This window comes from Oncorhynchus mykiss, chromosome 4 (genome assembly GCF_057628025.1).
Source record: "Oncorhynchus mykiss isolate SJ-2025 chromosome 4, ASM5762802v1, whole genome shotgun sequence".
In the NCBI taxonomy this organism is placed as follows: Eukaryota; Metazoa; Chordata; class Actinopteri; order Salmoniformes; family Salmonidae; genus Oncorhynchus; species Oncorhynchus mykiss.
In genome coordinates this window covers 9,314,745-9,458,923 of record NC_143025.1, presented here as the reverse complement: position 1 = coordinate 9,458,923, position 144,179 = coordinate 9,314,745, and the positions used below count along the sequence as shown (strand labels likewise).

The window sequence follows — 144,179 nt, the reverse complement described above, 5'->3', positions numbered from 1 at the left end:
CTGTTCACCGGACGTGCTACCTGTCCCAGACCTGCTGCTTTCAACTCTCTAGAGAGAGAGATACTCTCAATGATCGGCTATGAAAAGCCAACTGACATTTACTCCTGAGGTGCTGACCTGTTGCACCCTCTACAACCACTATGATTATTATTATCTGACCCTGCTGGTCATCTATGAACGTTTGAACATCTTGGCCATGTTCTGTTATAATCTCCACCCGGCACAGCCAGAAGAGGACTGGCCACCCCTCAGAGCCTGGTTCCTCTCTATGTTTCTTCCTAGGTTTTGGCTTTTCTAGAGAGTTTTTCCTAGCCACTGTGCTTCTACACCTGCATTGCTTGCTGTTTAGGGTTTTAGGCTGGGTTTCTGTACAGCACTTTGTGACATCAGCTGATGTAAGAAGGGCTTTATAAATACATTTGATAGATTGTATGACAGGGAGGAGGTGAGGGCACTCGGAGTAGTCCACCAGTCATCCTTTAGTCTGGCAGTCCTTTACACCAGTCATCCTTTAGTTCACCAGTCATCCTTTAGTTCACCAGTCATCCTTTAGTTCACCAGTCATTTACACCAGTCATCCTTTAGTTCACCAGTCATTTACACCAGTCATCCTTTAGTTCACCAGCCATCCTTTAGTTCACCAGTCATCCTTTAGTTCACCAGTCATCCTTTAATTCACCAGTCATCCTTTAGTTCACCAGTCATCCTTTAGTTCACCAGTCATCCTTTAGTTCACCAGTCATCCTTTAGTTCACCAGTCATCCTTTAGTTCACCAGTCATCCTTTAGTTCACCAGTCATCCTTTAGTTCACCAGTCATCCTTTAGTTTTGCTGTAGACTTGACATGAGGTTTAAAGCCACTGAGGTGAGAGAAAAGAAGGGATGAGTTAGTGTGTGTGTGTGCGTGTGCTTATGCGTGCGTCCGGAGCTGGGGTCAAGGTGATAACAAGTGAACAAGTATACTAGGATTTTATTTAGCCAGAGCAGGGTGCTAGGGACAAGAACATGGGTGTGATTGTGGGTTGTGTCTGCAGGGGAGGATTGAATCGCAGACACATACTAGAATGTGTGTACAAAGACACACACACACTTCTCACCCTCTAACGGCCAACCTCATTCCTGTTAACACTCTCCCTCGGTGAGCCGATTCAGAGCAGCGCCACATCGACCAGTCACATTGCAGCTCCACGAGCCAATCACCTTCGCCGCCATTGTGCCCACCGGCCAATAAGACTGCTCCGATTGTAGCTGGCGTTAGACAATGCCACTTTCATCAACTCTATAGATTACATTCCCTTACGGCAATATCTCCCTTCATTATTCAACAGAGACACTGAAACACCCTTTCAGTTGAGAGATAGCGGTATTCATTCACTGTAAGCAGTCATCCAGGTCTTGTGCCCATTTCATGACAGTCTTTGTGAAAAGAAGAACGTATCGGCTGAGTGTAGGAACCTATTATACCCCTCTACTTATTCCTACATAATACTCCTCTACTTACTCATCTCTCTGTCTCTGTCTGTTTCTCTCTCACACACATCTTGTACAGCTAATCTTGTGGGGGGGACACAATTCAGTCCCATTCAAAATCCTACTTTCCCTAACCTTAACCCTAACACTAATTCTAGCTCCTAACCCTAAAACTAACCCTGGCTCCTGGGGCGGCAGGTGGCCTAGTGTTTAGAGCGTTGGGCCAGTAACCGAAAAGTTGCTGAATCGAATCCCCGAGCTGATAAGGTAAAAATCTGTCATTCTGCCCCTGAACAAGGCAGTTAACCACATGTTCCCCTGAACAAGGCAGTTAACCCACTGTTCCCCTGAACAAGGCAGTTAACCCACTGTTCCCCTGAACAAGGCAGTTAACCCACTGTTCCCCTGAACAAGGCAGTTAACCCACTGTTCCCCTGAACAAGGCAGTTAACCCACTGTTCCCCTGAACAAGGCAGTTAACCCACTGTTACCCGGAGTAGAGCAGTTAACCCACTGTTCCCTTGAACAAGGCAGTTAACCCACTGTTCCCCTGAACAAGGCAGTTAACCCACTGTTCCCCTGAACAAGGCAGTTAACCCACTGTTACCCGGAGTAGAGCAGTTAACCCACTGTTCCCTTGAACAAGGCAGTTAACCCACTGTTCCCCGGAGTAAAGCAGTTAACCCACTGTTCCCCTGAACAAATCAGTTAACCCACCGTTCCCCTGAACAAATCAGTTAACCCACCGTTCCCCTGAACAAATCAGTTAACCCACCGTTCCCCTGAACAAATCAGTTAACCCACCGTTCCCCTGAACAAATCAGTTAACCCACCGTTCCCCTGAACAAATCAGTTAACCCACCGTTCCCCTGAACAAATCAGTTAACCCACCGTTCCCCTGAACAAATCAGTTAACCCACTGTTCCCCTGAACAAATCAGTTAACCCACTGTTCCCCTGAACAAATCAGTTAACCCACCGTTCCCCTGAACAAATCAGTTAACCCACTGTTCCCCTGAACAAATCAGTTAACCCACTGTTCCCCTGAACAAATCAGTTAACCCACTGTTCCCCTGAACAAATCAGTTAACCCACTGTTACCCGGAGTAGAGCAGTTAACCCACTGTTCCCCTGAACAAATCAGTTAACCCACTGTTCCCCTGAACAAATCAGTTAACCCACCCTCTGTCACTCTCTGGCGCCGTAAGACGTGGATATCAATTAAGGCAGCCCCCCCCCCCCCCCCCCCCACCCCGATTCAGAAGGGTTGAGTTAAATGCAGAAGACACATTTCAGTTGAAAGGCCATATCTGTTGTGCAACTGACCCTTAAGGTAATTTTAACATTAAACCCCCTAGAAATAGCATTTGACCTTGTGGGGACTAACAACATTTCCCCAGTGGGTCAAATTTTGGTTTGTTTATTATTATTGTGGGGTCTTAAACACGTTCACACACACACCCAGATGATGTGACCTCTGAAAGCTTAGTCATTGTCTGAAGATTCTGTAAAAGTTGTTTTGCCGGGAGAAAAGAATCACTCCTCCTCACACAATACCTGAGAGAGGACATCATGTGCATGTGCAGAGACAGAGAGATAGAGCGAGAGAGCGATAGAGAGAGAGAGAGAGAGACAGCGAGAGAGAGAGAGAGAGACAGAGCGAGAGAGAGCGAGAGAGACAGAGAGACAGAGAGCGAGAGACAGAGACAGCGCGAGAGAGAGCAAGAGAGAAAGAGCGAGCGAGAGAGAGCGAGAGTGTGACAGAGATAGAGATAGAGAGCGCGAGAGAAAGCGAGAGAGTGAGAGAGAGTAAGAGAGACAGACAGAGACAGACAGAAAGAGAGACACAGAGAACAGAGAGAGACAGAGAGAGAAAGAGAGAGACAGAGAGAGACACACAGAGAGGGAGAGACAAAGAAGGAGAGACACAGAGAAGGAGAGACACTGAGAGGGAGAGACACAGAGAGGGAGAGGGAGAGAGAGAGAGAGAGAGAGTGTCCAGTCCTTGTGCGTTAGGTTAGCTGTGCCACACCCAGCCACTGGTCTGCATTGCTCCAGCACAGTGACGCAAGCCTGTGGACTGACGGCCACCACCCTCCCAATGTCTGTCACACTATCCCTCCACTACACTGTCTGCAACACAGCCACAACCCTTCTCTCATTTGTCATTGAGCTATAGGAACAAACTTGCACCCCTTATGACTGTACTGTACCAGACTACCCACACTAACTAACTGTCTGAATGCAACACAGACTGACCAGCACTGTCCAGACCAGCACTGGAGACTGACCAGCACTGGAGACTGACCAGCACTGCAGACTGACCAGCACTGCAGACTGACCAGCACTGGAGAAATATGACCAGCACTGCAGACTGACCAGCACTGCAGACTGACCAGCACTGTCCAGACCAGCACTGGAGACTGACCAGCACTATCCAGACCAGCACTGGAGACTGACCAGTAATGTCCAGACCAGCACTGCAGACTGACCAGCAATGTCCAGACCAGCACTGGAGACTGACCAGCACTGGAGACTGACCAGCACTGCATATTCATATTCTGTCATATTTCTCCAGTACTGGTCAGTCTGCAGTGCTGGTCTGGACAGTACTGGTCAGTCTGCAGTACTGGTCTGGACAGTGCTGGTCAGTCTGCAGTACTGGTCTGGACAGTGCTGGTCAGTCTCCAGTACTGGTCTGGACAGTGCTGGTCAGTCTGCAGTGCTGGTCTGGACAGTGCTGGTCAGTCTGCAGTACTGGTCAGTCTGCAGTACTTGTCATATTTCTCCAGTGCCGGTCAGTCTCCAGTGCTGGTCAGTCTCCAGTGCTGGTCAGTCTCCAGTGCTGGTCTGGACAGTGCTGGTCTGGACCAGACTGACCAGCACTGGAGACTGACCAGCACTGGAGACTGACCGGCACTGGAGACTGACCGGCACTGGAGAAATATGACAAGTACTGCAGACTGACCAGTACTGCAGACTGACCAGTCTAATGGAAATTACACAAGGACTAAATAATGTTGCAGCCCTGTCAGTATGTAAACAGTCTTCACCACAAAACACAGAGAAATGTGAAATTATCGGTTGCCTTCAAAACCCATATGACATGGTGCTAATTGTAAAGGGGGAGGATTTCACTTCTGATTGCCCACAAAGCTTTTTGTGAAGAGTGTGTGTGTGTGTGTGTGTGTGTGTGTGTGTGTGTGTGTGTGTGTGTGTGTGTGTGTTTGTGTGTGTGTGTGTGTGTGTGTGTGTGTTTGCCTTACAGAAGTGCTGCGCTGGACTAGAACTGTCAATCCCACCAACAACTCCATCCATCAGCTAGCTACGGAGTGGGAGCAACAATGCAAACATCAGCATTAGCCGCTAAACTGACTGACTAAAGACCGAATGGACCACCTACAATCAACTCCTCAGTGAATAAGCTGATGCTAAGAGACGCTCAATGAAAAAAGGAAGCTATGCTAGTTTACCATTAAAAAAAGGAAGCTAATTGACCATTAAAAAGGAAGCTAATTGACCATTAGAAAAGGAAGCTATGCTAGTTTACCATTAGAAAAGGAAACGGCTAGTTTACAATTAGAAAAGGAAGCTATGCTAGTTTACAATTAGAAAAGGAAGCTATGCTAGTTTACCGTTAAAAAGGAAGCTATGCTAGTTTACCATTAAAAAGGAAGCTATGCTAGTTTACCATTAAAAAGGAAGCTATGCTAGTTTACCATTAAAAAAGGAAGCTATGCTAGTTTACCATTAAAAAAGGAAGCTATGCTAGTTTACCATTAAATAGGAAGCTATGCTAGTTTACAATTAGAAAAGGAAGCTATGCTAGTTTACAATTAGAAAAGGAAACTGCTAGTTTACCATTAAAAAGGAAACTATGCTAGTTTACAATTAGAAAAGGAAGCTATGCTAGTTTACCATTAAAAAGGAAGCTATGCTAGTTTACCATTAAAAAGGAAGCTATGCTAGTTTACCATTAAAAAGGAAGCTATGCTAGTTTACCATTAAAAAGGAAGCTATGCTAGTTTACCATTAAAAAGGAAGCTATGCTAGTTTACCATTAAAAAAGGAAACTGCTAGTTTACCATTATCATATATTCAGCGGTCTTTTCATTCTTCCTTTTACATTGAATGGCTAGGCTAACGTCTTGCTGTTAGCACTACTTTAGCTCCCATTGCAGTCAACGGCAGACTCGGGATTCAGGACTGTTATTGTGTGTCACAATGGCCATTAAGCCCTATTGACTTTCGCCACATCCTCTGAGTCTCCTCCTGCCATTGTCCCTGCGTGTTTCAGCTGCCGTTCAACCAAGCAAGCTGGGATTTGGCTTCTAGCTACGCTAAGCCGCCGACTTACAGCCCAAACAGAATCAAAGTGATCTTCCTGAGTGGGTAAATATCAACAACAGGAGTTTATGTGGCTGGATACAGAAGGCTGTTTCTATAGACCTCCACGCCAGAGCTAGCTTTAGGGGTATGCTTTGTATTGGGGCGGCAGGTAGCCTCGTGGTTAGAGCGTTGGGCCTGTAACCAAAAGGTTGCTAGATCGAATCCCCGAGCTGACAAGATAAAAAAAATAGTCGTTCTGAACAAGGCAGTTAACCCACTGTTCCCTGGTAGGCCGTCATTGTAAATAAGAATGTGTTCTTAACTGACTTGCCTAGTTAAATAAATGTTACATATAAAAATGTATGCCCCCAAGCCATAGTGTTATGTACCCCAGGTATTAACTGTACTGCCTGTCAGTGTTATCTATACTATGTTCCCGTGGGTATGTCTGTACTATGTTCCCGTGGGTATGTCTATACTATGTTCCCGTGGGTATGTCTGTACTATGTTCCCGTGGGTATGTCTATACTATGTTCCCGTGGGTATGTCTATACTATGTTCCCGTGGGTATGTCTATACTATGTTCCCGTGGGTATGTCTGTACTATGTTCCCGTGGGTATGTCTATGTTCCCGTGGGTATGTCTATACTATGTTCCCGTGGGTATGTCTATACTATGTTCCCGTGGGTATGTCTATACTATGTTCCCGTGGGTATGTCTGTACTATGTACCCGTGGGTATGTCTGTGTTTCTGATCATGGACTGGCTCCTAAAGGAGAGTCTACTGACATGGTTCTTTATATATGTTGTTCTCTCTAGGTGTCTGCCTGTCCACATCTCTTTGTTCTCTCTAGGTGTCTGTCTGTCCACATCTCTTTGTTCTCTCTAGGTGTCTGTCTGTCCACATCTCTTTGTTCTCTCTAGGTGTCTGCCTGTCCACATCTCTTTGTTCTCTCTAGGTGTCTGTCTGTCCACATCTCTTTGTTCTCTCTAGGTGTCTGTCCACATCTCTTTGTTCTCTCTAGGTGTCTGCCTGTCCACATCTCTTTGTTCTCTCTAGGTGTCTGCCTGTCCACATCTCTTTGTTCTCTCTCTCTCGTTCCATCTATAGGCAGGAGATAGAGAGCAGCCAGTGGGCATTGCCATGTTCTAACACAGCTGCGCCAGGGGGAGTGCCCACTGCCCTCTTCCCCCTTCGCCAGCTGCTGGCTAATGCCACAGAGAGGAGAACACGTAGCAAGACAGACACATGTTAGCATTGGCTCTCAATCTCTGTGACAACATGGTTCTATCCCCACAGAGATGGAGACTGTTGAACAACATCACAGAGGGGGGACATTGTTGCTTAACAATGCCTACCTACTGTAAAGGAAGAATTGGTTGATCTTCTTGCAACCATAATACTTAGGTTAAAGTAGATAAATGGATACATAAATAGTATGACATAATACATAAAGAGACTCACTTGCTTTGAGCTTTGAGCAGCAGACAGATAAGAAACGAACGCCCCAATAAGAATCAGGCCATGTTGGAATCAAACAAAATGCTGATATCACACTAACAATCTGTGCCAGTGACACAATGTCCTTTGAAGAGCGCTCACGGAACGGGGAGATGAATTTAATATCTTTGGACAGATACGGTGGGAAACAGTCAGATGTGTTTATTTTTCTTTAGACATTCCTTTAATTCCTCTTTGACTGTTAAATGCACCACGGGCTATTACAGCAAAAATAAACAAGGTTTTTCATACATTCAATAAATAGCTTAGACGGATGCAGGCTTAATCTAATTCCTTTTCCCATATGTTTTCTAACCATATTAAGCTAAAATGTCATACAGTGCTTGGACCAAATGTTGGGCCAATTTGGAAAAAAGGCCTCTTTGAAAATACTTACATGGCATGGGCAGTTTGGCACATCACGATGTGACAAATCTCCTAGACCGTTGTGACTTATCACATGAGTAAGTGTTTAGTAGAGCGCACACAAAGGCCAGTAGGTTACTAGAAGAGAACGGACACCACCTCCACTGGGTTATCGCTGGAACAGAACGGACACCACCTCCACTGGGTTATCGCTAGAACAGAACGGACACCACCTCCACTGGGTTATCGCTAGAACAGAACGGACACCACCTCCACTGGGTTATCACTAGAACAGAACGGACACCACCTCCACTGGGTTATCGCTGGAACAGAACGGACACCACCTCCACTGGGTTATCGCTAGAACAGAACGGACACCACCTCCACTGGGTTATCACTAGAACAGAACGGACACCACCTCCACTGGGTTATCGCTAGAACAGAACGGACACCACCTCCACTGGGTTATCGCTAGAACAGAACGGACACCACCTCCACTGGGTTATCGCTGGAACAGAACGGACACCACCTCCACTGGGTTATCGCTAGAACAGAACGGACACCACCTCCACTGGGTTATCGCTAGAACAGAACGGACACCACCTCCACTGGGTTATCGCTAGAACAGAACGGACACCACCTCCACTGGGTTATCGCTAGAACAGAACGGACACCACCTCCACTGGGTTAAAAGGGTCTTTACATTTGATTTCAATCACTTTTTGACATATAATGCAAAACGTGTCATACTGGCTGTATTTCTGCCTGTTTGAACGACAAAATAGCTCAGATTCACATGAAAACATGAAATGACGTCGGGAATCGATAGATCATCACTCGTGAACTGAACTCTTGCCATAAACGCCTAGCTGTAAATGGATACCGTTGGATGTAAACTTTATACTGAGGAGATATCGCCTCACTGCGCCATAATGGCTTTAGCCCATCTGCCCTGCTGAGAAGAATGACATCACTGTGGTATTTCAAGAGGAATGCCCAAGGCCCATAGCGACTGTTGCTCAATGTCTGCAGTTAATAGTTGGAGGGGTGGTTGGGTCTCTATGCCTATGGCTTCTCCCACTATGGGACATTGAGTGGACTATGAGCTAGGGGTGAGGTACCATGTTCCATGTTGAAAGGTAAGCCAAGTTTGGAGCTCTCATCTTCTGCAGTGCTTAAGACATGGGTTGGGGGGTTCAGTTCAATTCAGGTTTGTGTCAAAAGATGTTCAACTGCCCCGTGTGCTTTCTAGAGTACATGAACATGTAAAAGAAAATCTTAAAAGAAAATGGCATGATGCTAAAATAAATATATATTATACCGTTAACGTAGATAAATAATGAATATATTGTTGCTCTGACGCAACAGCAACGAAACGTCACTGAATAAGCCCCGTTGACCAGCGGCAAATAACGCAGGGGCTCTAGGTGTACAACAACGCCTGTCAAAGTGTCATTACTTTTCATTGAGTGCTCCACCCCCCCTGCGACATGGAATAGTACTAGTCTGCATACAAAGTAACTAAACCAAATGTGTCACGTTGTGATAAACTGTAGGCTCCTTACTGTATTGGTAGCCTATGTTTGATAGGTTGGGGGGTCAACAATACTACCCAGCAGTTCGGGAAATATATGTTGAATTTGCACTGTGTTTGAGAAAACAACATCATTTACATTATCAAATGCAACGGGGTGAGAATGATGCTTCTTCAAGCCTTTTAGGGTGACTGAGCTTGTGGTTCTCGACCGCGTAACCAAACGTAAAGAAAGCCTGAATGTTGTCGTCTACTCGAGGCTATATGTGTCACATGTTATTTCCGACATAACAGCCCAACAAACGTCTCTGTGCTGCAACTGAATGGACACGATAGTTGTGCCATTCAACGTACGCTATGCAGCAGCTCGCATTAGACTTGATGACAATATACAGTGGCTTTGCACCATGGGGCAGTTGGGTAGATGTGATGTTTGTGTCGTGAACAAAAGCTCCCGCCCTCGTCATAAGACTGTATAAAATATGTCCTTGTGTGTAAGTGTGAGGGACGTTATGGCTTACCTCTACTGTTGCTTGAATTCACTCTTCTCTGCACTCCGTCTGCTTACAAATACTGCACTCAAAAACTCATACCAATTCCATTTCCACGAATGAAAATATCACTGTCTTCAAAACGGCAACCCTTGGTTAGCTTCTTCAATGGAAATCTTATTCACTCCAGGTTTTATCTACAGTGGCTCAAGATAATCACCATTTCTTTCAGATTTTTTTTGTCACAATATTGCATATGGAGCTCCGTGTCACGTCGCTCGCTGATGCTTGGATTTGTCTTCTGTCAATCGGTGTAAACTGCTGAGCAGGCGCATTACGCTCTCTAGTTAGGAGGGTAGCCTACACTTCGGTGAGAGAGAGAGTTGTGATGGCAATGGGCGGCAACGAGGGAGGGATCTCCATAAAAATATAACCTGGGTACTACTCTACTGCAGGTCTACCTGGAAATGATCAGAAACGAAGAACATTAAGAGCAGGCTTTCTGCGTTGTCTGTAGTCTATAGTATCCCAGGCATGAGATATGCTAGAGATATATGATCCAGATCACGATCCAGAGATAAATTGTCCTGTTTTATCCTGGTTTTGTTCATCCAAACACAACTAGTCGCTAATGTTCCCCATTCAAAAAACAGGCTATGCAAATCTACCTATGAACACATAGGGTCGTTTTCATCAGGACACAGTGTAGCAAAACGTTTTGCAGTAGAAAATAAAAACGAGCATTTGTTATTGGACAAGTTCAGGTAGTTCCTCCCTGTTTCAAGCCATTTTCTTCCGTTTGGTGTAATGAAGACGACCCATGCCATATCTGCGCTCAGGGTGATAAGTGTTTCTAACGTGAGGCACATCCACTAATTACAGCTGCTCTCTCTGGCTCGCTTTAGCTCCAGGCTCATCCTGGTTCACCGTGTCTTATAAATCAAGACATAAGCTATATATCTAATGGTCAGCACCATCTCAACGTGCAGCCACACTACTACAGTACGTTTCAATTAACTAGCTAACTGACAATACGATGGAGCAAAAATCTATTATTAACACTGGTTTGGTGTGGAATCTATTCTCAGTTCCTGAGGGGAAGGCTTCGTTGTGATAGTGCTATTCAGAGAAAATTCGGGAAATTATGTTGACAGTACTATAGTGTTATTTTAAGGATTGTGATGATGGATATGACTTTGGTTATTTGTGGTGGACAATAACGAGGTGTAGTGGTAGCAGTAGTTGTAGTTATAATAATGGCAGTAGTAGTAGCAGTAGTTGTAGTAGTTATAATAATAGTAGCAGTAGTTATAGTAGTTGTTGTAGTAGTTATAATAGTAGTAGTAGTAGTTATAGTAGTAGTTGTAGTAGTTATAATAATAGTAGTAGTTATAATATTAGTAGTAGTAGTAGTTATAGTAATAGTAGAAGTAGTTATAGCAATAGTAGTAGTAGTAGTAGTTATAATATTAGTAGTAGTAGTAGTTATAGTAATAGTAGTAGTAGTAGTAGTAGTTATAATATTAGTAGTAGTAGTAGTTATAGTAATAGTAGTAGTAGTAGTAGTAGTTATAATATTAGTAGTAGTAGTAGTTATATCATCAAATCAAATCAAATGTATTTATATAGCCCTTCGTACATCAGCTGATATCTCAAAGTGCTGTACAGAAACCCAGCCTAAAACCCCAAACAGCAAGCAATGCAGGTGTAGAAGCACGGTGGCTAGGAAAAACTCCCTAGAAAGGCCAAAACCTAGGAAGAAACCTAGAGAGGAACCAGGCTATGTGGGGTGGCCAGTCCTCTTCTGGCTGTGCCGGGTGGAGATTATAACAAAACATGGTCAAGATGTTCAAATGTTCAAAAATGACCAGCATGGTCGAATAATAATAAGGCAGAACAGTTGAAACTGGAGCAGCAGCACAGTCAGGTGGACTGGGGACAGCAAGGAGTCATCATGTCAGGTATTCCTGGGGCATGGTCCTAGGGCTCAGGTCCTCCGAGAGAGAGAAAGAAAGAGAGAATTAGAGAGAGCATATGTGGGATGGCCAGTTCTCTTCTGGCTGTGCCGGGTGGAGATTATAACAGAACATGGCCAAGATGTTCAAATGTTCATAAATGACCAGCATGGTCGAATAATATTAAGGCAGAACAGTTGAAACTGGAGCAGCAGCACAGCCAGGTGGACTGGGGACAGCAAGGAGTCATCATGTCAGGTAGTCCTCCGAGAGAGAGAAAGAGAGAAGGAGAGAATTAGAGAACGCACACCTAGATTCACACAGGACACCGAATAGGACAGGAGAAGTACTCCAGATATAACAAACTGACCCTAGCCCCCCGACACATAAACTACTACTGCAGCATAAATACTGGAGGCTGAGACAGGAGGGGTCAGGAGACATAGTAATAGTAGTAGTAGTTAAAGCAATAGTAGTAGTAGTAGTAGTTATAGTAGTAGTAGTTATAATATTAGTAGTAGTAGTTATAGTAATAGTAGTAGTAGTAGTTATAGTAATAGTAGTAGTAGTAGTTATAATATTAGTAGTAGTAGTTATAGTAATATTAGTAGTCATAATATTAGTAGTAGTAGTTGTAGTAATAGTAGTAGTAGTAGTAGTTATAATATTAGTAGTAGTAGTTATAGTAATATTAGTAGTTATAATATTATTAGTAGTAGTAGTTATAGTAATAGTAGTTATAATATTAGTAGTAGGTATAGTAATAGTAGTAGTAGTAGTTATAATACTAGTAGTAGGTATAGTAATAGTGGTAGTAGTAGTAGTAGTTATAGTAGTAGTAGTAGTAGTAGTTATAATACTAGTAGTAGGTATAGAAATAGTGGTAATAGTAGTAGTAGGTATAGTAATAGTAGTAGTAGTAGTTATAATACTAGTAGTAGTTATAGTAATAGTAGTTATAATATTAGTAGTAGGTATAGTAATAGTGGTAGTAGTGGTTATAATAGTAGTAGTAGTAGTTATAGTAATAGCAGTTATAATAATAGTGGTAGTAGTAGTTATAGTAATAGTAGTTATAATAATAGTAGTAGTAGTAGGTATAGTAATAGTAGTAATAGTAGTTATAATACGAGTAGTAGGTCTAGTAATAGTAGTAGTAGGTATAGTAATAGTAGTAGTAGTAAGTATAGTAATAGTAGTAGTAGGTATAGTAATAGTAGTAGTAGGTATAGTAATAGTAGTAATAGTAGTTATAATACGAGTAGTAGGTATAGTAATAGTAGTTATAATATTAGTAGTAGGTATAGTAATAGTGGTAGTAGCTATAATAGTAGTAGTAGTAGTTATAATATTAGTAGTAGTAGTAGTTATAATACTAGTAGTATGTATAGTAATAGTGGTAATAGTAGTAGTAGTTATAGTAATAGTAGTAGTATCTATAATTGTAGTAGTAGTAGTTATAATATTAGTAGTAGTAGCTATACTATTAGTAGTAGTAGTAGTAGTAGTAGTAGTAGTAGTAATAGTAGTAGTAGGTATAGTAATAGTAGTATGTATAGTAATAGTAGTAGTAGGTATAATAGTAGTAGTAATAGTAGTAGTAGGTATAGTAATAGTAGTAGTAATAGTAGTAGTAGTAGTTATAATACTAGTAGTATGTATAGTAATAGTGGTAATAGTAGTAGTAGTTATAATATTAGTAGTAGTAGTTATAGTAGTATGCATAGTAATAGTAGTAGTAGTAGTAGTAGTAGTTATAGTAATAGTAGTAGTTATAATAATAGTAGTAGTAGTAGTTATAATATTAGTAGTAGTAGTAGTTATAGTAATAGTAGTAGTAGTAGTAGTAGTATGTATAGTAATAGTAGTAGTAGTAGTTATAATACTAGTAGTATGTATAGTAATAGTGGTAATAGTAGTAGTAGTTATAGTAATAGTAGTAGTAGTAGTAGTAGTATGTATAGTAATAGTAGTAGTAGTAGTTATAATACTAGTAGTATGTATAGTAATAGTGGTAATAGTAGTAGTAGTTATAGTAATAGTAGTAGTTATAATAATAGTAGTCGTAGTAGTTATAATATTAGTAGTAGTAGTAGTTATAGTAATAGTAGTAGTTATAGTAATAGTAGTAGTAGTTATAATATTAGTAGAAGTTATAGTAATAGTAGTAGTAGTAGTAGTAGTAGTAGTAGTTATAATACTAGTAGTATGTATAGTAATAGTGGTAATAGTAGTAGTAGTTATAGTAATAGTAGTAGTTATAATAATAGTAGTAGTAGTAGTTATAATATTAGTAGTAGTAGTAGTTATAGTAATAGTAGTAGTAGTTATAGTAATAGTAGTAGTTATAGTAATAGTAGTAGTTATAATAATAGTAGTAGTAGTAGTTATAATATTAGTAGTAGTAGTAGTTATAGTAATAGTAGTAGTAGTAGTTATAGTAATAGTAGTAGTAGTAGTTATAGTAATAGTAGTAGTAGTTACAATATTAGTTGTAATAGTAGTTTAATTATCATGGATTATTATTATTGGCAATCAAAACAAACTCAGCCAGAGTCTCAGCCAGAGAAAGATGCAAATAGTCATCGGCAGCAACCCAGTATGCAAAATGATGTTGAAAAGACGTCTAAAATACACATTTTCCAGGCGTTGAAGTTAGGTTCTTTTTTGGTTCTGAACTACACATTTCCCAGACGTTGCAAAGAAGTATTTTCCCAGATGTTGGAATCAGGTTCATTTTCGGGTTCTGAATGAAAATACATAATTTACAGATGTTGAAAAAGTACATTTTCTTTGGTCATTGATTCTATGGCCAATTTTCAACTGCACATACATTCTCAATGATGGAAGCATTATTTCACAATAATTACTTTCAGCTAAATCAAATCAAAAGTATTTATATAGCCCTTCGTACATCAGCTGATCTCTCAAAATGCTGTACAGAAACCCAGCCTAAAACCCCAAACAGCAATGCAGGTGTAGAAGCACGTAGAAGCACTACTACTATATCCATTTAATGAAAGGAAAGAGGAGCCAATTGAAGATGACAACAGAATATGTAGTGTTGCTCCCATCTGTCACATGCACTTTTTTTATTTTCATTCTTTTGGAATAAATGTTTTAAAAAGTATTTTCCTTAAAAAAAACGTATCATATTTCTTTTACATCATTTGTACATATAAAAACAGTATAAGACCCATTAACACCAGTATTCAATATTACACTTCCATTTGTTTCAAGTTGTACAACTTAATTAATGCTTTTTTAATGAAGTTCAAAGTAAGTATATCTACATATTTTCACCAACAGACCACTTCTTCAACTACAAAAACATTTTCAGTAATGGTTACAGAAATAGTTTGTTCTTGCTATGAATGTGATATGTTATTGTTTATCTATCTTAGTTGAATGCACTGACTGTAAGTCACTCTGAATAAGAGCATCTGCTGAATGACCAAAATGTAAATGTAAAACAAACACTTGCAAAGCATGCTGGGTATGATTCTAATGAACCCCGTCACCAAACAAGTACATATTTGGCTGTTTCGGACCAGACCAAATCTGAACAAATCATAGACTTCTAGGCAAAATTTCACAAGTTTGAACATCATAGTACAATACAGCACAGTTCAGTACATTAGAGCGCAGTATACCACAGTAGAGTACAGTACGGTACAGGACAGTAGAGTTTTATTCAGTAAAGTACAGCACGGTACAGTAGAGCTCAATTCAGTAGAGTATAAAACAGTAGAGTGCAGTACAGTAGAGTACAGTTCAGTAGAGTTTAATTCAGTACAGTAGGGTAGAGTACAGTAGAGTTTAATTCAGTAGAGTGGAGTACAGAGTGCAGTGCAGTAGAGTACAGTACAGAGCAGTACAGTACAGTACAGTAGAGTTTAATTCAGTAGAGTGGAGTACAGTACAGTACAGTAGAGTACAGTAGAGTAGAGTTTAATTCAGTAGAGTACAGTAGAGTACAGTACAGTAGAGTTTAATTCAGTAGAGTAGAGTACAGTAGAGTACAGTACAGTTTAATTGAGCAGAGTACTTTAGAGTAAAGTAGAGTACAATACAGTACATTATACTGTAACATACTATACTTTATTTTTCTTTACTGTGCTGTATCTACTGTGCTCTACTGTAATGTATGTTGACGTACTGTGCTGTCCAAACTTGCGAAATATAGACGTCTATGATTGGTTCAGATTTGGTCCGTACTGGACCAAAAATCAACGTCAGTGGACGTTGAAAATCGAGGCCTGTCCAAACCGCACCAAAAAAGACATCCGAAAAAAAGAGTCTGCATCAGTCTTAAGCGGGGGACTCAAAATCTGGTTTTACCCTTTGGACGTGTGTTGACAGGTAGTTGTTGTGCAAAATATGTTGATGAATGTTCCCAGACAGGTATTTTATTTCTTACTTCCCACTTACTTTCCAATGAGCTTAAACATTTAAATCAACAATGTATTTTATAAGCTTGATGATTTCAGTGTTAAAGATGAGTTCAGTGTTAAAGATGATTTCAGTGTAAAATATGATTTACACATAAAGTGCACATACAGTACAGTATACATACCACCACACATACAGTACTGTGTACATACCTCCACACATACAGTACTGTATACATACCACCACACATACAGTACAGTACTGTATACATACCACCACACATACAGTACAGTACTGTATATACATACCACCACACATACAGTACTGTATACATACCACCACACATACAGTACTGTATACATACCACCACACATACAGTACTGTATACATACCACCACACATACAGTACTGTATACATACCACCACACATACAGTACTGTATACATACCACCACACATACAGTACTGTATACATACCACCACACATACAGTACAGTACTGTATACATACCACCACACATACAGTACTGTATACATACCACCACATATACAGTACTGTATACATACCACCACACATACAGTACTGTATACATACCACCACACATACAGTACAGTATACATACCACCACACATACAGTACTGTATACATACCACCACACATACAGTACTGTATACATACCACCACACATACAGTACTGTATACATACCACCACACATACAGTACAGTATACATACCTCCACACATACACACAGAGGAACTGCTCCAGGGCCTCTCACGGCTTTATGACGTTGACTATCCTATTTGATATGTGACAGAAAAAGTTCACATCCGTGTTCATCATTTGTATACAGTACTGTGGAATGTATGGGTAAATTAACTCCTCTTTGGGTTTTCGAAATGAAAACATCCCACCTGTTTTTCAGGGGATTGATTTCCAAGCCCTGTGACTTATTTTCCAGGGCTGACATTTTGAAAAGGAAATGTTCCCTTTGGCTCTGTAAATTGGAATTACAACTCCCTTGCACAGAGGGGACCCATTCTACACATTCAAGGCAGACTAGCATCACTGTCCAAATTGACAGGTGCTTTACATGAAAAGGCCACATCAACTCAGAGCAGTTTGTGGAGCCCGGGAGGGACAATAGGCACAGAGGTTCATACCAAAGACCTTTCACATCACAGAGAAACCTAAATCGGATCAAAACAACCTTTGTTAGGGATGGACCTGAAAATAACTGTCACAGTAGCATATTGTGTGTGTGTGTGTGTGTGTGTGTGTGTGTGTGTGTGTGTGTGTGTGTGTGTGTGTGTGTGTGTGTGTGTGTGTGTGTGTGTGTGTGTGTGTGTGTGTGTCTAAATTAATTAGACTACCGGGATGTAATTCCATGGGACTATCCTCACTTCTCAAATTACTTTTAAAGCCACACTCTGTAAAATGAAAGCTGGGCTGCCAATCAAAAAAAAACATCAACAAACAATGGAGCAAATGCATTCCGGCCCAAACGAACGTAATCATTCAATTCTTCCTCCAAAAACTAACAAATAAAAAATAAAAACAGATAACATAACATCAATACGTTCGCTTCCCAACCCGCCTGTGTAACGCTATGTACAACAGCACTGTTGGATAGTCAAATTTCTAATGCAGAATTCATTCAAAGATATCAAATATCTACCACAAGCCTCTGTTAGGGAGTGGAAGGACGGCAGAGTAGAGCAGTGACAGGGGCTGGGGACGCTGGTCCATCTTCAGGCCTAGTGCTTCTCAGATGTACTGTCTCTGGAGACAGTTCACCCTCTGATTTGTCATTGGATAACTTTATTCTGTGGACGGGAAGGGAGTCAGGGAAGGATGAGTTCCCCACCGTCCATATTGTTAAAAATGAAACTATGAGTGATTGCTACCCGACACTCATATCCATTGTTAGATGTCTGTATATTTGTGTCATGAAACTATTGGGAAACTGATGTGTCATGAAACTATTGGGAAAATGATGTGTCATGAAACTATTGGGAAACTGATGTGTCATGAAACTATTGGGAAAATGATGTGTCATGAAACTGTTGACAAACTGATGTGTCATGAAACTGTTTTTATGACTACAGTTTCATAACACAAACATACACCTGCTAAAAATGACCATGAACAGCCTGACTGATGGCAGTCATCAAATCAAATTACATTTTATTGTTGACAAACACACGGTTAGCAGACATTACTGTGAGTGTAGCAAAATGCCTGTGCTTCTAGTTCTGACAGTGCAGTAATATCTAACAAGTAATCTAACAATTCCCCGACAACTACCTAATACACACAAATCTAAAGGGGTGAATTAGAATATGTACATACAGTGCCTTGCGAAAGTATTCGGCCCCCTTGAACTTTGCGACCTTTTGCCACATTTCAGGCTTCAAACATAAAGATATAAAACTGTATTTTTTTGTGAAGAATCAACAACAAGTGGGACACAATCATGAAGTGGAACGACATTTATTGGATATTTCAAACTTTTTTAACAAATCAAAAACTGAAAAATTGGGCGTGCAAAATTATTCAGCCCCCTTAAGTTAATACTTTGTAGCGCCACCTTTTGCTGCGATTACAGCTGTAAGTCGCTTGGGGTATGTCTCTATCAGTTTTGCACATCGAGAGACTGAAATTTTTTCCCATTCCTCCTTGCAAAACAGCTTGAGCTCAGTGAGGTTGGATGGAGAGCATTTGTGAACAGCAGTTTTCAGTTCTTTCCACAGATTCTCGATTGGATTCAGGTCTGGACTTTGACTTGGCCATTCTAACACCTGGATATGTTTATTTTTGAACCATTCCATTGTAGATTTTGCTTTATGTTTTGGATCATTGTCTTGTTGGAAGACAAATCTCCGTCCCAGTCTCAGGTCTTTTGCAGACTCCATCAGGTTTTCTTCCAGAATGGTCCTGTATTTGGCTCCATCCATCTTCCCATCAATTTTAACCATCTTCCCTGTACCTGCTGAAGAAAAGCAGGCCCAAACCATGATGCTGCCACCACCATGTTTGACAGTGGGGATGGTGTGTTCAGGGTGATGAGCTGTGTTGCTTTTACGCCAAACATAACGTTTTGCATTGTTGCCAAAAAGTTCAATTTTGGTTTCATCTGACCAGAGCACCTTCTTCCACATGTGTGGTGTGTCTCCCAGGTGGCTTGTGGCAAACTTTAAACGACACTTTTTATGGATATCTTTAAGAAATGGCTTTCTTCTTGCCACTCTTCCATAAAGGCCAGATTTGTGCAATATACGACTGATTGTTGTCCTATGGACAGAGTCTCCCACCTCAGCTGTAGATCTCTGCAGTTCATCCAGAGTGATCATGGGCCTCTTGGCTGCATCTCTGATCAGTCTTCTCCTTGTATGAGCTGAAAGTTTAGAGGGACGGCCAGGTCTTGGTAGATTTGCAGTGGTCTGATACTCCTTCCATTTCAATATTATCGCTTGCACAGTGCTCCTTGGGATGTTTAAAGCTTGGGATTTTTTTTTGTATCCAAATCCGGCTTTAAACTTCTTCACAACAGTATCTCGGACCTGCCTGGTGTGTTCCTTGTTCTTCATGATGCTCTCTGCGCTTTTAACGGACCTCTGAGACTATCACAGTGCAGGTGCATTTATACGGAGACTTGATTACACACAGGTGGATTGTATTTATCATCATTAGTCATTTAGGTCAACATTGGATCATTCAGAGATCCTCACTGAACTTCTGGAGAGAGTTTGCTGCACTGAAAGTAAAGGGGCTGAATAATTTTGCACGCCCAATTTTTTTGTTTTTGATTTGTTAAAAAAGTTTGAAATATCCAATAAATGTCGTTCCACTTCATGATTGTGTCCCACTTGTTGTTGATTCTTCACAAAACAAATACAGTTTTATATCTTTATGTTTGAAGCCTGAAATGTGGCAAAAGGTCGCAAAGTTCAAGGGGGCCGAATACTTTCGCAAGGCACTGTATGTACATATTCTAATTCACCCCTTTAGATTTGTGTGTATTAGGTAGTTGTCGGGGAATTGTTAGATTACTTGTTAGATATTACTGCACTGTCAGAACTAGAAGCACAGGCATTTTGCTACACTCACAGTAACGTCTGCTAACCGTGTGTTTGTCAACAATAAAATGTAATTTGATTTGATGACTGCCATCAGTCAGGCTGTTCATGGTCATTTTTAGCAGGTGTATGTTTGTGTTATGAAACTGTAGTCAGTAGGCAGTGTGCAGTGTGATGGCAATTGCATCGTCTGTGGACCTATTGGGGCAGTAAGAAAACTGAAGTGGATCTAGGGTGTCAGGTAGGGTGGAGGTGATATGGTCCTTGACTAGTCTCTCAAAGCACTTCATGATGACAGAAGTGAGTGCTATAGGGAGATAGTCATTTAGTTTAGTTAGATTTTTCTTCTTGGGCACAGGAACAATGGTGGCCATCTTGAAGCATGTAGGTCCAGCAGACTGGGATAGGGAGTGATTGAATATGTTCGTAAACACACCAGCCAGCTGGTCTGCGCATGCTCTGAGGATATGGCTAGGGATGCCGTCTGAGCCAGCAGCTTTGCGAGGGTTAACACGTTTAAATGTTTTACTCACGACGGCCACAAAGAAGGGGGGGGGGCGCAGATCTTGTTAGCGGGCTGCGACGGTGGCACTGTATTATCCTCAAAGTGGGCAAAGAAGGTGTTTTGTTTGTCTGGAAGCGTGACGTCGGTGTCCATGACGTTAATGGTTTTCTTTTTGTAGTCCGTGATTTCCTGTAAACACTGCCACATACGAGACGTGTCTGAGCCATTGAATTGCAACTCCACTTTGTCCTTGTACTGACATTTCGCTTGTTTGATTGTCTTGCGGAGGGTATAACTACACTGTTTATATTCAGCCAAATTCCCAGACCTCTTTCCATGGTTAAATGCGGTGGTTCGCGCTTTCAGTTTTGCATGAATGCTGCCATCCATCCACGGTTTCTGGTTAGGGTAGGTTTTAATAGTCACGGTGGGTACAACATCTCCAATGCAGTTCCTTTTGAACTCACTCACAGAGTCAGCATATAGATCGATGTTGTTCTCTGAGGCTGACCGGAACATACATCCCAGTCCGCATGATCAAAACAATGTTGAAGTGTAGATTCCAATTGGTCAAACCAGCGTTGAATGGTTCTAGTCACTGGTACACCCTGTTTGAGTTTCTGCCTATAAGACGGTAGGAGCAAGATGGCGTCGTGGTCGGATTTACCGAAGGGAGGGCAGGGGAGGGCTTTGTATGCATCGCAAAAGTTAGAGTAGCAGTGATCGAGTGTATTACCGCCGCGTGTACTACAATCAATATGCTGTTAGAATTTAGGTAGCCTTGTACTCAATCTTGCTTTGTTAAAATCCCCAGCTACAATAAATGCTGCCTCAGTATATATGGTTTCCAGTTTACATCCAGTGAAGTTCCTTGAGGGCCGTGGTGGTGTCTGCTTGACGGGGAATGTACACAGCTGTGACGATAACTAACAATATTTCTCTTGGGAGATAATATGGCCGGCATTTGATTGTAAGGAATTCTAGGTCGGGTGAGCAGACGGACTTGAGTTCCTGTATGTTGTTATGATTAAACCATGAGTCGTTAATCATGAAGCATACACCCCCGCCCTTCCTCTTCCCAGAGAGGTGTTTATCTCTGTCGGCGTGATGCATGGAGAAGCCCGGTGGCTGAACCGATTCCGACAACATACCCCGAGAAGAGCCATGTTTCCATGAAGCAGAGGATGTCTCTCTGTAATGCAACCCTTGCGCCGAATTTCATCTACCTTGTTGTTAAGAGACTGGGCATTCGTCTGCCCCTTCTGCGGCGTCTTTGTTTTGGGTTGACTACTGGGATTAAATCCATTGCCCTGGGTGGTGGTCCAAACAGAGGATCTGATCCATTGTCCGGGGTGGTGGTCCAAACAGAGGATCTGATCCATTGTCCTGGGTGGTGGTCCAAACAGAGGATCTGATCCATTGTCCTGGGTGGTGGTCCAAACAGAGGATCCGCTTTGGGAAAGCTTCCTGGTCATAATGTTGGTAAGTTGATGTTGCTCTATATATCCAATAGTTCCTCCCGGCTGTATGTAATAAGACTTAAGGTTTCCTGGGGTAACAGTGTAAGAAATAATACATTAAAAAACAAAATACTGCCTAGTTTCCTAAGAACTCGAAGCGAGGTGACCATCTCTGTCGGCGCCATCTTGCTACTCATCAGAGTGGACCAACATTAAAACTGAGGAAGATCACAACACATTCCCCGTGTGCTCCCTGTGTGCTCCTTGTGTGCTCCCCGTGTGCTCCCCGTGTGCTCCCTGTGTGCTCCCTGTATGCTCCCCGTGTGCTCCCTGTGTGCTCCCTATGTGCTCCTTGTGTGCTCCCTGTGTGCTCCCTGTATGCTGTCACTTCATACAGTTCAGTAAATAAACAATAGCAGTGTCTTTGTTAGGGAGTGGAACCACACAAAGGGGAGTGAACGCAGGGCAGAGTAGTGAGAGGGTCTGGGGATGACAGTCTGTCATCAGGCCTGGTGCTTCTCAGATTGACTGTCTCTGGAGCCATGCCACCCTCTGGGTGATGTGTTGCCTTCCCTGTCGGCTCCGATATTTCACCAGGAACACACAGCTCATACTGCCACCACATTAAGGTTAACGGGCCCAATAAAAGCCTTCAGAGCAGGCCTGAGTGGGCCACCGCACTGGCAGCCAACCAACTGTACCATCATAGTCCTCCTTTTTACAGATGCCAAACAATTACGAGTCCTAAGGAAGAATATTGAACATCTAACATTAGTCAGTCATTTGCACAGAGTAGTTCACAACAATATGGCTTATTTGTTGACGGAGAAAGACTTAAAGCAACAGAACGGGGTAGTATCAGCTTTAATATTGTAGCTAGATTGTTGATTCCATGAATGTAATTGTATGCATCATTTCCAATCTGTTCTCTTGTTAATTATATGAGCAACAATGGTCAATTAGTAACATTGTCCTAGTTCCTTTAATCAAATGAACTCTGACGATCTAATGTTTCACATTGCATGAGGCTCAGCCTTCTTTAAACGTTGATATTAATATCTCCAACATGAATAGCATTTACAATACATCAGAGAATGTTAGTCACGTGACATTATACATTCTAATCAAATAGTCATCTATTATTCAAGCAGTTAAATGTCATTAATCAGGCCACAGCAATGGATCTGGCCCTCCCCTTCTTGGCTCCCAGCCAATCCCAGCCCAGTCAACCTACCAAGCATTCCAACTGTAGTTGACATTGTAATAATAACAGGGGGTTATTGTGTGGCTATAGCGCAAGAGCCCAAATACGGTTAAGTATGAGGTCATGAATAGACTAGGGATTTATGTCAAAAAATGGGTCTGGGTCACAACATGGTTGACCCTACACAACCCTGGTTATGAGAACATGAAGCTATTGTGACATCACAATAGTGCTGGATTATAGAGTAAACATAGCCTCTTCTCTGCCACGTTCTGTGGTCTTCTCAATGTGCAGTGGTTTTGTTACATAACAAACGTGATGCCTCTCTAGTGACTATGAGCATCAACAAGCTGTCACAGTGACTGCCTCCTCATGTCTGTTTCCTACAAGACGAGGTGTGAGCAATGGGACCAAACCACTTTGGGGGGGGGGGGGGGGGGGGGGGAATCCCCCATAGGCCCAGAGTGGCATGTTCCTCAACTGGTTTCAGACCCAACACTCAATATTACAACAGACATATTTTCATCTCAACCCTGTTGTGTCTCCAGTTCCTGCTCCTTATCAACAATAGCCTTCCCCAACCAAACTGCCACAGCAAGGGCTTTGCTGCTTCACAGTTGTGCATGTACTCTCCAGGCTAGGGAGGTAGTTGATGTGACTAAGTATCATAGCTGAGCATTTAAAACCATCTGAACTGGTGGTCTTAGGTGACTTTGTCATTGTTCCAGGTGAATGGAATAAAGCGGAGTCAGGCGCAGGACACAGGTATGAGTAAAGCCACGATATTTACTCAATATCAACAATAATCCAACAAGGATAAACATGAACAATCCAGAACACGGAACACGGAACACCTTGACAAAAACAATCACGCACAAACCAAAAGGGGAAGCCAGAGGGTTAAATAAGGAACATGATTATGGAATGGAAACCATTCCATACAATGAAGACAATACAAAACGAAAATGAAACATGGATCGGTGGTGACTAGAAAGCCGGTGACGTCGACCCCCGAACGCCGCCCGAACAAGGAGAAGGATCAACTTTGGCAGAAGTCGTGACAGACTTCAACCTGGACTGGCTGACACCCATCTCTGATAACTTCAAGAACATTTGTTTTGATCTGAATCTAACCCAGCTAATCACAAAACCTACTCGGTTAAATGGGAAAAATCTTGATAGATCCTCATTATTAGATTTAATTCTCACAAATAACCCCCATATAAGTTATCAGTTATGAAGGTAAGACCAAGATGCAGACAACGTCGAATTAACAATGGTTTAATAATCCAACAGGGGCAGGCAATAGACAGGTCAAGGCAGGCAGGGGTCAGTAAACCAGAGGGGCAACGGTACTGGACGGCTGGCAGGCTCAGGGGCAGGCAGAGTGGTCAGGCAGGCAGGCTCAGGGGCAGGCAGAGTGGTCAGGGAGAAGGGCTCAGAGTTAGGACAGGCAAGGATCAAACCCAGGAGGGTGAGAAAAAGCGAGACTGTGGAAAAGCAGGGGCTGAGACACAAAAACGCTGGTTGACTTGACAAACAAGACGAACTGGCAACAGACAAACAGTGAGCACTGGTATAAATACACAGGGGATAATGGGGAAGATGGGCGACACCTGGAGGGGGGTGGAGACAATCACAAAGACAGGTGAAAAAGATCAGGGTGTGACATAACTACATGTCTTTTGGTGTGTTTGCAAGTGACCTTAGTGATCACTGTCCTATAGCCTGTATTATAGATACTAGACAGCATAAGATACATTTTTTTATATTTTCTCCTCAAGCATTTATGCTAGAACACACCTGTACTCTCCAGGTTAGAACACACCTGTACTCTCCAGGCTAGAACACACCTGTACTCTCCAGACTAGAACACACCTGTACTCTCCAGGCTAGAATACACCTGTATTCTCCAGGCTAGAACACACCTGTACTCTCCAGGCTAGAACACACCTGTACTCTCCAGGCTAGAACACACCTGTATTTTCCAGGCTAGAACACACCTGTACTCTTCAGGCTAGAACACACCTGTATTTTCCAGGCTAGAACACACCTGTACTCTTCAGGCTAGAACACACCTGTATTTTCCAGGCTAGAACACACCTGTACTCTCCAGGCTAGAACACACCTGTATTCTCCAGGCTAGAACACACCTGTACTCTTCAGGCTAGAACACACCTGTACTCTCCAGGTTAGAACACACCTGTACTCTCCAGGCTAGAATACACCTGTATTCTCCAGGCTAGAACACACCTGTACTCTCCAGGCTAGAACACACCTGTACTCTCCAGGCTAGAACACACCTGTACTCTCCAGGCTAGAACACACCTGTATTTTCCAGGCTAGAACACACCTGTACTCTCCAGGCTAGAACACACCTGTACTCTCCAGGTTAGAACACACCTGTACTCTCCAGGCTAGAACACACCTGTATTCTCCAGGCTAGAACACACCTGTACTCTCCAGGTTAGAACACACCTGTACTCTCCAGGCTAGAATACACCTGTATTCTCCAGGCTAGAACACACCTGTACTCTCCAGGCTAGAACACACCTGTACTCTCCAGGCTAGAACACACCTGTACTCTCCAGGCTAGAACACACCTGTACTCTTCAGGCTAGAACACACCTGTATTCTCCAGGCTAGAACACACCTGTACTCTCCAGGCTAGAACACACCTGTACTCTCCAGGCTAGAACACACCTGTACTCTCCAGGTTAGAACACACCTGTACTCTCCAGGCTAGAACACACCTGTACTCTCCAGGTTAGAACACACCTGTACTCTCCAGGCTAGAATACACCTGTACTCTCCAGGCTAGAACACACTTGTATTCTCCAGGCTAGAATACACCTGTACTCTCCAGGCTAGAACACACCAGTACTGCCCAGGTTAGGGAGATAGATCACACAGTTCAGTATGAAGGAGACTGTCAGTAGCTCTCTCCAAGCGCTCTGGGAAACTGGGAACGGGTATTAAGTCCTGTACAGGAGTTAAGTTAGTGACGTTTAACACGTAAGTGAAGATTGAAACACCAGACAAGCTCAATCAAGCACTGGGAAACTAGTCTTCACACTTTAGTCTCAAATGCAGGCTCATATCAAAATCATAAGCGTCTTTCCATTTAAGGTAAAGATATTCTGACATCCTAAACGTGATTTACTTTTCAACTAAGCCCTCCTTCCTTTGAGGAGCTCTGTAGTCCAGAAAACACACAGCCGGCTTCAAACGACGCTCTGTGTAAATCATTGGCACATTCCAAGAGATAAGAAACGTTACAATAAACGTGTCATGTGTCACGGCCAACTTCTGAGCATGGTGGGACGCTGTGAAAAGTGGACGAGACGACATACCTTTCTCCTCGCCAGACCTGGGTTCAAATGTTATTTGAAATCGTTCAAATACTTGTAGCATTTGATTTTGCCTGCGTGATGGGACAAAAGGGCAGAGTTGCACTTTTTCTACAATTCTAGGTTCCATTGCACCAGGCAAGCTCAGTGAAGCACAGCTAATGTATGTCAAATGATGTCAAATAGTATTTGATCCCAGGTCTGCTCTGCTACACTCTGGCCTCCACTAACAACTCGCCTCTGTCAAACACACTCACCGAGGGGGGTATAGACAACACGGGATCCCTCGAGTCCCTCGCATCAGGACGATGGGACTAATATTTGCCCCCCCTGTGAAAAAACAACAACATTGCCTCTCAAATCAACCAACTAATAAAATAACCCCGTCTGTCAACCCCGTCTGTCAACCCTGTCTGTCAACCCCGTCTGTCAACCCCGTCTGTCAACCCTGTCTGTCAACCCCGTCTGTCAACCCCGTCTGTCAACCCCGTCTGTCAACCCTGTCTGTCAACCCCGTCGATAAATTCACAGCCCGTTTATTTTTCTAGACAAAACATGGCAGACGTTCCCCGAAGTATTTGTGGTGTGAACATACTGTATAAGCCTCATTTTTCCGCTCATTAAATTGCTTGAATACAGGAAATGGCCCCGATTAGAGCTATACTATATTTCCTATTTTATTATGTTCAGTGCCTGGTTTCATCTGGAGGCTGTAGGCTACTCTGCTATTGTTGCAAAAGTTTTATCTTATTGATAAAAGGGCAGAAACGCAAATCATGAATCATGGCTTGAACACTGGCTTAGCCTCGGCTGAAACGTTCAGTGGGAGTCTATACTGTGTTCACTTCACTACAAGATGGGTGGAAAGAATTTAATACATTCAGATGCCTTGAGCATATCGCATTTGCATTTGCTCGTTTGAAAACAAAATCAATAATATAGCACAGTAGGCTTAGGTCAAAAAGCAAATAAAGTTCAGAACTGCTTTGCAACTAGTGTCTTCAGAGCGTCTTCAGAGTGTCTTCAGTGTCTTCAGAGTGTCTTCAGAGTGTCTTCAGACCCTTTGACTTATTCAACATTTTGTTGTGTTACAAAATGGATTCAATATTTTTTTCTCACCCATCTACACACAAAACCGCATAATGACAAAGGGAAAACATATTTTTAGAAATATTTGCACATTTATTGGAGTATTCACGATGTCTCTCGTCATGATGTGCTTTGTTTCCATGGCAATGTCTCTCTTGTCGTGATGTGATTTGTTTACACGGCGATGCCTCCCTTATTGTGATGTGCTTTGTTTCCATGGCAATGTCTCCCTTGTTGTGAAGTGTTTTGTTTCCATGGCGATGTCTCCATTGTTGTGATGTGCTTTGTTTCCATGGCAATGTCTCCCTTATTGTGATGTGCTTTGTTTGCCCCACAGAATCTTCAACCCCTGGCCCACAGAATCCTCAACCCCTGACCCACAGGATCCTCAACCCCTGCCCCACTGAATCCTCAATCCCTCCCCCACAGGATCCTCAACCCCAGCCTCACAGAATCCTCAACCCCTGCCCCACAGGATCCTCAACCCCTGCCCCACAGAATCCGCAACCCCTCCCCCACAGAATCCTCAACCCCTGCCCCACAGGATCCTCAACCCCTCCCCCACAGAATCCTCAACCCCTCCCCCACAGAATCCTAAACCCCCTCCCCCACAGAATCCTAAACCCCTGTCCCACAGAATCCTCAACCCCTGTCCCACAGAATCCTCAACCCCTGTCCCACAGAATCCTCAACCCCTGCCCCACAGGAGGCCTTTTGCCTCTTGCTAGGCCGTCATTGTAAATAAGAATTTGTTCTTAATTGACCTGCCTGATGAAATAAAGATAAAATAAATAAATAACACACATAGGCATTCGCCAAATCTATGCCTCGCTGTTCAGCTTCAGTCAAGACATTGAGCTGTCACTAGTCATAACGCACTAAGCTGTCACTAGTCATAACGCACTGAGCTGTCACTGGTTATAACGCACTGAGCTGTCACTAGTCATAACGCACTGAGCTGTCACTAGTCATAAGGCACTGAGCTGTCACTAGTCATAACACACTGAGCTGTCACTAGTCATAACGCACTGAGCTGTCACTGGTTATAACGCACTGAGCTGTCACTGGTTATAACGCACTGAGCTGTCACTGGTTATAACGCACTGAGCTGTCACTGGTTATAACGCACTGAGCTGTCACTGGTTATAACGCACTGAGCTGTCACTAGTCATAACGCACTGAGCTGTCACTAGTCATAACGCACTGAGCTGTCACTAGTCATAACGCACTGAGCTGTCACTAGTCATAACGCACTGAGCTGTCACTAGTCATAACGCACTGAGCTGTCACTAGTCATAACGCACTGAGCTGTCACTAGTCATAACACACTGAGCTGTCACTAGTCATAACGCACTGTGCTGTCACTGGTCATAACGCACTGAGCTGTCACTAGTCATAAGGCACTGAGCTGTCACTAGTCATAACGCACTGAGCTGTCACTAGTCATAACGCACTGAGCTGTCACTAGTCATAAGGAACTGAGCTGTCACTAGTCATAACGCACTGAGCTGTCACTAGTCATAACGCACTGAGCTGTCACTAGTCATAACGCACTGAGCTGTCACTGGTTATAAGGAACTAATCTGTCACTGGTCATAAGGAACTGAGCTGTCACTAGTTATATGTAGTAACTGTATCACTAGCGTGATACAACATACCTGGGTCAAACGTTTCGGGTAGCCTTCCGCAAGCTTCCCACAATAAGTTGGTTGAATTTTGGCCCATTCCTCCTGACAGCTGGTATAACTGAATCAGGTTTGTAGGCCTCCTTGCTCGCACATGCTTTTTCAGTTCTGACCACAAATGTTCTATAGGATTGAGGTCAGGGCTTTGTGATGGTCACTCCAATACCTTGACTTTGTTATCCTTAAGCCATTTTGCCACAACTTTGGAAGTATGCTCGGGGTCATTGTCCATTTGGAAGACCCATTTGCGACCTAGCTTTAACTGATGTCTTGAAATTTTGCTTCAATATATCCACATAATTTTCCATCCTCATGAAGCCATCTATTTTGTGAAGTGCACCAGTCCCTCCTGCAGCAAATCACCCCCAAAACATGATGCTGCCACCCTGTGCTTCACGGTTGGGATGGTGTTCTTTGGCTTGCAAGCCTCCCCCTTTTTCCTCCAAACATAACGATGGTCATTATGGCCAAACAGTGTTGTTGTTCCCTCTTCACGACTGTCTTGGTGTGTTTGGACCATGAAAGATCCTTAGTGATGTGGATAATGAGGAACTTGAAACTCTCGACCCGCTCCATTACAGCTTCATTGATGTGAGTGGGGGCGCGCTCTGCCCTCCTTTTCCTGTAGTCAATGATCAGCTAATTTGTTTTGATCACGTTGAGGAAAAGGTTATTGTCCTGGCAGTCTCTGACCTCCTCCCTACAGGCTGTCTCATTGTTGTTGGTGATCAGGCCTACCACAGTCGTGTCATCAGCAAACTTAGTGATGATGTTGTAGTCATGCACGGCCACGCAGTCATGGGTGAACAGGGAGTACAGGAGGGGACTAAGCATGCACCCCTGAGGGGCCCCCGTATTTCATGGTCAGCGTGGTGGATGTGTTGTTTCCTACCTTCACCACCTGGAGGGCGGCCCGTCAGGAAGTCCAGGATCCAGTTGCAGAGGGAGGTGTTTAGTCCCAGGGTCCTTAGCTTAGTGATGAGCTTGGAGAACACTATGGTGTTGAACGCTAGGTGTTCCTTTTGTCCAGGTGGGAGAGGGCAGTGTGGAGTGCAATAGAGATTGCGTCATCTGTGGATCTGTTGGGTGGTATGCAAATTGGAGTGGGTTCAAGGTGTTTGGGATTGTAGTGTTGATGTGAGCCATGACCAGCTTTTCAAAGTATTTCATGGCTACAGATGTCAGTGCTACGGGGTGATAGTAATTTAGACATTCTTGGGCACAGAGTGTCATGCCCTGACCTTAGAGATCCTTATTATTCTCTATGTTTGGTCAGGTCAGGGTGTGACTGGGGTGGGAAATTTATTTGTTTTTGGCCGAGTGTGGTTCCCAATCAGAGGCAGCGTGTCTATCGTTGTCTCTGATTGGGAATCATACTTAGGCAGCCAGTTTTTCACCTGAGTTTGTGGGATCTTGTTTTCTGTTTAGTGTTTCAGCCTGACAGAACTGTGCGCTTTCGTTTTCGCCTTTTGTCATTTTGTTTGAGTGTTTTTTGAAGATTAAAATCATGAACACTTTTCACGCTGCGCCTTGTGGTCTACTCATTCTACAAACGAGAGCCGTTACACAGAGACTATGGTGTTCTTGGGCACAGGGACTATAGTGGTCTGCTTGAAACATGTAGCACCAATGAGTCACTGACTGAGGTAGTGTGTTTAGGACATGGACACCTACAACATCTTTGTGTGTGTGTGTGTGTGTGTGTATCTTTGAGTGTGCTGAGGGGACAGGAGGCCAGGCATGTCCTCTCCTAATGAATCCTTAGCTCCCGAGTGGCGCAGTGGTCTAAGGCACTGCATCTCAGTGCTAGAGGCGTCACTACAGACCCTGGTTCGATCACAGGCTGTATCACAACCGGCCGTGATCGGGAGTCTCATAGGTGACTTGCCAAGTTATATAAAAGTTAAATGAAAAATGTACGCTCAACTTCTCGACAACCCCAACGCCTCGATCACACTCACAGCATCATTGCGTTTTCATACAGCAGAAGCACATTCATTTCCAGTTGAACACTGGGTTTGCCTTGCAGAGGCAGTTGCAGTGCGTTCTGTGTGGTGCGTATGTTGGATTTATCGAACGTATCAAATTTTATGCGTAGACGGCTTGACAGAGATGGTAACAGATGGTGCATGTTGAACTGTTGTTGCACACACATCCAGATGATGCCGCTGTAGGTGTGAATGAGGAGTCAACCATCTCAACAACCCTCATGCCTGCCCCTCTGGTTGCCCTACGGCCTCAACCGGGTTTAGAGGTTTCAGAAGACCTTGAGGAGTCCCACATTCAGCCACTTATCTAATGGAGAAAAAAACAACATTTGCTGCAGCTACAGTTAACGGCCAAACGCATGTACTCATGTGTTACACATAACATCCACACATCAGAGGAATTCCTTACTGCCAGTGTCTTTGCAGTATTCTTATGTGCCAGTGTCTTTGCAGTATTCCTTAGTGCCAGTGTGTTTGCAGTATTCCTTAGTGCCAGTGTGCCAGTGTATTTTCAGTATTCCGTAGAGCCAGTGTATTTGCAGTATTCCGTAGAGCCAGTGTATTTGCAGTATTCCTTAGAGCCAGTGTCTTTGCAGTATTCCTTAGTGCCAGTGTCTTTGCAGTATTCCTTAGTGCCAGTGTCTTTGCAGTATTCCTATGTGCCAGTGTTTGCAGTTTTCATATGTGCCAGTGTGCCAGTGTATATGCAGTATTCCTTAGAGCCAGTGTATTTGCAGTATTCCTTAGAGCCAGTGTATTTGCAGTATGCATTAGAGCCAGTGTATTTGCAGTATTCATTAGTGCCAGTGTGTTTGCAGTATTCATTAGTGCCAGGATTGTATTGCATTTGATATGTTTAGTAAAGAACCATGACATTGTACAGTAAGGAAATACTAGGCTGTGTGTGTCCATTGCACTTGTGCCAATCGACTCAATAACTTTATCATTGTGGTATATATTTCATGGAGCCCCCCCTGCTGGCCTCGTGGTCTTTACACTGATGGTGGACTGGCTTATCTGGGAATAGTTTACCAGCAGGCTACTTTTAAGTAGAAAATCCTCCATTATACAACCATTCACTCTAAATTAGTTCAAGTGCCCCTATGATACTGATCCTAGACCAGATTTACTTTGAGGCCAGCTTACAGGGGGATAAGGAAATGTGGAACTCATGCTGCGTTCTGAACTGATGCTGATACTGAGGAAAAGTAAGGAGGCTGTAAACCAACAATAAAACTGAACCTGCCAATCGCCCACGATTTGGGTTACTTCTTTAGTTCACAGGTAGATATTTGTTTTTCTTTCAGAAATGAATCTTAACTCGAGATACTGATGTGTGGGCCTACCTGTCAGACATTCATAGAAATTGTTCCTAGATGTCAAACAATTCAAGCTATTTGAATCATTCTGGTGTAGTGTTTCTGCACTGCTTGTTGTAACAGGAAGAAAAGACAGAGACAAAGTCATTTCATTTGTCATACGCTGTCTCGCTCACCGCTGCCTCATCTCTTACAGACAGACTGAGCCGAGCAAAGGTCCCTGGAAGAATATTCCAGAGACTGACGGGGACGTTTTAGAGACTGACAGGACTCCAGCAAGTGCTAGAGACTGATGGGATTCCAGGGAGTGTTAGAGACTGACGGGATTCCAGGGAGTGTTAGAGACTGACGGGATTCCGGGGGAGTGCTAGAGACTGACGGGATTCCCGGGGAGTGTTAGAGACTGACGGGACTCCAGGGAGTGTTAGAGACTGACGGGATTCCAGGGAGTGTTAGAGACTGACGGGATTCCAGGGAGTGTTAGAGACTGACGGGATTCCAGGGAGTGTTAGAGACTGACGGGACTCCAGGGAGTGTTAGAGACTGACGGGATTCCAGGGAGTGTTAGAGACTGACGGGATTCCAGGGAGTGTTAGAGACTGACGGGATTCCAGGGAGTGTTAGAGACTGACGGGATTCCAGGGAGTGCTAGAGACTGACGGGATTCCAGGGAGTGTTAGAGACTGACGGGATTCCAGGGAGTGTTAGAGACTGACGGGATTCCAGGGAGTGCTAGAGACTAACAGGACTCCAGGGAAAGTTAGAGACTGACAGGACTCCAGGGAAAGTTAGAGACTGACGGGACTCCAGGGAGTGCTAGAGACTGACAGGACTCCGGCAGGTGTAGAGACTGACAGGACTCCAGGGAAGTGTTAGAAGCGGATTCGAGACTTCCATCTGCTCAGCCAGCAGATTTGCCATCTCCGAGCCTCTCACTGCCTCTATCCATTGGCCCTGGCTACAGCCAGATACCACTATATTGGTCAACACAAACACAAACCCGGATCTCAGTTCAGTTATTGTCTCAATAGATACAGTTAACACACAGACAAGGTTGTACTTCCATATGTGGACCCTGGCTCTACAGCACATTACACCCAAGGGCCACATTGGCTGCAGCACACATTGTATTTTCCTACGCTTCACTGTTTGCTTGGGCAGCGGTTTCGGAGCATATTTGGCCCCAATGGTATTCAGCCCTGGGTCTGGACTGTGAATAGTGGTCAGTGTCTAGTATTTTGGTCAAGTCTTATATAGAGTGGAAAAAGTAGGTTGAACACAAACAGATCCATCCAGGCATCTATCCTCCACCCGTGGATGGGTAGATGCCCTCCGCTTGCTCTGCTCTCCCCCGAACGCTCTCCCTGGGGAGAAGTTCATAACGACTGTCCACTGAGCCCCAGCAGCCATCAGACAGGAATGTCCCAGTCAGACTCCCTCCCAGTGCACAACAACTGGAGAGGAGGGAGGGAGGGGTGCGGAACCCTACCCTGTCCCCATCACCGCTCACACACAGCCCCAGCCTCTTACACTTTGTCATACACACATATTCTCACGCAAGCATGCATGTATACACACACACCTTAACAGTCAGTTGAATCCAGATGGGGAATAGCATGTTGATCATTAGACTAGCTACCCTCTGGGACTGCTCTTAGGCCTACCAGGGGTTCCTACCAGGGGTTCCTCTGGGACTGATCTTAGGCTTACCAGGGGTTCCTACCAGGGGTTCCTACCAGGGGTTCCTCTGGGACTGCTCTTAGGCCTACCAGGGATTCCTACCAGGGGTTCCTCTGGGACTGATCTAAGGCCTACCAGGGGTTCATATCAGGGGTTCCTACCAGGGGTTCCTCTGGGACTGATCTAAGGCCTACCAGGGGTTCATATCAGGGGTTCCTACCAGGGGTTCCTCTGGGACTGATCTAAGGCCTACCAGGGATTTCTACCAGAGGTTCCTGCCAGGGGTTCCTACAAGGGGTTCCTACCAGGAGTTCCCACCAGGAGTTCCTACCAGGGGTTCCTACCAGGAGTTCCTAGCAGGAGTTCCTACAGAAAAGCCAAGGTGGATCCAAGTACCAAATCACACACAACCTTCCAGGTCCTTCATAGTCGCCTCAACACACCAGCTAGTTGCCCAATCCAAAATCGACCCCGGTTTACACAGTTGCCTAATCCCAAATCGACCCCTAGATTTAACTGAGGATTTACCTCCCGACGAGCAGATATACAGTGCATTCAGAAAGTACAGAAAGTTCAGACCACTTGACTTTTTCCACATTTTGTTACGTTACAGCCTTATGTTAAAATGAATTTAAAAAAAAATTCTCATCAATCTACACACAATATCCAATAATGACAAAGCAAAAACAGGTTCTTGGAAATTTTTGCAAATGTATTCAAAGTAAAAATCTGAAATTCCTTATATACATGCACTTGAAATTGAGCTCAGGGGCATCCTGTTTCCATTGATCATCCTTGAGATTCTACAAGTTGATTGGAGTCCACCTGTGGTAAATTCAATTGATTGGACATGATTTGGAAAGGCGCACACCTGTCTATATAAGGTCCCACAGTTGACAGTGCATGTCAGAGCAAAAACCAAGCCATGAGGTCAAAGGAAATGTCTGTAGAGCTACGAGACAGGATTGTGTCGAGGCACAGATCTGGGGAAGGGTACCAAAAAATGCCTGCAGCATTGAAGGTCCCCAAGAACACAGTGGCCTCCATCATTCTCAAATGGAAGAAGTTTGGAACCACCAAGACTCTTCCTAGAGCTGGCCTACCGTCCAAACTGAGCAATCGGGGAGAAGGGCCTTGGTCAGGGAGGTGACCAAGAACCCGATGGTCACTCTGACAGAGCTCCAGAGTTCCTGTGTGGAGATGGGAGAACCTTTCAGAAGGACAACCATCTCTGCAGCACTCCACCAATCAGGCTTTATGGTAGAGTGGCCAGATGGAAGCCACTCCTCAGTAAAAGGCACATGCCAGCCCGCTTGGAGTTTGTCAAAAGGCACTAAAGACTCTCAGACCACGAGAAACAAGATTCTCTGGTCTGATGAAACCAATATGTAACTCTTTGGCCTGAAGGCCAAGAGTCACGTCTGGAGGAAACCTGGTACCATCCCTACGGTGAAGCATGGCGGTGGCAGCATCATGCTGTGGGGATGTCTTTCAGCGGGAGACTAGTCAGAATTAAGGGAAAGATGAACGGAGCAAAGTACAGAGATCCTTGAGGAAAACTTGCTCCAGAGTGCTCAGGACCTCAGACTGGGGTGAAGGTTCACCTTCCAACAGGACACAGCACACAGCCAAGACAACACAGGAGTGGCTTTGGGATGTCAGGAATGAGGGAAAGCCAGAGCCAGGACTTGAACCCGATTGAACCTCTCTGGAGAGACCTGAAAATAGCTGTGCAGAGACCCTCACCACCCAACCTGACAGAGCTTGACAGGATCTGCAGAGAAAAATGGGAGAAACTCCCCAAATACAGGTGTGCCAAGCTTGTAGTGTCATACCCAAGAAGACTCAAGGCTGCAATCGCAGCCAAAGGTGCTTCAACAAAGTACTGAGTAAAGGGTCTGAATACTTATGTAAATGTGATATTTAAATATAGTATTTTGTATAAATTGTCATTATGAGGTATCGTGTGTAGATTTATGAGTTCCTCGGCGTACACATCACAGACAAACTGAATTGGTCCACCCACACAGACAGCATCGTGAAGAAGGCGCAGCAGCGCCTCTTCAACCTCAGGAGGCTGAAGAAATTCGGCTTGTCACCAAAAGCACTCACAAACTTCTACAGATGCATAATCGAGAGCATCCTGGCGAGCTGTATCACCGCCTGGTACGGCAACTGCTCTGCCCACAACCGTAAGGCTCTCCAGAGGGTAGTGAGGTCTGCACAACGCATCACCGGGGGCAAACTACCTGCCCTACAGGACACCTACACCACCCGATGTCACAGGAAGGCCATAAAGATCATCAAGGACAACAACCACCCGAGCCACTGTCTGTTCATCCCGCTATCATCCAGAAGGCGAGGTCAGTACAGGTGCATCAAAGCTGGGACCGAGAGACTGAAAAACAGCTTCTATCTCAAGGCCATCAGACTGTTAAACAGCCACCACTAACATTGAGTGGCTGCTGCCAACACACTGACTCAACTCCAGCCACTTTAATAATGGGAATTGATGGGAAATGCTGTAAAATATATCACTAGCCACCTTAAACAATGCTACCTTATATAATGTTACTTACCCTACATTATTCATCTCATATGTATATGTATATACTGTACTCTATATAATCTACTGCATCTTTATGTAATACATGTATCACTAGCCACTTGAACTATGCCACTTTGTTTACATACTCATCTCATATGTATATACTGCACTCAATACCATCTACTGTATCTTGCCTATGCCGCTCTGTACCATCACTCATTCATATATCTTTATGTACATATTCTTTATCCCTTTACACTTGTGTCTATAAGGTAGTAGTTTTGGAATTGTTAGCTAGATTACTTGTTGGTTATTAATGCATTGTCGGAACTAGAAGCACAAGCATTTCGCTACACTCGCATTAACATCTGCTAACCATGTGTATGGGACAAATAAAATTTGATTTGATTTGATTTTGAGGGGGAAAAAAAACGATTTAATCAATTTTAGAATAAGGTTGTAACGTAACAACATTTGAAAAAAGTCAAGGGGTCTGAATACTTTCCAAATGTATTGTACGTTCATAGAAGCATCTCCAGTTTGTCTCTCCAGCGAGCTGTGTAGCTGTGGACATGACGAGAACCCCGAGTCTGGGAGAAGGGAAACATTATCGTCCGTTATAATCTACCCATAGCCCTCAGCTTCACGTATGCAGATCTGAAAACTTTTCTCACTGCAAGTGGGAGAGAATGCCGTCAGACCTCTGTGTGTGTGTGTGTGTGTGTGTGTGTGTGTGTGTGTGTGTGTGTGTATAAACGCACATCCAGTAATCCCAGGTATTTGACATTAAACAACAGAATTTATCAGCGTCGACAGCAACAGAGCACCCTGGTCTTTCCCCGATGTTCTGTCAGCGACTCACCATGCTCAATAATCACTCTTTATACGAAATGTATCAGGTTAACGGGCTGTGCAATCAGAGGTATCCTCTCTCTCACCAAGGAGAAAAATGATCTGTTGAATAGTTGTGTGTCCTGCAGATAAATGGTAGGGAGTGTTCTTTTGAAATATCATGAGATCTGAGAAAGGACAGAGAACATAACAAAACATTTTTGTCAAATGGAAAGATAAATAGTATTTCCAATGTGTTCTGAAAGTAAGATACTGTGCCTTCAGAAAGAATTCACACACCTTGACTTTTTCTAAGTGTTTGTTGTGTTTGTTGTGAGTCCATGCAACTGTTTATGAGACTTGTTAAGCACATTTTTACTCCTGAATTTATTTAGACTTGTCATAACAACATCGTTGAATACCTATTGACTCAAGACATTTCAGCTTTTCATTTTGTAATAATTTGGAAAAACATAATTCCACTTTGACATTATGGGTTATTGTATGTTGGCTAGTGACAAAACAAAACACACCCTCAATTTAATCCATTTTAAATTCAGGCTGTAACACGACAAAATGTTGAAAAAGTCCAGGGTTGTGAATACTTAAGTACAGTGCCTTGCGAAAGTATTCGGCCCCCTTGAACTTTGCGACCTTTTGCCACATTTCAGGCTTCAAACATAAAGATATAAAACTGTATTTTTTTTGTGAAGAATCAACAACAAGTGGGACACAATCATGAAGTGAAACGACATTTATTGGATATTTCAAACTTTTTTAACAAATCAAAAACTGAAAAATTGGGCGTGATAAACAGAGTCCAGTCTCTGTCAGACAGAGGAGGCTGCATGATAAACAGAGTCCAGTCTCTGTAAGACAGAGGAGGCTGCATGATAAACAGAGTCCAGTCTCTGTAAGACAGAGGAGGCTGCATGATAAACAGAGTCCAGTCTCTGTCAGACAGAGGAGGCTGCATGATAAACAGAGTCCAGTCTCTGTCAGACAGAGGAGGCTGCATGATAAACAGAGTCCAGTCTCTGTAAGACAGAGGAGGCTGCATGATAAACAGAGTCCAGTCTCTGTCAGACAGAGGAGGCTGCATGATAAACAGAGTCCAGTCTCTGTCAGACAGAGGAGGCTGCATGATAAACAGAGTCCAGTCTCTGTAAAACAGAGTCACTGTAATCAATGACAGAGAGAAAAGTGGCCTGAACAAGCTTCTTTCTAGCCATCAGCGGTAAGCAAGCCTTATAACGAAAATAAAACCCCGTTTAAATGTAAGCTTCCCTCACAAGATTATCCATATGAACTTTGAAGGACAACTTGTCATCCGACCATATACCTGCTGTAAGTAGGATGACACTTTTTCAACGGATAAGCCACCAGATGTGACAATGCTAACCTTCTCTGGCTGAGTGTGAGCTCTGGTAAAGGTCATAACCTATTCCATTCTACAGGTTAATTCTCGGGGCTCCAGTCTCGACCTATCAGGGATCCTCTACTAGATTCAGCCATGGGATGATTTTATTCCTTGGTCAGGAGCCGGAACATAATCACAAATCATTTGTAGACTGCAAATCGACCGTAAGAAGCCCAAACATATATAATATTTGACTAAAACATCATAATTTCAAACCTTACTTACTATTATTGTATACGATCACGTGTCTCTCTATTATACGTGGGAATACTTGGGAACAGATTAAAGTAAAATCACTTGGAGCTGATTTCTTGGTGTTTTTGAAAGTCTATATTATGTCCAACAATGAAAATTCTCCAAAATCCTACTTTTTTTTGCACAGAAAACTTGCGGGGCCATATAAAACCATCCACTGGCCGCCAGTTGGGGAATCCTGGCCTAGGCCCTAGGGGCTATGTAGCTTCTTATCTGTCATGTTTGGAGTTGTGTTACGCTGTTATGTTGTCACGTCCTGACCATAGAAAGCCTGTATTTTCTATGGTAGAGTAGGTCAGGGCGTGACTAGGGGTTTTAGTCTAGTTTATTATTTCTATGTGGGGTTCTAGGTTTATTTTTCTATATTGGTGTTTGTGTATGATTCCCAATTAGAGGCAGCTGGTAATCGTTGTCTCTAATTGGGGATCATACTTAAGTTGCATTTTTCCACCTGAGGATTATGGGATATTGTTTGAATGTATGTGTTTTGGGTTTGTGCACATAACATCTCTGTAGTCACGGTTCGTTGTTAGTTTATTTGTTTTTGTCATTGCTAAGTTTCACTTTATTCCTTAAAATGATGTGGAACTCAACATACGCTGTGCCTTGGTCCGACCATCATTATTACGAACCACGTGACACATTTGGATACTTGTTTCTTTCCAGTTGAGTTGCCATGGTCGCGTCAGTACACAGAATCTTTAAAGAGCAACTGTTCCTTAAAAACATATTGTTTAGAAAACAGCATATGTGGCATTGATATGAGTCCAAAATATTTATTCTACTGTCAAAATTGACTACAAAGTGTAAATAGGATAATTTTGGTCATAAAGTCAGTCTCGTCCAAAACAGAGTTTTGTGACTTGTGGTTGTGACTGTATCACAATGTAAATGAATGTTGGGTTTGTTTCAACCCTGCCCACATGCCCACAGCTGGCAGCACACAAGTAATCATCAGTTCGGATTGCAGCAGCACGCCACCTGATCGTAATGCCTGTGGTAAACTTGGGTTGACTTTGGATATCCCTATGGGGATAGTTACCATCGCTAAATTAAAGAGGAGAGGAGTAAGGATCGGACCAAGATGCAGCGTGGTAAGTGTCCATAACTTTAATCAAAGAAAGCACAGAACACTGAATACAAAAATAACAAAAGAAACGTGAAGAAACGAAACCGAAACAGTATAGTGTGGCGACTGACATGGAAACAAACACCCACAAACCAGCAGTGAAACCCAGGCTACCTAAGTATGATTCTCAATCAGAGACAACTAACGACACCTGCCTCTGATTGAGAACCACACTAGGCCGAAACAGAAACCAAACATAGAAAAACAAACATAGACTGCCCACCCAAAACTCACGCCCTGACCATACTAAATAAAGACAAAACAAAGGAAATAAAGGTCAGAACGTGACAATGTGAGAGTATATACAATATGTGACAATATGTTAAGATTCCAATACAACAAATGCCAATGATTTATAAACAAACCTCAAACCAACTATAAATTGTAGACATTCATATACAAATATTGAAACCATGTAATGATAAAACTAAAAGGTGTACAACATGAAGATATTGTCTAGTTTACATTGTGTCATTTAATGGTCCCTAAACTAGCCCCAGAGATAGGCTATCCAAAGTCAAAGTCAAGTCACACACCAGCCAGCTGAAGCTAATTGGCTAAATAATTTGGCTAAATCTTCCCACCTGCGAACACACATAACACACGCGAGACACCCACGTCAAACCACACCCCTAAACCCTGTTTAATTAAATAATGGCCGCTAGCATTTCCTAATGAACCAAATCTAAAATGAGGCCAAACCAGGAAGTGCAGTCACCCTTTAAAACTAAGTAATGACATGTTGCACCTCTACCTTGCTACCTTTCAGATGAGCCAAGGAGGAGGACAGATGACAACAGCAGGTCAGTGGAGTACTTGGAACAGCAGCAACCAGGGGCAAATGGCAAGGTAGAAAAACATCTCATCTCTCAATGTTCTAATCTCTCAATGTTCTAATCTCTCAATGTTCTAATCTCTCAATATTCTAATCTCTCAACGTTCTAATCTCTCAATGTTCTAATCTCTCAATGTTCTAATCTCTCAATGTTCTAATCTCTCAATGTTCTCAACACACTCAACGTCAACAAAACTAAGGAGATGATTGTGGACTTCAGGAAACAGCAGAGGGAACACCCCCCTATCCACATCGATGGAACAGTAGTGGACAGGGTAGCAAGTTTTAAGTTCCTCGGCATACACATCACAGACAAACTGAATTGGTCCACTCACACAGACAGCATTGTGAAGAAGGCGCAGCAGCGCCTCTTCAACCTCAGGAGGCTGACGAAATTCGGCTTGTCACCAAAAGCACTCACAAACTTCTACAGATGCACAATCGAGAGCATCCTGGCGGGCTGTATCACCGCCTGGTACGGCAACTGCTCCGCCCTCAACCGTAAGGCTCTCCAGAGGGTAGTGAGGTCTGCACAACGCATCACCGGGGGCAAACTACCTGCCCTCCAGGACACCTACACCACCCGATGTCACAGGAAGGCCATAAAGATCATCAAGGACATCAACCACCCGAGCCACTGCCTGTTCATCCCGCTATCATCCAGAAGGCGAGGTCAGTACAGGTGCATCAAAGCTGGGACCGAGAGACTGAAAAACAGCTTCTATCTCAAGGCCATCAGACTGTTAAACAGCCACCACTAACATTGAGTGGCTGCTGCCAACACACTGACACTGACTCAACTCCAGCCACTTTAATAATGGGAATTGATGGGAAATGATGTAAATATATCACTAGCCACTTTAAACAATGCTACCTTATATAATGTTACTTACCCTACATTATTCATCTCATATGCATACGTATATACTGTACTCTATATCATCGACTGTATCCTTATGTAATACATGTATCACTAGCCACTTTAACTATGCCACTTTGTTTACATACTCATCTCATATGTATATACTGTACTCGATACCATCTACTGTATCTTGCCTATGCTGCTCTGTACCATCACTCATTCATATATCCTTATGTACATATTCTTTATCCCCTCACACTGTGTACAAGACAGTAGTTTTGGAATTGTTAGTTAGATTACTTGTTGGTTATTACTGCATTGTCGGAACTAGAAGCACAAGCATTTCGCTACACTCGCATTAACATCTGCTAACCATGTGTATGTGACAAATCAAATTTGATTTGATTCTAATCTCTCAATGTTCTAATCTCTCAATATTCTAATCTCTCAATATTCCAATCTCTCAATGTTCTAATCTCTCAATATTCTAATCTCTCAATATTCTAATCTCTCAATGTTCTAATCTCTCAATGTTCTAATCTCTCAATGTTCTAATCTCTCAAAATTAATCTCAAAGAGCGCCAAATTCGTGCATTTAGCTGTTGAGATTTTTTGACCAGACCACCCTGCTGGCTTTGGGCTAAGTCCCAAAGTATTCAAATCCTAGAAACGGCCATCAATTATAGAATAATAGCCATCTATATCAACATGATCTACTTAGCTTGAGTTTGGGTTTGTTTTTGCTGAATAATATAATAATATACTGTAATAATATAATATAATAATTTACAGTAATAATATACTATAATAACATAATATAATAATATACTGTAATAATATAATAATTTACAGTAATATACTGCAATAACATAATATAATAATATACTGTAATAATATAATAATTTACTGTAATAATATACTGTAATAACATTTCATAATATACTGTCATAATATAATAAATATACTGTAATAATATACTGTAATAACATAATATAATAATATACTGTAATAATGTAATATAATATTTATTGTATATAATAATTATATAACAATATGATGTAATAATATATCATCATTTACTGTAATAATATACTGTAATAATATAATAATAATATACTGTAATATAATATACTGTAATATAATAATGTACTGTAATTCTATAATATACTGTAATAATGAAATAATATAATAATATACTGTAATAATATAATAATATACTGTGATAATATAATAATGTACTGTAATTCTATAATATACTGTAATAATGAAATAATATACTGTAATAATATAATAATGTACTGTAATTCTATAATATACTGTAATAATAAAATAATATACTGTAATAATATAATAACATACTGTAATAATATAATAACATACTGTAATTATATAATCATATACTGTAATTATATAATCATATACTGTAATAATATAATAACATACTGTAATAATATAATAACATACTGTAATAATATAATAACATACTGTAATTATATAATCATATACTGTAATTATATAATCATATACTGTAATAATATAATAACATACTGTAATTATATAATCATATACTGTAATAATATAATAACATACTGTAATTATATAATCATATACTGTAATTATATAATCATATACTGTAATAATATAATAACATACTGTAATTATATAATCATATACTGTAATTATATAATCATATACTGTAATAATATAATAACATACTGTAATTATATAATCATATACTGTAATTATATAATCATATACTGTAATTATATAATCATATACTGTAATTATATAATCATATACTGTAATAATATAATAACATACTGTAATTATATAATCATATGCTGTAATAATATAATCATATACTGTAATTATATAATCATATACTGTAATTATATAATCATATACTGTAATAATATAATAACATACTGTAATTATATAATCATATGCTGTAATTATATAATCATATACTGTAATAATATAATAACATACTGTAATTATATAATCATATACTGTAATAATATAACAACATACTGTAATTATATAATCATATACTGTAATAATATAATAACATACTGTAATTATATAATCATATACTGTAATAATATAACAATATGCTGTAATAATATAATAACATACTGTAATTATATAATCATATACTGTAATAATATAACAATATGCTGTAATAATATAATAATATATATACATCCACAGAAGATAGGGATTATATTTCAATTCAGTATGCAATGTTTTGTAACTAATAGCGAAACCTCTGCTATTTGTCTCCTACTTTACTACTTGGTCAGTGGTGCGTCTCCCATTGAATGCCAAACCAGTCACGGGGGTGTCAGAGTTCTTTTCATTCTAAACTTGTATAGCTAATAAGATATAAATAGGATGTAATTGTATTCCATCTGATTGTATGGGACCTTAACACCATATGCTCTACACAGCTCACGGAACACGGCCTGTCTGCCTTTCCCACATAGAAATACCAGCTTTTCGGCAGACTTTCTCTCATCCCTAATGTATTTTTCTGAGCAATACAAACAGATGTGTTGCATACTACGACATGAACTCTGTTTAAGTAGTAGTCATGTTTTGTAAGTACTTATTAGGACACAGTGTGCATAAATAAATACAGTGAGGGAAAAAAGTATTTGATCCCCTGCTGATTTTGTACGTTTGCCCACTGACAAAGAAATTATCAATCTATAATTTTAATGGTAGGTTTATTTGAACAGTGAGAGACAGAATAACAACAAAAATCAAAGATAAACGCATGTCAAACATTTTATTAATTGATTTAATTGATCCCTCATTTTAATGAGGGAAATAAGTATTTATTTGTTAAGTCAATATTTATAGTACACCTCCTCCTCATGGAATATTATAATATTTATAGTACACACCTCATGGAATATTATAATATTTATAGTACACACCTCCTCCTCATGGAATATTATAATATTTATAGTACACACCTCATGGAATATTATAATATTTATAGTACACACCTCCTCCTCATGGAATATTATAATATGTATAGTACACACCTCATGGAATATTATAATATTTATAGTACACACCTCCTCCTCATGGAATATTATAATATGTATAGTACACACCTCATGGAATATTATAATATTTATAGTACACACCTCCTCCTCATGGAATATTATAATATGTATAGTACACACCTCCTCCTCATGGAATATTATAATATTTATAGTACACACCTCCTCATGGAATATTATAATATGTATAGTACACACCTCCTCCTCATGGAATATTATAATATTTATAGTACACACCTCCTCATGGAATATTATAATATTTATAGTACACCTCCTCCTCATGGAATATTATAATATTTATAGTACACACCTCCTCATGGAATATTATAATATTTATAGTACACCTCCTCCTCATGGAATATTATAATATTTATAGTACACCTCCTCCTCATGGAATATTATAATATTTATAGTACACCTCCTCCTCATGGAATATTATAATATTTATAGTACACACCTCCTCCTCCTCATGGAATATTATAATATTTATAGTACACCTCCTCGAATATTATAATATTTATAGTACACCTCCTCCTCATGGAATATTATAATATTTATAGTACACCTCCTCATGGAATATTATAATATGTATAGTACACACCACCTCCTGGAATATTATAATATGTATAGTACACACCTCCTCCTCATGGAATATTATAATATTTACAGTACACACCTCCTCCTCATGGAATATTATAATATGTATAGTACACCTCCTCCTCATGGAATATCATAATATTTATAGTACACCTCCTCCTCATGAAATAGAATATTTCCTCATGGAACATTAAGGGCAAGTTGACAGCAACCTAATTCATTGTCAACCTGAGTCTCTTTCTCTGTCTGTCTCACCTCTCTCTTACACTGTCTCCCCTCTCTCTCCGCTCTGTCTCTCTCTCTCCTCTCTGTCTCCTCTCACTCTGTGTCTCTCACTGTCTCTCCGCTCTGCCTCCTCTCTCTCTCTCACTCTGTCTCTCACTGTCTCTCCGCTCTGTCTCCTCTCTCTGTCTCTGTCTTTGTCTTTCTCTCTCTCCTCTCTGTCTCTGTCTCTGTCTTTCTCTCCCTCTCTCAATACTTTCACCACTTTCTCTCCGTTCACGTCCAAAGTTCCACTCCACCCAACACAGATTCACAGACAATGTCTTTACAATTCTGTCAATATCTATTATTACATGACATGACGCAGACATCATATCAGATGGAGAAGCTACTGACTACCTTGAGACAGTCCTAGCCACTTGTTAAGTCACACAAACAATGGTTAATACACTCAAACACACACACATACAACACACACACACACTTTCACAACCTCACCTGACACACACAGTAGCATGTTTTCAGTTGGCATGACAAGACTCGAGCACAGCATCTTCAAATTCTGACAGAAATGTTAAACCTCTGATAATTGTGTCCATTGAAATAGTTTATATTTTTCCTTAGTATTACAGGAATGGTTATGTCTCGGTGACCATGGACAGTAAACATTGCAAGGTGGGCTACGGTTGGAAATGGTTGACCAGGTCAGGTTGAGTTCCTGATCGGACTGCCTTCTTATATTCAATCTTTATTCAGTCTCTCTCGTAGCAACTCTCCTACTGGGTACAGTCTATTCCTGTTGAAAAAGGCCCTGTGTGTCTGACAACAGGCTCCGTGTGTCTGACAACAGGCTCCGTGTGTCTGACAACAGGCTCCGTGTGTCTGACAACAGGCTCCGTGTCTCTGACAACAGGCTCCGTGTCTCTGACAACAGGCTCCGTGTGTCTGACAACAGGCTCCGTGTGTCTGACAACAGGCTCCGTGTCTCTGACAACAGGCTCCGTGTGTCTGACAACAGGCTCCGTGTCTCTGACAACAGGCTCCGTGTGTCTGACAACAGGCTCTGTGTGTCTGACAACAGGCTCCGTGTCTCTGACAACAGGCTCCGTGTCTCTGACAACAGGCTCCGTGTCTCTGACAACAGGCTCCGTGTCTCTGACAACAGGCTCTGCCTCTAAAATCCTGGACGCGGAAGTGTCTGATCAGTTGACTGGTATTGTAAAGTTCCTTGGCAGAATCCGAGTAAAACAAGGACATTGAGGTCAAAGGTCAGGTGAACTCCGTTGGCTCTGTCCCATTGACACCTACTCTGTAGTCGTCTTCTTCCAATCCTCCTCCATCCATTCCAGTCTTTTGTCTGCAGTCCATAGTCTTTCTAGGGAACGACAAGAGGATTCTTGTCTCTCTGGCACCCCCTATTGGACGGTCTATTTAACTGCAGTTTTGGCTTCAGGTCTTGGATTTTCTCAAGTCATTGTCTTTTCATTGAACCAGCAGGGCACTTCTCCACACCTACAGGGTGGGACAGAGTGAACAGGTAAACAAACAGAGTCTCTGTTTGCCCGATGGCCAGGAGAACCTCCGTGACTGACAGACCATCTGTCCAATGTTGACGCAGCATGCAGCAAGTGTTACCTGGGAAGAGACAAACATGCACGTTGGCAAAGAAACAACAATATCTCTCGAAGTGGGGAAGCAATGTTTTATCTAATAAAATATAACTATACAGCAAATATCCAGCCTTGTGTTGAGATGGGAAATTAGCTCAAAGCGTTCAGCCCTGTGTTGAGATGGGAAATTAGCTCAAAGCGTTCAGCCCTGTGTTGAGATGGGAAATTAGCAAATTGTTCAGCCCTGTGTTGATGAGAAATTAGCTCAAAGCGTTCAGCCCTGTGTTGAGATGGGAAATTAGCTCAAAGCGTTCAGCCCTGTGTTGAGATGGGAAATCAGCTCAAAGCGTTCAGCCCTGTGTTGAGATGGGAAATTAGCTCAAAGCGTTCAGCCCTGTGTTGAGATGGGAAATTAGCTCTAAGCGTTCAGCCCTGTGTTGAGATGGGAAATTAGCTCAAAGCGTTCAGCCCTGTGTTGAGATGGGAAATTAGCTCAAAGCGTTCAGCCCTGTGTTGAGATGGGAAATTAGCTCTAAGCGTTCAGCCCTGTGTTGAGATGGGAAATCAGCTCAAAGCGTTCAGCCCTGTGTTGAGATGGGAAATTAGCTCAAAGCGTTCAGCCCTGTGTTGAGATGGGAAATTAGCTCAAAGCGTTCAGCCCTGTGTTGAGATGGGAAATTAGCTCTAAGCGTTCAGCCCTGTGTTGAGATGGGAAATCAGCTCAAAGCGTTCAGCCCTGTGTTGAGATGGGAAATTAGCTCAAAGCGTTCAGCCCTGTGTTGAGATGGGAAATTAGCTCAAAGCGTTCAGCCCTGTGTTGAGATGGGAAATTAGCTCTAAGCGTTCAGCCCTGTGTTGAGATGGGAAATCAGCTCAAAGCGTTCAGCCCTGTGTTGAGATGGGAAATTAGCTCAAAGCGTTCAGCCCTGTGTTGAGATGGGAAATTAGCTCAAAACGTTCAGCCCTGTGTTGAGATGGGAAATTAGCTCAAAGCGTTCAGCCCTGTGTTGAGATGGGAAATTAGCTCAAAGCGTTCAGCCCTGTGTTGAGATGGGAAATTAGCTCTAAGCGTTCAGCCCTGTGTTGAGATGGGAAATTAGCTCAAAGCGTTCAGCCCTGTGTTGAGATGGGAAATTAGCTCAAAGCGTTCAGCCCTGTGTTGAGATGGGAAATTAGCTCAAAGCGTTCAGCCTTGTGTTGAGATGGGAAATTAGCTCAAAGCGTTCAGCCCTGTGTTGAGATGGGAAATTAGCTCAAAGCATTCAGCCCTGTGTTGAGATGGGAAATTAGCTCAAATCGTTCAGCCCTGTGTTGAGATGGGAAATTAGCTCAAAGCGTTCAGCCCTGTGTTGAGATGGGAAATTAGCTCTAAGGAACTGGGAGAGAAAGGTGACATTCATGGGTCAAAAATGAGAAGTGTGTATATGTGTGAGAGATTGAAGATGTACACTTACCTCTCTCTTTTGTGTGTGTGTGTGTGTGTGTGTGTGTCCCTCACCTCTCTCTCATGGGCATTGTGGGATGTGTGTTGAGGAAGGACAGCTGCTGCTCTAGACAACACACACGGAAGGCCAGGTAGCAGGAGGACATGACGAGCAGGACGATACTGAAGGAGACAGACACACGCCGCACAATGACCACATTGTTTACCACAGGGGTTTCCAAAGTGGGGTCAGTGGAGGTACTTCAAAATATATAAAAATATATATATATATACTATTAACAGCATCAAATGAAACTCATTTTTGCCAAGGGGTGGAATAAGTTTAGAGGGTATAATGTAATATTATGAATCTACATTATATGTTTTTAAGTGTGGCCAACATGGGCCTGGGAGGGTCACAGGGGTATTGGTATCCACAGTAGACCTACACTCCACCAATGATCCAATTTCTCAACTCATAGGTTGAGTTGCCGGATCCGGCGCCGGATTACTACTTCCGGCGCCGACAGAGATGGCCGCCTCGCTTCACGTTCCTAGGAAACTATGCAGTTTTTTGTTTTTTTACGTGTTATTTCTTACATTAGTACCCCAGGTCATCTTAGGTTTCATTACATACAGTCGAGAAGAACTACTGAATATAAGATCAGCGTCAACTCACCATCAGTACGACCTAGAATATGTTTTTCGCAACGCGGATCCTGTGTTCTGCCTTACAAACAGGACAACGGAGCGGATCCCATGCAGCGACCCAAAAAAACGACTCCGAAAAAGAGGGAAACGAGGCGGTCTTCTGGTCAGACTCCGGAGACGGGCACACCGTGCACCACTCCCTAGCATTCTTCTTGCCAATGTCCAGTCTCTTGACAACAAGGTTGATGAAATCCGAGCAAGGGTAGCATTCCAGAGGGACATCAGAGACTGTAACGTTCTTTGCTTCACGGAAACGTAGCTCACTGGAGAGACGCTATCCGAGGCGGTGCAGCCAACGGGTTTCTCCACGCATCGCGCAGACAGAAACAAACATCTTTCTGGTAAGAAGAGGGGCGGGGGCGTATGCCTTATGGCTAACGTGACATGGTGTGATGAAAGAAACATACAGGAACTCAAATCCTTCTGTTCACCTGATTTAGAATTCCTCACAATCAAATGTAGACCGCATTATCTACCAAGATAATTCTTTTCGATTATAATCACAGCTGTATATATCCCCCCCAAGCAGACACATCGATGGCTCTGAATGAACTTTATTTGACTCTTTGCAAACTGGAAACCATTTATCCGGAGGCTGCATTCATTGTAGCTGGGGATTTTAACAAGGCTAATCTGAAAACAAGACTTATCAGCATATCGATTGCGCAACCAGGGGTGGAAAGACCTTGGATCATTGTTACTCTAACTTCCGCGATGCATATAAGGCCCTGCCCCGCCCTTTCGGAAAAGCTGACCACGACTCCATTTTGTTGATCCCTGCCTACAGACAGAAACTAAAACAAGAGGCTCCCACGCTGAGGTCTGTCCAACGCTGGTCCGACCAAGCTGACTCCACACTCCAAGACTGCTTCCATCACGTGGACTGGGACATGTTTCGTATTGCGTCAGACAACAACATTGACAAATACGCTGATTCGGTGTGCGAGTTCATTAGAACGTGCGTTGAAGATGTCGTTCCCATAGCAACGATTAAAACATTCCCTAACCAGAAACCGTGGATTGATGGCAGCATTCGCGTGAAACTGAAAGCGCGAACCACTGCTTTTAATCAGGGCAAGGTGTCTGGTAACATGACCGAATACAAACAGTGCAGCTATTCCCTCCGCAAGGCTATCAAACAAGCTAAGCGTCAGTACAGAGACAAAGTAGAATCTCAATTCAACGGCTCAGACACAAGAGGCATGTGGCAGGGTCTACAGTCAATCACGGACTACAGGAAGAAATCCAGCCCAGTCACGGACCAGGATGTCCTGCTCCCAGGCAGACTAAATAACTTTTTTGCCCGCTTTGAGGACAATACAGTGCCACTGACACGGCCTGCAACAAAAACATGCGGTCTCTCCTTCACTGCAGCCGAGGTGAGTAAGACATTTAAACGTGTTAACCCTCGCAAGGCTGCAGGCCCAGACGGCATCCCCAGCCGCGCCCTCAGAGCATGCGCAGACCAGCTGGCCGGTGTGTTTACGGACATATTCAATCAATCCCTATCCCAGTCTGCTGTTCCCACATGCTTCAAGAGGGCCACCATTGTTCCTGTTCCCAAGAAAGCTAAGGTAACTGAGCTAAACGACTACCGCCCCGTAGCACTCACTTCCGTCATCATGAAGTGCTTTGAGAGACTAGTCAAGGACCATATCACCTCCACCCTACCTAACACCCTAGACCCACTCCAATTTGCTTACCGCCCAAATAGGTCCACAGACGATGCAATCTCAACCACACTGCACACTGCCCTAACCCATCTGGACAAGAGGAATACCTATGTGAGAATGCTGTTCATCGACTACAGCTCAGCATTTAACTCCATAGTACCCTCCAAACTCATCATCAAGACACCTGGGTCTCGACCCCGCCCTGTGCAACTGGTTCCTGGACTTCCTGACGGGCCGCTCGCAGGTGGTGAGGGTAGGTAACAACATCTCCACCCCGCTGATCCTCAACACAATCCCCCACAAGGGTGCATTCTGAGCCCTCTCCTGTACTCCCTGTTCACCCACGACTGCGTGGCCACGCACGCCTCCAACTCAATCATCAAGTTTGCGGACGACACAACAGTGGTAGGCTTGATTACCAACAACGACGAGACGGCCTACAGGGAGGAGGTGAGGGCCCTCGGAGTGTGGTGTCAGGAAAATAACCTCACACTCAACGTCAACAAAACTAAGGAGATGATTGTGGACTTCAGGAAACAGCAGAGGGAACACCCCCCTATCCACATCGATGGAACAGTAGTGGAGAGGGTAGCAAGTTTTAAGTTCCTCGGCATACACATCACAGACAAACTGAATTGGTCCACTCACACAGACAGCATCGTGAAGAAGGCGCAGCAGCGCCTCTTCAACCTCAGGAGGCTGAAGAAATTTGGCTTGTCACCAAAAGCACTCACAAACCTCTACAGATGCACAATCGAGAGCATCCTGGCGGGCTGTATCACCGCCTGGTACGGCAACTGCTCCGCCCTCAACCGTATGGCTCTCCAGAGGGTAGTGAGGTCTGCACAACGCATCACCGGGGGCAAACTACCTGCCCTCCAGGACACCTACACCACCCGATGTCACAGGAAGGCCATAAAGATCATCAAGGACATCAACCACCCGAGCCACTGCCTGTTCACCCCGCTATCATCCAGAAGGCGAGGTCAGTACAGGTGCATCAAAGCTGGGACCGAGAGACTGAAAAACAGCTTCTATCTCAAGGCCATCAGACTGTTAAACAGCCACCACTAACACTGAGTGGCTGCTGCCAACACACTGACACTGACTCAACTCCAGCCACTTTAATAATGGGAATTGATGGGAAATGATGTAAATATATCACTAGCCACTTTAAACAATGCTACCTTATATAATGTTACTTACCCTACATTATTCATCTCATATGCATACGTATATACTGTACTCTATACCATCGACTGTATCCTTATGTAATACATGTATCACTAGCCACTTTAACTATGCCACTTTGTTTGCATACTCATCTCATATGTATATACTGTACTCGATACCATCTACTGTATCTTGCCTATGCTGCTCTGTACCATCACTCATTCATATATCCTTATGTACATATTCTTTATCCCCTTACACTGTGTACAAGACAGTCGTTTTGGAATTGTTAGTTAGATTACTTGTTGGTTATTACTGCATTGTCGGAACTAGAAGCACAAGCATTTCGCTACACTCGCATTAACATCTGCTAACCATGTGTATGTGACAAATAAAATTTGATTCGATTTGATTTGATATGTAATAGGTAAGTGTAATATGAATGTGCAATAATAACTACAACCAGCAGGTGGCAGTATGACAGTAAGTGTATAATACAATGAGAGATGCCTTAGCCCAGTGTTTTCCAAACTCTGTCCCGGGGACCCTAAGTGTTGCACGTTTAGTTTTTGTTGCCCAAACATTACACAGCTGATTCAAATAACAAACTAATCATTAGTGGGGCGGCAGGGTGGCCTAGTGGTTAGAGTGTTGGACTATTAACCGGAAGGTTGCACGTTCAAACCCCCGAGCTGACCAGGTACAAATCTGTTGTTCTGCCCCTGAACAGGCAGTTAACCCACTGTTCCTAGGCCGTTATTGAAAATAAGAATTTGTTCTTAACTGACTTGTCTAGTTAAATAAAGGTAAAAACAAAACAAAAAAACTTTGATTATTTGAATCAGCTGTGTCTTTCTTGGGGTCACCAGGAGCGAGTTTGGGGGAACGCTGCGGCATTCCACCAGAGTACAAACAGGTCAGGTTAGTCCGTCCAGTACTCACAGCAGGATGAAGAACTTGAGCAGTTGGTACTCCATGTGGCCCAGTTCTGGTACTGGCTCTGTCAGGAGGATCTTCCCTGTCTCCAGACTCCGCTCTGCACACAACACAGCACGTTATAGGGTGAAGCAAAATGCTTGTGTTACTGTCTCCTAACAGTAACAAAAAAACATAAAATCAACAAATCTAAAAATGCCAGAATGAATCCAATGAACAACACAAATAACACTGTATCAATAACCCAAATCCAATCCAAAATAACACTATCAATAACCCAAATAACACTATCAATAACCCAAATCCAATCCCAAATAACACTGTATCAATAACCCAAATCCAATCCCAAATAACACTGTATCAATAACCCAAATCCAATCCCAAATAACACTATCAATAACCCAAATCCAATCCCAAATAACACTGTATCAATAACCCAAATCCAATCCCAAATAACACTGTATCAATAACCCAAATCCAATCCCAAATAACACTATCAATAACCCAAATCCAATCCCAAATAACACTATCAATAACCCAAATAACACTATCAATAACCCAAATCCAATCCCAAATAACACTGTATCAATAACCCAAATCCAATCCCAAATAACACTGTATCAATAACCCAAATCCAATCCCAAATAACACTATCAATAACCCAAATCCAATCCCAAATAACACTGTATCAATAACCCAAATCCAATCCCAAATAACACTGTATCAATAACCCAAATCCAATCCCAAATAACACTGTATCAATAACCCAAATCCAATCCCAAATAACACTGTATCAATAACCCAAATCCAATCCCAAATAACACTATCAATAACCCAAATCCAATCCCAAATAACACTGTATCAATAACCCAAATCCAATCCCAAATAACACTGTATCAATAACCCAAATCCAATCCCAAATAACACTGTATCAATAACCCAAATCCAATCCCAAATAACACTGTATCAATAACCCAAATCCAATCCCAAATAACACTATCAATAACCCAAATCCAATCCCAAATAACACTGTATCAATAACCCAAATCCAATCCCAAATAACACTGTATCAATAACCCAAATCCAATCCCAAATAACACTGTATCAATAACCCAAATCCAATCCCAAATAACACTGTATCAATAACCCAAATCCAATCCCAAATAACACTGTATCAATAACCCAAATCCAATCCCAAATAACACTGTATCAATAACCCAAATCCAATCCCAAATAACACTGTATCAATAACCCAAATCCAATCCCAAATAACACTGTATCAATAACCCAAATCCAATCCCAAATAACACTGTATCAATAACCCAAATCCAATCCCAAATAACACTATCAATAACCCAAATCCAATCCCAAATAACACTATCAATAACCCAAATCCAATCCCAAATAACACTGTATCAATAACCCAAATCCAATCCCAAATAACACTGTATCAATAACCCAAATCCAATCCCAAATAACACTGTATCAATAACCCAAATCCAATCCCAAATAACACTATCAATAACCCAAATCCAATCCCAAATAACACTATCAATAACCCAAATCCAATCCCAAATAACACTGTATCAATAACCCAAATCCAATCCCAAATAACACTGTATCAATAACCCAAATCCAATCCCAAATAACACTGTATCAATAACCCAAATCCAATCCCAAATAACACTATCAATAACCCAAATCCAATCCCAAATAACACTGTATCAATAACCCAAATCCAATCCCAAATAACACTATCAATAACCCAAATCCAATCCCAAATAACACTGTATCAATAACCCAAATCCAATCCCAAATAACACTGTATCAATAACCCAAATCCAATCCCAAATAACACTATCAATAACCCAAATCCAATCCCAAATAACACTGTATCAATAACCCAAATCCAATCCCAAATAACACTGTATCAATAACCCAAATCCAATCCCAAATAACACTATCAATAACCCAAATCCAATCCCAAATAACACTGTATCAATAACCCAAATCCAATCCCAAATAACACTATCAATAACCCAAATCCAATCCCAAATAACACTGTATCAATAACCCAAATCCAATCCCAAATAACACTGTATCAATAACCCAAATCCAATCCCAAATAACACTGTATCAATAACCCAAATCCAATCCCAAATAACACTATCAATAACCCAAATCCAATCCCAAATAACACTGTATCAATAACCCAAATCCAATCCCAAATAACACTGTATCAATAACCCAAATCCAATCCCAAATAACACTGTATCAATAACCCAAATCCAATCCCAAATAACACTATCAATAACCCAAATCCAATCCCAAATAACACTGTATCAATAACCCAAATCCAATCCCAAATAACACTATCAATAACCCAAATCCAATCCCAAATAACACTGTATCAATAACCCAAATCCAATCCCAAATAACACTGTATCAATAACCCAAATCCAATCCCAAATAACACTATCAATAACCCAAATCCAATCCCAAATAACACTATCAATAACCCAAATCCAATCCCAAATAACACTGTATCAATAACCCAAATCCAATCCCAAATAACACTATCAATAACCCAAATCCAATCCCAAATAACACTGTATCAATAACCCAAATCCAATCCCAAATAACACTGTATCAATAACCCAAATCCAATCCCAAATAACACTATCAATAACCCAAATCCAATCCCAAATAACACTGTATCAATAACCCAAATCCAATCCCAAATAACACTGTATCAATAACCCAAATCCAATCCCAAATAACACTGTATCAATAACCCAAATCCAATCCCAAATAACACTGTATCAATAACCCAAATCCAATCCCAAATAACACTATCAATAACCCAAATCCAATCCCAAATAACACTATCAATAACCCAAATCCAATCCCAAATAACACTGTATCAATAACCCAAATCCAATCCCAAATAACACTGTATCAATAACCCAAATCCAATCCCAAATAACACTGTATCAATAACCCAAATCCAATACCATAACGGTATACTAAGAATGACATGTCCAGCAGTAGATATAGTAGTGAGCTACGTCGAGAATCCAGTATACAAACTCTCGGTGTGTATAAACAGTGGCAACTCAGTGGCGTTCTGCCCTGAGATTAGAAGGTCGATCCCCAGTTGTTACAAACACTATAAAAAAGGGACCCGATGTGGTTTTTATTTAACCAGGCAAGTCAGTTAAGAACAAACTCTTATTTTCAATGACGGCCTAAGAACAGCGCTATGCTATTCAGCGGTTGTTGATGACACTTATCCCGATTGGGGGATTGCAGCTATAACAAGTTTAAAAAAGGAAATGATTAGCTTTCGCCCTTTGATGATTAATGATAGAGTGGGGCCGACCTCTGACCTTACTCTTTAATGTCAGTGGAACCTCCGTAGGTAGGTAGGGGATGTCCTCTGCACGCCGACTGCTGGTGGAGTTACCAAGGAGATCCGGGAGAGAGGAGGACACGGACGGACTGGACGGCTTTCTCCTCCACTTCAACACCGCAGGGAAGTCATTGACCACGGGGAACTCATCCTGAATGAGGGGAGGAGAGGAGGAGAAAGGGGAAGAGAGGAGAGCTTAAGGAGGAGAGGAAATGAAGTTGGCTGAAGAAGAAAGGTAAGGTAACTTTAAGTTTAGGCACTGTTGGGGAAGCTACACTGAAATCATAGTTTACCAAAGTACCATTTACTTTTTCACTAGAAGAATTTAAACTACACAAAATCTACCTTTAAGAAAAATATAGTTTCCTGAACAAAATCTACCCTCAAGACAAATTAGTTCACTACATCCAAACTACTTAGTGAAAAAAACATCACTCTGTGGTCAGGTGTTAACAGAATGTGAAACGTATCCTATTAAACACGAAAACTATATTTCAAGTCAGAATTAGGAATGTCTGATGCAAAAAATAAATATTTCTATATTTTGGTAAAACCAAACAGTAGTTAGCTGCACCGCTACATGGTAAACAGTAGTGTGTAGTTCCAGTAGTTAGCTACACCGCTACATGGTAAACAGTAGTGTGTAGTTCCAGTAGTTAGCTACACCACTACATGGTAAACAGTAGTGTGTAGTTCCAGTAGTTAGCTGCACCGCTACATGGTAAACAGTAGTGTGTAGTTCCAGTAGTTAGCTACACCACTACATGGTAAACAGTAGTGTGTAGTTCCAGTAGTTAGCTGCACCGCTACATGGTAAACAGTAGTGTGTAGTTCCAGTAGTTAGCTACACCACTACATGGTAAACAGTAGTGTGTAGTTCCAGTAGTTAGCTACACCGCTACATGGTAAAACAGTAGTGTGTATTTCCAGTAGTTAGCTACACCGCTACATGGTAAAACAGTAGTGTATAGTTCCAGTAGTTAGCTACACCGCTACATGGTAAATAAATTGAATCAAATCAAATTGTATTTGTCACATGCTTCGTATGCTTACTTACGGGTCCTTTTCCAACAACGCAGAGTTATAGATAAGGTTAAAAAAATGTATAACTAGAATGGTGACACGAAGAAAAAATACACACTGAATAACGAAACAAAATAAGGAGTAAAAATAACATGGCTATATACAGGAAGTAGAAAGTAACATGGCTATACACAGGAAGTAGAAAATAACATGGCTATACACAGGAAGTAGAAAATAACATGGCTATATACAGGAAGTAGAAAATAACATGGCTATACACAGGAAGTAGAAAGTAACATGGCTATACACAGGAAGTAGAAAATAACATGGCTATACACAGGAAGTAGAAAATAACATGGCTATATACAGGAAGTAGAAAGTAACATGGCTATATACAGGAAGTAGAAAGTAACATGGCTATATACAGGAAGTAGAAAGTAACATGGCTATACACAGGAAGTAGAAAATAACATGGCTATACACAGGAAGTAGAAAATAACATGGCTATACACAGGAAGTAGAAAATAACATGGCTATACACAGGAAGTAGAAAGTAACATGGCTATACACAGGAAGTAGAAAATAACATGGCTATACACAGGAAGTAGAAAGTAACATGGCTATATACAGGAAGTAGAAAGTAACATGGCTATATACAGGAAGTAGAAAATAACATGGCTATACACCGGAAGTAGAAAGTAACATGGCTATATACAGGTATTAGAAAGTAACATGGCTATATACAGGAAGTAGAAAATAACATGGCTATCTATATACAGGAAGTAGAAAGTAACATGGCTATATACAGGAAGTAGAAAATAACATGGCTATATACAGGAAGTAGAAAATAACATGGCTATATACAGGGAGTACCAGTACCGAGCTGATGTGCAGCTGTACGGGGTAATAACATGGCTATATACAGGGAGTAGAAAATAACATGGCTATACACAGGGAGTACCAAAAATGCTGATGATGTGCAGCATTATGAGGCAATTGAGGTAGATATGTACATAGAAGTAGGGGTAAAGTGACTAGACAACGGGATAGATAATAGACAGTAACAGCAGTATACTGTAGGAGGGGTAAAGGATAGATAATAGACAGTAACAGCAGTATACTGTAGGTAGGGGTAAAGTGACTAGACAACGGGATAGATAATAGACAGTAACAGCAGTATACTGTAGGTAGGGGTAAAGGATAGATACTAGACAGTAACAGCAGTATACTTACTGTAGGAGGGGTAAAGGATAGATAATAGACAGTAGCAGCAGTATACTGTAGGTAGGGGTAAAATGACTAGACAACAGGATAGATAATAGACAGTAACAGCAGTATACTGTAGGTAGGGGTAAAGTGACTAGACAACAGGATAGATAATAGACAGTAACAGCAGTATACTGTAGGTAGGGGCATAGTGACTAGACAACAGGATAGATAATAGACAGTAACAGCAGTATACTGTAGGTAGGGGCAATGTGACTAGACAACAGGATAGATAATAGACAGTAACAGCAGTATACTGTAGGTAGGGGCAAAGTGACTAGACAACAGGATAGATAATAGACAGTAGCAGCAGTATACTGTAGGTAGGGGTAAAGTGACTAGACAACGGGATAGATAATAGACAGTAACAGCAGTATACTGTAGGTAGGGGTAAAGGATAGATAATAGACAGTAACAGCAGTATACTGTAGGTAGGGGTAAAGTGACTAGACAACAGGATAGATAATAGACAGTAACAGCAGTATACTGTAGGTAGGGGTAAAGTGACTAGACAACAGGATAGATAATAGACAGTAGCAGCAGTATACTGTAGGTAGGGGTAAAGGATAGATAATAGACAGTAACAGCAGTATACTGTAGGTAGGGGTAAAGTGACTAGACAACAGGATAGATAATAGACAGTAACAGCAGTATACTGTAGGAGGGGTAAAGGATAGATAATAGACAGTAACAGCAGTATACTGTAGGTAGGGGTAAAGTGACTAGACAACAGGATAGATAATAGACAGTAACAGCAGTATACTGTAGGAGGGGTAAAGGATAGATAATAGACAGTAACAGCAGTATACTGTAGGTAGGGGTAAAGTGACTAGACAACGGGATAGATAATAGACAGTAGCAGCAGTATACTGTAGGAGGGGTAAAGGATAGATAATAGACAGTAACAGCAGTATACTGTAGGTAGGGGTAAAGTGACTAGACAACAGGATAGATAATAGACAGTAACAGCAGTATACTGTAGGTAGGGGTAAAGGATAGATAATAGACAGTAGCAGCAGTATACTGTAGGTAGGGGTAAAGTGACTAGACAACAGGATAGATAATAGACAGTAACAGCAGTCTACTGTAGGTAGGGGTAAAGTGACTAGACAACAGGATAGATCATAGACAGTAACAGCAGTATACTGTAGGAGGGGTAAAGGATAGATAATAGACAGTAACAGCAGTATACTGTAGGTAGGGGTAAAGTGACTAGACAACGGGATAGATAATAGACAGTAGCAGCAGTATACTGTAGGAGGGGTAAAGGATAGATAATAGACAGTAACAGCAGTATACTGTAGGTAGGGGTAAAGTGACTAGACAACAGGATAGATAATAGACAGTAACAGCAGTATACTGTAGGAGGGGTAAAGGATAGATAATAGACAGTAACAGCAGTATACTGTAGGTAGGGGTAAAGTGACTAGACAACAGGATAGATAATAGACAGTAACAGCAGTATACTGTAGGAGGGGTAAAGGATAGATAATAGACAGTAACAGCAGTATACTGTAGGTAGGGGTAAAGTGACTAGACAACAGGATAGATAATAGACAGTAACAGCAGTATACTGTAGGTAGGGGTAAAGGATAGATAATAGACAGTAGCAGCAGTATACTGTAGGTAGGGGTAAAGTGACTAGACAACAGGATAGATAATAGACAGTAGCAGCAGCGTATGTGGTGAGCGAGCGTGTGGCGGCAGTATGCGTGTGTGTGTGTGTGTGTGTTTTGGGGTGTCAGTGTATGTGTGAGTGTGTGGGTAGAGTCCAGTGTGTTTTTAGCATAGAGTCAGTCCAAGAGAGTTAGTGCAAAAAAGGGTCAATGCAGGTAGTCTGGGTAGCTATTTTGTTAACTATTTAACTAACTATTTAACTAACTATGTAGCAGTCTTATAGGGGGTATCAGCTGTTCAGGGTCCTGTTGGTTCCAGACTTGGTGCATCGGTACCGCTTGCCGTGTGATAGCAGAGAGAACAGTCTGTGGCTTGGGTGGCTGGAGTCTTTGACAATGTTTTGGGCCTTCCTCTGACACTGCCTGGTATAGAGGTCCTGGATGGCAGGGAGTTCGGCCCCAATGATGTACTCGGCCGTACCCACTATCCTCTGTAGCGCTTTAGTAGTATAGTAGTATAGTATAGTAGTATAGTAGTAGTATAGTAGTGTAGAGTATAGTAGTGTAGAGTATAGTGGTGTTGTGTGGAGTGTAGTTGAGTGCAGTTGTGCAGAGTGTGGTAGAGTATAATGGTGTAGAGAGTATAGCGGTGTAGTGTGGAGTATGGTGGAGCATAGTAGCGTATAGTAGTGCAGAGTATAGTAGTGTAGAGTGGAGTAGTGTAGAGAAGTGCAGAGTATAGTAGTGTAGTATAGAGTATAGTATAGTAGTGTGGAGTAGAGTAGGGTAGAGTAGTGTAGACTATAGTATAGTAGTGTAGAGTAGTGTAGACTATAGTATAGTAGTGTAGAGTAGTGAATAGTAGTGTAGACTATAGTAGTGTAGAGTAGTGTAGAGTAGTGTAGAGTAGTGTAGACTATAGTATAGTAGTGTAGAGTAGTGTAGACTATAGTAGAGTAGTGTAGAGTAGTGTAGACTATAGTATAGTAGTGTAGAGTAGTGTAGACTATAGTATAGTAGTGTAGAGTAGTGAATAGTAGTGTAGACTATAGTAGTGTAGAGTAGTGTTGAGTAGTGTAGAGTAGTGTAGACTATAGTATAGTAGTGTAGAGTAGTGTAGACTATAGTATAGTAGTGTAGAGTAGTGTAGACTATAGTATAGTAGTGTAGAGTAGTGAATAGTAGTGTAGACTATAGTAGTGTAGAGTAGTGTAGAGTAGTGTAGAGTAGTGTAGACTATAGTATAGTAGTGTAGAGTAGTGTAGAGTAGTGTAGAGTAGTGAATAGTAGTGTAGACTATAGTAGTGTAGAGTAGTGAATAGTAGTGTAGACTATAGTAGTGTAGAGTAGTGTAGAGTAGTGTAGACTTTAGTAGTGTAGAGTAGTGTAGAGTAGTGTAGACTATAGTATAGTAGTGTAGAGTAGTGTAGACTATAGTAGTGTAGAGTAGTGAATAGTAGTGTAGACTATAGTAGTGTAGAGTAGTGTAGACTATAGTAGTGTAGACTATAGTATAGTAGTGTAGAGTAGTGTAGACTATAGTAGTGTAGAGTAGTGTAGACTATAGTAGTGTAGAGTAGTGTAGACTATAGTAGTGTAGACTATAGTATAGTAGTGTAGAGTAGTGTAGACTATAGTATAGTAGTGTAGAGTAGTGAATAGTAGTGTAGACTATAGTATAGTAGTGTAGAGTAGTGTAGACTATAGTATAGTAGTGTAGAGTAGTGTAGACTATAGTATAGTAGTGTAGAGTGGAGTAGTGTAGAGAAGTGCAGAGTATAGTAGTGTAGTATAGAGTATAGTATAGTAGTGTGGAGTAGAGTAGGGTAGAGTAGTGTAGACTATAGTATAGTAGTGTAGAGTAGTGAATAGTAGTGTAGACTATAGTAGTGTAGAGTAGTGTTGAGTAGTGTAGACTTTAGTAGAGTAGTGTATAGTAGTGTAGAGTAGAGTAGAGTAGTGGCTGGGCTTACCATAGATAATGAGCTAGGCTCCTCCAAGTACTGCTTCAGGCTAAGGCTTTTCTTCCCATTCACCTATGGAGGAAAATAAGGGTACACTGTAACTACACTTAATGTACCACCATTCAGATGGTGGTAGACTATAGCAGTTATTAATTCAGACCCATAACCATTCAGATGGTGGTAGACTATAGCAGTTATTAATTCAGACCCATAACCATTCAGATGGTGGTAGGCTATAGCAGTTATTAATTCAGACCCATAACCATTCAGATGGTGGTAGACTATAGCAGTTATTAATTCAGACCCATAACCATTCAGATGGTGGTAGGCTATAGCAGTTATTAATTCAGACCCATAACCATTCAGATGGTGGTAGGCTATGGCAGTTAATAATTCAGACCCATAACCATTCAGACCCATAACCATTCAGATGGTGGTAGGGCTATAGCAGTTATTAATTCAGACCCATAACCATTCAGACCCATAACCATTCAGATGGTGATAGGCTCTAGCAGTAATTAATTCACACCCATAACCATTCAGATGGTGATAGTCTATAGCAGAAATTCAGTCTCCCCAACTTGTTCAACAGCCACACCATTCATTACCAGATTCAGCTGAGGTCTAGTACTTAAGGAATGATTTGTACCAAATACAATGCTCTTAGTTTTAGAGATGTTCAGGACCAGTTTATTACTGGCCACCCATTCCAAAACATAACTACATTGTAACTACACTACATGACTTTAACAATTGTATCTCGTCATAGAGGTGTATTGCAAAACATTTCTAGTGTAGCAGACACTTTCCTACAAAGTGGCCCACATGGGAATTGAACCCACAACCTTGTGGACCGTGAGGAGGTTATTTCTCACCTGAAGGTGTGTGCAGATCCTCCTGAGGATGTCGTAGACACTGTCTCGAGACAGCAAGGACACAAACACATACTGCAACACAGAACAAGACACTAAAAAAACAACACAAACTCAACCTCTATAGTAGTCTAGAACTTAAGCTCTATAGTAGTCTAGAACTTAGGCTCTATAGTAGTCTAGAACTTAGGCTCTATAGTAGTCTAGAACTTAGGCTCTATAGTAGTCTAGAACTTAGGCTCTATAGTAGTCTAGAACTTAAGATCTATAGTAGTCTAGAACCTAAGATCTATAGTAGTCTAGAACTTAAGCTCTATAGTAGTCTAGAACTTAAGCTCTATAGTAGTCTAGAACTTAGGCTCTATAGTAGTCTAGAAGTTAGGCTCTATAGTAGTCTAGAACTCAAACTCTACAGTAGTCTAGAACTCAAGCTCTATTGTAGTCTAGAACTTGAACTCTACTATATTTGAATAGTCTATTAAAGAAGATATGAAGATGCACAAGTTACCAACAAAGTCTGATTTCTCACTTGCCAACTGACACCTTTATGACATGGACTGACTAAGTAGCTTCAGCCAATCCAGCTGTGATAGATAAAAGACTGTGTATATAGTAAGTGTTACCCATTCATTTTACCCAAGTCCCTCAATCAGACAAAGCAAAGCCAGCTGGCAGCCAGGAGCTTTAGCTGTTGTCACTAAAGTCCATAAAACCCCATAACGGTGTTTGACCCAGAACAAGACCAGACTATTGAGTTAACCCTATCAGTCTGGAGCTCCAGCAATGCATGCCCAGCCCTTATATTTAGCCTCACAATGAAGTGGTTTACCATTTTATTTTCTAGACAACCAGGGCTACAAGTAACAATTTGACATAAACAGTTGCATTCACGAGTTGGTTTGACAAAGGTCAAAACAAAAATAAGGTCTGTCAAAGCAAAAACCTGATCAAAATGAATTTATATGGATGCTGTAAGTATAGAAATGGTTTGCTCAGTGGGAAATTAATATCCAACTAGGCAGTGACAACTGTGTGGAGTTTGGAGTTTGTGACAGCAACTATGCGAGCTTATTACAGTATTATAGACACTAATTTCCTGGGATTTCATATGATCGTCTATGTAGAAGAACCCCTTACAGTATTATAGACACTAATTTCCTGGGATTTCATATGATCGTCTATGTAGAAGAACCCCTTACAGTATTATAGACACTAATTTCCTGGGATTTCATATGATCGTCTATGTAGAAGAACCCCTTACAGTATTATAGACACTAATTTCCTGGGATTTCATATGATCGTCTATGTAGAAGAACCCCTTAAAACGACTCTTGTGTAGCTTGTGAGTGCCATAGAGCAAAACACGTGTGGTCGTGGGGGTCTCAGCTTTTCATAGATAGTTTTCATTAGTTTGTAGCTCAAACCATTCAGACACTACAGACGTTTTTGTAACAAGACTCGACTCCAGCTTAGTCCTGTACAAGCCTATTTATGCTTGATCCGGGAATTCCGTTTCGGAGGCTCCGACCAGTGGCGGTTGGTGCTGTTTAAGATGAGGGAGGACAATCATTTATCTTATGAGCATGGCCTTATTTCTATTAAGGCACATTGGATGACTGTAATTCATATTCCATTCACCCAGTTCAATGTAACATGGATATATTTAGGCTACTACATGATACTCTAATGTTCCCTATACCCATCATGAGGTTTCTACAACTTAGCTTTGAATTAAAGTTTACAACGTAGGTGCACACGTTGAAATATTTTTTTTTGTTGTAATCAAGGTGAAAGACAGTGACGCATTCAATACCGCCTTGCACATTCTTGCCTTCATCTCGTAAGGACCAATGCTGGGAGACGAGAAGCAAGTACAGGGAGTGAACATTTAATGGATAACAGACAAGAAACAAACAAGGACAGCGTCTGGACAGGAGAAAACATAACGACATCAATGCTGACACGGGGAACAAACTGAGGAGCAGACAGATATAGAGGGGCAATCAACAAAGTAATGTAGTCCTGGTGAGTCCAACATTGCACATATGCACGTAATGATGGGCTGCCTGGTGCCCTTGAGCACCAGAGAGGGGGAGCGGGCGCATGCATGACACATCAAGCTGATCTACGGTGTAATCATTAGTCCAACAGTTGCAAACGATAGTTTCTATCGGACAAATTCAGGTATGTTTATCCCCGTTTCGTTCGTTTTCCAACAGAATCGGTGGAATGAATACACCCCTGATCACACACAAACACAGTTCACTTTCATAGCAGCCACATACAAACAGCACGATCACCTTGCTCATTGTAATTCCTTCTCGCATCTACACGCTCTCCTCCTCTCTCATCTTTTTCCTTCGCTTGTGGACTTCAGTGCACAACACATCAGCTGTTTGTGACCAGGCTAAAAAACCTTTCCAAGCCAAACCTTCATATCATGATCGCTAACCACTACACACAGCCTACATCGTTGTCACCATATTAGATAACATCATACAACATAGCAAATTTAACTACCACTTTAGTAAACCCACTACAATCATGCAGTACAGTGTACAGTCAGAAAGCAGTTTAGCAGTTACACCGGCGGGCCCTGGTGGCAATAAATTCATAAATCCAAAAGTTTACCTTGACTTGGAAGAGTGTTGGATAGCCATAGTCAGCTAGCTAACATAGCATCCCTCTCTGTTTGAGCCGGTATTTGAGTAGGCTAGCTAGCTAAGTGAAAAAAAATAGAACAAAATATAATATAGCTAGCTCTATCTTGTTCTCTCCCTCTCTGTTTGAGCCGGTATTTGAGTAGGCTAGCTAGCTAAGTGAAAAGAAATAGAACAAAATATAATATAGCTAGCTCTATCTTGTTCTCTCCCTCTCTGTTTGAGCCGGTATTTGAGTAGGCTAGCTAGCTAAGTGAAAAAAAATAGAACAAAATATAATATAGCTAGCTCTATCTTGTTCTCTCCCTCTCTGTTTGAGCCGGTATTTGAGTAGGCTAGCTAGCTAGCTAGCTAAGTGAAAAAAAATAGAACAAAATATAATATAGCTAGCTCTATCTTGTTCTCTCCCTCTCTGTTTGAGCCGGTATTTGAGTAGGCTAGCTAGCTAGCTAGCTAAGTGAAAAAAAATAGAAAAAAATATAATATAGCTAGCTCTATCTTGTTCTCTCCCTCTCTGTTTGAGCCGGTATTTGAGTAGGCTAGCTAGCTAGCTAGCTAAGTGAAAAAAATAGAACAAAATATAATATAGCTAGCTCTATCTTGTTCTCTCCCTCTCTGTTTGAGCCGGTATTTGAGTAGGCTAGCTAGCTAGCTAGCTAAGTGAAAAAAAATAGAACAAAATATAATATAGCTAGCTCTATCTTGTTCTCTCCCTCTCTGTTTGAGCCGGTATTTGAGTAGGCTAGCTAGCTAGCTAGCTAAGTGAAAAAAAATAGAACAAAATATAATATAGCTAGCTCTATCTTGTTCTCTCCCTCTCTGTTTGAGCCGGTATTTGAGTAGGCTAGCTAGCTAGCTAGCTAAGTGAAAAAAAATAGAAAAAAATATAATATAGCTAGCTCTATCTTGTTCTCTCCCTCTCTGTTTGAGCCGGTATTTGAGTAGGCTAGCTAGCTAGCTAGCTAAGTGAAAAAAAATAGAACAAAATATAATATAGCTAGCTCTATCTTGTTCTCTCCCTCTCTGTTTGAGCCGGTATTTGAGTAGGCTAGCTAGCTAGCTAGCTAAGTGAAAAAAAATAGAACAAAATATAATATAGCTAGCTCTATCTTGTTCTCTCCCTCTCTGTTTGAGCCGGTATTTGAGTAGGCTAGCTAGCTCTATCTTGTTCTCTATCTCTCTCTTATACTGTTCATACATTTTTGAAGAAATGTATTTGTTCAAATAAAACTATAAAAAACTATAAACAACTATAAAACTTGAAATCAACTATTGTCTTTCTCTCTATTTGAGTCAACTACTCACCACACTGTATTCACTGCAGCTAACTGTAGCGTATGCTTTCAGTACTATATTCATTCTCTGATCCTTTGATTAGTTGGACTGGACAAGAGCTCTGATAGGTTGGAGGACGTCCTCCAGAAGTTGTCATAATTACTATGGAAGTCTATGGAACGGACTGAGAACATGAGTTTCCTAGGTTTTGTATTGAAGTCAATGTACCCAGAGGAGGACGGAAGCTAGCTGTCCTCCGGCTACACCATGGTGTTACCCTACAGAGTGCTGTTGAGGCTACTGTAGACCTTCATTGCAAAACTGTGTGTTTTAGTCAATTATTTGGTGATGTGAATATATTTAGTATAGTTCTATTCAAGAATTCTAGCTATTTTTTTATTTACATTTTTACATGTTACCCCCTTTTCTTCCCTATTTTCTGGTATCCAATTGTTAGTAGTTACTATCTTGTCTCATCGCTACAACTCCTGTACGGGCTCGGGAGAGACGAAGGTCGAAAGCCATGCGTCCTCCGAAACACAACCCAGCCAAGCCGCACTGCTTCTTAACACAGCGTGCATCCAACCCGGAAGCCAGCCGCACCAATGTGTCGGAGGAAACACCGTGCACCTGGCGACCTGGTTAGCGTGCACTGCGCCTGGCCCGCCACAGGAGTCTCCGGAGGCCAAATCGAGCTCTGAATGGCAAAGCTATGTGCCTCCCAAACTTTGGTTGACGGAAAATACATCCTGTATAAACACAAACTCACTTCCTTGACAACAAACATGGAGAACTTTGACGACATGCTATCAGAACAAGTTCACTAATAAAAGACATCTTTATGATACCTCGTGTAGGGATTTCAAAGACACAAACATTTGTTTGAACTTCTGGAAAGAGATCGGGGAGGTAATGGGGATTGATGCAGTAAAGAGGTCAATGGAATGAAGACTGTGGGGAATAGAAGGACGCTGCATTGGCACACATTCAACAAATCTGATCTAACAATGTGGATATTTATCAAATCCGTCATGATCGATGTATTGTAACAGGCCCACAATATGGTCACTAAAAACACGATTTGGATATATTTGGCTGTTTTCGTTGCATAACATTTAGAAGTTTTTCCTTTTCAGGTTTAGAAGTGACTGTTAAATGCTAACTCCTGTTCGTATAAACTGGCGGCATAGCTAGCATCCAAAAATCAGAGGTGGTTGTCAAAGTAGTTTTTACCTGTAATGCAGTTGATTGATGACATGAACATGTATTGGGGTTGACATCCATACAAGCATTTTTACTTCAACGTAGTGTGAAATACACAAATAAACAATAGCCTTAAATGTAGACTAATTTTGCTGGGGGGGGGGGGGGGGGGGGGGATTCGGGGAGATTCGTGATGGAGATGCAGCCTTTGTACTTCATGTTGTTTTGGCTGAGCTCCTATGTCAAGCACCGGGAAACAAACTCCAACATCTCAGTAGAGAAAAGATCCTGTCTTTTTATTTAGCCAGTTGCTCGTAAATTAGCTGGATGGCTATAGAGATTATCCCTGAATCACTGTGAGTTGCGGTTCAGACCTATTTATTGGATGCTCAAACACACAATGTTTAAAGGGCGTTTAGAAGTCCAAATCTCACCAGCGTCGTGGTGTGACTCAATGGGTTAACATTCCAAATTAAACACTAACAGCCTGATCCTTGTTCATTCCTTTACAAGGAGACTACTCAAACACCTCTGAATAACTGGAAGGTCAACGTGGATCTGACATTTGACCTTTACCCTGATGTCGGAACCAACTATACAGTATGTGAGCTGTGTGGCTGCGCTAGCAGACTTGCCTCAGACTGAACAAGTCAAAAAATCAGCGTGGATCCTCTACCTTTGGACCCCCGGGAGGATTGCTTCATTTGAAGTTGTGACTGACATTAACGCTCCGCGTGTGCTACCACGTGTGCTACCACGTGTGCTACCACATGTGCTGACTAGGTTACATTCTGTTTGGTTCAGGTGTTCTCAAACACGCTATTTCATGTTGTTGAGTGTGGCTGTTAGCTTCATTAGGCTGACTATCTGATGATCTGGTTGTTAGCCTTGTTGTTAGCCCGGCTACCTGGTTGTTAGCCTGCCTACCTGGTTGTTAGTCTAGCTTCCTTGTTAGCCTGCCTACCTGGTTGTTAGCCTACGCTTCCTGGTTGTTAGCCTGCCTACCTGGTTGTTAGCCTACGCTTCCTGGTTGTTAGCATGGCTTCCTGTTTGTTAGCATGGCTTCCTGGTTGTTAGCATGGCTTCCTGGTTGTTAGCCTAAGCTTCCTGGTTGTTAGCCTACGCTTCCTGGTTGTTAGCCTGGCTTCCTGGTTATTAACCTGGCTACCTAGTTGTTAGCATGGCTTCCTGTTTGTTAGCATGGCTTCCTGTTTGTTAGCATGGCTTCCTGTTTGTTAGCTTGGCTACCTGGTTGTTAGCTTGGCTATCTGGTTGATATCCTGCCTACCTGGTTGTTAGCCTAACTACCTTGTTGGTAGCCTGGCTGTCAGCCTGACTGTTTGCATTCTGCAATGCTACATCTTTGCTTTCCCTTGTTTGGCAAGACTAAGATAAGTTAAAGTCAAACAGGACTGGCCCTGAAACAACCTCCCTACCACTTTGGTGTCTGCAGATAAGCACCTACAGTATGCTAGCTGTCTGCTATCTGTATGCTAGCTGTCTGCTATCTGTGTGCTAGCTGTCTGCTATCTGTATGCTAGCTGTATGTAGTATTAACTGTCTGTGAGTGGTATAGCCTTATTGCATTGTACTGCCTTGTACTACACTGTTGTGTACTGTAGCGTACCTTCTGGCTGGTGTCCACGGTGATGGCCAACCCGTTGGGAACCAGGCCTGCCGTCCTGTGCTTCTTCACCAGCCGTAATGACACCACTGGAATGGCCACCTGTAAAGGAAATGCAGCAACATGGTCACCAGCTGCAGCTCATAGAATCCCTTCATTCCCTTAGTGAGACGCAGTAACATTGTTAGTTACACATTGAGACCCAGTAACATTGTTAGTGACACATTGAGACCCAGTAACATTGTTAGTGACACATTGAGACACAGTAACATTGTTAGTTACACATTGAGACACAGTAACATTGTTAGTGACACATTGAGACACAGTAACATTGTTAGTGACACATTGAGACACAGTAACATTGTTAGTTACACATTGAGACACAGTAACGTTGTTAGTTACACATTGAGACACAGTAACATTGTTAGTTACACATTGAGACACAGTAACGTTGTTAGTTACACATTGAGACACAGTAACGTTGTTAGTTACACAGTAACATTGTTAGTTACACAGTAACATTGTTAGTTACACATTGAGACACAGTAACATTGTTAGTTACACATTGAGACACAGTAACGTTGTTAGTTACACATTGAGACACAGTAACATTGTTAGTTACACATTGAGACACAGTAACGTTGTTAGTTACACATTGAGACACAGTAACGTTGTTGGTTACACAGTAACATTGTTAGTTACACATTGAGACACAGTAACATTGTTAGTTACACATTGAGACACAGTAACATTGTTAGTTACACAGTAACATTGTTAGTTACACATTGAGACACAGTAACGTTGTTAGTGACACATTGAGACACAGTAACATTGTTAGTTATACATTGAGACACAGTAACATTGTTAGTTACACATTGAGACACAGTAACGTTGTTAGTGACACATTGAGACACAGTAACGTTAACATTAGCCTGGCATAGGGCACAGGACACGTTAGCCATGTCACATTTGTGCTAAAGCCCAGAACCCTGAGACTTTGTTCCCATGTAAAGAAAGAGGGAGCAGAACGGCTCAAAACAAACAAGAGTGAAAAAAAGGAACAAATAAATGTTTAGTCAAGCCGGAGTGTAACACATGGTGAGTGACAACTAGCCGGGGTTTCAGGGTCAGTTGACACTGCATGTGCTTTCTCTTCAGACACTTCAATTGACTGGCTGGTTATTGGTCAGGAAGACCATTGGTCAGGAATATGATTGGTTAGGAAGACGATTGGTCAGGAATACGATTGGTCACGAAGACCATTGGTCAGGAAGACCATGAGAATAGAGTAACCATTCTCATGTTAGGTAGTTGTCAATTCAATATAATTATGTTATTCATAGCAGCACAACACCAATATTGTGTCATTGAAAAGCATAGGTCTAGACTTTGATCTGGATGCACATTTGAAATAAGTCAATTGGTTCCAAATATCCTTTCCTCTTGAAAACTTTTTAACACTTGACTGTGTATGTGACCAACGATTTTATTATTCAGACCTTAATTTCACTTTGCTCCTCCCTTTTATGTTGTATTCCCAGGTATCATGAAAGTAATGATTTGTAAATAAGGAAATTGGGTCTCAACTGAATTTCCCTAACTGTAAATGAAGTCAAAATCTCGTAAAACAGTTTGCTGTTCAATGAATAACCTGGCTCCCACGTCACTTTATTGTACTGTATTTGAATACCTGCATCAAACACACGGCATATTTAACGTTGAACATTTCCCTTGTAAAACAACATTCCCAGCTCAACTTGACATTAAAAGGGTTATACGGATGTCCCCTTAGGTGAACCCTTTTAGGTTCTAGGTAGCACCTTTCATTCTAAGAGTGTACTATACAATAAAGAGAAAACCTGAATGCAGTGAGATTCATTTGAATGTCTTTTGTGTTCAGGTTGTTAAGTGCCGAGGCTCCATCAGACATCTTGATTCTCTATTCAAAGAGAGAAACATTCAGCAATTGAACAGAGATGACAGACATCCATTTATCTTGGAATGAGTCAATGGAAAACATGGAGATCAAGTCCAGAAAGAAAACCTGTTTATCAACTGAAATGATCATACCGACAGTGTTGTACTCGATGATAAAGTCTACTCCCTCTTTTCATTGTTAGAAGAAAGCAGCCATTTTGTGTCAAGGCCGAGGGCAGTTGCAATTCCCACTGGAACATCACCACTCACCTTGATGTCCTTCCCAAAGAGGTTGGCATAGAAACACAGCCAGTTGCGGGAGATGTAGAGGCGGCCCTGAAGTAGGATGTCTCGGAGGAGAGCACAGGAATACACTGGGAATGGGAAAAAGACACCATAAGATTGGGAATACCATAAGAGATGCATTATAATACTGATCTATTTCATTCAACACACCAGAGGGAGGATATACAGAGCTGGAGACTAGCCTCGGGAATACAACACATGGCTGAGTGGATTCACATGACATAGACTGACCAGGTGAAAGCTATTATCCCTTATTGATGTCACCTGTTAAATCCACTTTAAATCAGTGTAGATTAATGGGGAGGAGACAAGATAAAGATGGATTTTAAAACGTTAAGGCAATTGAGACATGAATTGTGTACATGTGCCATTCAGAAGGCGAATGGGCAAGACAACATATTTGTGCCTTTGAACAGGATATGGTAGTAGGTCCCAGGCACATCGGTTTGAGTGTGTCAAGAACTGCAACGCTACTGGGTTTTTCACGCTCAACAGTTTCCCTGTGTATCAAGAATGGTCCACCACCCAAAGGACATCAAGCCAACTTGACACAGCTGTGGGAAACATTGGAGTCGACATGTTCCAGCAGCCCCGTGGAATACTTGACACCTTGTTGAGTCCATGCCCCGACGAATTGAGGCTGTTCTGAGGACAAAAGGGGTTGCAACAATACTAGGAAGGTGTTCCTAATGTTTTGTACACTCACTGTATACGAGTTGGCTTCAAACCTACACACGGAAGGAAAGGGATATGAACACTGTTGATGGGTGGTGATTTCCATTTAAAATATAAATTTACAATATCAGTATGTCATTTTCATAATCCCTAAAATATTTTCTTCAGGGCATAAACATACTAACAAATAGATCTTTAGACACCCAAACAACAAATTATAAAATGACCAAAAAACAAATAAACTCAATTCTATTCTACTATATATATATATATATATATATATATATATTATATAATTCTATTCTACCACAGATTATGAAGCAACGTCACAAGACACGAGCTATGAGTCATAACCAAAACAAAAACAGCCTAAAATGGCAAAAAGATGATGTGTCATAATGACTCATTTCTAGCTAAATGTAGCAGGCTGGTACAGGGTTGCCCAGACTGGTGGAGAGTGAGAGGGAGGGATGGAGAGAGAGGGGGGTAACAAAAGAGAAAGAGAGAATTAAAGAGGGATTAAGGAAGATGGAGGGAGATGGAGGTGATTCATCACTTCAGAGAACGCGTTTCCACTGCTTTACACCACTCCAGCCGACACTTGGCATTGCACACGGTGATCTTAGGCTTGCGTGCGGCTGCTCGGCCATGGAAACCCATTTCATGAAGCTCCCGACTCACAGTTATTGTGCTGATGTTGCTTCCAGAGGAAGTTTGGAACACGGTAGTGAGTGTTGCAACCCAGGACAGATGATTGTACGCGCTACACGCTTCAGCACTCAGCGGTGCCGTTCTGTGAGCTTGTGTGGTCTACCACTTCACGACTGAGCCGTTGTTGTTCCTAGACGTTTCCACTTCACAATAACAGCACTTACAGTTGACCAGGGCAGCTCTAGCAGGGCAGAAATTTGACGACCTGACTTGTTGGAAAGGTGGCATCCTATGACGGTGCTATGATGAAAGTCACTAAGCTCTTCAGTACGGGCCCTTCTACTGCCAATGTTTGTCTATGGAGATTGCATGGCTGTGTGCTCGATTTTATACACCTGTCAGCAACGGGTGTGGCTGAAATAGCCAAATATATAGAGTATATAGTGCATTTCGAAATACCCTGGTATGCGGTATAAACGGTATTTCGCCCAAGCCTACGCTGAAGCCTGAGAGTTGTGAAGCCTGAACACTGAAGCCTGAACACTGAAGCCTGAAAGCTGTGATGCCTCCTGCTCCCAACAGACTCCTGAAAGTGATTTGAAAAAAAACGGGGGAATTGATTGAGTCAGGCTCAAATCACATGTCCAAATTGATGTGTAGCCTAACTTTTTAAATGCGTTTTAGTGACTAGCAAGTTTGGCGTGGTTTTAATGTCCATAAAAGTAGGAATTAAATATGAATACATCTCAATTATTGTATTGTAGCTATACAGGACCTAGCTTAGTGTACTGTACAATCAACCTCTGCACATTGGAGTGGAGCAAACTCTCTATTCAAACTAAGTGCAGATTAACACCCCTAATTCAAAATGTTTCGACTTGGACTGTTTTCTTCACACTACACAAATGTGCTGCACACATTCACATCCAAGCCAGATGGTCCACCAATTAGTATGAAGAATTCTAAGTTCAGTAGTGTGCTAGTATGGATATTGGCTCATAGACAGTACACTGTTAAAATGAAGTGCTTTGTAACACCCAAAACGAATGGCAACTGAGCTGCCACCAACTTGAAGGAGACGAAAACCTTAACTTATTATTGAAACACATCCTCCTGAGATGTTTGGAAATACGTAACACCACTTAATCAAGTGGACTGGGAACATTAGCAGAAAAGGTTGAAAACACTATTTAAAAATATATAAAAATGTTGAGTCCTGTCTAGTGCAGAATTATATACCTTCTCTTTTGGTGTAGTTTCCTCTCTCTAAAGCTTCTAAACATCATTATGATGATGATTTTGAGTCCTGTCTAGTGCAGAATCATATACCTTCTCTTTTGGTGTAGTTTCCTCTCTCTAAAGCTTCTAAACATCATTATGATGATGATTTTGAGTCCTGTCTAGTGCAGAATTAGATACCTTTGTCTGGTGTCTTAATGTTAACAGTGTATTTGATAATTTGCCGTTCTATACCGATTTGGAAGGCATTGTCAAGCACAGTGCTCAAAGTACCAGCGGTAACTGGATGTTGACCTGCAGGAAATGAGGCCTTTGCACTTTCCACTGACAATCATACATGGGGGGAAATGGGTGCTGTGCTCATTGAACGTCAATCAGCCTTATGGTTTTGATATCTGTTTATCACGATCCCATTACGACTCATGGCACGACACGCTGCCTAATCCTAATATAGAAATATACTCTTCTTTCTTCAGACATGTATACAATGTTGTGTGAAAGAATCATGAAGTTACCCACAATCCTTTAAAAACAGAGTCACGTGGCAAGATAGGAAATGCAAGGAGATTAAAACCAAAGAACTAGGGCCTCCCGGGTGGCGCAGTGGTTAAGGGCGCTGTACTGCTGTGCCAGCTGTGCCACCAGAGACTCTGGGTTTGCGCCCAGACTCTGTCGTAACTGGCCACGACCGGGAGGTCCGTGGGGCGACGCACAATTGGCCTAGCGTCGTCCGGGTTAAGGGAGGGTTTGGCCGGTAGGGATATCCTTGTCTCATCGCGCACCAGCGACTCCCGTGGCAGGCCAGGTGCAGTGTACGCTAACCAAGGTTGCCAGGTGCACGGTGTTTCCTCCGGCGCATTGGTGCGGCTGGCTTCCGGGTTGGATGCGCGATGTGTTAAGAAGCAGTGCGGCTTGGTTTGGTTGTGTATTGGAGGGCGCATGACTTTCAACCTTCGTCTCTCCCGAGCCCGTACGGGAGTTGTAGCGATGAGACAAGTAAGTAGCTACTACAACAACTGGATACCACGAAATTGGGGAGAAAAAAGGGGTAAAATTCAAAAAAAAAAAAAATCAATCTGTTTATTGTCTCTCTTTTTGTTAAACTTAATGAATGATTTTGAGAAACATATTAAGAGGTTAAGGTTACATTATTTTGGTAAAGATTAAATGAACAAATCACTGAAAATGACATGCATAACTTTTTTCTAATATATTTTGAAATAGGTATGGCATAACAGAGGTGATACATAGGTGGGAGAAACAGAGTGAAGGGTTGGAGCTGGGAATTGAACCCCTGGTCGTCAGAAGAGGGGTGACCTTTCTAAACCGGGTGTGTTACCACTAGACCACGGGCAGCCAGGTCACCTGTGATACAAGTCGGTATTCAACGTCCATCCATGTCTGAGTACGTCAGGAGATGATGTGGAAACTGGCCACTAGGGGCAGCAGTGAGCGCTGTTACCTTTAAGTAGGCTTTGGTTTTGTTTACGGGGATGGTGTATAGGCAAAAGCATCTGCCTCTCATTCCAAAGGTTGCATGTTCAAAGCAAACGATACGAAGTTTAAAAAAAAATAAAAAAATATCCCAAACCTTAACCCTTACCTTAACTATTCTGAGTTAATGGCTAACCTTAAGAATTCAGAATGAATGCCTAAACTTAACCTTGAACGATACAGACATGTACAGTAACAAGACATTTCGAAATGTGATGTTTGGAACACCTTCAAAATTTGACGTTTGAGAAGCACGGATGAACGTCTAATTCTGACATGAGACTTGTTGAGAGCTTGTTGCATCATAGACAGACAGTGGTATTGGATATTGGATCAGTGTAAGAGGAATAGATGGTCTCCCTGACCTACCTTTCATAAGGATCTCCTCCTTGGGGACGCTCTGGAACAGCTTGTGGTACTGGGAGTTGTATTTGCTGACGGTCTGTTAGGGGGAGACGGGTAAGACGGGGGGGACAGGGGTACGATGGAGGAGACGGGGGTGAGAGAGGGTGAGACAAGGGGGAGACAGGGGTACGATGGAGGAGACGGGGTGAGACAGGGGGGAGAAAGGAATAAGATGGAGGAGACAAGGGTGAGACAGGGGGAGACAGAGGGGAGACATGAATAAGATGGAGGAGACAGGAATAAGATGGAGGAGACAAGGGTGAGACAGGAATAAGATGGAGGAGACAAGGGTGAGACAGGGGGAGACAGAGGGGAGACAGAGGGGAGACAGGAATAAGATGGAGGAGACAAGGGTGAGACAGGGGGAGACAGAGAGGAGACAGGAATAAGATGGAGGAGACAAGGGTGAGACAGGGGGAGACAGAGGGGAGACAGGAATAAGATGGAGGAGACAAGGGTGAGACAGGGGGAGACAGAGGGGAGACATGAATAAGATGGGGGAGACAGGAATAAGATGGAGGAGACAAGGGTGAGACAGGGGTGAGACAGGGGGAGACAGGAATAAGATGGAGGAGACAAGGGGGAGACAGGGGTAAGATGGGGGAGACAGGGGTAAGATGGGGGAGACAAGGGGGAGGGAGATAGGGTGAGACAGGAGAGGTGGGTGAGGTTCCTTTCAGAAAATGTTCACTCACTGTTTTACTTCTCCCAAACAGAATCCTGTCACACTGTGTTGTGTTCCAAATCAGACACACTTCCTGTGTCACAATGTGTTGTGTTCTAACTCAGACACACTTCCTGTGTCACACTGTGTTGTGTTCTAACTCAGACACACTTCCCGTGTCACACTGTGTTGTGTTCTAACTCAGACACACTTCCTGTGTCACACTGTGTTGTGTTCCAACTCAGACACACTTCCTGTGTCACACTGTGTTGTGTTCTAACTCAGACACACTTCCTGTGTCACACTGTGTTGTGTTCAAACTCAGACACACTTCCTGTGTCACACTGTGTTGTGTTCTAACTCAGACACACTTCCTGTGTCACACTGTGTTGTGTTCCAACTCAGACACACTTCCTGTGTCACACTGTGTTGTGTTCCAACTCAGACACACTTCCTGTGTCACACTGTGTTGTGTTCCAACTCAGACACACTTCCTGTGTCACACTGTGTTGTGTTCTAACTCAGACACACTTCCTGTGTCACACTGTGTTGTGTTCTAACTCAGACACACTTCCCGTGTCACACTGTGTTGTGTTCTAACTCAGACACACTTCCCGTGTCACACTGTGTTGTGTTCTAACTCAGACACACTTCCTGTGTCACACTGTGTTGTGTTCTAACTCAGACACACTTCCCGTGTCACACTGTTTTGTGACCTGATCTCTTCCTGAGTAACATCTAACAGTGCTCCCTTCCCTTCTCTGTCATCTGTAGTGGTGTGACAGACAATCCCTTCCCCTCTGTGTCTCAGCCTGGGTTATAATTGAGGCTCGACCAAAGACAGTACAGTATGAAATGAAGATTGGCCAAAACGGCTTCTCCAATAGAAATTCCAGATCACACTTGTCGGCGATGTCATGGCGACGTTGGCTAGCTAAGCGAGTAGAAACACGTCATCAGGGCTAACGGTCGTCTCATGTCAAATCAAAGGCACTCTTTCGATATAACGTTGTTTTTGACAAAAAATGAAATCATATCAGGTTGTCACTTTCACGAGGTTGTAGTAATAACATGTTCCACTTCAGACATTTTGGTTCGGATCTACGTTGGGCCTTTAGATTTCGATCGAATTAACAACTAAAGAATCATTTTTCACTTCTCTCACTGATTCCTCAAACACCAAACTCTGGCCTGGTCTACTTGGTCTGTTTCGCAAGCGTTTCAGGAAGTCTTGCGATGATGCGCCTCTGGGTTAAGAAACTCTGTGGCTAGACACTAGAAGAAAGTTCTTTGTTTCTGGCCATTTTGAGCCTGTAATCAAACCCGCAAATGCGGATGCTCCAGATACTCAACTAGTCTAAAGAAAGCCAGTTGTATAACTTCTTTAATCAGGACAACAGTTGTCCTGACATGATGACTCCATGCTGTCCCCAGTCCACCTGGCCGTGCTGCTGCTCCAGTTTCAACTGTTCTGCCTTATTATTATTCGACCATGCTGGTCATTTATGAACATTTGAACATCTTGGCCATGTTCTGTTATAATCTCCACCCGGCACAGCCAGAAGAGGACTGGCCACCCCTCATAGCCTGGTTCCTCTCTAGGTTTCTTCCTAGGTTTTGGCCTTTCTAGGGAGTTTTTCCTAGCCACCGTGCTTCTACACCTGCATTGCTTGCTGTTTGGGGTTTTAGGCTGGGTTTCTGTACAGCACTTTGAGATATCAGCTGATGTACGAAGGGCTATATGAATACATTTGACTTGATTTGTCAGCTGTGCTTACATAATTGAAAAGGTTTTTCTAATGATCAGTTAGCCTTTTAAAATGATAAACTTGTTATAATGGAGGCTAGACAGAGACAGTAGTTCCTTTTCTGGGAATGTCTGTGGGTGATTTCCATGTGATAAATAGCCCTGTGTGTGTGTGTGTGTGTGTGTGTGTGTGTGTGTGTGTGTGTGTAAGTCTGGTAGAAGGCTATTTAAATCATAAGTCATACGATGTGATCCATTCAGAGCTCAAGTTGTCACTTACTGTTGACTCTGTGTCGGTAGGTGAAGCTTTGACTAGACAACCTCACATAATAATAAACATCCTAAAACTCATACCTATATGACCTGCATACAATATATAACAAGAACTTCATGTTTCCCAGGGAACCGACGTAACATTCATACATCATCACTTCATGTTTCCCAGGGAACCGACATACATCATCACTTCATGTTTCCCAGGGAACCGACATACATCATCACTTCATGTTTCCCAGGGAACCGACATACATCATCACTTCATGTTTCCCAGGGAACCGACATACATCATCACTTCATGTTTCCCAGGGAACCGACATACATCATCACTTCATGTTTCCCAGGGAACCGACATACATCATCACTTCATGTTTCCCAGGGAACCGAAGCAACATTCCAGTGGGTAGAAACACCATAACAAAACAGTGGAATCTGGACACAGTAAAAACAACTCACCGAGCCCCTGTAGCATTTCTTGACATCTTCATACGTCAGGTCATCAATCAGTTGCAGCCTGTAGAGGAGGGAGAGAGGAGAGACAGGGGAGAGGCAGGGGAGGGACAGGGGAGGGACAGGGGAGAGGCAGGGGAGAGGCAGGGGAGGGACAGGGGAGGGACAGAGGAGAGACAGAGGAGAGACAGGGGAGAGGCAGGGGAGGGACAGGGGAGAGGCAGGGGAGGGACAGGGGAGAGACAGAGGAGAGACAGAGGGGAGACAGAGGAGAGGCAGGGGAGGTACAGGGGAGGGACAGGGGGGAGGCAGGGGAGAGACAGAGGAGAGACAGGGGAGGTACAGGGGAGGTACAGGGGAGGGACAGGGGAGAGGCAGGGGAGGGACAGGGGAGAGACAGGGGAGAGACAGGGGAGAGACAGGGGAGAGACAGAGGAGAGACGGGGGGAGAGACAGGGGAGAGACAGGGGAGAGAGAGGAGGGGCAGGGGAGACACAGAGGAGAGACAGGGGAGAGACAGGGGAGGTACAGGGGAGGGACAGGGGAGAGGCAGGGGAGGGACAGGGGAGAGGCAGGGGAGGGACAGGGGAGAGACAGGGGAGAGACAGGGGAGGGACAGGGGAGAGGCAGGGGAGGGACAGGGGAGAGGCAGGGGAGGGACAGGGGAGAGACAGGGGAGAGACAGGGGAGAAAGAGGAGGGGCAGGGGAGACACAGAGGAGAGACAGGGGAGAGACAGGGGAGAGAGAGGAGGGACAGGGGAGAGACAGGGGAGAGACAGGGGAGAGAGAGGAGAGACAGGGGAGACACAGAGGAGAGACAGGGGAGAGACAGGGGAGAGGCAGGGAAACAGAAAAGGTGAGGAGTGGTGACACTGTTTCTATGGTTTGTCACCATCATTGCTGATGATTCGTTTGTAGCGTCAATTTATTCTTCATATAACATTACGATAGCATGTACTGTTAAACTGCTGTAATGATGAACATATGACTCTTAGATTAGAGTGACACACACAAGCCCGGTCTTATTCTCGCTTTCTCTCTCTCTCCCTCCCTCTGGCACTCGCACATCTAAAGTGATTGATGCTGAACTAAGACCACTAGAGCCCAAAGTAGGCCCACTCTAATATCCCCAAGGAACTCTTATAGACTACTTCCTATTCCCGGCCCAAGCCTGGCATTCTGTATTATACTGTACATACAAACCAACATAGAATCAGAACTGGTGAAATTCTAGAACCTGACTGTACCTGTTCATATAATGACAAGTCTGTTAAAAGAATAGATCGCCCAATTTACAACAATGACATATTGGTTTCTTTACCTTGTACAGTGCATTTGGAAAGTATTCAGACACCTTGACTTTTTCCACATTTTGCAACGTTAAAGCCTTTTCTAAAATGTATTAAATTGTTTTTTTCCCCTCATCAATCTACAAACAATACACACAACACTCCATTATGACAAAGCAAAAACAGTTTTTTTCTAAATGTTTGCAAATGTATAAAAAAATCAAAAACTTAAATATCACATTTACATAAGTATTCAGACCCTTTACTCAGTACTTTGTTGAAGCACCTTTGGCAGCGATTACAGTCTTCTTGGGTATGACGCTACAAGCTTGGCACACCTGTACTTGGGGAGTTTCTCCCATTCTTCTCAGCAGATCCTCTCAAGCTCTGTCATGTTGGATGCGGAGCGTCGTTGCACAGCTATTTTCAAGTCTCCGCAGAGATGTTTCATCGGGTTCAAGTCCGGGCATTGGCTGGGCCCCTCAAGGACATTCAGAGACTTATCCCGAAGCCACTCCTGCATTGCAGGACAAGGATCCAGTGTGCTTAGGATCCTTGTCCTGTTGGAAGGTGAACGTTCACCCCAGTCTGAGGTCCTGAGCAGGTTTTCATTAAGGGTCTCTCTTTTCTCCCCAATTTCGTGGTATCCAATTGTTTTAGTAGCTACTATCTTGTCTCCGTACGGGCTCGGGAGAGACGAAGGTTGAAAGTCATGGGAGGGCTTGGCCGGTAGGGATGTTCTTGTCTCATCGCGCACCAGCGACTCCTGTGGCGGGCCGGGCGCAGTGCGCGCTAACCAAGGTTGCCAGGTGAACGGTGTTTCCTCCGACACATTGGTGCGGCTGGCTTCCGGGTTGGATGCGCGGAAGAAGAAGCAGTGCTTCTTAACACAGCGCGCATCCAACCCGGAAGCATCCAACCCGGAAGCCAGCGTTCTTAACACTGTTCACCTTCTCCTGTGGTTCTGGGGTTAGTTAGAACATCAATTCTCCTGTGGTTCTGGGGTTAGTTAGAACATCAATTCTCCTGTGGTTCTGGGGTGTTCTGGGGTTAGTTAGAACATCAATTCTCCTGTGGTTCTGGGGTTAGTTAGAACATCAATTCTCCTGTGGTTCTGGGGTTAGTTAGAACATCAATTCTCCTGTGGTTCTGGGGTTAGTTAGAACATCAATTCTCCTGTGGTTCTGGGGTGTTCTGGGGTTAGTTAGAACATCAATTCTCCTGTGGTTCTGGGGTTAGTCTGAACATAAATTCTCCTGTGGTTCTGGGGTTAGTTAGAACATCAGTGACAAGCTAAGGTGTCAGGTCGACTAGTCATACTGTGTAATCAGGTGCGCGTCCTTACTCAACATTGACAGGAGATTTTTCAAACAAAAGACGATTAATAAATTGACAAAACGGAAGGCATTAAACAAAAACGTGTTTCTCACAAGTGTAACGTACTGTAGGTTGTGATTTCTGCAAAACACATGTCCACCCCGACAACGAGAACGATAGAAAACTTACTGAAATTACCATAACCAAATAAACATTGCAGATTCTAAATGAAACCTGTTAGAATTAAAGTGTTACATATAGTCTACAACTGGTGATATTTCTAATGGGGAAGTTTTAGACATAGAAAACAATGAAGTTATGAAACAATAAATACCCACAAAATGGCAGGAGAGAGTCCATTCTGGAGAGAGATGTGCCTTATGCATCTGAGCCATAATCCCCCAAATCAGACTGCTTGACAACAACAAAAATCTAATGTTTTCAATACAGTCCAGTTTTGTCATATAGTATTCCATATAAGGCACCCAGACCTTATGAAAGTTTCCCAGTATACCCACAATCTTGTAATGAATCAAACCTAGTGATACATCCAGTATACCCACAATCTTGTAATGAATCAAACCTAGTGATACATCCAGTATACCCACAATCTTGTAATGAATCAAACCTAGTGATACATCCAGTATACCCACAATCTTGTAATGAATCAAACCTAGTGATACATCCAGTATACCCACAATCTTGTAATGAATCAAACCTAGTGATACATCCAGTATACCCACAATCTTGTAATGAATCAAACCTAGTGATACATCCAGTATACCCACAATCTTGTAATGAATCAAACCTAGTGATACATCCAGTATACCCACAATCTTGTAATGAATCAAACCTAGTGATACATCCAGTATACCCACAATCTTGTAATGAATCAAACCTAGTGATACATCCAGTATACCCACAATCTTGTAATGAATCAAACCTAGTGATACATCCAGTATACCCACAATCTTGTAATGAATCAAACCTAGTGATACATCCAGTATACCCACAATCTTGTAATGAATCAAACCTAGTGATACATCCAGTATACCCACAATCTTGTAATGAATCAAACCTAGTGATACATCCAGTATACCCACAATCTTGTAATGAATCAAACCTAGTGATACATCCATTGCGACATTGTGGGAGGATAACCAACCTTCCAATCGATGGCAATACATTTCTTAGCCGCTATAAATGCTAGATTACACAGTTTCTTCAGATAACAGTATCCAGTATCAACATTTCCAAGCAAACAAAAACAGGGCGTATCTGTAGACGTGATGAGATAAAAGAACATACTTTTTAGCTAGAAATCAGCCAGCCTTCACAAGACCATAACATATGGAAATATGTTTCCTGGTGTGTGTTACATCTCCACTAGAGGAGACTTACATTTCTGAGTGCTTGATATTCAGTTTCACTGACATATAGTATATATACACTGCTCAAAAAAATAAAGGGAACACTAAAATAACACATCCTAGATCTGAATGAATGAAATATTCTTATTAAATACTTTTTTCTTTACATAGTTGAATGTGCTGACAACATGGAGTTGTGCTTATCAACCCATGGAGGTCTGGATTTGGAGTCACACTCAAAATTAAAGTGGAAAACAACACTGCAGGCTGATCCAACTTTGATGTAATGTCCTTAAAACAAGTCAAAATGAGGCTCAGTAGTGTGTGTGTGGCCTCCACGTGCCTGTATGACCTCCCTACAACGCCTGGGCATGCTCCTGATGAGGTGGCGGATGGTCTCCTGAGGGATATCCTCCCAGACCTGGACTAAAGCATCCGCCAACTCCTGGACAGTCTGTGGTGCAACGTGGCGTTGGTGGATGGAGCGAGACATGATGTCCCAGATGTGCTCAATTGGATTCAGGTCTGGGGAACGGGCGGGCCAGTGCATAGCATCAATGCCTTCCTCTTGCAGGAACTGCTGACACACTCCAGCCACATGAGGTCTAGCATTGTCTTGCATTAGGAGGAACTCAGGGCCAACCACACCAGCATATGGTCTCACAACGGGTCTGAGGATCTCATCTTGGTACCTAATGGCAGTCAGGCTACCTCTGGCGAGCACATGGAGGGCTGTGCAGCCCCCCAAAGAAATGCCACCCCACACCATGACTGACCGGTCATGCTGGAGGATGTTGCAGGCAGCAGAACGTTCTCCACGGCGTCTCCAGACTCTATCACGTCTGTCACATGTGCACAGTGTTAACCTGCCTTCATCTGTGAAGATGCCAAACGTCCTGCACGGTGTTGGGCTGTAAGCACAACCCCCACCTGTGGATGTCGGGCCCTCATAACACCCACATGGAGTCTGTTTCTGACCGCTTGAGCAGACACATGCACATTTGTGGCCTCCTGGAGGTCATTTTGCAGGGCTCTGGCAGTGCTCCTCCTTGCACAAATGCGGAGGTAGCTGTCCTGCTGCTGGGTTGTTGCCCTGCTACGGCCTCCTCCACGTCTCCTGATGTACCGGCCTGTCTCCTGGTAGCGCCTCCATACTCTGGACACTATGCTGACAGACACAGCAAACCTTCTTGTCACAGCTCGCATTGATGTGCCATCCTGGATGAGCTGCACTACCTGAGCCACTTGTGTGGGTTGTAGACTCCGTCTCATGCTACCACTAGAGTGAAAGCACCGCCAGCATTCAAAAGTGACCAAAACATCAGCCAGGAAGCATAGGAACTGAGAAGTGGTCCGTGGTCACGAGCTGCAGAACCACTCCTTTATTGGGGGTGTCTTGCAAATTGCTTAGAATTTCCACCTGTTGTCTATTCCATTTGCACAACAGCATGTGACATTTATTGTCAATCAGTGTTGCTTCCTAAGTGGACAGTTTGATTTCACAGAAGTGTAATTGACTTGGAGTTACATTGTGTTGTTTAAGTGTTCCCTTAATTTTTTTGAGCAGTTTTTTGAGCATATAGTACCTTCTCTGGATGGTTTTAAGCTGCAGTAATTTATGTCTTAGATGATATGAACATGACTGGGCCTTCACACACACATCTGTATCCATTCATCATCATACAATAGCGTCTCCCAGGTCTTCCTCTCATTTTTGTTTTACATGTTTTGTGTCATTGGTAAAAGACTATCAACACTTGATACAGTTTGGAAATCATCTTTAGAGGTTTTGTCAAACTGACATATAATTGTTTCTTGTTTGTCCATTGCTGCACAGAGGGAATAAAGTGTTGCATTGGAAAAAATTCTCTGGTCTTCCCTGGATGCCTGACCCTGATGAGACTCCTGCCACCATGTTATCCTGCTCAGATAAGGCATGACGAAGAATGATCTTGGTGTACATTGACATTTACACTTTATATTATCCAAGAATAGGTTGATTGGGATTATCCAATCAATGGTTCAATAATTGAAATTACCATAATTCCCAGATCTCATACTGTGGCTTTAAGCTGCTGTCCTGTAGCTACTGTACTGAAGGTCTAGCCATCAAATCAAGATGGAACTTTGTATCCATTCACTGATTGTTATAATATATTTGCAAAATTCACGTGAACTCTGTAGACTGGTCTTCCCTGGCTGTCTGACCCTGCTGGGACACCTGTCACCATCTGATCCTGCTAAGACATGATGAGCATAGTGTTGTGTACTGACTGGGCACCATGACAGTGAAGTCTGTAGAGCTGTTTATACCGTGTCAGTGTGAAAAGTAGGGAGTTACCTAGGGAAACTGACAGATCAATAGCATTACATTGCTATACTGACTCTAATAAAAACTGACATTGCGCTTTCAAAAAATGTCAGAATATCAGTCTTTTTTTTAACTCGGGAAGTCAGTTAAGAACAAATTCTTATTTTCAATGACGACCTAGGAACAGTGGGTTAACTGCCTTGTTCAGGGCTAGAACGACAGATTTTTACCTTGTCAGCTCAGCGATTCGATCTTGCAACCATTTCGGTTACTAGTCCAACGCTCTAACCACTAGGCACCCTGCCACCCGGTCGTCAATCGTTTGGCTGCTGGATTCATCGTTTGATTAAGGTAAAAATAATAGTTAACGTTAGCCAACTTTTTGGCTAAAGGTACCCTTAAAGAAAATCATTGCAGTTTTGAAATTGTGGTATTTTGGACACAGTAATTGCAGAATAACTGCAGTTATTCTTTATTTATTTTTAACTAGGAAAGTCAGTTAAGAACAAATTCTTATTTACAATGACAACCTAGGAACAGTGGGTTCAGGGGCAGAACGACAGACAGATTTGTACCTAGTCAGCTCAGGGATTCGAACTTGCAACCTTTCGGTTACTAGTCCAAAGCTCTAACCTCTAGGCTACCCTGCATCCCCAGTTATACTGTACTCTGACTACAATCTTTTTTCATAGATAAAACTGCTAACTGAGAAGCTGACCTTCCTTTGCCAACCTAGGATCACAAGGCTGGGTAGGTATGATGACACCACTGTGGGCCGTGCCCAGATTGCCAGACCTCCCTCCACTCCCTGCCTTCAGGGAAAAGAGAAGGCTGATCTGAACTGAACCAAGGACATGTTACATCAAGAGTATTAAACAGCTCCCATTCGCCACAGTCATCTGTAATGTATTTCATCTGTGAGCCACACCAAATACGCATATACACGGAGTGTACAAAACATTAGGAACACTTTCCTAATTTGGAGTCATGGTCCCAGGGCATGAGCCCGGTGTACCCGGTCGGTTTTCAGCCACGATTACTACAAGTTTAAGGTTTAGTTAACTGGCTAGACCAGTGGTTCCCAACCACCTTGATGGGATAAAAAAAAAATCTGTGGCAGAACTAAACTTTTATTTAGTGGTGATGACCTCCATCTCAGCTGATCCATACAGCCGGCCCTGGTTGGTAGCATCAGGAAGTGACCTCGATTTCTAGGCCTTCTCACGATCGTTCTGAAAAATAGAAAAATAACCGAGCGACAACGAGACGTGGAAGTTGGGGTAACGTGAGACAATCTAGGGGGAAACATTGGGTTATTAATTAATTAATTAACTTCTTCCACTCAACCTTTAGTATTTTTATATGGTTTAATATAGACAGGTATATACTGAATATAGAAGGAGATAAAGTGAGAATAATTTTTTTTATTTCACCTTTATTTAACCAGGTAGGCTAGTTCTCATTTACAGCTGCGACCTGGCCAAGATAAAGCAAAGCAGTGCGACACAAACAACAACACAGAGTTACACGTGGAGTAAAACAAACGTACAGTCAATAACACAATGGAAGAAGAAAAAAGAAAGTCAAGAAGAGGGGATTGAACGGTGAAGAGAGAGAGGGGATTGAACGGTGAAGAGAGAGAGGGGATTGAACGGTGAAGAGAGAGAGGGGATTGAACGGTGAAGAGAGAGAGGGGATTGAACGGTGAAGAGAGAGAGGGGATTGAACGGTGAAGAGAGAGAGGGGATTGAACGGTGAAGAGAGAGAGGGGATTGAACTCCAGTCTCCGGTGGGGAGGCACGGCTCTGCACAATTTAGACAGGATACAAGTTGTACTAGTGTGGTTCTCTAGTCTAGTCAGTGAGCTGAAGTGTGTGTGTGTGTGTGTGTGTGTGTGTGTCTTTTTTAAATGTTTTAAATACTGCGATTTGAAGTCAGATATATATCCAAACACTTGGATGAACTGTTGTAATCCTAGAAATTAATAGTATAATAACTCTACCAAATGTACATTCTACCTCAATTACCTCGACTAACCAGTGCCCCCTGTATATAACCTCCACATAGACTCTGTACTGGTACCCCCTTCCCACCCAGACCTCGAGACAGTCTTCCCACCTAGTCACCAATGTTGAATCACAAGGTGTGATTCTATTCTACTCGATGCCAACGTAAATAAATAGGAAGGGAAAAGGAAACAGACCACAGAGACCTTTAACTGTCTCTGATGGGCAAGCTGCCAGTGTTTGGCAGTCCTTTGTTGTATTCTAAGCTACTAACTCCTTCTGTACACATAGGGGCCTGCAGGGTGGAGCAGAATTCAGGTGGGGACTTGTAGGCTACTTCTTGGAACTAGGGGGCACTATTTTTATGTTTGGAAAAATAACGTTCCCAACGTAAACAGGCTATTTTGTCAGGACCAGATGCTAGAATATGCATATAATTGTCAGATGGGGATAGAAGATACTCTAAAGTTTCCAAAACTGTAAAAATATTGTCTGTGAGTATAACAGAACTGATATTGCAGGCGAGAGCCTGAGAAAAATCCAATCAGGAAGGGACTCTTATTTAGAAAGCTCTGCGTTCCTATGCGTCCCTATTGAGCAGTGAATGGGATATCAACCAGATTTCTTTTTCTATGGCTACCCTAATGTGTCTAGTGTCACAATGCATAGTTTCAGGCTTTTATTTTGAAAATTTATTTTGACAACATTGCGTCAGTGGTCAGCTGGAGGCTCTCAGAGTGTTTTGTGCGTAATAGACAAATGCGGCCATTGTTTCTCTCTTTCCTACTAAGAAGCCACCAGTCCCGGTTGATATATTATCGAATAGATATTTGAAAAACACCTTGAGGATTGATTATAAAAACGTTTGCCATGTTTCTGTCGATATTATGGATCTAATTTGGAATATTTTTCAGCGTTGTCGTGACCGCAGTTTCCGGTGGATTTCTCAACCAAACGTGAAGAACAAACGGAGGTATTTCGGCTATAAAAATAATACTTATGGGGCAAAATGAACATTTGCTGTCTAACTGGGAGTCTCGTGAGTGAAAACATCCGAAGCTCATCAAAGGTAAACGATTTAATTTGATTGCTTTTCTGATTTTCGTGACCAAGCTGCCTGCTGCTAGCTAGGCATAAGGCCCCTTGTGACAGCATGGGGAGACACTATCCATCTCTTTACCACTCTGGAGTCCGCTGGGAGGGAGACGACTTTCACACTAGAGTCGGAGGCATCTTCGACTTTTGCGCCGAACGCAAGCTAAAATAACAATAACACTCATTTCTGGTATCCATGAGTTCATCTGACTGCTGGGAAAAAAGGGCGTAACTGCCAAATGAACCAACTATCCCTTTAAAATGAGCATTGAGGAGGTATTGGGAGGATTTAGCTGATCCTAGATCGGTGTCAAAGAAGAGGAGATGCCTCACCTGAACTGTGGTTGGCAGTGCCCATCGTCCTCCTTGGCGGCCTCGGTCAGCAACTCCAGCGGGCTCATGACACTGATGTCATCACTCTGCTCCTGTTGGTCCATCATCATCATCATCATCCTGAGGTGACAGAACACGACACCCCATCACAGACTGAGAAAACTAAATGATTAACACATCACTCACACACAAGTACACAACCTATTCTACTCGTTGTTGCCTAGTCAGACCGTACTGTGCTGCCAGCTGATATGTCCTTTTCACATTGGCCTTTTCAGAAACAATGATGGATTCACAACCAGGCAGCTTGGTTTCACTCAGCGGCGTGAAGCCTTATATACTCCATGTCCCAGGGGAAGGTTGGTCAGAAAAAGATGAGAGAAGCATGTCTGAGGAAGATCTGGTGACAATTCCTCTCCTTAGCATGTGTGGCTAATGCAATTATTTCCTGACACAACTTCCCACTTGCGCCTAGACCTTTCTTTTCAGAACAGTTTCAAAGGGCTTTTTCCTGTCTGTAGTTTTAGCAGATGTAAAGTCAATAGGAAATGCCATGCTGTGGAACACCTAGAGTAACAAACAGAGCATAGGTGGAGGGAACAGGGGGGGGTCCTGCTTGTCGTGAGTGGTTTCCTGCTTGTCGTGAGTGGTTTCCTGCTTGTCGTGAGTGGTTCTGTCAATCCACTAAACTGGTACACAGCCTACAGTAGCGCACCCTGACCTTAAACATCTTTCATTACCTACTATTAGCATTGTGACCCTACTCTGAGACTAGAGAGTTGTTCATGAGAAAAACAGCAGACTGTGTGGCTGTATGAGGGAAGAAAGGCATGCTAGCAGTTGACTGGTTAGCTTGGAGTGGTGGATCATTCTTGATACACACAGTGTTACGCACGCCTCTATGAAGAGGGAATGCAACACCCTGCTACAACTAAACTCTCCGTGAAGTTAAAAAGGTATGGACTGTAGGTGCGAGTAAGAATGACAGACAGAATGTGGTACCGTTTTACAAGGACTTTATTCCTTTACACGGTAATATGGGGAAAAGGGGCTGGACGGAACCAAAGCAAAGAAAGTAAATCTCAAAGCCCCCCCCCCCTCCCCTCCTACCTGCCTACCCACTACTTACCTAATTTAGCACCACCTGGTGCCCTAACCAAAATACAGGGGGTGGTCCACCCAGGTCTTACCTATTGTGCCTAGACAATGAATATACTACGGGTATATGTATGCCCGCGGGCCTCTTGCCTAAGCACTCCCTAGGTGCCTTTCCCTCCCCCCTGGGAACAAATGAACAAATAATTTCTCAAACAAACTAAGAAACAAAGGACATCAAATAAGCTCTATCTGAGCAACAAACTCACAAAACATACCAACTTCCCAGCAATGAACTCCCAGCAAAATCAACCTCTAGCAAAATCAACCTCTAGCAAAATCAACCTCTAGCAAAATCAACCTCTAGCAAAATCAACCTCTAGCAAAATCAACCTCTAGCAAAATCAACCTCTAGCAAAATCTCTCTGCAATGACCTCCCAGCAAATCTCTCTCTCCTGAACAGAACACTGGCTTTTATATAGCGTCTGAAGGAATGGGTAATTGGAGACAGCTGTGTCTTGACGAGGGGGCGGGGTCAGCTCTCCAATTAGCCCTGGAGTCGACCAATCAGCTGCTTGAGGGATTTCAGGAAGCCATTTCCTGAAATAAACACATGCAAATACACACACTACAACATAATCTGGGGAACGTAACACACAGGAAACTGTTGAACGGGAAAAACCCAGAAGCGTTGCAATTCTTGACACAAACCGTTGCGCCTGGTACCTACTACCATACCCCGTTCAAAGGTACATAAATATTTTGTCTTGCCCATTCACCCTCTGAATGGTACACATACACAATCCATGTCTCAATTGTCTCGAGGCTTAAAGATCCTTCTTTAACCACCCGTCTCCTCCCCTTCATCTACACCGATTGAAATGGATTTAACAAATGAAATCAATAAAGGGTCATAACTTTCAGCTGGTCAGTCTGTCATGGAAAGAGCAGGTGTCCTTAATGTTTTGTGCTCTCAGTGTAAAATAGATCTCCTGGGAAATGAGTTTCATCAATGCTTCTCTTCTCTAATCACTGTGACGTAAGGTGAAGGTGGTTTATTGGTTGATTTGGCTTGAGTTCCAAGTGTGGAGGTCTAAGCATGTCTGTATCCATCGAGGCTTCCACAGGCCTTCGAAGGTGGTGATGGAGGCTTCCACAGGCCTTCGAAGGTGGTGATGGAGGCTTCCACAGGCATTCTGATGGTGATGATGGAGGCTTCCACAGGCATTCTGATGATGATGATGAATGCTTCCACAGGCATTCTGATGGTGGTGATGGAGGCTTCCAAAGGCATTCTGATGATGATGATGGAGGCTTCCACAGGCATTCTGATGGTGGTGATGGAGGCTTCCACAGGCATTCTGATGGTGGTGATGGAGGCTTCCACAGGCATTCTGATGATGATGATGAATGCTTCCACAGGCATTCTGATGGTGGTGATGGAGGCTTCCAAAGGCATTCTGATGATGATGATGGAGGCTTCCACAGGCATTCTGATGGTGATGCAGGTTGACGTGTGACTGGGGAGGTGTGGTCACTAAGATACAGGCACCAGCTGGTATATAATCTAGAACAGTTCCCCAACCTTCTTTCCCCAGGGCCCCCTTTTTATTTATTTGGTATCATTATTCATTGAGCCTATATTAAATACATCACAAGCTTGGTTGGTAGAACCCTCACAGGCTCACAATACAAAACTCATAAAAACTCAAATTCATTTAACATGTCTGTTTCCCTTCAGATTTAATTAGGATACACGATTTAGCACAACAAAAGGCCTCCCGAGTGGCTCAGCGTTCTAAGGCATTGTATCTCAATGCAAGAGGTGTCACTACAGTCCCTGGTTCACGTCAGGCCGTGATTGGGAGTCCCATAGGCACAATTGGTCCAGGGTCGGCCGTCCTTGTAAATAAGAATTTGGTTTTAACTGACTTGCCTCGTTAAAAGGTTAAATGTAAAAAATGGAGTAATATATGCTATGATTGATGACACTATAAAATATTCCTCCTATGTAGAACCCTCTGCGGAAAGGGTTTTACATGGAACCCAAGAGGGTTCTACCTGGAACCAAGAAGGGTTCTGGGGACAGCTGAAGAACTGTTTTAGGTTCTAAGAGTGTATATGCGATGAGAGAGCAGGGTTATGTAAGAATGTGATTCTCCCTTTGTCAGTTACACAACCCTGCTCGCTCTTTCATCTTTCTAAAACTTTAGCCAAATTTGCCAGTCATGTAGGAAGGGCTGTATCTGAGGTCAGTGTAGATGAATGCCTGATAATTCCCCAGGCCAGGTATTTCCTGGTTTCATCTGCCAAACATCCTCTTTTCTTTCCACTTTTATTCAAAACATCATGTTCTCTGAAGTTCAGTAAGCCCCTTGGTGACTGGCTGCCTGGCGTCCTAGCTCCCCCAGGACCAGAGTGACATACACTGACATGGCCTGGTCCCAGATCTGTGTGTGCTGCCTGGCGTCCTAGCTCCCCCAGGACCAGAGTGATGTACACTGACATGGCCTGGTCCCAGATCTGTGTGTGCTGCCTGGCGTCCTAGCTCCCCCAGGACCAGAGTGACATACACTGACATGGCCTGGTCCCAGATCTGTGTGTGCTGTCTTGCCAACACCCATGACCATTATCACGCAGTGATTAAAAGACATCTAGGACCAGCCTAGTATTGAGATGATGGTTAAAAAGAATCTAGATACGATATTAAAACACTCTCCGGATAGTTCAAAACATACATTTAATTCAGAGGCTTTATTAACCATCCAGACTCACTTCCAAACTGGGCACGACACTTCATTTCAACGGGAACATTTGGTAGACATTGATTAATGAGATTTCAACCTTTATTCATCCACTCAAAACAGAGTCAGCCAGAAGTTTGTTGAATTCCCAGTGTGTTATCACTATGCTTTCAACCATCTGAAGAGCACAACCAAATTCCAATGGAAAAACAATGTCTAATTTCTGGTTTGAGTCGTCATCTAAATGTGTTATCACAGCGCTTTGAACCACTTAAAAGCACAACAAAGTTCAAATGGGAAAACAATGTCTAACTTCTGGTTTGAGTCGTCATCTAAATGTGTTATCACAGCGCTTTGAACCACTTAAAAGCACAACAAAGTTCAAATGGGAAAACAATGTCTGATATTTTTTATATTTATTCAACAACTTAATGTGTTCTCACTGTGCTTCATCTAATGGCACAACCCAATGACCCGGATTGTAGTTGAGATTACATTAAATGTACATGGTGCAAGTGATCCAGTCGAGATTCTGCTCAGATTATTACAGCAAATGTGAAGATTTCCACAGACCTGCGAGTGTAACGGATGTGAAACGGCTAGCTTAGTTAGCGGTGGTGCGGCGCTAAATAGCGTTTCAATCGGTGACGTCACTTGCTCTGAGACCTTGAAGTAGTGGTTCCCCTTTGCTCTGCAAGGGCCGCGGCTTTTGTGGAGCGATGGGTAACGATGCTTCGAGGGGTGACTGTTGTTGATGTGTGCAGAGGGTCCCTGGTTCGCGCCTGGGCGAGGGGACGGTCTAAAGTTATACTGTTACACGATGACCTATGACCTGCGATCGTGCACGCGCTCTATGTTTACATAAAAATAAATAGCTCCAGTAACCTCAGAATGTGTCCTTGGATGTGTTTCTCCCTTTAAGGATGAATAAATACTGTTACATTAGTTTGTAAGATAACTTTACGCTATTCACTGTATTTCAAAAGTGATATTGAATTGCGTTCGGTTGTCAACGCAACCAAATATCAACATTGAAAGGATAATGCTTGGATAGTTTCATCACGACTTAATCCTATTCTTTATAGACCGAAATAGTCTCATTGATGATACATGACTTATAAAGTATAGTTACATTTAATTTGCTTTGTTAAACCAACCCTTTGTAATGTTTTCGCAACAGTAAATATATTTAGTTATTAAGAGATCTTTCAACAATCAATCTCAGAATTGTTTATTTAACTCGGCAAGTCAGTTCAGAATAAATTCTTATTTACAATGATGGCAGTGGAACAGTGGGTTAACTGCCTTGTTCAGGGGTAGAATGACAGATTTTTTACCTTGTCAGCTCAGGGATTCGATCTAGCAACCTTGCGGTTACTTGCCCAATGCTCTAACCACTAGGTTACCTGCCGCGCTGGTAGTAGCACATTGATAGTAGTTAGTGACAAATATCTAAGCAGGACTGAGCTTGGTTAAAACCCTGGATGGGAGACCAAATGAAAAGCTGTAGATAGATCAACTCTCCAGTAGGAGGTGCTGTAGATATATCAACTCTCCAGTAGGAGGTGCTGTAGATAGATCAACTCTCCAGTAGGAGGTGCTGTAGATAGATCAACTCTCCAGTAGGAGATGCTGTAGATAGATCAACTCTCCAGTAGGAGATGCTGTAGATAGATCAACTCTCCAGTAGGAGATGCTGTAGATAGATCAACTCTCCAGTAGGAGGTGCTGTAGATAGATCAACTCTCCAGTAGGAAGTGCTGTAGATAGATCAACTCTCCAGTATGAGATGCTGTCTAGCATATTTATTTTCAGATAGAGGATATAACGTTGAAGATCTGACAAGGTTTGTCTATGTTGAAATTTGGTTACCACGATAACATAATCCTGTGGTTGAAATTCCACCCCTAAAAAGTGATTTAAATGTTTTTTTTAAAAATCCAATGTACAGTGGTTTCCTCATCACAATACATTGATAATGTTGAAACAACGTTGATTGAACCAGTTTTTTTTTTTTGCCCAGTGGACTGGGCCGTTATGTCTCAAGTCAGACACTGTCGTAAAACACATGGGTATCATTCAGTGAGACAAACACATATACACACCTTCCAGTACTGATATGATGTCTGTCTTCAGCACTTGGCTGGATAAACACTGCCATGGACACTGATGCAAATGGTAAGAAAATGATCTAACACCCATCCACATGCATGGAAATGAAACTGATTAAATCTTTGGGTGCAACCGAATTGCCTACAGGTTTACTGTTCATTCACAAATGGTACGCTGTCATTACTAAAAAAAAACACTATAAAGGCTGCTCTTCAGGAGAACTAATGACATTGAAGGAGCGGCGGTTTCACAACTAACAATCAACAGTTCTATTGTGTAGTGCTGCTACTGGCTCCAAATTAGATCCAAAATATTTCTGAACCTCCTCAATGGGTCTCTTGTTCAAGTGTCCCTTCAGTGATCTCACCGCTTCAGTGCTGCCTGTCCCCACAAATGAGTTCATTTCAAACACAGCAAACAATCACATTGATGTGTCCGACTTGATCTATAACACGAGCGGACACAGGGCAGCAGGTAGCCTAGCCGTTAGAACACAAGCTGACACAGGGCAGCAGGTAGCCTAGCCGTTAGAACACAAGCTGACACAGGGCAGCGGGTAGCCTAGCCGTTAGAACACAAGCGGACACAGGGCAGCAGGTAGCCTAGCCGTTAGAACACAAGCTGACACAGGGCAGCAGGTAGCCTAGCCGTTAGAACACGAGCTGACACAGGGCAGCAGGTAGCCTAGCCGTTAGAACACAAGCTGACACAGGGCAGCAGGTAGCCTAGCCGTTAGAACACGAGCTGACACAGGGCAGCGGGTAGCCTAGCCGTTAGAACACAAGCGGACACAGGGCAGCAGGTAGCCTAGCCGTTAGAACACAAGCTGACACAGGGCAGCAGGTAGCCTAGCCGTTAGAACACGAGCTGACACAGGGCAGCAGGTAGCCTAGCCGTTAGAACACAAGCTGACACAGGGCAGCAGGTAGCCTAGCCGTTAGAACACGAGCTGACACAGGGCAGCAGGTAGCCTAGCCGTTAGAACACAAGCTGACACAGGGCAGCAGGTAGCCTAGCCGTTAGAACACAAGCTGACACAGGGCAGCAGGTAGCCTAGCCATTAGAGAGTTGTACCATTACCTAAAAGGTTGCTGGTTGGAATAACCAAGGTGAAAAATCTGTCAATCTGTCCTTGAGCAAGGCACATAACCCAAATTTGCTCCAGAGGTGTTGTCCTATTTTGGCTGACCCTGTAAAACAACAAATGTCACTGCACTTATCAGGTGTATAAAACTATCTTTTCCCAGAAGTATTTTTCTACACCCACGATAACATCTCCTAAATATGTGTATGCGACCAATAACATTTGATTCGAGATGTAAATTGACTTCCCGCCGAGAGCTGTGTTTAATAAATGGGTTATCTTTAAAAGCTTCCAACCTACTTCACTTGAGGAGACCAGGCTTGCTAAACATAACCCGAAGCGCTCAAGTAGACCCTTGAATGTCCAACACAAGTACACTTCAACTCACTATTCCCCATTACAACGGGGCTCCCGAGTAGCGCAGTGGTCTAAGGCACTCAGTGCTAGAGGTGTCACTACAGACCCTGGTTCGATTCCAGGCTGTATCACAACCGGCTGCGATTGGGAGTCCCATAGGGCGGTGCACAATTGGCCCAGCGGCATCGGGGGTAGGCCGTCCGGGGTAGCCTAGTGGTTAGAACGTTGTACTAGTAACAGGAAGGTTGCAAGTTCAAACCCCCGAGCTGACAAGGTCCAAATCTGTCGTTCTGCCCCTGAACAAGGCAGTTAACCCACTGTTCCTAGGCCGTCATTGAAAATAAGAATTTGTTCTTAACTGACTTACCTAGTTAAATAAAATAAAAAAATTTAGATAATCAGAGATCTTGTCTATGTCTCTTTCAGGCATTAAAGAGGTTGAGCCATATGGAACCTGATAACCTTTCAATAAGAAGGGAGACAGGCTTTACAGTACCGCTGGCTGCCATTGGTATGGTGTTTAGCTTCAGGGCCCATTTAACTTGACTTTACAGGCTACACACATCACCTGGAATGCAGGCTACGGTATTATTTCCTATTCAGCAGACAAAAACATGGCCCTGGGCTTGACGATGACAGCTCAAAGAACCACGTAGTGGTTCTACCCCTGACAATGGCAAACGTGAAGTCATCCAGGCGGGAAAGAATGAGATCATTTGGAACAAAACCTATCTACAGTAAATCAGTGAAACGTGTAGTAAAACCGTACTTGTATTCGGCCGATCTGCAATTAGGCATGGAAACCCGTCATATAAAATAAATAATTTTCTAAAAGACCGTTTACCTGAACTCACAAATCCTATTTACAGTGTTGTAATAATGACATTACTGATGCCATAGTCATGATGACGGATGATTTTTTAAAAATAACTTCAAACTACAACACACACACTATTGCTTAAAGGGATGATGGAGATTATTAAAGGGTCACCCAAGTCTGTGGACAAGGTATGACTGTAATCACTGCTTTGGTTAGTTTCCCTGGTTTCCACATGCTAACAGTTTAGCATTTTTGGCACAAATCCCATTCAAGTCAGGGGACCGATATTAGCATTTTTCGCGGCATCATGTCCAATTAATCCAAAAGTATCTCAAATTGATTGTGAAGCTCAACAACATTACTTATAGATATTTTTTTATAATGATGCGCAATTTTTTTTTAAATATCGGTCCCATGACTTGAATCGGGGCTCCCGAGTGACGCAGCGGTCTAAGGCACTGCATCTCAGTGCTAGAGGCGTCACTACAGACCGTTGTTCAAATCCAGGCTGAATCACAACTGGCCGTTCTGGGTTTGGCCGGGGAAGGCTGTCATTGTAAATAAGAATCTGTTCTTAACTGACTTGCCTAGTTAAATAAAGGTTAAATAAATAAATGAGATCTATGCCACAAATGCTGCACGAGAATCACATGACCCAAGGCAATTTCCATGTAAAAGGACCCATTCAACCCAACATGTGAATGAATCCTTTCAAAATGGGTGTCAAATGAAAACTAAGTGTCTATATGTTTGAGAAATTAAGGCATATATACATTTTTCAAAAAAAATGTTCCATCCTAAAAATGTGGAATAAGCAAAAGCATTGGAAAAGGGATCTTTAGAAAAAATATATTTTCAAAAAGTCCTAAAAGATATTAGAAATAAATCACAACACAATAATGCTGAACTAAAGACCCCTGCCAACTAATATCAACACTTACACTGAGTGGACAAAACATTAGGAACACCTGCTCTTTCAATGACACAGACTGACCAGGTGAATCCAGGTGAAAACTATGACCCTTTATTGATGTCACTTGTTAAATCCACTTCAATCAGTTTAGATGAAGGAGGAGGAGACAGGTGGTTAAAGAAGGATTTATAAGCCTTGAGACAATTGAGACATGGATTGTGTATTCGCAGGGTGAATGGGCAAGGAAAAATATTTAAGTGCCTTTGAATGGGGTATGGTAGTAGGAGCCAGGCACACCGGTTTGTGTCAAGAACGGCAATACTGCTAGGTTTTTCACGCTCAACTGTTTCCCGTGTGTATCTATCAAGACACGGTCACCAGCTGCACAGTGTTTCCTCCAACACATTGGTGTGGCTGGCTTCTGGCTTAAGTGAGCATTGTGTCAAGAAGCAGTGCGGCTTGGTTGGGTTATACAGCCTTTATAATACTGTATACAGATAAGAGAGGAAGCTATTATAATACTGTATACAGATCAGAGAGGAAGCTATTATAATACTGTATACAGATCAGACCATAGGGGAAGCTATTATAATACTGTATACAGATCAGAGAGGAAGCTATTATAATACTGTATACAGATCAGACCATAGAGGAAGCTATTATAATACTGTATACAGATCAGACCATAGAGGAAGCTATTATAATACTGTATACAGATCAGAGAGGAAGCTATTGTAATACTGTATACAGATCAGACCATAGGGGAAGCTATTAAAAAGCTGTATATGCCAGTTTGGATTTGGCTTCGCTCCAATCACATCGAGAGCATAGGCTTACTCATTGACAGAAACTGGTTGTTCATCTCCTTGTGTTGTTGTCCTCCGGTGACAAGCTAGCTAGCTAAAATTGTCAATATCCTACATTAGCCATGGATGGAGATATGGATGTTAATTAATTCTACATACAGGCCATTGATTATTTATTTTTTTACAATTAAAAATACAATTGGCGCCGGAGAAGAAAAAAACGATTGTGTTTTTTGTTCGTTATTTCACATTGTTTGTAACTTTTTTTACATTTATTTTAAACTTATTTTGTACATAATGTTGCCTCTACCGTCTCTTATGACTGAAAACAACTTCTGGACATCAGGACTGAGATTACTCAACACGGACTGGCAGAATTGTTTTTTTCCTTGAACGAGTCTGACGAGCCTGACGTGAATGATATACTGCTTTCTCGGGAACAGGCCCAGATCCCCGTGATTTGCGTGAAGAGGAGGCCGAGAAAAAGGGGCCGGAGGGTGGGCTGCCTTCTGAGAATTCGTAGGCGATTGAATAAACCCCCACTTCCTTCCATTCTGCTAGCAAACGTGCAATCTTTGGAGAATAACATCAATGACCTTCGTGCGAGATTAAACTACCAATGAGACATTCAAAACTGTAATATCTTATGCTTCACGGAGTCGTGGCTGAACGACGACATTATCAACATACAGCTGGCTGGTTATACACTGCACCGGCAGGATAGAACAGCGGCGTCTGGTAAGACAAGGGATGGTGGACTATGTATTTTTTGTAAAAATTAGGAAGTCTCGAACTAGTTCTTGCCTGAGGTAGTGCATCTCTTGATAAACTGTAGACAACACTATCTTCCTAGAGGGATTTCATCTGTATTTTTCGTAGCTGTTTACATACCACCACAGACTGAGGCTGGCACTAAGACAGCATTGAATGTATGAGAGCACCAGCTGTTCCGGAAGACTGTGATCACGCTCTCCGCAGCCGATGTGAGTAAGACCTTTAAACAGGTCAACATTTACAAGGCCGCAGGGCCAGACGGATTACCAGGACGTGTACTGCGAGCATGCGCTGATCAACTGGCAAGTGTCTTCACTGACATTTTCAACCTCTCCCTGTCTGAGTCTGTAATACCAACATGTTTTAAGCATACCACCATAGTCCCTGTGCCCAAGAATACTAAGGTAACCTGCCTAAATGACTACAGACCCGTAGCACTCACGTCTGTAGCTATGAAGTGCTTTGAAAGGCTGGTCATGGCTCACATCAATACCATTATCCCAGAAACCCTAGACCCACTCCAATCTGCATACTGCTCCAACAGATCCACAGATGATGCAATCTCTATTGCACTCCACACTGCCCTTTCCCACCTGGGCAAAAGGAAAACCTGTGTGAGAATGCTATTCATTGACTACAGCTCAGTGTTCAACACAATAGTGCCCTCAAAGCTCATCAACAAGCTAAGGACCCTGGGACTAAACACCTCCCTCTGCAACTGGGTTCTGGACTTCCTGACGGGCCGCCCCCAGGTGGTAAGGGTAGGTAACAACACATCTGCCACGCTGATCCTCAACACAGGGGTCCCTCAGGGGTGCGTGCTCAGTCCCCTCCTGTACTCTCTGTTTACTCATGACTGCACGGCCAGGCACAACTCCAACACCATCATTAAGTTTGCCGATGACATAACAGTAATAGGCATGACCACCGACAACAACGAGACAGCCTATACGGAGGTGGTCAGAGACCTGGCTGTGTGGTGCCAGGACAACAACCTCTCCCTCAATGTGATCAAGACAAAGGAAATTATTGTGGACTACTGGAAAAAGAGGACCGAGCACACCCCCATTCTCATCAACAGTCGCGAAGAGGGCACGGCAAAACCTATTCCCCCTCAGGAAACTGAAAAGATTTGGCATGGGTCCTCGGATCCTCAAAAGGTTCTACAGCTGCATCACTGCCTGGTATGGCAACTGCTCGGCCTCCGACCGCAAGGCACTACAGAGGGAAGTGCGAACGGCCCAGTACATCACTGTGGCCAAGCTTCCTGCCATCCAGGACCTCTATACCAGGCGGTGCCAGAGGAAGGCCCTGAAAATTGTCAAAGACTCCAGCCAACCTAGTCATAGACTGCTCTCTCTGCTAACGCACGGCAAGCGGTACAGGAGCGCCAAGTCTTGGTCCAAGAGGCTTATAAACAGCTTCTACCCCCCAAGCCATAAAACTCCTGAACACCTAATCAAATGGCTAAACAGACTATTTGCACCCCCCCCCCCCCCCCCCCCTCTTTTACACCGATGCTACTCTCTGTTGTTATCATCTATGCACAGTCACTTTAATAACTCTACCTACATGTATACATTACCTCAACTAACCGGTGCCCCAGCACATTGACTCTGTACCGGTACCCCCCCTGTATATAGCCTCCACATTGACTCTGTACCGGTACCCCCCCTGTATATAGCCTCCACATTGACTCTGTACCGGTACCCCCTGTATATAGCCTCCACATTGACTCTGTACTGGTACCCCCCTGTATATAGCCTCCACATTGACTCTGTACCGGTACCCCCCCTGTATATAGCCTCCACATTGACTCTGTACCGGTACCCCCTGTATATAGCCTCCACATTGACTCAGTACCGGTACCCCCTGTATATAGTCTCCACATTGACTCTGTACTGGTACCCCCTGTATATAGCCTCCACATTGACTCTGTACTGATACCCCCCTGTATATAGCCTCCACATTGACTCTGTACTGGTACCCCCCTGTATATAGCCTCCACATTGACTCTGTACCGGTACCCCCCCTGTATATAGCCTCCACATTGACTCTGTACCGGTACCCCCTGTATATAGCCTCCACATTGACTCTGTACCGGTACCCCCCCTGTATATAGCCTCCACATTGACTCTGTACTGGTACCCCCTGTATATAGCCTCCACATTGACTCTGTACCGGTACCCCCCCTGTATATAGCCTCCACATTGACTCTGTACCGGTACCCCCTGTATATAGCCTCCACATTGACTCTGTACCGGTACCCCCCCTGTATATAGCCTCCACATTGACTCTGTACTGGTACCCCCCTGTATATAGCCTCCACATTGACTCTGTACCGGTACCCCCCCTGTATATAGCCTCCACATTGACTCTGTACCGGTACCCCCCCTGTATATAGCCTCCACATTGACTCTGTACTGGTACCCCCCTGTATATAGCCTCCACATTGACTCTGTACCGGTACCCCCTGTATATAGCCTCCACATTGACTCTGTACTGGTACCCCCTGTATATAGTCTCCACATTGACTCTGTACCGGTACCCCCTGTATATAGCCTCCACATTGACTCTGTACTGGTACCCCCTGTATATAGCCTCCACATTGACTCTGTATCGGTACCCCCTGTATATAGCCTCCACATTGACTCTGTATCGGTACCCCCTGTATATAGCCTCGTGATTGTTATTTTACTGCTGCTCTTTAATTACTTGTTACTTTTATTTCTTATTCTAATCAGTATTTTTTTAAACTGCATTGTTGGTTAGGGGCTCGTAAGTAAGCATTTCACTGTAAGGTCTACCTGTTGTATTCGGCGCATGTGACTAATACAATTTGATTTGATTTGATTATAATGGCAATTCTGATCCAACCATAAAATACATTGTGCCCCTGGACTGAGAGGATGGAAGTTCAATATGTAGCTAGATGCAGAAGGCTAATGTTAACTAGCTAACGTTGCCCATGAATGGAAGTTAGGTTAGCGAGCAAGCATTTTATACAGGTAGCCTAGGACAACAACGAATAAAAGTGTGTACTGTATGACAGAGTGATAGACCGTTTTGTCAACATGAAAGAGAGAAGGATGGCATTGGTGTTTCTCAACAAGTAGGGTGAGTCAACATCTTTTTCTACTTGCACAAACGCACCCCCCCCCCCCCCACACACACACACACACACACACACACACACACACACAGAGAAAACATTTACCATGGAAAGTCACATCATATTTAACTTGTTGATTGGACTAAATTGTGTTTGGTATTTTTTGTCACTGAATTAGATGAAGTGTAGGTGATTTGATGATGATGAAATGTTGACGTATAGTATAGTGGAGGCAGCTCCTGTTTTCTTTGTGACCTACAGTAACTCTCTGTGGTTCTAAATCAATAGTTGTTTAGTGGTCTGAAAATGTCAGAAACATTAACTTGCTTGACCATGCTGTAGGTCCTTTAACGGTTTGTTACAAGCAATATGCTTTGTGCACTTAACTGGACAGATGTTGCTCTCCGGTTTTGTGACGAAACAAAAGGTGTGGTTGAATTTATTCTGCCACTGTGACTTCTTACTGTCTCTGCCTTTAGGCCTGTATATCACGGTGTCAAGGCAAATGAACTAACAGGTTATAGCACAAACTACGCAATCATCACAATACATAGGTTGCAATAATGGCTTTTTTTTCTGGCTTTCCCATTGATTTTACCCACGCAAGTCACTGTCTGTAACTGATGATCTGTCTGATAGTAGTGTGTCTCGTTACTAATCACTGTCTGTAACTGATGATCTGTCTGATAGTAGTGTGTCTCGTTACTAACCACTGTCTGTAACTGATGATCTGTCTGATAGTAGTTTGTCTCGTTACTAACCAATGTCTGTAACTGATGATCTGTCTGATAGTAGTGTGTCTCGTTACTAACCACTGTCTGTAACTGATGATCTGTCTGATAGTAGTGTGTCTCGTTACTAGCCACTGTCTGTAACTGATGATCTGTCTGATAGTAGTGTGTCTCGTTACTAGCCACTGTCTGTAACTGATGATTTGTCTTATAATTAGAACATGCCTGTCGTCACTTTTCAGACAGACACTAAATGTACAAGGTGCTGTGAGGTAAACTAATCGTCATACCCCAACTACATAACTTGCAGACCCACGGGTGGAACATCACATACTGTTTGATACGTTTCCATTCCCCGAAATAGACAGGACCGTGTGAGAACCGTACAGTCGATGTGACGTCGTGTTGTTAACACACTGGAACGCTATCGCTCTCCGCACCATGTTCAATATTCTGAATAAACTGTTGGCACAGAAGAATGCCTTAGCAGTTTTCACGTTTTTAGTTTCATTTTTAACAATTTAATTTATTTCACCTTTATTTAAGCAGGTAGGCTAGTTGAGAACAAGTTCTCATTTACAACTGCGACCTGTCCAAGATAAATAGTTATAAATGGATAGGATTAGTGCATAGACTACTCCACAGCACAGTCGCATGAGTGTTGAAGATTTTCATTATGTAATTCAAAAAACATATTTATATGACCAAGTACTAACCTGTCTCCACCTATTTTGATAGCGTCCCTTATGATCGTTATGTAATAACATAATCATAATAACGTTAGGCTACTGTCCGACTTGAATCAATTGTTCCCTAATCGTCAGCTCATGTCTGTCCTATTTCCAATTAACTTGTCTTTCTTCAAAAACAACGCGCAAATCCAGTACCAGGAACGCGAAGCAGAAATCAATCTGCCGCTAAATGACGATGTCTGTGGTCTCGACGTGGACAACACCTACCGTGGCGGAAGCTGCGGGTATGCTGCTTCAGCTATGCTGTCGAGTATATCATTTCCACGGCGCACTCACAGAAGACAAAATTCGGCCGAATGTCCACATCATCGTCTTCGATAGTAAAGAAGTCCGTGGGGAAAGGTAGACGAGACTGGAAGAGGCGAAACGGTTGTCGGAGTTGTCAAAACGAAGGCAGAGGAGTACTGAGCACATGGAATGTCTGCTGGCTGACTTGTTGCGCCGAGCATCTACGAGCGCAGTGGGCAGTGGCTTATTCCGGTTTCCTCCCGCGTTGTTTTGTGTGTCCTACTAACTGTAGCCTTTACCGTCCAAGGACCTGCACCAAGGACATCACTGACATTCATTCGTACAGAGAGCGCTCATTATTCATATCTTGTGTATAAATGTTTTATCCAGAATCATGTTGGCTAAACAACATAATATTAGGCACTATAGGCCTAGTCCAAATATGGATAGCTTACGGCATTATACATTATGTGGGCTGAGAGGTTCTTGCTAAACCCTAGACCCGACATGTTCATTCAATTATGAAAATTAAAACATGCAAATTGACTTACACAATTCGAAGAACACAGAAAATGTCCATTCCCATATTAAAACGCATGTGCACTGTGCTGTGGAACAAAGGGGCCTTTCATTATAAAACTGATGGAGGGAGGAAGCCAGCACCTGATTAGAAGGGGGTTATGGCTAGGGGGGGGGGGGGGGGGGGGGGGGGGGAGTCCACGTGCTTCACGTGCTTCACGTTGGCTGTTGTCAGATTGGAGGAAAGAGTGAGGAGCTGTCTTGAATTCCAATCATGTGCGTTTTAACCTGACTCCATCTTTCCCGCCTATGATCTGAAGACACAGTGGAACCACCATAAAAAAGGAATCGTATTACGGAAGTGGTCAGATGACGCGGTTGCTAAGCTACAGGACTGTTTTGCTAGCACAGACTGGAATATGTTCCCGGGATTCTTCCTGATGGCATTGAGGAGTACACCAGATCAGTCACTGGATTCATCAATAAGTGCATCGATGACTTCGTCCCCACAGTGACCGTACGTACATACCCCAACCAGAAGCCATGGATTACAGGCAACATCTGCATTGAGCTAAAGGAGCAGGACTCTAACCCGGATGCTTATAAGAAATCCCGCTATGCCATCCAACGAACTATCAAACAGGCAACGCGTCAATACAGGAATAAGATTGAATCCTACTACACCGGCTACGACGCTCGTCAGATTTGGCAGGGCTCGCAAACTATTACGGACTAGAGGTTGACTGATTTAATCGGAATGGCAGATTAATTAGGGCCGGTTTCAAGTTTTCATAACAATCGGTAATCTGACTTTTTGGACGCTGATTACATTGCAATCCACGAGGAAACTGCGTGGCAGGCTGACCACCTGTTACGTGAGTGCAGCGTCAAAAGGACCTTGAGGCTGCAAGGAGACAAGGTAAGTTCCTAGCTAGCATTAAACTTATCATAAAAAAACAACCAATCTTAACATAATCACTAGTTAACTACACATGGTTGATGATATTACTAGGTTAACTAGCTTGTCCTGCGTTGCATGTAATCAATGCGGTGCCTGTTAATTTATCATCGAATCACAGCCTACTTCAACTTCGCCAAACAGGTGGTGATTTAGCAAAAGCGCATTCGCGAAAAAAGCACAATCGTTGCACAAATGTACCTAACCATAAACATCAATTTATTTCTTAAAATCAATACACAGAAGTATATATTTTTAAACCTGCATATTTAGTTAAAAGAAATTAATGTTAGCAGGCAATATTAACTAGGGAAATTGTGTCACTTCTCTTGTGTTCAGTGCAAGTCGAGTCAGGGTATATGCAAAAGTTTGGGCCTGGCTCGTTGTGAATGTAACAGTATAACTTTAGACCGTCCCCTCGCCCATACCCGGGCGCGAACCAGGGACCCTCTGCACATATCAACAACAGTCACCCCTCGAAGCATCGTTACCCATCGCTCCACAAAAGCCGCGGCCCTTGCAGAGCAAGGGGAACTACTACTTCAAGGTCTCAGAGCAAGTGACGTCACCGATTGAAACGCTATTTAGCGTGCACCACCGCTAACTAAGCTAGCCGTTTCACATCCGTTACACGAACTGTGTGAAGACCATAATTAATCCTCCAGAATTTTACATAATTATGACCATAACATTAAAGGTTGTACAATGTAACAGGAATATTTAGACTTATGGATGCCACCCGTTAGATAAAATACGGAACGGTTCTGTATTTCACTGAAAGAATAAACGTTTTGTTTTAGAAATTATTGTTTCCGGATTTGACCATATAAATGACCAAAGGCTTGTATTTCTGTGTTTATTATATTATAATTAAGTCTGATTTGATATTTGATAGAGCAGTCTGACTGAGCGATGTTAGGCACCAGCAGGCTCGTAAGCATTCATCCATTCAAACAACACTTTCCACGGTTTGTCAGTAGCTCTTAGCAATGCTTGAAGCACAGCGCGGTTTATGACTTCAAGCCTAGAAACTCCCCGAGATGAGGCTGGCAATACTATAGTGCCTATAAGAACATCCAATAGTCAAAGGTATAAAAAAGAATACAAATTGTAGTTTATGGTGGTAACAGGTATCACCAGCCAGCTTCAGTCCATACCGCACCAGGAGTATGGAGTTGAGAGTGTGCAGTGACATTCTATTTCTTAAGTTTGACTTGAACACACTCATTTGGCTGAACAGCCGTTCAACCTCCACATGCGAGTGTGGCAAGGAGAGGGCAGCGAGTGAGAGCTTTGCACAGTTCCTCATAAGGATTTGACCCGGAAGAGTCCGTGTCGTTATTCACTTCAAAACACGACTGTATTTTCAGTTGAGTCCCACCTAAACAGATGGATGTTTCTCCATTGGGAAACAATTTTATCACTTGTTTGAGGCTGGTACCTCAGTAGCTCAGCTACTTTAATCATTTCAGTGGTGTCTTTATTGTGCTTTAGGGTTTCCTTAACACTGAACAAGGCCATGTTTCACAAGGCTTCTAGGTTGTCTGGGAGCCTTGCTTGCAGCTCCTTGCTTAAGTACTCAACACTCCTAGGGATGGTTTCTTTGGATGCTGCACAGACAGCGGATTAAAGAATGGCACACACAGTGGATTAGTAGCAAATTGGGCAATGCATATTCTTCGTTTAAAATGTTGTGCAACCCGTTGTGCATCCCAGTCATCACGGACGCATTATCAGTGCCAATACCCTGAAGATTCTCGTTTTAAAAGTTACACTTCTCAAGAAACTCAGCTACTGCCTTTGCTATTGATCTGGCATCGCCCCCCTTTCCAATTCAACCAGCCCGAGAAATGTGGACACAACGGTTATTGTTTTAGCACTGAAATACCGAATCACCAAATCCAGGTATTTGGAAACACTGACATCAGTGGACTCATCCAAAAGGAGGCAGAACTTCTCATCCCCCCACATCTGATGTTACCCTTTTGAGAAAATAAGGAGCCAGTACTCCCCTAATCATTTCTGTGCACTTGGTACGGTGCCTTTGTAAGTTTGTTGCTGCCACAGAATCTGAAAAGGCAGCTTTTGCAAGCCATACCTAAAATGGTTGCATGCTAGCAGCGAACAATGCTCCGTTAATGGCCAATGGCCATAGTAGCTTCTGCCCTTTTGCAGTTATCCACTTTCTTAACCAACTGTGGTAATAGAGACTGCGTTGCGGGGTTGTACAGTTTTGCTTTTGCAAGCAAATCTGATCTGCAGTACGCACAGTATGCCAGACAATCATCCCCCAGTTACTGGCTTCAGCAACCTTTTCAAATCAGGTACAGACTCACACTCTTTTCTCTACAATTTTGATTGAGACATGTTGATTGATGTTGTAAGTTCTGTTCAAGATCAAACATTCGTGACCAACTATATTCGTTGGGTTTGTCTCGTCGAATGCATATACTACTGCTGACGTCACTCACAATGCCCTTTTGCAGCCAGGCACGTGTGTTGTGACTGAGTGTGTGACAGAGAAAATAGTTTTAGTGTCATTCAGAGCTAAATCTAGCAACAAAATTGCTAAATTGGCATCACTGTTAAAACACTGGTTGTATTCATCTGTCACATTTGATTTGATTTGACATTATTGATGTGTCTGTGGGAAGGAGTCGTTTTTAATTTGTTTAATCCATACACTTACCCACCTCAATTAGCCTACGCATGAGGACAAATCCAATATAAAACTATACATGGGTAAGTAAAACGTCATTGCTCTCAATACAGCCAGAGGCAAAGACTCCGGTAGGAACAGTCATTTTCTTGAGACTGTGCGCTTCAGTGTGTAGCTCATTCATTCTGGCAGTGCTCCCTTCTTCCAACCGTGTCTCCATAGAAACCGCTGTGTGCAAGGCTGGAGTGTTTGTATGGCGCTTTTATATTGAGCCAGTCAGGCTTGGTCACCTGATTTTTTTTCCCAGCCAGTCAGGTCACCTGATTTCTCAAAAAGCTGAAAAGAACCCTGCAGCTGGGCTATTGGCAAATCTCCAGCTAGACTAAGAAAACACACTCTGACCCATATCCTTGAACTCACTTTTGTAAACTAGGCCAACGTGCAATGAATGCACTGAGAGAGTGGAGAAACAAATGGCATTATTATGGTGCTGTGCTGAACAAGCTCTCATAACCTGGATGAGAGGAGAACTCTATCGGTAAACCAGAGCCCCACTCTGGCCAATGTGGCATACTGCATCATCAAATGTATCAGTGCCTAACTCTGGCCAATGTGGGAAACGTGGTTACAGACTGACATGAGGGAAACATGGTTACAGACTGACATGATGGTTACAGACTGACATGAGAGGGAAACATGGTTACAGACTGACGAGAGGGAAACATGGTTACAGACTGCCATGATGGTTACAGACTGACATGATGGTTACAGACTGACATGAGAGGGAAACATGGTTACAGACTGACATGAGAGGGAAACATGGTTACAGACTGAAATGAGAGGGAAACATGGTTACAGACTGACATGAGGGAAACATGGTTACAGACTGACATGAGGGAAACATGGTTACAGACTGACTTGAGGGGGAAACATGGTTACAGACTGACTTGAGGGGGAAACATGGTTACAGACTGACATGAGGGAAACATGGTTACAGACTGAAATGAGGGAAACATGGTTACAGACTGACATGAGGGAAACATGGTTACAGACTGACATGAGGGAAACATGGTTACAGACTGACATGAGGGAAACATGGTTACAGACTGACATGAGGAAAACATGGTTACAGACTGACATGAGGGAAACATGGTTACAGACTGACATGAGGGAAACATGGTTACAGACTGACATGAGGAAAACATGGTTACAGACTGACATGAGGAAAACATGGTTACAGACTGACATGAGGAAAACATGGTTACAGACTGACATGAGAGGGAAACATGGTTACAGACTGACATGAGGGAAACATGGTTACAGACTGACATGAGGGAAACATGGTTACATACTGACATGAGGGAAACATGGTTACAGACTGACATGAGGGAAACATGGTTACAGACTGACATGAGGGAAACATGGTTACAGACTGACATGAGGGAAACATGGTTACAGACTGACACGAGGGAAACATGGTTACAGACTGACACGAGAGGGAAACATGGTTACAGACTGACACGAGAGGGAAACATGGTTACAGACTGACACGAGAGGGAAACATGGTTACAGACTGACATGAGAGGGAAACATGGTTACAGACTGACATGAGAGGGAAACATGGTTACAGACTGACATGAGGGAAACATGGTTACAGACTGACATGAGGGAAACATGGTTACAGACTGACATATGAGGGAAACATGGTTACAGACTGACATGAGAGGGAAACATGGTTACAGACTGACATGAGAGGGAAACATGGTTACAGACTGACATGAGGGAAACATGGTTACAGACTGACATGAGAGGGAAACATGGTTACAGACTGACATGAGAGGGAAACATGGTTACAGACTGACATGAGAGGGAAACATGGTTACAGACTGACATGAGAGGGAAACATGGTTACAGACTGACATGAGAGGGAAACATGGTTACAGACTGACATGAGAGGGAAACATGGTTACAGACTGACATGAGAGGAAAACATGGTTACAGACTGACATGAGAGGGAAACATGGTTACAGACTGACATGAGAGGGAAACATGGTTACAGACTGACATGAGAGGGAAACATGGTTACAGACTGACATGAGAGGGAAACATGGTTACAGACTGACATGAGAGGGAAACATGGTTACAGACTGACATGAGAGGGAAACATGGTTACAGACTGACATGAGAGGGAAACATGGTTACAGACTGACATGAGAGTGAAACATGGTTACAGACTGACATGAGAGGGAAACATGGTTACAGACTGACATGAGAGGGAAACATGGTTACAGACTGACATGAGAGGGAAACATGGTTACAGACTGACATGAGGGAAACATAGTTACAGACTGACATGAGAGGGAAATCTGCTGATGTACAACCAAATGTAGAAATTGCACCATGTGTATTCTACTATTCTAACTCAACGTTAAGTAGAGACCCTGATTGACTTTTATAATTACGTCGCTTAGTGACTAGGTCCAGCCCTGATGATGCACTTTGGTATTATAATGCATCACAGTGATATATTATGAGGATGTTATAACTATGTTATGACAGATGTTATGACAGCTTATTACAAGGATTTTAATGGTCTAATGGTATGCGTGTGCCTCTAGTTAGGAAGTGTATACTGAATTTGTTTGTATTTGGTGAACCATTATTTGAACTATATCAAATCAGTCTTTCAATTATTATTTTTATTTTTTTCATGCAAGCAAGTACCAGAATGTTGACGTAATAAACCCGTATCACGTTGACGTAATAAACCCGTATCACGTTGACGCAACAAACCCGTATCACGTTGACGCAATAAACCCGTATTACGTTGACGCAGTAAACCCGTATCACGTTGACGCAATAAACCCGTATCACGTTGACGCAATAAACCCGTATCACGTTGACGCAATAAACCCGTATCACGTTGACGCAACAAACCTGTATCACATTGACGCAATAAACCCGTATCACGTTGACGCAATAAACCCGTATCACGTTGACGCAACAAACCCGTATCACGTTGACGCAACAAACCCGTATCACGTTGACGCAATAAACCCGTATCACGTTGACGCAATAAACCCGTATCACGTTGACGCAACAAACCCGTATCACGTTGACGCAATAAACCCGTATCACGTTGACGCAATAAACCCGTATCATGTTGACGCAATAAACCTGCATCACGTTGACGCAATAAACCCGTATCATGTTGACGCAATAAACTCGTATCATGTTGACGCAATAAACCTGTATCACGTTGACGCAATAAACCTGTATCATGTTGACGCAATAAACCCGTATCACGTTGACGCAATAAACCTGTATCATGTTGACGCAATAAACCCGTATCACGTTGACGCAATAAACCCGTATCATGTTGACGCAATAAACTCGTATCACGTTGACGCAATAAACCCGTATGATGTTGACGCAATAAACCCGTATCACGTTGAAGCAATAAACCCGTATCACGTTGACGCAATAAACCCGTATCACGTTGACGCAATAAACCCGTATCATGTTGACGCAATAAACCCGTATCACATTGACGCAATAAACCTGCATCACGTTGACGCAACAAACTTGTATCACGTTGACGCAACAAACCCGTATCACGTTGACGCAATAAACCCGTATCACGTTGACGCAATAAACCCGTATCACGTTGATGCAACAAACCCGTATCACGTTGACGCAATAAACCTGTATCACGTTGACGCAACAAACCCGTATCACGTTGACGCAATAAACCCGTATCACATTGACGCAATAAACCTGTATCACGTTGACGCAACAAATCCGTATCACGTTGACGCAATAAACCCGTGTCATGCTCATCATTAACCTGTATCATGTTGACGCAATAAACCTGTATCACGTTGACGCAACAAACCCGTATCACGTTGACGCAATAAACCTGTATCATGTTGACGCAATAAACTATGTTATGACAGATGTTATGACAGCTTATTACAAGGATTTTAATGGTCTAATGGTATGCGTGTGCCTCTAGTTAGGAAGTGTATACTGAATTTGTTTGTATTTGGTGAACCATTATTTGAACTATATCAAATCAGTCTTTCAATTATTATAATTTTTTTTTTTCATGCAAGCAAGTACCAGAATGTTGACGTAATAAACCCGTATCACGTTGACGCAATAAACCCGTATCACGTTGACGCAATAAACCCGTATCACGTTGACGCAATAAACCCGTATCATGCTCATCATTAACCTGTATCATGTTGACGCAATAAACCCGTATCACGTTGACGCAATAAACCTGTATCATGTTGACGCAATAAACCCGTATCATGTTGACGCAATAAACCTGTATCACGTTGACGCAACAAACCCGTATCATGCTCATCATTAACCTGTATCATGCTCATCATTAACCTGTATCATGCTCATCATTAACCTGTATCATGCTCATCATTAACCTGTATCATGCTCATCATTAACCTGTATCATGCTCATCATTAACCTGTATCATGCTCATCATTAACCTGTATCATGCTCATCATTAACCTGTATCATGCTCATCATTAACCTGTATCATGCTCATCATTAACCTGTATCATGCTCATCATTAACCTGTATCATGCTCATCATTAACCTGTATCATGCTCATCATTAACCTGTATCATGCTCATCATTAACCTGTATCATACGCATTAACTTAAGGGTTTCCTAATAACAACACCTATTGTGATCCTTTTCCTTCCCTGTGGAGAAAAAAAAGACAAGACATATGGGACAGGAGTGATTGTCTCATAAAAAGATTTATTTTTTCGCCTAAATGTACAAAGGCAAGTTACAGCATTGTATAAAAAAAGACATGTGGTAATATACACTTTACATAAGAGAGAAACCCTGGGGGGGGAAAGGGGGAGGGGCAAAGAGGGGGATGAACCAAAACAAAACATAGCAATTAAAAAAGCTGTAAACATCTCTCTCTCAAGTACCGATGACTGATACTGAGCCACTGCTCTGGGGACGTGGGTTTAGGGGACGTGGGCTTAGGGGGCGTGGGTTTAGGGGGCGTGGGTTTAGGGGGCGTGGGTTTAGGGGGCGTGGGTTTAGGGGACGTGAGTTTAGGGGGCGTGGGTTTAGGGGGCATGGGTTTAGGGGGCGTGGGCTTAGGGGGCGTGGGCTTAGGGGGCGTGGGTTTAGGGGACGTGGGTTTAGGGGGCGGGGTTATGAATAAAGAAACTCCCACAAGAACATTGTCCCCCCGCGGTGTGAGTAACACAAGGAATGACAGACTACCCAAGCACAGTGAGACAACACCTCAACAACGGCTGCCGTGGGAGTATGATCATTATTTAATTTCTCTGTCTGTATTAAAAAAAACAAAAAAAATCCCCAAACTCGATCCTCAAAAAAAAAAAAATGTATCAAGCACATTTTTCCGCGTATCATGAAAAAAAAAAATGTTTCACCAGCAGAGGTTCTGGTTTAACAGACCTGTTAAATTACTATTAATATATAATCTGGTTCTGACCTCACCTCCCATCTCACTCCATACAGAACGCGTTAAAAGCATTTTTAAAAAACATATTAGACATATTTCCAAACAAAACCTAAACCCTCTACTTCAGAGAAAAGGACAGGAGGGGGGGGGGATAATCTGTGCCAGCATCCAATCAAGGCTGAGCATCAACAGTATTGTGGTGAGAGTAGGGCTTATCAACCAGGTCACCTGTTAACAACATTCATACAACAGTAACATATGAACTGACATCACTACAGGACAGAACCAAAGTCAACCTCGATGAGCCCACCATAGAAATAGAAGCAATAGAATGGCGTTCCAGACGTCATTGAACATTGACTTGAATGGAGATCCCCTTTCTCTAGTGACTGGATCATTATGGATCCTACAGGCCTCTTATATTAGTGTTTAGCAGGGGAATTCAACTGGAACGTGTCTGATTAGGAGAACTATTAGAGTATTACTGGAATGAATGGACTCTCACAGGGGGCAGTGCTCTGAGTACGGCCTATTTAATTGTTCATGATAGCGTTCGCCTGATCTCTTGGTGAATGAAACGCCACTTTGGTGGCTTTGAGGTCTGTTTCACCGCCGCTGCCACAACAAACGTGTCATTCCCATCGGCTTCGCTAAATCACATTTCTGTATAAAACACACACGCACACAAAAAAATCTAATTTATTAGTTCAGATTTCCTGTGCTGCTCTCTCAAAAGCACGCCAGATCCATGAAGGGCAAGGAAAGCATCACGGCGAATCAGATTTACTGATTTACAGACAAGCGGTTGAGTGGGCGCTGTGCGGCTGCGGCAGGATTAATGGGGATCATTAGCAGGAGAAGAGTGGACGCGGTGGGAGAATCTGCTGAGTTCTACCTCTCTATGACTCCTCTGTGGACTGCTGCTCGGCCCTCAGCCCGGCCCTCAGCCCGGCCCTCAGCCCGGCCCTCAGCCTTCGTCTATCCCGGCAGGTACTAATAACAACACAAAGTATTCGTGAGCAGTATCTCATGGAACCAAAAACAAACAAAAAAACAAGAGCAACAAATGAGTGAGGGTTAAAGTGACAAGGTTGAAATGTGACTTGTTTTCCTTGAGGGTGGTCGAGGCGGCTTGGGAACGTGTGTGACGAGGGGACTAAAATGGCATCATGGGCTTCAAGAGTGGGGATACAGGCTACTGGTGGAGGGGTTAACAACAACAGAGGCTACTGAAGGGGTGGACTCCACAGTTTATCATATTATATCAACAACGGAAAGGGGGGGGGGGCTAACAAGACAGAAAGCATAGGACATTTTCCGATAGCGTCCAACAACCGTTGAAAAACGAATTCCTCTGTACACTATAAACAGAAACCACAGTGAGAGGTTCGGAGATGGGAACAGTGTCCCAAAGCAAATGTGCATCTGACTTGATCCACTAGGAGGGACATTGTGCGGGGCTAATGTTTACGCCATGCAGCCACACACAGACAGACAGAGATAGTTGGAAAAGAGAGGGAGGTGGGCCTGCAGGAGAGACTCCATTTTGCAATTGCGCAAATTCACCAAAAAATTAGCAGGGGCATGTGCCAACTCCCAGTAACACAGCACTCCACAACTAGACGTCCTAGAATAAATATTACAGGAGAGAGCTGCCCGTCTCTCCATCACTACAGGCCAGAACAGAGGGAGAGAGCTGCCCGTCTCTCCATCACTACAGCCCAGAACAGAGGGAGAGAGCTGCCCGTTTCTCCATCACTACAGGCCAGAACAGAGGGAGAGAGCTGCCCGTCTCTCCATCACTACAGGCCAGAACAGAGGGAGAGAGCTGCCCGTCTCTCCATCACTACAGCCCAGAACAGAGGGAGAGAGCTGCCCGTCTCTCCATCACTACAGGCCAGAACAGAGGGAGAGAGCTGCCCGCCCCTCCATCACTACAGGCCAGAACAGAGGGAGAGTGAGTGCAGTCATATCTACTGAGCATCCTCTGACAGCTCTAGAGACTTTCCCCTTTGTGTTCTTACATGTCCATTGATGAGGGAGGACTGCAGATAACCCATGATGCCGTTCGGTGAGAGACTAGCAGCAGCGACAGCCAGACGGTGGCTTGCAGACCGTTCTCATATAGTCATGTAGGTCTCAGACAGTGTGCACAAACACACAAAACAAAAGCCTTGTGCACTTCACGACCTGGGCTGCCTGCCTGTCTGAGAACCCCTCTCCCCCTCCAGCCTCTGCAGTGCCCAGTGAAGATGGACGGCTGGATGGAACTAGAGGCAGCATCTGAAGAGTCCAGGCAGCACCTCTGATTAGTGCAACCTGCCGGGTCACAGCTTGGAGAGCACCAGGATGGTACATCTCTGCTCCTCTCCGTTCCTCTTCTCTCTAAGCCAAAGTACCTCCAGGCACAAATATGTCCTCTCCCTTTAAGCCGGGGCCCTTGCTGAGCAGCTGGGAGCTGGAGCAGATGCATTGGAGCTACTCTGTAAACTGGATGACCCTTTGGGAAAGGAAACCAGGAGACAGCTGTCACCGCCACCACAGAAAGGCCCAGTAGCGTTCAACACAGGGACAAAACAGCCAAAGGAGTTTGTTTCACCACTGGGTGAGAGTGAGATGGAAACATGGTCGTCAAGCCAACAAGACACAAAGAAAAAAATCAAATAAACTGCTAAAATAATACAAAAACATGAATAGTGACGAGACCAACGCTGTGGAATGAACAACGCACAAAAATAAAAAGCCTCGTACAAATAAACAGCAACAAAACAACAAACACGCATAGTTTGACTCTCTGAAAGAACTCAAGTAGGCGGTTGATAACTTTTCACACAAACAACTACAGATTCAACAGAGCGTGAACTTTTGAATGTTCCTCCTCCTGAAACTGAACAGAGGAAGAGGAGGGCTGTCTCTCTTGTCAGTATTAAGGAGAAGAGCAGCTTCGGCTTGCATAGAAAGCCCAGAGTGGTGGAGAGGGATGGAGACAACGAAAACCAGTCGCTCCCCTTTCAGTCACCCCTCCTCTGGCCCAAACAACGACCCCCCCCCCCAAAAAAACAAAAAAAAAACAGAAGGGAAATAAATGCAATGAATGTCTCAAAATGTCCTCCGGGTCAGTGGGTAGTTTGGTGGATGAATGAAACAACCCAGAAGTCAAGCTGCAACCCATTACTCTAAGTCTCAGGGTCAGCCATCAGTCCTATAGGTCCATATCTCTATGTAGTGATTTCTGATCGACCCCCTCTCCCATCTGCACCCTCCACTTCCAATATGGCCGTCCGTGTGATAAGGCCTCACTCCACCAGAACGCGTCAGGCCTCAGACCTTTTAGTCATCACGTGAGTGACTGGCCGGCCGGCCAACCAGAGGAGGGGGCTCGGCGAGCCCTCAACCCAGCCACGGGAAGCCTTGCCGTAGGGTGGCCATCCCACTAGCGGAGGGAGGAGGAAGCAGAACAGCCGGAACAACCAGGCAGAAACTAAAAAAAACACACCAAACACCATTGAACTGATGTCTTAAAATGAGCTCTGCAGCAGGCTTCTTCGTGTGATCCAGTCACATGGCTCCAAGCAAGGTCGAGGTCAGCCAATCAGGTCTCCCTGTGGGGGGCAAAAAAACAGACAGGGAGAGTTATATGACAGCAATGCTAAGAATTGAACATTCACATTCAACAAGATGATTGGCCTGTAAACTTACATTGTAGTTAAGCCCTACAGATAATCGCACATACTGTATACACTGACACTTTCAATGAAATGTAGTTGATGTTGGATCATATTTTGTCCAGCAGAGGGCATCATAGACTGCAGTTTCATCAAACAACCAGAAATCCTTCTAGTCGTCAGACAGAAGTGTTTATTTTTTGACTTAGAAAAAAAGAGAAAGAGATACACTACATGGTCAAAAGTATGTGGACACCCCTTCAAATTAGTGCATTCGGGCTATTTCAGCCACACCCTTTACAGACAGGTGTATACAATTGAGCACACAGCCATGCAATCTGCATAGACAAACATTGGCAGTAGAATGGCCTTACTGAGGAGCTCTTTCAACATGGCACCGTCATAGGATGCCATCTTTCCAACTAGTCAGTTCATCAGATTTCTGCTCTGCTAGAGCTGCCCCGGTCAACTGTAAGCGCTGTTTGCAACACTCACTGCCGAGTTCCAAACTGCCTCCGGAAGCAACGTCAGCACAAGAACTGTTCGTCGGGAGCTTCATGAAATGGGTTTCTTTCACGAGGCTGCTGAGGGGAGGGACAGAGCAAATGGAATGGCATCAAACACCTGGAAACCATGGAAACCATGTGTTTTGATGTATTCGATACCATTCCACTGATTCCGCTCCAGCCGTTACCACGAGCCAGTTCTCCCCATTAAAAAGGTACCACCGACTTCCTGTCCCGTGTCCAGGCAGCCGCACACAAGCCTAAGATCACCATGTGCAATGCCAAGCGTCGGCTGGAGTGGTGTAAAGCTCACCACCATTGGACTCTGGAACAGTGGAAACGCGTTCTCTGGAGTGACGAATCACGCTTCGCCATCTGGCAGTCTGACAGACAAATCTGGGTTTGGCAGATGCCAGGAGAACGCTACCTTTACCAATGTATAGTGTCAACTGTAAAGTTTGGTGGAGGAGGAATAATGGTCTGGGGCTGTTTTTCATGGTTCGGGCTAGGCCCCTTAGTTCCAGTGAAGGGAAATCTTAACGCTACATGATACAATGACATTCTAGACGATTCTGTGCTTTAGGGAACTGTTTGGGGAAGGCCCTTTCCTGTTTCAGCATGACAATGCCCCCGTGCACAAAGCAAGGTCCGTATAGAAATGGTTTGTCAAGACCGGTGTGGAAGAACTTGACTGGGCTGCACAGAGCCCTTACCTCAACCCCATCGAACACCTTTGTAATTAATTGTAACGCGAGCCAGGCCTAATCACTCAACATCAGTGCCCGACCTCACAATGCTCTTGTGGCTGAATGGAAGCAAGTCCCCGCAGGGGAAAGCCTTCCCAGAAGAGTGGAGGCTGTTATAACAGCAAAGGTGGGACCAAATCCATGTTAATGCCCTCGATTTTGGATTGAGATGTTTGACAAGCAGGTGTCCACATACTTTTGTGGTGTAGCCATTTAGTGTAGCTATATTGACACTATTCTGGATCAAAGAGCATGTTTAAACATCAGGAAGAAACGTGTGTGTGTGTGTGTGTGTGTGTGTGTGTGTGTATGTATGTGTAAGTGGGGTCAGTTTGGGGCCATTTGTTGGAGGATCTGGTTCCTCCTTACCATTCTCATCTCCGTGCAGGGGGGTACATGGAGGGGGAGGAGGCTTGTTGACTGGCAACTATGGCTGATGAAGAGAGACCTGTGAAGGAAGAGCCACCCAGTTAGATACACCTCCATATACTCACAACTCCAGATTTAGTCAATACACTAACGTTATGGATGATATTTTGTTAATGTTCTCTAGTCTGTATTACTTTAGGTAGGAGAAAAAGGTCTTACAAAGTTAAATCATTTCACAGTTAGGTGATTGCCATATAAAAGCGTTCTATTGGAGCAGCTAGCCAACGCTGTAGGCCGAGATGTGTCCTTGTGCGTTCTATTTGAGCAGCTAGCCAACGCTGTAGGCCGAGATGTGTCCTTGTGCGTTCTATTTGAGCAGCTAGCCAACGCTGTAGGCCGAGATGTGTCCTTGTGCGTTCTATTTGAGCAGCTAGCCAACGCTGTAGGCCGAGATGTGTCCTTGTGCGTTCTATTTGAGCAGCTAGCCAACGCTGTAGGCCGAGATGTGTCCTTGCGCGTTCTATTTGAGCAGCTAGCCAACGCTGTAGGCCGAGATGTGTCCTTGCGCGTTCTATTTGAGTAGCTAGCCAACGCTGTAGGCCGAGATGTGTCCTTGCGCGTTCTATTTGAGTAGCTAGCCAACGCTGAAGGCCGAGATGTGTCCTTGCGCGTTCTATTTGAGCAGCTAGCCAACGCTGAAGGTCGAGATGTGTCCTTGCGCGTTCTATTTGAGTAGCTAGCCAACGCTGTAGGCCGAGATGTGTCCTTGCGCGTTCTATTTGAGCAGTTAGCCAACGCTGAAGGTCGAGATGTGTCCTTGCGCGTTCTATTTGAGTAGCTAGCCAACGCTGTAGGTCGAGATGTGTCCTTGCGCGTTCTATTTGAGTAGCTAGCCAACGCTGTAGGCCGAGATGTGTCCTTGCGCGTTCTATTTGAGTAGCTAGCCAACGCTGAAGGCCGAGATGTGTCCTTGTGCGTTCTATTTGAGCAGCTAGCCAACGCTGTAGGCCGAGATGTGTCCTTGTCCGTTCTATTTGAGCAGCTAGCCATCGCTGTAGGCCGAGATGTGTCCTTGTGCGTTCTATTTGAGCAGCTAGCCAACGCTGAAGGTCGAGATGTGTCCTTGCATTTTCTATTTAAGCAGTTAGCCAACGCTGAAGGCCGAGATGTGTCCTTGCGCGTTCTATTTGAGCAGCTAGCCAACGCTATAGGCCGAGATGTGTCCTGGTGCTTGAGCTTGTTTGTAGGCGAGCGGCCAGCCATCACTTACCTGTGGCGTAGGACAGGTCGTACTGCCCCGAGAGCAGCGGGTAGCCCAGGTGGTGATGGGAAGGCATGATGCGCTGTGAGGGAGAGGAACGCGGCCGGTCCAAGTCTCGCTCGCGCTCGGCCACAGCGCGCTCCCGTTCCCTTTCATGCGAGGAGGTCTTGTCGCCGACCGTGGGCGACTTGCTCTTGTACTGGCTGGCGTGCTGCTGAAGGATGTCCAGGGCCTTGGCCTCGGAGGACGACTTGCCACTGACCGTGGGGCTGGCGCGCGCCACCTTCTCGCTGCCTTCCTCGCCCGGCCCCATCTTACTGCCATAGGGGGAGAATGAGTAGTAGGACCCTGTCGGTGAGAGAGGACGTTAAACACCATGACACCAGAGTCATTAAGTGTTCCCATTTACAATCAAACAAACATGAAAATTAATGCATATCAGTGTTCATTCATTATTTTATTATTATTTTTTCAATTTTGTACATCATCATAATAGAGATTTGAACAATCCAATGGCATAGCTGTATGTACAGACCATTCGGAAATACTTCTATAAATAAGATACTTGTTTTTTTATTTTGAAAACATTTGTAAAAAATTCAAAATAACATGTTTTCGCTTTGTCATTGTGGGGTATTGTGATGTCATTATGGGGTATTGTGATGTCATTGTGGGGTATTGTGATGTCATTATGGGGTATTGTGATGTCATTATGGGGTATTGTGATGTCATTATGGGGTATTGTGATGTCATTGTGGGGTATTGTGATGTCATTGTGGGGTATTGTGATGTCATTGTGGGGTATTGTGATGTCATTATGGGGTATTGTGATGTCATTATGGGGTATTGTGATGTCATTATGGGGTATTGTGATGTCATTATGGGGTATTGTGATGTCATTATGGGGTATTGTGTGCAGACTGAGGATGGAAAAAAAGCCATTTAATCCATTTTAGAATAAGGCTGTATCCTGTTAGCAGTGGCATTAACTCTTACCAGGGTAGTTCTGCATCATGACTGATGGCATCCCACGGTAGCCCGGGTGGCTGGGGTCATAGCCCTGGCCGTAGGCATAGGCTCCATGCATGTAAGGCATGTAGCCTTGGTGCTGGGCCATGGGAGAGGAGAACTGCATGTGGCCAGCGGTGGCCCTTGGGTCCTTTCCCACCCCCCGGTGTTCCTCCAAGGCCAAAGATAACCGGGGCTCAACCCCCTCTTTGCTCTCCTCCTTCGGGGTGGGGTCTTTGGGCCGAGCCCTCTCGTCCCTGCCCTCCTTGCCCTTTCGGTCTCTGTCCCGCTCTCCTCGGTCTCTGTCTCTTTCCCTGTGGCGCTCCACGTCCTGTGGTTTCTGGGCCTCAGGGTATTTGCTGGGGTAGAGGTAAGGCCACAGCCGCGAGTCAGGCTCCTGAAAACAACACAAAACATCTCATTACAGACATCTCATCAGTTGTGTCCGACAAAAATTAACCTTTACTTAAACATTTCCCAGAATACACAAACCAGCATGCACTTGTACTCAGTTTTATAGTGATCATTTGACATACATTTGTCGAACATCCAATCACAATCAGCAGATTCAAACACAACCGTGTTAGGTTACCTGTCTGTACCACATGGCCTGTTCCATGGCCGAGGGCCTGCCGGACTCCATGCCCGCCTTGGGTTCATCCCCCTTCCCGTGGTGCCCTCCTTCACTCAGCTTCATCTTCAGCCCTTCAGCCTGCTGGGCCGGCGCCTTGGCGTCCTCCCCCTTGGGCATGATGACCGATGACTTGGTCTGCTCCGAGGAGGACGAGGGCTCTTTGGGTGGCTTGCCCTGGGGCGGCCCGCCTTTGCCCAGGTCTGTGACACTGGGAGCCTTGGAGAGGGTGGGGGGCACCAAAGCCTTCTGCTTCCATTCCTCACCCCGCTCCTTCCCTGAGGAGCCCTCTCGCTCCTTTCCAGCAGCGTCTGATTTCTTCTCTGCGGCGCGGTGCTGCTCGGCTACCACCTGCCTCTGCCGCTCATCGTACTGCTGCCGGTAGGCTGGGTTGGTGTTCAGCAGGTGGTTGTGGTAGGCCTGGTCCGGGTGGTAGGCGTACGGGGGAACGTAGGCATACTGGTTGTAATAGAGAGGCTGCATATACATGTTGGAGCGCTGCTGGATGACCGAGGCCTGTTGCTGCTGCCCCGTTACAGAGGTACCCATCTCAGGCTTACGCTCCTCCTGCTGCTCCTGCTTGACCTTACGCTCCTCCTGCTGCTCCTGCTTGACCTTACGCTCCTCCTGCTCCTCTTTTTTCACCTTGACCTGGGCCCCCTCCTGTTGTGTGCCCCCCGTGGCCGACACCCCCGGGCTAGGGTTAGGGTTGGCGTAGTTTGGGGAGTAATAATTTTCGTAGCCGGGATAGTAGGGGGACTCCTTGCTGGCTGTTTGGGTGGGGAACAGGGACTTCTTGGCCCCCTCTCGGGTGGCCTGCTCCTCGGACTTGACTCCCTTGACGCCCTCCACCCGGCCCTCGCCATCCTCGCCCGCGTCTGAGATGTCAGAGTAGGCCGGGCTGTTGGTCTTCACCGAGGAGTTGTCGGCTCCGTTCTGTGTGACCACATGGAGTGGGGTGAGGGGCTGGGCCATGCCTCCAGCCTCTATCCTGCTGGCCACACCAATGGAGGGACTGGGAGCGTTGTCGGTGAAGCTGTAGATCTTGTCCGCCTCGGCCTTGATGCTGGCCAGCCGGCTCTGGTGGGGGTCTGATGAGCCGTTCAGCAGCCCGTCGCCTTTGCTCCCCGGGTCAGAAGATTCAGAGTATGGGCTCTTGCCTTCCTCTGGCTTTCCCCCTTTCCCTTTGGGGCTATCTCCCTCCTTTCCTGCCTCCTTCTTCTTCTTGTCTTTCTTCTTCTTGTCCTTGGAGCCGCTCAGCGCTGGGTTCACAGACGAGGGGTCTCCCAGGGCCGAGGGCTTGGGCTGGATCGCTTTCAGCTGTGGGCTCTTGGGGATAGACTGAACTGCTGAACTAATGGCAGGGGTGGAGCCAGGGCTGGCTGCAGGGAAGCCACTTGCCGTCTGTAGGGAGTAGAGCTGCTGAGGTGGTATGGTCGGGGCGATGGGCCGCGTTAACTTCATGCCCTTCTGGGCCAGCTTGTCTGCCTTGGAGCCGCTACCCGTCTTCTTGGCTTTGTCCTTCTTGTCGTCCATGCCGTCGTTGCTGGTCTCGTCCGTTAGGCAGGGCCCGTCCTCACAGCCATCCATGGGCATGCCCCCTGCCTCTAGATCGACCTCGCAGGGCTTCTTTTTACCCTGCTTGGAGCCAAACTTACCCGAGGAGGGCGACGGAGTCTGGGCCTCAAAGCCCCTACCCTTGGGTGTGACTGAGCGAGCCGGTGACAAGCAGCCCTTTTGAGAGATGGAGGCCCCATTGCAGCTGCTCGGATCGGGGTGGAGCGTAGAGTCCTCCCCGTACTCACTGTCGCCGTCCATGTCCAGCTTGATGTCATCATCATTGTGGGCACGGGCCTGGTGGTACTTGAGGCCATTAATGTGCTTGTACTTCTTGTTGCAGTTGGGGTGCGGGCAGTCAATGAGCACCGGCGAAGGGCAGTTGCGGTCGAGTTGCTGTGGGGGCAGTGGCTCCATCTTTATGCTGGGTTTGCCAGGGAGAACGGTGTGAGGCGGCTGGGGCACTCCTCCAGGGCCGCTGTTGGAGTTGGTGCGCATGCGTTTGCTGCCCTTGGTGTCCTCCGAGCTGGAGTTGGGCTCCATGTCTGAGGCGGGCTTGTTCTTGCGCTTGTTAGCCGACGAAGGGCTGGCTTTGACGTCCTCTGTGTTGCTGTTGGGCGGCGTGCCCCGCCGGCTCTTGCTGCTGCCGTTGGCGGCGCGCGTCTTGCTGGTGCCGCTGCCCTTGTTGTCCGACGAGTTGCTGTTCTCGTTGACGGGTGTGTTTCCGTTAGGCCTCATCCTCTTCCCCCGGCCCCGGCCGTTCCTCATCTCCAAGTCACTGGTGGGGGACTCACAGAACCTAGAGGAAAACCAAAGCCAGAGAATTAAACCTATCCGCCATTAATACCCCACCACAATAACAGAGCCTCAAACCAGAGAACTCACTGCCCTCATCAAACCTCACCACAATAACAGAGCCTCAAACCAGAGAACTCACTGCCCTCATCAACCCTCACCACAATAACAGAGCCTCAAACCAGAGAACTCACTGCCCTCATCAAACCTCACCACAATAACAGAGCCTCAAACCAGAGAACTCACTGCCCTCATCAACCCTCACCACAATAACAGAGCCTCAAACCAGAGAACTCACTGCCCTCATCAATCCTCACCACAATAACAGTGCCTCAAACCAGAGAACTCACTGCCCTCATCAACTCTCACCACAATAACAGAGCCTCAAACCAGAGAACTCACTGCCCTCATCAACCCTCACCACAATAACAGAGCCTCAAACCATAGAACTCACTGCCCTCATCAACCCTCACCACAATAACAGAGCCTCAAACCAGAGAACTCACTGCCCTCATCAACCCTCACCACAATAACAGAGCCTCAAACCAGAGAACTCACTGCCCTCATCACAATAACAGAGCCTCAAATCAGAGAACTCACCAATCCCCACCAACAGCCAATAGATAGTATTGTTTTAATATCTAGCTTCTAAATAAAGCTGATGAACCACTCCACGGAGCTCTCACAATCCTGTTGCTATTCTCAGTCTCTGAATCATCCCCGCTCCGAGAAGGGCTATTACTAGCGGCTCTGGGAGAGGACCTGGACCTGCGACAGATTCTGATCCTCTCCTTATCCCCCAATCTCAACAGCCCAGTGTGTTCTGACAGATCGCCAAGCGCCACAGGGCTTGACAGGATTAGGCAACGCTGATCTGATAGGAGATACCATCCTGCCTTTACACAACAGCCAACAGGGGGTAGAGAGAGAGGTAACGAGAGAGAGAGGGGTAGCGTAAGAGAGCGAGAGGGGTAAGGAGAGAGAGGAAACGAGAGAGAGAAAGAGGAAACGAGAGAGAGAGAGAGGGGAAACGAGAGAGAGAGAGGAGAAATGAGAGAGAGCGAGAGAGAGAGATAGCGAGAGAGAGGAGAAATGAGAGAGAGCGAGAGAGAGGAGAAATGAGAGAGAGCGAGAGAGGAGAAATGAGAGAGAGCGAGAGAGGAGAAATGAGAGAGGGGAAATGAGAGAGAGAGCGAGGCAACGAGAGAGAGAGCGAGGCAACGAGAGAGAGACAAAGAGGTGGGCGAGAAAGAGAGACAAAGAGGTGGGCGAGAGAGAGAGACAAAGAGGTGGGCGAGAGAGAGAGACAAAGAGGTGGGCGAGAGAGACAAAGAGCTGGGCGAGAGAGAGACACAAAGAGGTGGGCGAGAGAGAGACAGAGGTGGGCGAGAGAGAGACAGAGGTGGGCGAGAGAGAGACAGAGGTGGGCGAGAGAGAGACAGAGGTGGGCGAGAGAGAGACAGAGGTGGGCGAGAGAGAGAGACAAAGAGGTGGGCGAGAGAGACAAAGAGCTGGGCGAGAGAGAGACACAAAGAGGTGGGCGAAAGAGAGACAGAGGTGGGCGAGAGAGAGACAGAGGTGGGCGAGAGAGAGACAGAGGTGGGCTGAGAGAGAGACAGAGGTGGGCGAGAGAAAGACAAAGAGGTGGGCGAGAGAGAGACAGAGGTGGGCGAGAGAGAGACAAAGAGCTGGGCAAGAGAGAGACAGAGGTGGGCGAGAGAGAGACTGAGGTGGGCGAGAGAGAGACAGAGGTGGGCGAGAGAGAGACAAAGAGCTGGGCGAGAGAGAGAGAGTCAGAGGTGGGCGAGAGAGAGACAAAGAGCTAGGCGAGAGAGAGACAGAGGTGGGCGAGAGAGAGACAAAGAGGTGGGCGAGAGAGAGACAGAGGTGGGCGAGAGAGAGACAAAGAGCTGGGCGAGAGAGAGACAGAGGTGGGCGAGAGAGAGACAGAGGTGGGCGAGAGAGAGACAGAGGTGGGCGAGAGAGAGACAGAGGTGGGCGAGAGAAAGACAAAGAGGTGGGCGAGAGAAAGACAAAGAGGTGGGCGAGAGAGAGAGACAAAGAGGTGGGCGAGAAAGAGAGACAAAGAGGTGGGCGAGAGAGAGACAAAGAGGTGGGAGAGAGAGAGAGACATGCTCAACTTGAGCTCCTGATAATTTCATATTTTTTTCTTCATAAAATGAGATTAACACTCAAATCTAAAAATAATTTCAGACAAGTGATGAACAACAACTCTATTCATTCAGAATAGAAAAAAAGTTACTTTGCGCCTCAAGTTAAGAAGTTTTGACTCTAGCTAGCTAGCTACACAACAAAGACCTAACCAGCAGACTAACAAGCTAGCCAGAAGAAACGAGCTAGAACAAACCTAGCAAGGGGAGTTAAATCAACTACATCAAACGACCAAACTGGGTGAGTAAACCAAAAAGGAGACGGACTAACTTTAAACATATCTTCAGTTTTTTTAGTGTGAAGAGTTGTCACTCTTTTTGCAGCTAGCTGGCAACAGCAGCAGACAAACAAACCGGTTGCCATGGCAACGGGGCAGCAGAACAGATCAGCGGCAGTAGTAGCAGAGCCCACAGGCACCATGTCCCCACTCCCCCTCAGCGCCGAGTCCATTCTCTACCCTCCAGAGGCCAAAAATGACACAACGAGGAAAGCTTTTAAACAGACACTACTAAAGGGGAGGCCAGAAACCCTTTTTCGCAGACCTCTACAAAAACGGTGATGTGAGTAATCTCATCTTCCTCACTGACCAGCCAAAAGCATGGCGCTCAGCAGTCTGCTTTCACTACCCATCTATAAAGAAAGAGGGAATCTGTAATGGGTGGAAGCTGAAAATCAGAGACAGACGACCCTGACAGCACCACGATAACAATCAACCTCTACAAGACTGGGACTGTCATGGTGCAAGGTAACATTAGGCTGTTTGAAACAGACTGGGACTGTCATGGTGCAAGGTAACATTAGGCTGTTTGAAACAGACTGGGACTGTCATGGTGCAAGGTAACATTAGGCTGTTTGAAACAGACTGGGACTGTCATGGTGCAAGGTAACATTAGGCTGTTTGAAACAGACTGGGACTGTCATGGTGCAAGGTAACATTAGGCTGTTTGAAACAGACTGGGACTGTCATGGTGCAAGGTAACATTAGGCTGTTTGAAACAGACTTTCAGACCATTAAGGAGAGAGCAGAGAGAGATAAGGACACCACCAGTGACATGCCCTCCCACCAGACAAACTCCACCAGCACCACCCTCACCCCTACTATCCCCACCCAAAAAGGCACATCCAGCACCTCTCTTCCCGCCATAGTGGAGGACATGCCCCAGGAGGAGAGCGACCCCCTCAGTGCAGAGCAGGCTCAGGCCCTCCTCACCACCGTGGCTGCCATGAGGGATGAGTTCACCAGACTGGAGGGGGAGGTGGTCCTGCTGAGGGTGAGCGTAAGCAAACAGCAACCAGACAACCACACCTTAGGAGAGCTCCTAACCAAGGTGAGGACAGAGAAGGACAGCAGCCTTGCTGAACCTCTTTCAGCTGTGTTGCAAGAGAGAGACGGACTCAAGAGAGAGCTGGCTGATCTAACAAAGGAGGTGAGAGAGCTGGCTGATCTAAAAAAGGAGGTGAGAGAGCTGGCTGATCTAAAAAAGGAGGTGAGAGCTGGCTGATCTAACAAAGGAGATGAGAGCTGGCTGATCTAACAAAGGAGGTGAGAGCTGGCTGATCTAACAAAGGAGGTGAGAGCTGGCTGATCTAACAAAGGAGGTGAGAGAGCTGGCTGATCTAACAAAGGAGGTGAGAGCTGGCTGATCTAACAAAGGAGGTGAGAGCTGGCTGATCTAAGGAGGTGAGAGCTGGCTGATCTAACAAAGGAGGTGAGAGCTGGCTGATCTAACAAAGGAGATGAGAGCTGGCTGATCTAACAAAGGAGATGAGAGCTGGCTGATCTAACTAAGGAGATGAGAGAGCTCCAAAAAGAGCAGTAGTAATAACTTATCTGACAGAGCAGTAATAACGATCTGACCACACTAAGCGAGGACAGGCTGCAGGAGAGAAAGAGAACAGAGGACAGACTGCAGGAGAGAAAAAGAACAGAGGTCTGTCTGCAGGAGAGAAAGAGAACAGGGGACAGGCTGCAGGAGAGAAAGAGGACAGGCTGCAGGAGATCAAGAATCGTTATGTCAACCCTTCTACAGAGGAAGGACCTCCACCCCGCCACAATCCAAAGAATAAACGCCAGCCTCTCCCGAGACTGTGCCCTGTGACCCAATGTACACCTGGCCCACCATCGATCTGGACTGTCTCTATGACCATGTTCACCTGTACAGGGAGACAGTCCCCATCCTCGATCTGGACCGTCTCTAGGACCATGTTCACCTGTACAGGGAGACAGTCCCCATCCTCGATCTGGACTGTCTCTATGACCATGTTCACCTGTACAGGGAGACAGTCCCCATCCTCGATCTGGACTGTCTCTATGACCATGTTCACCTGTACAGGGAGACAGTCCCCATCCTCGATCTGGACTGTCTCTATGACCATGTTCACCTGTACAGGGAGACAGTCCCCACCACCCCACCCTCGATCTGGACCGTCTCTATGACCATGTTCACCTGTACAGGGAGACAGTCCCCACCACCCCACCCTCGATCTGGACTATCTCTATGACCATGTTCACCTGTACAGGGAGACAGTCCCCATCCTCGATCTGGACTGTCTCTATGACCATGTTCACCTGTACAGGGAGACAGTCCCCACCACCCCACCCTCGATCTGGACCGTCTCTATGACCATGTTCACCTGTACAGGGAGACAGTCCCCACCACCCCACCCTCGATCTGGACCGTCTCTATGACCATGTTCACCTGTACAGGGAGACAGTCCCCACCACCCCACCCTCGATCTGGACTGTCTCTATGACCATGTTCACCTGTACAGGGAGACAGTCCCCATCCTCGATCTGGACTGTCTCTATGACCATGTTCACCTGTACAGGGAGACAGTCCCCATCCTCGATCTGGACTGTCTCTATGACCATGTTCACCTGTACAGGGAGACAGTCCCCACCACCCCACCCTCGATCTGGACTGTCTCTATGACCATGTTCACCTGTACAGGGAGACAGTCCCCACCACCCCACCCTCGATCTGGACTGTCTCTATGACCATGTTCACCTGTACAGGGAGACAGTCCCCACCACCCCACCCTCGACCTGGACTGTCTCTATGACCATGTTCACCTGTACAGGGAGACAGTCCCCACCACCCCACCCTCGATCTGGACCATCTCTAGGACCATGTTCACCTGTACAGGGAGACAGTCCCCATCCTCGATCTGGACTTTCTCTATGACCATGTTCACCTGTACAGGGAGACAGTCCCCACCACCCCACCCTCGATCTGGACTGTCTCTATGACCATGTTCACCTGTACAGGGAGACAGTCCCCACCACCCCACCCTCGATCTGGACTGTCTCTATGACCATGTTCACCTGTACAGGGAGACAGTCCCCACCACCCCACCCTCGACCTGGACTGTCTCTATGACCATGTTCACCTGTACAGGGAGACAGTCCCCACCACCCCACCCTCGATCTGGACCATCTCTAGGACCATGTTCACCTGTACAGGGAGACAGTCCCCATCCTCGATCTGGACTTTCTCTATGACCATGTTCACCTGTACAGGGAGACAGTCCCCATCCTCGATCTGGACCGTCTCTAGGACCATGTTCACCTGTACAGGGAGACAGTCCCCATCCTCGATCTGGACCGTCTCTAGGACCATGTTCACCTGTACAGGGAGACAGTCCCCACCACCCCACCCTCGATCTGGACTGTCTCTATGACCATGTTCACCTGTACAGGGAGACAGTCCCCACCACCCCACCCTCGACCTGGACCGTCTCTATGACCATGTTCACCTGTACAGGGAGACAGTCCCCATCCTCGATCTGGACCGTCTCTAGGACCATGTTCACCTGTACAGGGAGACAGTCCCCATCCTCGATCTGGACCGGGACCGGGACACTCAGACCCAGCAGGCTGAGGACACTCAGACCCAGCAGGCTGAGGACACTCAGACCCAGCAGGCTGAGGACACTCAGACCCAGCAGGCTGAGGACACTCAGACCCAGCAGGCTGAGGACACTCAGACCCAGCAGGCTGAGGACACTCAGACCCAGCAGGCTGAGGACACTCAGACCCAGCAGGCTGAGGACACTCAGACCCAGCAGGCTGAGGACACTCAGACCCAGCAGGCTGAGGACAGACCAGTGGGGTGTTTAGTAGAGAAGTCTATAAAAGGCTCTGTGATGCTGAGGACAGGATAGATGGCAGAGGAGAAAAATAATTCCAACTCTCGTTGTTGCATTTCGAAAGCCCTGTGTCAGCGGGGAGGGGGAAGCTTCGGAGACGTTACCCAAGAATATTTCATTCATAATGGCCCCCGAGCAAAGGAAAAGCTATGAAATATGCCCTCAAGACAACCAATGTCAGTTTTCAAGTGTCTGAATGTTCAGTTTGAAAGGGTGTGTGTGTGTGAATGTGTGTTAATGATTAGTTGTGAGAGTTCCTGTTTACCTTGGCGGGGCCCAGTTGTGTCTGGTGCAGTCCAGGAGGGTGCCGACATAGGTCTTGTTTCTCCAGGTCACGTTAACTACCAGCATGCCTGGGAACAGAGAGAGGGAGAGAAGGAATGATGATCACAGAGGAACTGTCATCATGTCTTCCTTCATCAGTCAAGGGGTGTAAACCCATCCTGCCTTCTAGTGAGTCTGAGCCACTGTGCTCCCTGCCTCTGCACTGCTCTGAGCTTTTCATCTGGTTATTTATAAGCCACTGTGACATCTGCTGATGTAAAAAAAAAAAGGGCTTTATAAATACATTTGATTGAACACTTAATGAAGAATGATATTAGCATAGCATGACAACTTTCATCCCAAATACTGTCAGCATGGACAGTATAGGCTAGTAAATAGGGAACTCCCAATACCAAGGTGCCGATACGTTATGTACTGCGATTCTCACGATACGTATTGCGATTCAATACTGTGATTTTATTGGGATTCGATGTTCCAAACATATGTCTGCTGCCGATGGACGAGAGAGAGAGAGAGAGAGAGAGAGAGAGACAGACAGAGAGAGAGAGAGACAGAGACAGAGACAGAGAGAGAGAGAGACAGAGACAGAGACAGAGAGAGAGAGAGAGAGAGAGAGAGAGAGAGAGAGAGAGGAGACAGAGACAGAGACAGAGACAGAGACAGAGACAGAGACAGAGACAGAGAGAGAGAGACAGAGACAGAGACAGAGACAGAGACAGAGACAGAGACAGAGAGAGAGAGAGAGAGAGAGAGAGAGAGAGAGAGAGAGAGAGAGAGGAGACAGAGACAGAGACAGAGACAGAGAGAGAGAGAGAGAGAGAGAGAGAGAGGAGACAGAGACAGAGACAGAGACAGAGACAGAGAGAGAGAGAGAGAGAGAGACAGAGACAGAGAGAGAGACAGAGCGAGAAAGACAGAGAGAGAGACACACAGAGAGAGAGAGAGAGAGAGAGAGAGAGAGAGAGAGAGAGAGAGAGAGAGAGTCGTGAGAAAACAAGTTTTGATCAGTCAGGGAAATAAAATGTGCTAAACACAAATTGGCTTTCTGTTTTGAAAAGATGGAGAACAAGAAACCTACTGGAGTTTTGGTGCAGGTACAGCCGACTAGCACAAAAATAATATTGAGATATTGTCAAAATGATATGATGTATCGTCAAAAATAATATCCTGATATGTAACTACCGATCCCCCCCCCCATCACTACTAGTAAACATAAAACTGTGTACTGGAATCGGTCATACTAATCAAATCAAATCAAATATTATTAGTCACATGCGCCGAATACAACAGTGAAATGCTTACTTCGTTTCAAAGATTTAAAAAAAATATGGATAAGAAAAAGAAATAAAAGTACAAGTAATTAAATTAAAATAACAATAGCGAGACTATATACCCGGGGGGTACCGGTACAGAGTCAATGTGGAGGCTATATACAGGGGGTACCAGTACAGAGTCAATGTGGAGGCTATATACAGGGGGGTACCGTTACAGAGTCAATGTGGAGGCTATATACAGGGGGTACCGGTACAGAGTCAATGTGGAGGCTATATACAGGGGGTACCGGTACAGAGTCAATGTGGAGGCTATATACAGGGGGTACCGGTACAGAGTCAATGTGGAGGCTATATACAGGGGGTACCGGTACATAGTCAATGTGGAGGCTATATACAGGGGGTACCGGTACATAGTCAATGTGGAGGGTATGTACAGGGTGTTACGGTACAGAGTCAATGTGGAGGCTATATACAGGGGGTACCGGTACAGAGTCAATGTGGAGACTATATACAGGGGGTACCGGTACAGAGTCAATGTGGAGGCTATATACAGGGGGTACCGGTACAGAGTCAATGTGGAGGCTATATACAGGGGGTACCGGTACAGAGTCAATGTGGAGGCTATATACAGGGGGTACCGGTACAGAGTCTATGTGGAGGCTATATACAGGGGTACCGGTACAGAGTCAATGTGGAGGCTATATACAGGGGGTACCGGTACAGAGTCAATGTGGAGGCTATACACAGGGGGGTACCAGTACAGAGTCAATGTGGAGGCTATATACAGGGGGTACCGGTACAGAGTCAATGTGGAGGCTATATACAGGGGGTACCGGTACAGAGTCAATGTGGAGGCTTAATACAGGGGGTACTGGTACAGAGTCAATGTGGAGGCTATATACAGGAGGTACCGGTACAGAGTCAATGTGGAGGCTATATACAGGGGGTACCGGTACAGAGTCAATGTGGAGGCTTAATACAGGGGGGTACCGGTACAGAGTCAATGTGGAGGCTATATACAGGGGGTACCGGTACTGAGTCAATGTGCGGGGCACTGGTTAGTCGAGGTAATTGAGGTAGAGAGGAGCAGCGGTGTAACAGAGGAGTGCCAAGTCTAGGCCTCTTGGACCTAGACTTGGCGCTCCGGTACCGCTTGCCATGCGGTAGCAGAGATAACAGTCTATAACTAGGGTGGCTGGAGTCTGACAATTTCTAGGGCCTTCTTCTGACACCGCCTGGTACAGAGGTCCTGGATGGCAGGAAGCATGGACCAAGTGATGTACTGGGCCGTTCGCACTACCCTCTGTAGTGCCTTGCGGTCGAAGAACGAGCAGTTGCCGTACCAGCCACGATGCTCTCGATGGTGCAGCTGTAGAACCTTTTGAGGATCTGAGGACCCATGCCAAATCTTTTCAGTCTCCTGAGGGGGAATAGGTTTTGTCGTGCCCTCTTCACGACTGTCTTGGTGTGCTTGGACCATGTTAGTTTGTTGGTGACGTTGAGGGAGAGGCTGTTGGCCTGGCACCACACAGCCAGGTCTCTGACCTCCTCCCAATAGGCTGTCTCGCCGTTGTCGGTGATCAGGCCTACTACCACTGGTGTGTCATCTGAAAACTTAATGATGGCGTTGGAGATGTGCCTGGCTGTGCAGTCATGAGTGAACAGGAAGTACAGGAAGGGACTGAGCACGCACCCCTGAGGGGCGCCTGTGTTGAGGATCAGTGTGGTGGATGTGTTGTTGTTACCTATCCATACCACCTGGGGGTGGCCCATCAGGAAGTCCAGGATCCAGTTGCAGGGGGAGGCATTTAGTCCCAGGAACCTTAACTTATTGATGAGCTTTGAGGGCACTATTGTGTTGAACGTTAAGCTGTTGTCAATGAATAGCATTCTCACATAGGTGTTCCTTTTGTGCAGGTGGGAAAGGGCAGTGTGGAGTGCAATAGAGATTGCATTGTCTGGGGATCTGCTGGGGCAGTATGCAAATTGGGGTGGGTCTATCTAGGGTTTCTGGGATAATGGTGTTGATGTGAGCCATGATCAGCCTTTCAAAGCACTTCATGGCTACAGACTTGAGTGCTACGGGTCGGTAGTCATTTAGGCAGGTTGCCTTAGTGTTCTTGGGCACGGGCACTATGGTGGTCTGCTTAAAACATGTTGGTATTACAGACTGGACAGGGAGAGGTTGAAAATGGTAGTGAAGACACTTGCTAGTTGGTCAGCGCATGCTCGCAGCACACGTCCTGGTAATCTGTCTGGCCTTGTGAATGTTGACCTGTTTAAAAGTCTTACTCACGTCGGCTGCGGAGAGCGTGATCACACAGTCTTCCGGAACAGCTGGTGCTCTCATGCATGTTTCAGTGTTATTTGCCTCGAAGCGAGCATAGAAGTAGTTTAGCTTGCCTAGTAGGCTCGTGTCACTGGGCAGCTCTCGGCTGTGCTTCCCTTTGGAGTCTGTAATGGTTTACTGGCCCTGCCACATCTGACGAGCATCAGAGTCGGTGTAGTACGATTCCATCTTAGTCCTGTATTGACTCTCTGCCTGTTTGATGGTTCGTCAAGGGCATAGCGGGATTTCTTATAAGCGTCCGGGTTAGAGTCCCGCTCCTTGAAAGCGTCAGCTCTAACCTTTAGCTCAGTGTGGATGTTGCCCGTAATCCATGGCTTCTGGTTGGGGTATGTACTCATGGTCACTGTGGGGATGACGTCATCGATTGATGAAGCCAATGACTGACGTGGTGTACTCCTCAATGTCGTTGGAGGAATCCCGATACATATTCCAGTCTGTGCTAGAAAAACAGTCCTGTAGTTTAGCATCTGCTTCCTCTGACCACTTTTTTATTGATCTAGTCACTGGTGGTTTCTGACTAGTTTTTACTTGTAAGCAGGAATCAGGAGGATACAATTATGGTCAGCTTTGCCAAATGGAGGGCGAGGGAGAGCTTTGTACGTGTCTCTGTGTGTGGAGTAAAGGTGGTCCAGAGTTTTTTTCTTCTATGGTTCCAGTCTGTGCTAGAAAAACAGTCCTGTAGTTTAGCATCTGCTTCCTCTGACCACTTTTTTATTGATCTAGTCACTGGTGGTTTCTGACTAGTTTTTACTTGTAAGCAGGAATCAGGAGGATACAATTATGGTCAGCTTTGCCAAATGGAGGGCGAGGGAGAGCTTTGTACGTGTCTCTGTGTGTGGAGTAAAGGTGGTCCAGAGTTTTTTTCTTCTATGGTTGCACATTTAACATGCTGATAGAAATTTGGTAAAAACAGATTTAAGTTTCCCTGCATTAAAGTCCCCGGCTACTAGAAGCGCCGCCTATGGGTGAGCGGTTTCCTGTTTGCTTATGACAGAATACAGCTCATTCAATGCTGTTTTTAGTGCCAGCCTCTGACTGTGGTGGTATGTAAACAGCTACGAAAAATACAGATATTAGCTCTAGGTAGATAGAATATCTCATGATAAGATGTAGACCGCAATAGCTCGAGACTTCCTTAGATATCGTGCACCAGTTGTTATTTACAAAAATACATAGTCCACCACCCCTCGTCTTACCAGACGCTGCTGTTCTATCCTGCCGATACAGCGTATAACCAGCCACCTGTATGTTGACAGTGTCGTCGTTCAGCCACGACTCCATGAAGCGTAAGATATTACAGTTTTGAATGTCCAGTTGGTAGTTTAATCTTGTGCGTAGGTCATCGATTTTATTCTCCAAAGATTTAACTTTTGCTATGGAAGGAAGTGGGGGTTTATTCGATCGCCTACAAATTCTCAGAAGACAGCCCACCCTCCGGCCCCTTTTTCTCTGCCTCCTCTTCACGCAAATCATGGGGATCTGAGCCTGTTCCCGAGAAAGCAGTATATCATTGACGTCAGGCTCGTCAGCCTCTTGAAGCTAGGGGGCACTATTTTTATGTTTGGAAAAATAATGTTCCCAAAGTAAACGGCCTATTTCTCAGGACCAGATATTACAATATGCATATAATTGACAGATTAGGATAGAAAACACTCTAAAGTTTCAAAAACTGTCAAAATATTGTCTGTGAGTATAACAGAACTGATATTGCAGGCAAAAACATGAGGAAAATCAAACCAGGAAGTGGCTTCTATTTTGAAAACTCCATGTTCCATAGCCTGCTTTTGCTCCATTTAAAGGGATATCAACCAGATTCCTTTTCCTATCGCTTCCTCAAGGTGTCACCAGTCTTCAGACATAGTTTCAGGCTTTTATTTTGAAAAATTAGCGAGAAAGATAACATTGCGTCAGGTGTTCGCATGAGTTTTGCTCATGCAACAGAGTTTGGGCAGCCATGGCCTCTCCCTCTCCTACTGAAAAAGACAGTTGAGGTTTATATATTATCGATTATATATTTTAAAAACAACTTGAGGATTGATTATAAAAAACATTTTACATGTTTCTGTGGACATTACGGATACTATTTGAAATTTTCGTCTGCATTGTCGTGACCGCTCTGTAGATTTCTGAACATAATGCGCCAAACAAACTGAGGTATTTTGGATATAAAAATAATCTTTATGGAACAAAAGGAACATTTATTGTGTAACTGGAAGTCTCGTGAGTGAAAACATCCGAAGATCATCAAAGGTAAGCGATTAATTTGATTGCTTTTCTGATTTTCGTGACCAAGCTACTTTGATGCTAGGTGTTCATAATGTTTTGTCTAGTGATCGATAAACTTACACAAACGCTTGGATTGCTTTCGCTGTAAAGCATATTTTCACAATCTGACACGACAGGTGGATTAACAAACGGCTAAACTGCACTTGTGATTTCATGAATGTAAATATTTTTTTGTAATATTATTTGAATGTGGCGCTCTGCAATTCAGCGGTTGTTGATGACAATTATCCCGCTAAAGGGATGGGTAGCGTCAAGAAGTTAAAGGGGAAAAAAAAGGAGGGATTCTCCCGGTCCATGGTGAGTAATCGCATGGTGAGTAATCGCAGTACTGATGTCCAGAAGTTATTTTCGGTCATAAGAGACGGTAGCGGCAACATTAGGTATAAAATAAGTTAAAAACCCCCCCGCAAATAAAGGAACATAAAAACACAATCGGTTGGGGAAACGTAAAATGTCTTCTTCTCCGGCTCCATTGGTTTCCTATTAATTCCCCAAGAGAAAAGACGGCACCAAGCAACATTCAGGTCAATCTCAGAGTATTGAATAGAATAGGTGCAGCTGTTCAGTATTCAGCACGCTGGTTTTGGGGTTGGAACTGCACACACACCCCTCCCGCCTCCATTAGAACAGAGCCGTTCCTGATTACAGAGGCTGGGAGCAGCACAGTACACTGACAGACAGCCATTTGTATGCAGCTGAGTGAGGGATGAAGGAGGAGGAGAAACAGAGTGGTGTTGTCCTCCAGCTGACATTGCTGCCTGCAGACTGCAGAGGCTCCACAGGAAAAAAAAAAAAAAGGTTTATTTTTGTGTCGGGGAAGGAAACAGCTGAGGCATATGAAAGAGTTCCCTGGTTGCCAGAGCCCAGGTCTGTCGCCTTCAATTTGTTTCCCGAATGGTTTGTGCATCGGGCTGACAGACACTTTGATACTAGCAGAGCGAGAGGAAGTGGAGAAGTGAGGCTCGACTCGTCTGTGTGCCTGGCTGCTGAGAGAGACTGCCATACCCTTATTCGACCACTAGGGGGCAGTTGGTATCACAGGATGAGCTTCCAAAGAAACACACACACACACACACACACACACACTCACTCAGACAGTCCATTTTCATTGAGACATTCCCTCAGGGGCTTTGGCTTTCATAATTGACCTGAACTCAGTCAGCCGACAGTTTTGCCTTAGAAGCTTCTCTCAAATATCAGTCACAATGATTGTGTTTACACAGCACACTGCAGATAATGGTGCTTAACTCAAGTGCAGAATATTGGTTTGGTTTCAAGAAAGGGAGTATGTACCATTAACTCAAAAGCCTATAGCTGTCCAACACTTTACAACCGTTCTGATAGATTTGAACTGTCAGAGCAGTAAAAACATCAATAGAACCAAAGTTAACGGCACAACAATGAGACGAAAAATAGTTCAACGAGACAAGCCTTTCAAACAAACGATGATCAACTTGCGTGACTTCACGTTTAGGCAGACAGAACAGCTTTGGGAGCAATTATCCCATCTGCCAAAAGTTAGTATGACATCAGTACATTGTTGGAAAGGTAACCATTAGGCCTACCACTGAAAATGAACCTGGGTTCCATTGGTGCAAGAGAAAATGAACCTGGGTTCCATTGTCTGGGTAAGGTGGAAGAGAAAATGAACCTGGGTTCCATTGTCTGGGTAAGGTGTAAGAGAAAATGAGCCTGGGTTCCATTGTCTGGGTAAGGTGTAAGAGAAAATGAGCCTGGGTTCCAATGAACCTGGGTTCCATTGTCTGGGTAAGGTACAAGAGAAAATGAAGCTCTCTGCCAATTCCATGTCATTTTCTCAGGCACGCAAATGTTATTTCAAATGGCAGGCAATGCTGAGGTTCAACACCGGAGCCTCGTAAAGGAAGTCAATAGTCTGTGCCAAGACATTAAACATCTGATTCTGTCCATTAAATACTACTCATGTAAGTCCCTGAAATCACATAACTGCTTTGAGGAGGCGAGGTAAGTCCCCAAATTCACATATATGAATGGTAAAACACAGGTGTGTATGAATGTAGCCTAGTCTGTGTGAAGTGTGAGAGCTGTGTGTATGAATGTAACCTAGTCTGTGTGAAGTGTGAGAGCTGTGTGTATGAATGTAACCTAGTCTGTGTGAAGTGTGAGAGCTGTGTGTATGAATGTAACCTAGTCTGTGTGAAGTGTGAGAGCTGTGTGTATGAATGTAACCTAGTCTGTGTGAAGTGTGAGAGCTGTGTGTATGAATGTAACCTAGTCTGTGTGAAGTGTGTGTATGAATGTAGCCTAGTCTGTGTGAAGTGTGAGAGCTGTGTGTATGAATGTAACCTAGTCTGTGTGAATTGTGAGAGCTGTGTGTATGAATGTAACCTAGTCTGTGTGAAGTTTGAGAGCTGTGTGTGTGAATGTAACCTAGTCTGTGTGAATTGTGAGAGCTGTGTGTATGAATGTAACCTAGTCTGTGTGAAGTTTGAGAGCTGTGTGTGTGAATGTAACCTAGTCTGTGTGAATTGTGAGAGCTGTGTGTATGAATGTAACCTAGTCTGTGTGACGTTTGAGAGCTGTGTGTGTGAATGTAACCTAGTCTGTGTGAAGTTTGAGAGCTGTGTGTGTGAATGTAACCTAGTCTGTGTGAAGTGTGAGAGCTGTGTGTGTGAATGTAACCTAGTCTGTGTGAAGTGTGAGAGCTGTGTGTATGAATGTAACCTAGTCTGGGTGAAGTGTGAGAGCTGTGTGTATGAATGTAGCCTAGTCTGTGTGAAGTGTGAGCGCTGTGTGTATGAATGTAACCACAGCACCAGTAAGAAGTGGTAAAAAGGCCACACAGTGTTGCTTTCAGACAGTTGTGGAAAAAGTACCCAAATATACATACACAAAAGTAAATGGTTTAAAATTCCTTATATTAAGCAAATGTTTTTAATTTACGGATAGCCAAGAGGCAACACTAAGAATGTGCTTAGTGAGTCCGTCAGATCAGAGGCAGTAGAAATGACCAGGGATGTTCTCTTGATTAGTGCGTGAATTGGAAAATGTTCCTGTCCTGCTAAGCATCAAAATGTAACGAGTACTTTTGGTTGTCAGGAAAAATGTATGGAGTAAAATGTAGAAGTTGTCAAAAATATAAATAGTAAATAAAGTACAGAAAAACGACTTATGTCGTACTTTTTAGGGCTAGCGTTAGCCTAGTGTTAGCCTAGCGTTAGCCTAGCTTCAGCAGGTGACCCACCACACGAGCACTGGGGAGTTTGACAAGAAAACAAATTAACTCCCTCACTCACTTCCACACACAACCCCCAGGCACTGAACCCCCACTACACACAACCCCCAGGCACTGAACCCCCACTACACACAACCCCCAGGCACTGAACCCCCACTACACACAACCCCCAGGCACTGAACCCCCACTACACACAACCCCCAGGCACTGAACCCCCGCTACACACAACCCCCAGGCACTGAACCCCCACTACACACAACCCCCAGGCACTGAACCCCCACTACACACAACCCCCAGGCACTGAACCCCCACTACACACAACCCCCAGGCACTGAACCCACACTACACACAACCCCCAGGCACTGAACCCCCACTACACACAACCACCAGGCATTGAACCCCCACTACACACAACCCCCAGGCACTGAACCCACACTACACACAACCCCCAGGCACTGAACCCCCACTACACACAACCACCAGGCATTGAACCCCCACTACACACAACCCCCAGGCACTGAACCCCCACTACACACAACCCCCAGGCACTGAACCCCCACTACACACAACCCCCAGGCACTGAACCCCCACTACACACAACCCCCAGGCACTGAACCCCCACTACACACAACCCCCAGGCACTGAACCCCCACTACACACAACCACCAGGCACTGAACCCCCACTACACACAACCACCAGGCACTGAACCCCCCACTACACACAACCCCCAGGCACTGAACCCCCCACTACACACAACCCCCAGGCACTGAACCCCCACTACACACAACCACCAGGCACTGAACCCCCACTACACATAACCCCCAGGCACTGAACCCCCACTACACACAACCCCCAGGCACTGAACCCCCACTACACACAACCACCAGGCATTGAACCCCCACTACACACAACCACCAGGCATTGAACCCCCACTACACATAACCCCCAGGCACTGAACCCCCACTACACACAACCACCAGGCATTGAACCCCCACTACACACAACCACCAGGCATTGAACCCCCACTACACATAACCCCCAGGCACTGAACCCCCACTACACACAACCACCAGGCATTGACCCCCCACTACACACAACCACCAGGCATTGACCCCCCACTACACACAACCACCAGGCATTGACCCCCCACTACACACAACCACCAGGCATTGACCCCCCACTACACACAACCACCAGGCATTGACCCCCCACTACACACAACCCCCAGGCATTGACCCCCCACTACACACTACACATTTTTCAACGCCGATACAGATCATTGGAGGACCAAAAAAAGCCGCTACCGATTAATCGTCCGATTTATATTTACATATATATTTGTAATAATGACAATTACAACAATACTGAATGAACACTTATTTTAACTTAACATAATACATCAATAAAATCTATTTAGTCTCAAATAAATAATGAAACATGTTCAATTTGGTTTAAATAATGCAAAATCACAGTGTTGGAGAAGAAAGTAAAAGTGCAATATGTACCATGTAAAAAAGCTAACGTTTAAGTTCCTTGCTCAGACCATATGAAAGCTGGTGGTTCAATATTCCCAGTTAAGAAGTTTTAGGTTGTAGTTATTATAGGAATTATGACACGTTGACTATTTCTCTCTATACCATTTGTATTCCACATATATTTGACTATTGGATGTTCTTATAGACACATTGGTATTGCCAGCCTAATCTCGGGAGTTGATCAGCGCTGTAAATCAAACATTGCGAAGAGCTGCTGGCAAACGCAGTAAAGTGCTGTTTGAATGAATGCTTACGGGCCTGCTGGTGCCTACCACCACTCAGTCAGACTGCTCTATCAAATATCAAATCATATACTTAATTATAATATAATAAACACAGAAATATGAGCCTTAGGTCATTAACATGGTAAAATCCGGAAACTATCATTTAGAAAACAAAATGTTTATTCTTTCAGTGAAATACGGAACTGTTCCGTATTTTATCTAACGGGTGGCAAACCTAAGTCTAAATATTGCTGTTACATTGCACAACCTTCAATGTTATGTCATAATTATGTACAATTCTGGCAAATTAGCTTGCAACGAGCCAGGCGGCCCAAACTGTTGCATATACCCCGACTCTGCGTGCAATCAACGCAAGAGAAGTGACACAATTTTCATAGTTAATATTGCCTGCTAACATGAATTTCTTTTAACTAAATATGCAGGTTCTGTGTATTGATTTTAAGAAAGGCATTGATGTTTATGGTTAGGTACAATGGTGCAACGATTGCGCATTTGTTAAATCATCACCCATTTGGCAAAGTTGAAGTAGGCTGTGATTCGATGATAAATTAACGCATTGATTAAATGCAAAGCAGGACAAGCTAGTTAACCTAGTAATATCATCAACCATGTGTAGTTAACTAGTGATTATCTGAAGATTGATAGTTTTTTATAGATACGTTTAATTCTAGCTAGGAACTTACCGTGGCTCCTTGCTGCACTCGCATAACAAGTGGTCAGCCTGCCACTCAGTTTCATCAGGGGAATGCAATGTAATCGGCCATAACTGGCTTCCAAAAATGCAGATTACCGATTGTTATGAAAACTTGAAATTGGCCCGAATTAAATCGTCT

At 43.9% G+C, this 144,179-nt stretch overlaps 3 protein-coding genes across 12 annotated transcripts in view; all 3 read right to left on the bottom strand.

Annotated features, from left to right (window-relative positions):
- The window catches only part of LOC110522717 (unconventional myosin-IXAb), a 270,164-nt gene extending 259,833 nt beyond the window's left edge, over positions 1-10,331 (bottom strand). For all 3 annotated transcript variants that reach the window (XR_016495073.1, XM_090231067.1, XM_090231068.1), the window contains exon 1: positions 9,721-10,331. The gene's annotated coding sequence lies outside the window, so the exon portion shown is untranslated. The remainder of the gene's footprint in view (positions 1-9,720) is intronic.
- Positions 10,332-45,045: 34,714 nt separating this feature from the next.
- Positions 45,046-106,333, bottom strand: LOC110521237 (GRAM domain-containing protein 2A). Of its 7 annotated transcripts, none has more exons than XR_016495068.1 (13): positions 105,662-106,331; positions 90,154-90,273; positions 80,438-80,495; positions 77,259-77,331; positions 72,795-72,898; positions 70,611-70,709; positions 63,849-63,920; positions 62,983-63,045; positions 57,087-57,255; positions 53,699-53,792; positions 49,275-49,382; positions 45,360-47,678; positions 45,046-45,326 (listed from the first exon to the last, which is right to left on the bottom strand). XR_016495068.1 is itself a non-coding variant. In XM_036968803.2 (12 exons), the coding sequence occupies exons 2-12, from the start codon at positions 90,270-90,272 to the stop codon at positions 47,633-47,635; spliced, it is 1,005 nt and encodes a 334-aa protein (XP_036824698.2). In that variant the 5' UTR covers position 90,273; positions 105,662-106,333; the 3' UTR covers positions 45,046-47,632. The 7 variants fall into 7 exon arrangements, 2 of the variants coding, with proteins under 2 accessions (XP_036824698.2, XP_036824699.2); XR_016495071.1 differs by having other exon boundaries at positions 45,046-45,398; positions 45,432-47,678; XR_016495069.1 differs by having other exon boundaries at positions 45,046-45,548; positions 45,585-47,678.
- An 8,253-nt stretch (positions 106,334-114,586) lies between these two features.
- The window catches only part of LOC110521236 (zinc finger protein 609), a 185,894-nt gene continuing 156,301 nt past the window's right edge, over positions 114,587-144,179 (bottom strand). For both annotated transcript variants that reach the window (XM_036968847.2, XM_036968845.2), the window contains exons 4-9: positions 132,422-132,509; positions 123,445-125,839; positions 122,841-123,249; positions 121,854-122,192; positions 120,584-120,662; positions 114,587-118,899 (exon numbers count right to left, since the gene is read on the bottom strand). In XM_036968847.2, the coding sequence (XP_036824742.2) occupies positions 120,589-120,662; positions 121,854-122,192; positions 122,841-123,249; positions 123,445-125,839; positions 132,422-132,509 (3,305 nt within the window). In that variant the 3' untranslated portion in view covers positions 114,587-118,899; positions 120,584-120,588. The remainder of the gene's footprint in view (positions 118,900-120,583; positions 120,663-121,853; positions 122,193-122,840; positions 123,250-123,444; positions 125,840-132,421; positions 132,510-144,179) is intronic.

What these genes read in the sequence shown, in the direction of transcription:
- LOC110521237 (XM_036968803.2), bottom strand. Translation starts at nt 90,272, where the DNA reads ATGATGATGATGATGATGGACCAACAGGAGCAGAGTGATGACATCAGT. An exon ending in AGCCTAGCTCATTATCTATG is followed by an intron (nt 57,256 to 62,982) that starts GTAAGCCCAGCC and finishes CCCCTCATTCAG; the next exon opens with GATGAGTTCCCCGTGGTCAA. An exon ending in ACAATGCCCATGAGAGAGAG is followed by an intron (nt 47,679 to 49,274) that starts GTGAGGGACACA and finishes CCCACCCTGTAG; the next exon opens with GTGTGGAGAAGTGCCCTGCT.